The sequence below is a fragment of the Impatiens glandulifera genome, chromosome 1 (assembly GCF_907164915.1).
Source record: "Impatiens glandulifera chromosome 1, dImpGla2.1, whole genome shotgun sequence".
Classification (NCBI taxonomy): domain Eukaryota; kingdom Viridiplantae; phylum Streptophyta; class Magnoliopsida; order Ericales; family Balsaminaceae; genus Impatiens; species Impatiens glandulifera.
The window spans coordinates 2,569,356-2,682,533 of record NC_061862.1 but is presented as its reverse complement, the minus strand read 5'-3'; the positions used below and the strand labels follow the sequence as shown (position 1 = coordinate 2,682,533).

The following is a 113,178-nucleotide window of genomic DNA, read 5'->3' as shown; positions in this document are numbered from 1 at the left end:
TTTTAAGTTTATCTCGTGACCTCACACTTATTTTATCATTTTTAACCATTTTTAACCATGTTCTCCATTATTTTATCCATGTGAGCTTTATCTCGTGACCTCACACTTTCAAATGCTCGCCAAACTAATCACTAATTCTGACCTCACACTTTCAGATACCTCGTATCATTTGTTTAAATGTTGCGCCAACATAAATTTTAGTCAAGAATGCATTCTTGAAAGTCTAAATTTGTATAATTTGGGATATGAACTCTGATCTTAAGCATTAAATGTGAATACTTTAACCGCTAGACCACTTAAAATTGTTAAAATAATTTTATTATTTTGTGTATGTATATATATTTTGTATTTAATATTTATTATCAATTAGTTAAATTTTATATTAACCAATGAATTATTTATACTACTAAAAATAATGGATTCCAACTTTGGTCAATAATAAATTTGAACACTTTAACCTTCTGATCACTTGAGATTGTTGAAATAATTTTATTATTTTGTACATGTATATATATTTTTTATTTAATATGTATTATTAATTAGTTAATTTTTATAAAAATAATATATATATATATTATTATTAACAAGAGAATTATTTATATTAATAAAAATAATATTATATATATATATATAATGAGAGAAAAAATGTATAATAAAAGATAAAATTTATTTATATAAAATTAATGATGAAAAATAATAATATACATAAGATAATTATATTATATATTTTATATGATTAATTAGAATATATATATATATATATATATATATATATATAATTAATGAGAGAAAAAATAATTAGGAAAGATAAAATATAAGATAAAATATATTTATAGTTAAGAATACAATCACTATCCGACCTTCATCTCGTGACCTCATACTTTTAAATACTCGTTAAACCAACCATTAATTCTAACCTCACACTAGACAAACCATCCACCACCCGAACCTCATCTCATAAACCCACACTTTTAAATGCTCGCTAAACCAACCATTAATTCCGACCTCACACTCGACAAATCACCCACCACTCGACCTCCATCTCGTGACCTCACACTTTCAAATGCTTATCAAACTAACCACTAATTCCGACCTCACACTTTTAGATGCCTCGTATCATTTGTTTAAATGTCGCGTCAATATATATTATAGTCAAGAATGCATTCTTGAAAATCTAAATTTGTATGATTTGGGATTCGAACTCTAGTCGAACATTAAATGTGAACACTTTAACCGCTAGACCATTTAAAATTGAGAAATGATTAGGTGAGGGAATTTGGTGAGGGAATGACGTGCCATAATCTTATTCGCTGAAAAAATTAAATAATTTCTCTCTTTTCTCTCTTTCCTCCCACTTTTACATTTTCCAACCAATGAAGGTGATGCCACGTCATTTCCTCACCAAATTCCCTCACTAAATTCTCTCCCTCTATCACTCCTCTTTAAAATTATTGAAATAATTTTATTATTTTGTGTATGTATATATGTTTTGTATTTAATATTTATTATCAATTAGTTAAATTTTATATTAACTAAAGAATTATTTAACTAATAAAAATAATGGATTCAAACTTTGGTCTTAAATATTAAATGTGAACACTTTAACCTCTAGAGCACTTGAGATTGTTGAAATAATTTTATTATTTTGTGTATGTATATATATTTTTTATTTAATATATATTATTAATTAGTTAATTTTTATATTAATCAAAGAATTATTTATACTAATAAAAATAATATTTTATATATATGTGATGAGAGAAAAAATGTATAATAAAAAATAAAATGTATTTATATAAAATTAATGATTAAAATAATAATAATATATAAAGTAATTATATTATATATTTTATATGATTAGTTAGAATATATATATATATATATATATATATATATATATATATATATATATTAATGAGAGAAAAGATAATTAGGAAAGAAAAAATATAAGATAAAATATATTTATAGTTAAGAATACAATCTTTAAATGTTAAATTTAAATGTTTTGGGATATCTTATATATGAAATGTGAACATTTTAATGTTAGACCATTTAAAATTATTGAAATAATTTTATTATTTTGTGTGTATATATATATTAGGGGAGAGGAAATAATTATTATGAAAGAGAATTGATGACGTGGATTATTATGGGGCCTTTTTACTTTAAACATCATTATATATATATATATTAGTTATTTAAAAAGTTGCAATTATATTGTTAAAAATGTCCAACGTTGATCAAATTTGATGTTAAATTTAAAATATAAAGTCTTATTAGCTTAGTTCGTTAAATGGTTGTACTTGTTGTGTTATGTTACAAGTTACAAACATACCTATAGTATTTTTAATCGTTTTCTCGGTCGTGGGTCTTGGGAGTCTCGCTCCTAGGTGAAAATCATCAGTCAGATTTCTCGGTCATAGTCTCAAGAACACCGGTCCTAGGGCTCGGTCCTAACTCAAGAATACCGGTCCTTGGTCTCGGTCCTATGTCAATTTTATGGATTTATAGATTTTCCTCACACAACATCTTTTGGTCACAAACCGATATAAGCGGTCTTCACGTAATTTATAGAAGTACATAGTTCCGATCTGGTACTTCTTCACATAGTCCTGGGTGATATACCCATTTGATTCATCGCAATTATTATGATAAAGCTTATACCCTTTGGGGTGATGAACCATATAAGGTAGACTATTACGAATGTTCGAAATGTTATAAATAAAAATTTATATAGTCAGAATTTTATTTATAAATAAAAAGTCCCTAGCAGAGTCACCAAAAAAGTGTAACCCTCAAGAAATCCCTGGCCGTAGCTTAGCACGTGTCGGAGGACACGAGGCAATACGGGGGTATCCGGAGTGGCTCGAGGTTCAATGGTTTCAAGCTTGATTTGCGTGTCAGACATCTTTTTGAAATAAAAAATTATTTTTTTAAAGATTTTGACAGTACCTGACCGTTTTAAAAATCAATTATATATAAATAATTAATTTTATTCAAATTTTAATAATTTGGCAATTTGTTGTAACCAAATGACAATTTGTTTTGAAATTCAATTTAAATTAATCAAATATAATTAATTTAAGAAAATATTATTTATTTGAAAACAGAGTCGCCAAATAATTTTAGAAAATTCAGTAAAATATACGTGTATATACGTACTTTATAACAGAATTTCCATAAGGGGTTCGTTATTTGGTTACGCTCGAAAAAAGATTTTCGTGCTATGTTCTCTACGCCTTTTGAAAACGGTTTTAGTTTTTAAAAGTTTAGCTATAAAAAGATTTATTTATAAGATTTATCTCCTTTAATTAGTAGTTTGAGTCCTAAACAATGATTTATATTACGTAAATAATTGTACAAAATTTTTTAGAAGTACGTACCTATGATTACGGTTATGAAAGATTGAGTACAAGACCTGAAAAGTATTAAAATTTAAAAATAAATTCCGAACAGAGCCTTATTCAAAATATTTGTTTGGGAAATATCCCAAAAATATTTTGAAATTATTTTCTAACCTCTCGAGATTATTTGAAAATGGATTGGGTTCCAAAATTACAAAAATAATTTTATTGAAAAGTGGACCCAAACAGGCCTTAGAACCGGAGTCCTAAGGGACGGGTCAGTGTTTATCGGTTTGGGACTAGAGAGACTCGGTCTAGACCGAGGAAGATTTCGATCGGGGTTAGGGACACTTAGTCAAAAGACTAGAGTGTTTGGTCTTGGGGTTTAGGAGACTCGGTCCTGAGTTTGGGATGCTCGACCTTGGGGTTCGGAAGTCTCAGTCCAAAACTCTAACTGTTCGGTCCTAGGTCTAGGAGTCTCGGTCCCAGACCTCAATTTCTCGGTCGTGGGTTCTGGTAATATCAGTCTTAGGTGAAAATCATCGGTCGAATTTCTCTGTCTTAATTTCAAGAACAACGGTCTTAGGGCTCGGTCCTAACTCGAGAACACTAGTCTTTGGTCTCGATTCTAGGTCAATTTTCTCTATTCTTGGTCTCAGTCAGGACCGAGAATTCTCGGTCTTATCTCTCGGTCCTCGGTTCTACAAGACTCGGTCCAAGAACACCAAATGTGATACAGATCATAAAAACATGATATATAAGTTGCTATCAACTCTATTTGATGTAGGGGTCATAACCCCTAATCCTAAACTCGATCAATCGAGTCTTAAGACGATTGATTTTTCAAAATGATTTCTAGGGAAAAAAATTGGGAACTTTTGATGGCCTAATTCTTGTTCTAACAGCTTCGAAATAATGTATACAATCGAACACGACCAAAAACAAGAATATCTAACAAGCTCGGTAACATAATTCAAAACAAAATTTCAAACTTTATTTTTTTTTTAATTTCAGTTCGATCAAAGATGATCAGGATGTATGTAATATCATTTGAAAAATCATTCTAACATGTTTACAAACATGTTAGACAACTATTTGAATCAAAATTCAAACTCAATAGCACAAGAACACGAATTTCATATTTTCCAAATTTTCAAATCAGTTTAGGTTTTTTTTGATTGGGGTTGAATTGATGAAATCATTTTCAACAGAAAATTTGGACATCATCTAGTGATTGATTTCAACTATAAAAAGAACGAAATTGAACCCTAAATAAGATCAACCCGATCGAACTCGGAAATTTCTAACTTTGAATCATAACTTGAAATACAATGATCTCTATGAAGCTTTCCAGAGCTCTGGATCGAAGCTTGGAACGCCGAAATGATTTCTTCAAAAACTAGTCATCGGAGCTCCAATAGAAATCTTTAAGCAAACCATGATTATTGGATTTTGTTCGATGGATCGGAAGAAGAAGACCTATGGAGTATTTATACTTAAGTTAGGTCGGTTTCGAAGTAGAATTCATAATAAGAAGGATGCAGCTAAAGGTATAATTTACCTCTTACTTGGTCCACCTGAACCAAAGACAAAAGAGAAATATGCACAGATCATACACAGCTAATGGATCATTCTATATGATATTCCTTTTATGCATATTGATACGTAAATGATTTCAAATCGTAATATCATAATAGCATTCATGTAGATCGACAAATTCAGACAAAAAGACACATCCATGGAAAGAAAAGAGAAGTGAGAAAACCTGGACAGCTAGAGAAAAAAGAGCGCAATACAATGTAGATTCCTATAGAAGCATTTAACTCTTCTTGGAAGCAATCCAGTCAGTCTCTTCTCTTTGAGTCAACTAAGATTCCTATTATCATCAACAATAGAGGGATTCACATATAATAACAGCAGTAGAAAGCATAGCAAAAACAATTCTCTTGAAATGAATGTGCGCCTATTCACACATTATCTAATAAAAATAAGTTGGGTTAGTCATTCAGATTTCAGACACACGGTAATTTCTGATAGTAAGGTTGAAGCTTGATTTTTCAACTTCAAAATGTAGGTTTTAGAGGCTGAAGAACATTAGTATACACATTTCTCTTGATTTGCATATAGTACCTTCTTGAAATACCAGAACACCATATACATTTTTTTCATGGCTAAGTTAAAATATAGGGAAGACTGTAGCCATCGTTTCATGAATGTGACTGTTCATCATCTGTTTGCTTTAGGACAGAGTGAATCAACAAATACGAGTTCATGATTTGCCTAATTTCATTGTGTCCAATTTACTAATTTGAGATATAAAGTAAAAGAATCATATCATATAAATACGTCCTTCTTAAAGCGTATAAACAACTTGTTATGCATATATTTAATGTTTTTAACAAGTTGTATTGTTCAACGCATATCTAAGAGAGCTGAAGAAAAAGTAAGCTTGACCTGCAAATTTCAGATAGATAGGCCTTGTTCGGATTGGGGTTATTGTAATAACTTAGAGGGGGAAAATGAGTAATGATTGGTGATGATTTTGAGGAGATGAGAATATTTTTGGTAAAATTACTTAAATGGTATTGATATATAATAATAAAATAATAAATAGTAATTTAAAATAAAGGGTATTTAAGTATTTTGGGTAATGAATTGAGTGATGTGATTGATGAGTGGGGGAGTGAAAAGAAGTTTGAGTGGGTTGGGTTATTTAAATAACCCCAACCGAACAAGGCCATAGAGATAAAGAAGAAAACCAAGAATTTGGGTAGAGAAAGAAACGGTCGCGGTTAGGCAGTTGGGAAATTTGATTGAATAACCCTCATAAGAGGGTTATTTCCACTTTTAACATGTCATTAATAATTTTATCATTTTTAACCTTTTGCCTCAGTTTTACCCTTTATTAAAAAAAAAAATTGGTTTTCCCCTTTCTTCTTCCCTTCTTTCGTTCTCCTTCCCTCTCACTCTTTTCAACTCTCTCTCTTTTCAACTCTCCCCCTCCTCCGTCTTCGACCGATCCAGCCTCCCTCTCCCCGACGACGAAAAGCTCCCGAAACATCAACGACGATCCAAACCCATGTAACCCTTCCTCTCCCCCGACCTCCGACGAGCCCCTGACGAAAAGCAGAACGACTATCCATTGAAGGTAAGTTTAAGGTTTTATCTTATATTCCATGCATGCTGAAATGGAAGAATGGTTTAGGTTTAGGTTTAGATTTATTGGCTGTTGCAGGTTGTCGAAGGCGAATGTGCATCTGTCGCCTGCGACAGATGCATTTTTCGCCAGATGCATTTTTCGCCTGCGACCTTTTGTTTACTTGGTTGTTTGTACAAACAATGTTAGTTTGCTTTCTGACATTGTGATTTACTTATCAGATAACTCAGCACAAGTGGGAATGACCCTTTATGTAGTATGTTGATATTGAAGGTCTTGGGTTGGATGACTACTATGAGTTAAAATACTTGTGCTGAGTTAATGGGTGGTCTGTTTTTCAGGTTTTCGGTACAAGAAGGACTCTGTAATGGAGGTGACTGAAAAAGAGTTCAATAACTGCAATTCAACAAGACCCATTTCGTTTTCTAACAATGGTCATACAAAAATTGAGTTTGAACGTTCTGGGTTGTTTTATTTCATTAGTGGCGCTTCTGGTCATTGCCAACTTGGACAAAAGATGGTAGTGAAAGTTATGTCACCGGACGAAGATGGAAATAACCGGTCTTCTTCTTCTATGTTGTCCGGTGCTTATGGAGGAATGATGGCTATGATTCATCTTGCTCTGTTTTGTTACTTTAATTAAATTTTTAGTGGTTTGATTAAGGTTAATTTATGTTTTTAATTATTTCGTATTTATGGTATAAACAAATTGTTTCTAGCTACTTTGTTCTTGTTTTTTTAACCCATTTATCAACTTTTTAAGAAACCCTTCTTTGGAAACCTACAACATATATCAAATCACTACTAATGGTATGAACAATGCTTATAAACAGTGATAATCTTTTCATTAATCCAGGAGCAATAGAAACATTTGCTCATTAAATTATTAAATTTCAAGTATTTTGATTATGATTAATGAATGAACCATTAGATTATAAGAAATCATCTCTATTAATTAATAATTAATGATATGAACAAATTGTTTCTAACTAGCCTAATTAGAATAGAGATCTATCGATCGATCGATCTAACCAATGATTTATCCATGCATGGAGAATCCATATTAAAGAAAGAATTAATTAATTATAAGATAAAAAGAGTTCTTAAAAAAAAAAAAAACTAGAGCCGGGCAAGCACAAGCGTTTTAATTAATACACATGCATATTGATTGATCCATTGTTATCTCTCTTTTATGAGCCATCGGCCATGATGATCATCATCATCCATAAAGACACCATCATCATCATCTATCGTTATAATCATGGTGATCTTGATCTCAAAAACAGCAAAACCTAGTTTTCTTCTCCTGCAAATGAATAAATGAATTAAGGGTGTGAATCCCATGAATTTTATAAAGGTATGATCTTTAGACATATACCGCTGAAGGGTACTGATAATTTGATGTGGATTGAGGAGGGGCGGTGGCGCCGGAAGTACCGCTGGTTTTCTTTTCATCTCTAGCTTTGGCAAATATAACGGTGAAACCATCTGCAGAAGATGGATTGTTTAGCCTAGTTTTTTCAGTCACCCATTGTGATTTACTTGTGCTGAGTTATCTGATAAGTAAGTCACAATGTCAGAAAGCAAACTAACATTGTTTGTACAAACAACCAAGTAAACAAAAGGTCGCAGGCGAAAAATGCATCTGGCGAAAAATGCATCTGTCGCCTGCGAATGCGCATCTGTCGCAGGCGACAGATGCGCATTCGTCTGCGACAGATGCGCATTCGTCTGCGACAGATGCGCATTCGCAGGCGACAGATGCACATTCGCCTTCGACAACCTGCAACAGCCAATAAATCTAAACCTAAACCTAAACAATAAACACTAAACCATTCTTCCATTTCAGCATGCATGGAATATAAGATAAACCCTAAACTTACCTTCAATGGATAGTCGTTCTGCTTTTCGTCAAGGGCTCGTCGGAGGTCGGGGGAGAGGAAGGGTTACATGGATTTGGATCGCCGTTGATGTTTCGGGAGCTTTTCGTCGTCGGGGAGAGGGAGGCTGGATCGGTCGAAGACGGAGGAGGGGGAGAGTTGAAAAGAGAGAGAGTTGAAAAGAGTGAGAGGGAAGGAGAACGAAAGAAGGGAAGAAGAAATGGGAAAATCAAATTTTTTTTTTTTTTTTAATAAAGGGTAAAACTGACCTTTTGCCTTGGCAAAAGGTCAAAAATGATAAAATTATTAATGACATGTTAAAAGTGGAAATAACCCTCTTATTAGGGTTATTCCATCAAATTTCCCAGGCAGTTTCACATAGAAGAAAAAATAATGGGATGATGTGGGTTAATATTTACTGAGAGAGAAAAATAGAATTGGGCTTAGAGTAGTTTTATATTGAAGAAAATTGGATTTGAGAGTGGTTAATAATTTAAAAAAGTTTACAAGTTAAATTTTTATTCTTAAATTTAATTTAATATTTAATTTATTTTTAGTTTTTATTATTTTTTACTTTTAATTTAATTAAATTTAAATAAAAATTAATTAAAAGATAGATGTTAATAAAAATTTTAATGTTATAAAATTTTAATAATTATATTATAAAAAAATAGTAATTATATTTTAGTGTTAATAAAATTTTATGTCAAATTTAATTTTTTAAAATTAAAACATTGAAATAAAATATTCATTAGTTAAAATATAAAATATTAAAAATATTAAAATTTAGTTTAGTTAAAATAAGGTTCTTTTATAAAAGAAATTAATAAAGGTTGACAAAAGTTTTTATCTTTTAATTTTTACCAACGCTTAATATGGGTTGCTATATAAGGGTGGTTGAAAGTATATTTTGTTGTAGCGATTATTTTTATTTTTGAAATTTTTTATTCATCCCCGATAAAATAAGTAAACCCAATCTTAATATAAAATATTGGTATATAAGTTTAGTCTATTTTCCTTAATTCCTTATCTGTAGTATTTTATTTAATTTTTAAAAAAATGTTTGTATTTTAACTAATACAAAAACTGGTCGATTGATACATGTTCGTTCTTCGAATTGATTATTTATTTTCAAACCTGCACCATGAGCTTTACAAGGATTTTGACAAATAATTTTTTGGTTCAAAATTTCTAAAAGTTATAAATTCAACGTAAAAGATTGAGTGCTTTTAAAAATATAAACTTTTAAATTTGGATATATATATTTATATTTTAATACTTTTTAGGACAATATATAGATATATTTATGATGATATAAAATATCTTATCGAAAATATAAAATACATTAAATGTTGTTTAATTGAAAATATTACTATTAGCAATAATTTAAATATATATAATTATATTAAAGATTTGTTAGGACAATATAATTACTATCCTTACAATCAAATATCTTTACTACTTTTTTAAATTTATTTAAATTTTTCAGTACATGTTTATAATAATGATGTATATTATGTTTAGAGATATACTCATATATATATGATCTCTAACAAATATTTATCTATTATCTTATGACCTTTCAAATATATTTAATGACATTTTACCTATTTCTAAATTAGATGTAAAATATACGGATCATGAACGGAACATCTCTGCTACATTAATTAATCTAAACATAGATAAGATGACCACTACCAATGTGAAAATTAAAAGGTGCCCAAAGTAATCATATTTCTTTTGAATCTCACATTATCTCTAGATCAAGGTCGAAACCAGAGAATCATTCATGTTACAATTTACAAATTTAACAGGCTAAAGACATGCATGTGTCAGCATGAAATCTCGATATATATTTTAAAAGTAAAAACATTGTGAAACCTATAATGTTGTCCAAACGTTAAGATTTAGCCCAAACATTTATGGAAATTTAGTCTTATCTCACCTCACGACAAATTTAGATTTGAAAAATTATTATCCAAGAAGATTTTTTAAGTAGAAATATTCCAATTATTTTATTTGAAAAAGTTTTGTCATGTTGTTAGTAAGTTGCGTTAATTAAATTTAACTCTAAGATTGTTATATGCCTTGAAAGTTGTATTAATTTTAACCCTATAAAAAGTGTTGCAATCATTTTAAAGTTTTGTTCATGAAATTGTAGTTCAAATATCCAATAATTGACTTTATGATGAAAATTTATTGTTCGATTTTTATTTCGACACTTTAGTTTTCTTTTTTCTTTTTTAAAATGGATTATCATACACAATTTATTTTTGTTTATCCAAAAATAGATAAATTATGACTTAGTTATTTAGAGATTTAAATATAAAACTTAATCACCAATTCAAAAGTTCAATTCAACTATTTAGGCTTACTATAACAAAATAAAACGATAAGCAAACATCAAGAACTAACACATGAGTCTCAAAATTTCAAAATTTTATTTAGGCTTCTTACCACATAACAAAACAATAACCAATTACCAAGAACTTACATGTATTTCACAGTTGAATATTATACCTGCTTACATCTTGAACATGCACAACTACTACTTAAACACTGGATGAAATCACAACCAATACAACCCGAAAGACAATCATTATTATTAGAGCATTGTGGCGATCCATTTATGACGGGCAAACTTTGCTTATGAATACAAAAACAATATCCATTAATGCATAATGAATCATGACCACGACAAGGGTTATGACAATCATCATCTTTATGGCACTCTGGTTCAGTGATTATTCTCTTAACTAATCCATTTGATGCATATGATTGTGTAATCAAACCTGCATATATAAAAGAAAAAAAAAATTATATTTGATATTATCAACATATAAATAAATAAAAAAGTTTATATGGGATGAGATATATATACCTAACAAAATCATATTAACCAATAAAATCATCTTTAGAATAGTCTTCTCCATGATGAACTTTTGATAATGGACCACTAAAATCATAAGAATATAAAAATTGTTTGTTCTATATTTTGTTCTAGATGTGTTACAATATTTATAGTATATCTATGTTTAGTGTTATTATCTTATGGTATGATTAATTTATGTAATTAAAACAATTATTTTTTTTCATCTATTTTAGTAATCTAATCAAATATATTATGATGATATACAACAAAATCTATTGTTTTATTACTTTGTAAAATCTTTCACACCTTATATATTATCATTCATTCTATTAATTTAAGAATAATATATATACATTTAATCTAGATATATATATATTTATATTAATTTTAAGGCCAATATATAGATATATTTATAATGATATAAATATCTTATAGAAAAATATAGAAATACATTAAATGCGGTTAAATGGAAATATTTATTATTAGCAAGAATTTAAATATATATAATTATATTAAAGATTTGTTAGGACAATATACGTACAGATCATACTATATCCTTACAACCAAATCTTTACTACTTTTTTAAATTTATTTAATTTTTCAGTACATGTTTATAATAATGATATATATTATATGTAGAGATATACTCATCATCTCTAACATGTATTATTATTTTTTGACCTTTCAAATATAATGACATTATTAACATAATTCTAAATTATATGTAGAAATTCTAGGCTGTTTATCATTCTAAACATAGATTTGATGACCACTTTTCAAATGTGAAGATCAAAAGTTGCCCAAGATAATTCGATTCTTTTGAATCACACATCATCAACTTGATCCGTCTTGTCGAATGCGAGAAAATAAATAATGTTACAATTTACAAACTTATCCTGCAAAAGATATGTATCAACGTGAAATCTCAACATTGATTTTAAAAGTAAAATCACTTAAAATAGAACAACGTTAAGAGTTAGCCCAAACATTTATAGACATTTAGTCATATATTACCCCCACAAAAAATAATAGATTTGAAAGGAAATTATCCTAAAACATTTTTTAAGTAGAGTTACCTAAATACTCCAATTATTTTAATTGAAAAAGAGTGGTAATATTCTTAATAAGTTGCATCAATTTAATTCAAACTTTAGACACTTATTTTTTGTTTCTCAATTTATTTATAATAAAATACTCTAGAACCTATAAAATATTTTTCTATAATCATATACGACCTTATTGCATGAAAATTGAAAATAAAATTATTTTAGAAAAAATGTTGTTTCAATTGGATCCCAAAATAATTACTTCATGTACCTTTATTTTTATTGTTAATAAATATATCCAATGTTACAAATAAATAAAGAGGTTAAATAATAGATTAATTGAATATGGTGTTTATTTTGTAGGTACTGAAGGAACAAGAAAATAAAATGAGTGGCGACTATATTGCTCTCATCAAATACGATTGGGCCGGAGTCTTATGGTCCTAGATAGCCACTACGAGGATGGTCATAGCTTTCATAATTTTCTCGTTGGAAGACATGAGTGTCGGGAAGGACACAGTCAAATTGGTGCACGATGCGAAGATTGATGATGACTTATTGCTTATATATATAAAGGTGTTCATACAACAAAAAAGGGAGACAGAGTCGGGACACCGGACACCCATAATTCATTCCAAACAAGGTTTCACCTATTTCACTTTTGAGCTTGGTCGGAGTTTTTTTCTTCGTTTCATTTTGTGAGGTTTGAGCGATTAAATATTATCTAGAATTGCTTCATAGGGTTGTTAGAAGTTGTGAAATTTATCATCCTAAAATGAAAGAAAAATAATAGCAACTGTAGTGGAATGCAAAAAAAAATATCGTAAAAGTAAGAAATAACAAAAATAACGACACAAGAATCTTTCCCAGGTTCGAACCAACAAAGTCTTATGTCCTTCTTTCGGAGAATTGGTTCAATAAAGTTATAATATGGATTACAAACTCTAACTCTCTCTGTTAATTCCAGGTTTTAGTCTTACACATTCTTCTCGTTTACAAAGTATATATATATATATAGGCTTTTAGAATTCATAGTTAGGGTAAAGATCATGTGATACCTTGACATCTCTGTCATGATATTATCTCGTGGCGATTTAGTTGACATGTACATAATAATACAATTTGATGAACATTTTCACCATTATGTGATTTCATGTCTTTTTGAATCAACAAATAATCGTACATATCTTCCTTCTCCTTTTTGTACCTAACATTGAGGCACACCAAATTGGGCCTCAAAACTCTAGGCCCAATTCCACAAATTCTCCATCTTACCTCTATGTCTATTGTCAAACGAATGACTCTTATCACCAAGAACAATCTAGAACCGATCCTCCTACTTCTCCGATTACATTCCAACCTTTGTGACGTGAATCAAGTCGCAACATTTCCAAAACTTGATTCTCGTCACCACCTTCGTAGACATGTCTATGGGATTTTCATCTATGTGAACCTTCTCCACAACTATCCTTCCACTCTCTATGACATCTTGAATGAAGTGAAGTCGAATATCGATGTGCTTTGTGCGCTCGTGAAATATCGAGTTCTTGGACAAGTGTATGGCGCTTTGACTATCGCAAAAAAACTCCATTTTATCGTGTTTTGCCCTAAATTCACCCACATGAATCTTCAACCAAAGTTCCTCTTTGACTCCCTCTGTCACATCGATATACTTGGTCTCCGTTGTTGAAAAGGAAACTACGAATTGTAATTGTTCCTTCCAACTTACCGAGCAACCAAATAGGGTAAACACATATCCCGTTAAGGACTTTCTCTTGTCCAAGTCACCTGCAAAATCAGCATCAACATATCCTCTCAACTTAATATCACCTACATCCTCCCATTTAAAACAAAGACTGACATCTAAGGATCCCCCAACGTAACGTAGAATCTACTTTGTCGCCTCCCAAAGTTCTTTCCCTACGTTTTCATGAAACAACTAACAAGATTGATCGTGTGAGCAAAATCAAGTCGCGTACATACTATAGCAAATATTAGGCTTCCTACGATACTCACATACGGGGTGTTTTCCATTCTCATATTTTCCTTCTCGGTACTCGGTGATATCTTTCAGGAGAGCTTGAAATGAGTAGCTAATGTCGTTTGAACCGTTTAAGCGTTAGACATCCCAAACTTGGCAACCACTTTTCGGAGGTATTCGCTTTGAGACACGAATAAAGAGTCTTTCTCTCGACCCCTCTTAGTCACTAACCCAAAATTTTCTTTGTCGGTCTCATATCCTTCGTCTCGAACTCACTCCCTAGAAAACTCTTGACCTTTCGAATCTCTTCCTTATTTCCCGATGCGATCAACATATCATCCATGTATAACAGTAAGAAGAACCCACAACCATCAACTAACTTGACATAGACACAACTATCGAAATTTCTCCTCACGAAATCATTACGAACCATGAACTCATTAAGGAGACACACATTTCCTTCGTCATTGGGTTTGACGAACCCCTAGGGTTGCGTCATGAAAATATTCTCCTCCAAGTTCCCATGAAGAAATGTCGTCTTCACATCATTTGCTCGAGCTCCAAGTCAAACTAATTCACTAGAGCGAGTAACACATGAATGAACATGTTCTTCACTATCAGGGAGTAAATATCGTTAAAATTGACCCCTTTGCGTTTTATGAAGACCTTGACTTATTGTACCCTTTACACCTTCTTTGAACTTGAACATCCACTTTGAACCAACCACCCTCTGATTATTGAGTTTGTCCACCAATTTCCAAGTCACGTTTTTGTCAAGTGATGTCATCTCCTCCGCTAAAGAACGCTTCCATGCAGTTCTCTCCTTGCTCTCCATCGCTTCTTTAAACAATCTCAACTCTAAATCTTGTACCTCATTTTCCACAAGGAATGCAAAGACCGCCAAATTGGAGCAGCTAAATCTCTCTAGAGCCCGGGTTGTCCTACGGTGTCTATCTCGTGCTAACTAATAGGAGATAAGGTTCTCTTTTGGATCTATACCTTCCTCCTCTACCTAACCGTCTATTTCATCCTCTTCACTAGCCTCCCTTGTATTTATCGATTCTTTAGTAATCCCTCCTAGGAACTCCACCTCAAATTCGGTCATCTCTTTAGTGACTTCGCCAACTTCGATTGACTGTGTTGCTCCATAATAGGACTTGGTTTCCCTAAAGACCACATCACGGTTAATGATGCACTTGGTCGTCTCACCGTTATTGTAAAATAGTTTCCAACCCTTTAATGTTAGTTTCTGTTTTGTCTTCGTCCGCCTAGTTCTAGGGTAGGTTTTAATTTCAAGCCTTAAGGGAATTAAAGGCAATGGAGAGACGTGCACATGGGTGCAATTTGGAGGGATAAGGATGGAAGATGGCGAATATAATGTTTCTGGAAGGTCGCTGGCGTCCATCGCGTTTTTCCGGCGTTCGTCCAGTCTCAGCGAAGAAGACGACTTAAACGACATCGTTTCATTTAAATGAAACGTGTCGTTTAAGGTCCGTTGGCGTTCCGTTTAAGTTAGGTGTTCCGTTAGCATCCTGGCTAACAGATGTCTCTTGATCCTGTGCGCTTTTCCTTTGTTACAGCTAGTTGCATGGACTGTCCTGGCACATTGGAAGAAGCCCAGACGCTAATCTGATAGCCACGGATCCTGCTGCAAAGTTTAAACATAATTTCTACCACACAAGATCATTAGTTTATATTTTTAATAAAATGGTTATTTGAAATCGGATTTTCACTCATTTCTTGCGTTTTTTTCACCAAAATAATACACAAAAATATTTTTGATAACATAATAATAATTATGTTTATTTATTTTATTTTTGGATATTTTGAGGTATTTATCTAATTATTTTAGGTTATAAAGTATACATAACTTATGTCTAAAATCATAATTAAATTATTTCAACTCTTTTTGAGTTTAATTTGAGTTAAACAAATATAATATTTTAATCTCAAATTATTTTTGGTCTTATTAATTTTTGTAATTAAGATTTAATTATTACAACAATTAATACTAATTTAATTTTAATTTTTTCTTTTGATTATTTTGAATTAAAAAATTCAAAATATTATTTTAAATTATAAATTGTTTCATCCTTATAAAAACAAAAATCATAATATTAATTAATAATGATAAGGATGATAAGTTATCATCTGCCCTAACTCTGTTAATTAAATTAACAATCAAATACTATAATATTTTTTATTTATTTTTTTACACAAATATTTTTTTATTAAATATTAATATTCTTTAAAAAAAAATTACTATTAACTCAACTTTTGTTGACCCGCTTTAATCAAGTTAGAAAACTTCCTTGTATTTCTCTTCTGGGTATGAACGTTGTTTGTTTCATGTGATGTTATGTCTGAACCATTTTGACTCATTCTGACATGATCACACAACACACACAATCGTCCATAAAATAGTTGTCATGCGTTAGTTCTATTACATGCATATAATGGTTTCATTTTTAATAATATATAAATAAGATGCATGCATGTCAGATAACTGTGTATACGTGTGTTCACAAATAATGATGGTTCTGCTAACTTACATTTTCCTTTCCGAAATCTATGTGCTCATCCGATGTTATCAAGGTCTTGTATGATTTGATTATTTAAATAAAAAACTTTATTATTTTTAAATATTATTATTTGTCAAAATAATTAATTACTTAAAAATAACAAAATGTTATTATTATTTAGTTAAAAATTGAAAATAATTGTTATTTATTATTTTGCTTTAGTATTTTAATGATACAATAATAAAGTTATAAAAAAAATGTTAATTTTGTTACAATCATTTTATAATTAAAAATAATTTTATTTGTATTTGGTATAAAAATATTATTAAATTAAATAGTTTTATAAATAAAAAATAAATTTTTTTTTCATAAACAATTAATTTATTATAATTTATTTTTTAATAATTAAAATAAAATTTAAAAAAAAAAGGAAAAAAATTATTAAAATAACTTTATAAATTAAATTTGACTACAACAAAAACCAAGATAATTATCAAAAAGCCTCTTCCAAGATAAGGTTGAACTTAATATTATATTTTATTTTTCTCACAAGTATCCATATTAGAAATATATATGTATTAATCTTTGTATATCATTAAAAGAAAGTTCAAATAAAATTAAATTTGGAAAATAGATTAAAATTGTATGAATTTGTATAAAATTTAAAAAAATATATTATATTAAATTAATTAAACAAAATGTAAAAAATAAAAATTAGAAAAATAAAAATTAGAGGAAAGCAAATGTGAGACATTTATATGACACAATTTGTTTGTGCATATTATGTTATATGTAAGTAAGTTCGGTCGTGTAATGTTTTATCGTTTTATTTTGTGTTTATATATATATATATATATATATATATATATATATATATATATATATATATATATAATAAAAAAATAATAATTACTTTCATATGTCTTTTTTTTAATTTATGTATAAAATGCAAATAATTTGTTTAACATACCAATTAATAAAATAAATTTTATTAAAAAAAGATAATATAAATTTTATATTATAATTTTTTTAATATGACAATAATTTAATTCATCATGTTTAGAAACTACAATTCAAGTGCTAAATTTAAATTTTTAGAGACATATTATGTTAGAGCTAATTTTTTATATTAATTTAAATTTTATAATTTAAATTATTAACTAATAAAATATTATTAATTTATTTCTCATAATATTTTAAAACATTAAAAGTAATCAACATTTAGATTATTTATATAAAGTTTTATATTAATATTTTAAATTAATAGTATCCAACATTTAACTTGAACGGCTTAATTAATTTTATTATAAAATATTTGTTTTATCATTTATCATAATATTATAAATATTAATTTTTTTTAAATAATTAAACATAATAAAAAATAAAAAAAAAAGTATATCATTATCATTTTCATTAATTATACTACTTAATTTATTAACTAAATTACTAAAAATATATATATGACTTTTTTTTAATAATCTATAAATTATTTGAAAAACCTATAACACATAAACAAGGCCTTAATAAAACATAAAAAGTAAATGAAGTGAAATATTTCTAGTTGTGCCCTAAAAACTAAATGACACTTGTTTCATGATAAGCTCACAAAATAAATGGTGCAAGGTCTAGGTTTTTTTTCGCCTGTATTTTTTTTAAAATCAGTTTATTAAAAAATATATATATTAAAAAACTACATTTTTACTAAATATTAATATATTTCAATTTTTTTTATTAAAAAACTCAACTTTTTATAGTTTGAATGAACAATCCGAACAAACAAGGCATAACCGCCCCAAAACCCTTGAATCTGAAGTCTTGACCCTTCGCATAAAGAAAAAGACAATAGGGTAAGGGCTAGAAGAGAGAGAAGAGAATATAAGAGAGGGAGAGAGAAGAGGAGTAAGAAACATTAATGTTTGTTTGAAGAAGAATCATGAAGATACAGTGTTGTTCATGCGAAGCGGCGGAGGCAAAGGTTTTGTGTTGTGAAGAAGAAGCAGCTTTGTGTTTAAGTTGCGACCAGAAGATACACTCCTTAAACAACCTCGCCGGAAAACATGGCCGTGTTTCTCTCTCTTCCTCTATCTCTCCGACACCCAAGTGTGATATTTGTCAAGTATATATATACATTTCTTCTCCCATGCACTTATTTTAGTTATTGTTGAATGTTAATTAATTGAATAACAATATGTACAGGAGACCATTTGCTACTTCTTTTGCCTCGAACATCGGGCTTTACTATGTCGGAAGTGTGATTCTATGACGCATGAAGCAAACCTTCATGTTTCTCGTCATCAGAGGTTCTTGCTTACAGGTGTCAAAGTGGGTCTTGAAGAAACCGAATATCAAAATTCAGATGAAGACGATATGGGACAGCCATCATTTGATGGATTAATGTTCTCTCAGTGGGGGTCGGAGCCATACTTCGGATCTGCCTATGTTAATCAGCAAGATGTATGTATGTTTTGTTCATTATTATTATATATACATAATTGTGGGTGGCTGATTATATATATTAAATATATACAGGCAATTACTATGTTTGAACTTTGAACAGTGAATCGAACCAGATGGTACTTGGTAGGCGAATGACTGAACTAGTTCTGTGACGGAGTTAATAATAAAGGAGTTATATATATATATATATATATATATATATATATATATATATATATATATATATATATATTATTGTTTTGTTGGTTTTGTCTGTCTTTTGTTGTTTTTGTTGTTGGTGTGTTTATGAAGGATAAATTAGTTTGTGAGTTTTAGTTAAACAAACAATAAGCTTGCTTATTGTAAAATATGTTTTGAACTCTAGTTTTAATTAATGAAAAGTTTTATTTTGTTTAAAAAAAAAATTGACCAGGTTAAAACTGTTACTAAGTTTTTTCTTGGTTTAGTATAAATAGTGTTTGTTTTATAATTATTTATATTATATATATAATTATTACTACCCATGTCATTATGTCAACTTAAATATAATTAAATTAGAATCATTTTAGTGTTTTAAGTAATATTTTGACACTTAAAATTATATAATTAAGATTATAAAGTTACTTTGAACTTCAATTTGTATAAATATTGTTTTTTATCATTATTTATATTATATATATAGTATAATTTTTGTTTCATTGTATAAAAAAATATTACATTTTTAATCATGATTTATAAATTTCATATATTTGGTATTCACAAAAAGATCATTTGACTAGAATATGTGATCTAAACAAAATTTGATCTCACAATCCAAAAATTTTATAACCTTTAACACATCTTAAACTAAAAAGTTTTTAACTACAATTTTTATATTAAATAAAAATCAAATTACTTACTTTTAATAATAATTATAACTGTCAAGGTAAATATAACATTACAATTTGTTTAATTTGATTATTTTTCACAAAAGAATTCTTTGATTATATGAAGAAAATTGCATACAAAAGAATTTAACGAGAACAATTATCTTTAACAAGAATTTTAATATACGTGTTTTATACCAGTTTTACATAAATAAATAAAAAGAGACAGAATCCGGTTAAGTATCATATAAGGTGTTGAAAATTTATGTAAATGAAAAATGTTTCAAACTCATCATGTTAGGCAAAGTGTGAGCTTCTTCATGAACTAGGAAAAGCTAATTTCATCTATAAAGTTATGGTTTGAGTAAATTTTACAATCCTGATTTAAATAATTAAGTTCTTAAAGTAGCTAAACTCAGGATTTTAAATTTTATATATTCACAAGATTTTATCAATTTATAAATTATTTCCATGGTATTCAAATAAATGAACCCATATAATTGATTTTTTAATGACTTCCTTTCAAAATCAAATTTTATCATTTAAGTCCACTCTAAAGTGTATTATGTAAAAGTGTATATATCATTCAAGTGTAATTTTTTTTATCTGTTTGAGATTTTTAGTATTTTACTATGTTGGATAAGTACAATATCATCTAAAACAAAGAAGGATATTAGTAACCATATGAAACATTTTACGTTTCCTAAGGAACATTAACATCTTGATCAAGTACTTGACGACTAGCCATAGGATAATAATTTCCACAAGCTGCGAGAACTTCCATATGAACACAATCGTCTATTTTAACACCTTCTTCCTTCATTCGATACAACAACTTAAGAGCTTCCTGACATAAACCATTTCTCGCATAACCAACAATCATAGCCTTCCAAGCCACCAAATTCCTCTCCGGCATACTATCAAACACTTGGACTGCATCCGAAACATACCCGCATTTCGTATACATGAAAATCAAAGCACTAGCCACAAATACATTTGACATCGCTGCAGTCTTCTTAACCGAGCAATGAATCAATCTCCCTTGCTCAACGTTTTCAAGCCTAGCACAAGCTTTCAATGCAGAAGAATAAGTAAAATGATTCGGTTCCATCCCTTCCCCCAACATTTCCTTGAGAAATTCAAGAGCCTCAGATTCATGACCCAAATGAGCGCAGCAACCGGATATCATTGTTGTCCACGACACAACATCTTTAAGAGGCATTTGTTGAAGAACATTAGAAGCTATGGAAGATTTATCGCATTTACAATACATCCACACAAGAGAACTTCCAATATAAATATCAAACTGACCAAATTTCTTCAGTAATTGAGCATGCACTTCTTTACCAAGCATTAGAGCTCTAACTGACCCACATGCCTTGAGTATGCTCACCATTGTCAAATTATTAACAAATAGATTTCGTCGTCTCATTATCCGAAACAAATTTACAGCTTCCTCACCATACCCGTTTCTAGCATACCCTGCTATAATAGCAGTCCATGTGACCGTGTTCCTATTAATCATTCCATCAAAAACTTTCCTACAATTAACAATATCCCCACATTTTGCATACATATCGACAAGCGAAGTTCCTATAAAGACATCATTTTTCACTGTCTTCTTAACTATAGCACCATGTAATTGTTTCCCCAATCCAATGGCCTCTTCATCCCCACAAGCATTGAGAACACTACAAACTGTAAATTCATTCGCAACATACCCTTCAGAAACCATCCTAGTGAAGACAGAAAACGCCTTATTCCCTAGACCCTGTTGTGAATAAGCAGTAATCATCGTTGTCCAACTAATTACATCATAAGCAGGCATTCTATCGAACACACAAGATGCACTCGAAAGATCGCAGCATTGTGCGTAGAAATAAACAATTGCACTATCTACAACTAAATTATTAACTTTAGATTTTATGATACTGGCGTGAATTTGTTTTCCTAGCTCATAATCCAATCTACTTGAACACAAGTTCATTGCACATACAAATGTCTTACAATTGGGTTGGATTCCACTTGCTACGAAATCCCTGAAGACTGATAGAGCTTCGATGTCTAATCCAAAACTTAAGTACGCATTAAGGATAGCTGTCCAGGAGACTACATTCTTTAGAGACATTTCGTCGAATACCTTCCGGGCTTCGATCAATTTGCCAAGTCTTGCATAGGAACTGATCAAGTTATTCCCCACGTAAGTGCTTAAATAATTCTGAGGATGCTTATATACAAATGTATGCAATCGTCTAACATCTTTCTCCGTAAAGCAAGACCGAAGCTTTGATGCAAGGTCCACTTCTTCACGGCTGCTACCGCTCGGATTTACTGAAGATGGTACGCTTAATTTTGAGACATCACGATTATGGGTTTTCAAGGGAAGAAGCTCGATGGAAAGAAGTGGAGCGCTTTCGGGAGGATACGGTTTGCTGCTGCTGTCAATCTTCTTCTTCAAGGATTCAAATTTTGTACTCGAGAGTCGGATGTCAAACGGAGCAGGGGGAGTATAAATAAGAGCGATGGCCGCAGATGAAGAGGGTGTAAATAGCATTGCAGAGGCCAAACGGCAGCCGGAGAAATTGGAGCTGCCTCCCGCCGGGGGAATCCGGAGATATCTGATGAAGAAAGTAAATGGAGTGGATAAAGGTAAACTTGTGTTTAATAAAGTCTATTAAGCCATTAACTTTTATTTTATAATAACTTGTGTTTAAAATTGAAAAAAAAAAATAATAAAGCCATAAAATTAAAACTAAATCCAAAATATATTTATTTATTTATTTTGGAAAAAGTAGACAAAAACATGAATGACATGAAAAGAAAAAAAAGATTAAAAGATAAAAATTAAGAAAAAATAGTACTCGAACTCGTAATTCTCAATAAAAGTGATTAATTCATCGACAGACTCTACTCATTTCCTTGAATTAATTTCAGAAAGTGTTATAATAATAGTATTATGAATGATACGCATCGGACGACTATTATCATTGAAAGTTCGACGATTTTTCCAACCAAATAATCTATCAAAAAATAATTGGGAAAACCCAAATATATAGGCATGTCTTATATGACGCATCAATTCAAACTTACGAGCAACTACCCGAAGAAAAATCTCCTTCTATATCTAATTCGACTAGCGAAACCACTAGACTGATGATCAAACATCTCATTAACTATGGTATTTTTACATATAGCAACGAAAGAAAATTTAGGATACGTCGAAACTAAACTTTTGACACTATACCAAATGTCGTCCTAAAATCTAATTGAAAAATCATCTCCATATAAAATGAATCTAGACTGCTCACGAAATTTATCCATATAGAATAAATTTCACTCCAAATGTTACACCCCATATATTAGTTGTTACTGTGCGTCAGAAGAACGCCTCCAGTAGAGTAGTGACACTCAGCTGAAATACAAGGCATGCGGACAACACGGTGCGTCAGCTGTTTTAATGAGTATTAGTTGACTACTCTTCAGCTGAGTGGAACAACATTTAGACCTTATCAATATGCTGTCATATTATCTCCCTTAGAATAATGAATTATCACATTTGTAAACTAAAATTTTAAAATACTTCCCTTTATTTCTTTTTGAAAACTGTGTACGCCAATTTTTGTTCAAATAACATGAAGACACGTGGACTGTCATGTTATATAAATATGTGATCAACATTTCTAAATGACTCACATTCTCTCTTGCGATTTAAGCTCTAAATCATAACTTTCTTCGTCTTCACTCTAAAACCCTAAGCATCTATAATGGCATCTTTCTCTCAGAACATTCTGCAAGTAGAATTCGAGTTTGTCTACACTCTAGTAATTCTAAGATGGTGGAGATGTTTCAATCCTTAGAGGCAAACGGCCTGAAGAAGTTCCTAGGGGGACCCAACAGCGTACACGAAGAAGAGGTACGCCAGTTTTTCTCGACAGCAAAGGTCGTCGGGGACACCATCCAGTGCATGGTGAAAGGCACTGCACTGTCTCAGAAGAGGCGTTCGTCGAACACTTTGAGCTTCCGACGAAAGGGTTCATCGCCTTCGACCAGATACCGGCAGCCGCGATTAAGGAGATGCATACGACTTTCTTAGAATTCTCTCAACCCATTCCTCTTCATGGAAAGAAGTTGCTGAAACCAGAATATTGTCTTGCAAAATCCCTATTTTTGATATACTGGATTATCAACTTTTATTTTTATTTATAAGGTTATTATAAAAAAACGATTTTTAATCCCTTTAAAACGTTTTTTTACCAAAAATTTCACAAAAAGTATTTTTAGAATCATAATAAAAATTAAGATCATATTTATTTTTTGGGTATTTTTGGAATTTTGGGGGTATTTTATTTATTTGTTTTAAGTCATAAATTAAACATAATTCATGATTAAATCACAATAAAATATTTATAACCTCTTCTTTGTCCTACTTTGGTAAAATAAATATAATATTTTATCCTCAAATTATTTTTGAAATTTTGAACAATTTTCCTAATTAGGGTTTAACTATCACAATAATTAACCCTTATTTAGGTTTTAATTCATTTTTTAAAGTTATTTTGAATATAAAAATTCAAAATATTATTTTAATATTATTTGAAAATTAGGGTAAATCAAATTTTATAAAATGATTCAATTATGCTATTTTGGAGAAATCAAATCGGAAAGAGAATGATCCAACCGGGCATGAGGATAAAGAGTGAGCTTGAAGTCATTCTTGAATTAAAAAATAAAATGACCAAGTATTATATCATTTTTTTTAATTAGATAGTAAATTTCATTGGATAACACTTAACATTTAGGTGACATGTAAAGTGGAGATTGCTCTATTTTTAAACATTTATACATGTTTGAATGAAAATCTTTTTCCAAGTGTTAAATAGGCCTTGGGCTATTAAAGTATGTAGCAATCTCCACTTGACATATCAATAAATCTTAATTGTTATACAATGAGATTTAAGATCTAATTGAAAAATAATACTTAGTCATTTTATTTTTTAATTCAAAAATGACCAAGTCTTCAAGCTCACACAATTGGTTCTTCTCTTTTACTCACACAATTGGATCTTCTCTTTTACTTTTGATTTTGGTCTCACGGTTCTCTTCTCATTTGCCTACAAAATTTTATTAAAAATAAAATAATAAAAGTGAAAACAAAATAATTAAAAGAAAAACAAATGATTTGCTTTTTCAATTTGATTACATTTATTATTTCCTTTAAGTTTGATGTTTTGATAGGTGTTTAGGATTTGTGTTTTACTTGTAAATATGTAATATAAAAAAATAAAAAAACACAAAGTACAAAAAGAAAACATAAACTTTCTACTTTTAAGATTTATTGTTTTTCATAGAAATAATAAATGTAATCAAATAGAAAAAGCAAATCACAATTCAAATAAAAGGATAAATTCAAATAAAAGGATAAAAGATCTTACAAAATGGGCTATTCTTTTGCTTGTGGGAGGAAAATCTACTCGCTTATGGAATTAAAACAGAAATATTTTGCTTAGCTTAGGGTTTCGGTTGTAGAAGAGGTTGGGCAGCTAGGGGGCTTTAGAATAAAAAAAATCTGACTCTTGTAAGTACAATTACAAAAAGGTGTGTATTTATAAGGAATTCATTAGAGAAACCTAAAGGCCCAAAGCCCATTTAACACTCTTACACGTTAGAAAAAGATTTACACATTATTTGGATCCTTGAATTTGACCATAACAGTTATCCAAAATCCCACGGTAAAAATAAAATGATTAAAAGAAAATTATTCCTTTATTAAAAGGAAATAATCATATTTATTTCTTTTTAAAAGAAAATAATCATATTTTAATGTGAGACTAAATTCAAAAATAGATTTATTTTCATATTAATATTTTTTTTTAATTTATCATATGTTTAAAGTGATTTAATTAATTTAAACCATTTTACATAAAAACTTATTTAATCAAAACTCAATTAAATAATTCATTCAAACAAAAATGTCCAAAATCGTTAACAAAAAAAAAAATACGTCTTTTTTTTTAAAAAAAAATAATTATTTTATTATTTAAGGTGATATTAAATGATAAAATACCTTAAATATATTAAGTATGACAAAACTCTTAGTGTTTCATAACTTAGGTCAATTATCACTTTAACTTTATTGAAATCCGAAATTAACTTTTTTTAAAATTCAATTATTTAAAAAATAGTCGTTTATAAACTATAAAAATTGAGAGTTGAAAAATGAGTATCTACATATGAGTAAAAACGTAAAGTAATCTTTTATTCAATATTCCCTCTTGGTGCTTACACCTCTCGTCCAAAAACTCGCCAAGATTCCAACTAACTAATCCAAGGTTTTACTCGAGGTACATTTTATCTTTAGTCAGTTTAAGATTGGAAGATTTCCGCTGCAGTATTGGACAAGGGCGCTTAGACCTTCATCATTGGGGGCCGAAAATCCCCCTCCAGCTCATCCCCAAACATCGTATCAATCGTTTAGCGGCCTTCAAACGGTCTGGATTTCCAACGCGTTGTTCAACTGGTCTAAGCTTATCAATCAGCTTTCTGCACCGATCAATCCAATCCCACAAGAGGACTAAAATTTAGATGGTGCTCAGAAGAATGCTCAAAGGCTGAGAGTGATGATGGGATGGGGGGTTCATCATTAGTAGTGGGGAAGTCGACCATTCTATAACATTCTAAGTTGCAATCCTCTTGACTCCGCATCCAATTAACGAAAGAGGATATTGACCACTTAAGTCAACCTTTCTCAAATGATGTTATTTCTAAAGCGGTAGGATCAAGCCACAATCCTATTGTTGTAAGCATCGGTCTCCGGGTAAGAGAAATTTTGGCTCCATGAGCTGGGGTGTTTTGGGGGGTGTGCCACGACGAAACAAGGGAATGAAAGGCTATTTTTCGTTGGATGCTCTTTATCCTCCCTTTTCTTTCTTACTTTGTGACAATAACTTCCTTTGACTTATGTTACAAGTATAGTTAGAACTCCCTCAATCAAATTAGAAATTTCATAAGAGAAGGGATTATACTTTTGAACTTGAGGGGTACTTTGATTAATTTCATCATAGTAAATAATATTCTTTTCGAGAGAACTTCTACTCTCTCTAAGCCTTCCATACAGGGGCACCAACCCCGTCTATCCAAATAGACGACCATGAACAATTTTTTCAAGCGCTAGAGAGAAAATGCACCCTTAAAGTTGAGCTCGCTTCCTAAACTTTTTACACCAATCAATCCAATCCCACAACAGAAAAGCCTCCCCTTACCAAAAGGTTCAGGTCAAATTGTCCTCACTTTGATTCACAACAATGTGAATCTTCTGCGCGCGAGAGGACAAGCTTGAATTAATGAAAATTAATTTCTTTAAAAAAAAATCGTTCTATTAATATTTCAATGTTTAAGCTTTGTGATTAAATAACTTATTAACTTCTAATAACGGTATGATTAATATGTGTCGAAATCATTTTGAGTAGTTAAATTGTTATTTTTTATTGGGGTCAATGGTGAGTTTCTTACCTTTTTTTTAAACCTCTCAATTTAAGACTATTTATGGTTAAAGTTATACAATACGAGATTTTGACTTAACGGTTTTAAATTTCGTTAACTTTTTATCTACGTAACACTTGTAAATAAATAAATAATAATAATGTCACTAATTTAATTACCAAATTTCATCGATTGACGATTTTGACTACCAATTCTCTGAAATTCGGTTAAGAAGAGTCAAAAGTCTCAATTTTCTGTAGTTAAATTACTTGTATAAATCTATTATTTATTTATAAATATCATTTAGATAATAAGTTAACAACGTTTGAAACCGTTAAGACCCTATTAGAATCAGAGGCAAGGTTTACTTATCCTTCCGGAAGGTGTCTCAAGAAGAGAATAGGCTGATGCCGCAAATCCGGTGTTATAGAATCCGCTGCTCTTGGTCTTGTTGGAATATCTTTGGAGGAAGTTCAATGACTGCGAATTCAACATCACTCCCGGATCTTTATGAAACCGCCGACAGCCTTCTCGTTCAGGGGGCAGCGAGCCCTCATTTTTCGAGTACATGTGGGATCAGAATTATGGTCCGTGGGCGGGTTCTGTGCCAGGTTCTAGGGGGCTACTCTTCTTTTTTGTCGACCGAGCCACTCTCCCTCATTCTACTCGTCCAGCCCTCTTCACGAACTTGTACAATCGATGCCACAAAGATAACCAACTCTATTATAAAATAAATAAGGAAAGGGAGCAAAATCGAGCAATGGATCTTAGAATAATTTGACTTTGAACGGTACGACTCTTTCTATTTCTGCGTTGGCATTTGAATTGTCTCCCCTCCTCTTTCAATCGACACACTCGACGCAGATAGTTGCGGTGGCCCCCGCTTCCACAGCCACAACATGAATTTGGATACAAAATCTCGTTTTTGTATAATTTTAACCGTAAGGAGGTAGCTTCAAATTGTAAGGTTTGAAAAATCTCAATCACACCAAATAATTTTTTTAATGTAAATTAATTTTTTTTTAATTTCTGAATTCAAAATTAAGTTGGTCTTACCATAATTAAAAAACAGATATAATATTGGTGGTGAGAAAAGTTGAAAAATAATAATATTGAGTAAAAAGTGACAATTGGTTTGGTTATTAAAGTGAGTAATATAAAGAATAAATTGGGTTGATTTGAGTATGTATGTATGTATGTGGGTTATAATCCGATTCGCCCAAAGTGTTAACTTTGGTTGTGTTCTTTCTCTGATTGCTGCTGTTGATTGGGAGTAAGGTCAAATTCGGAGGTTTCTTTCTCTCTTTTACATTTATCAGCTGTCTCTGTATCTATAGATTATATTGATGTTATACAAAACTTCAATGCCGCAATATCCAGTTTCTGCCCTAGCGTCTTTACTCCGATTCTTCTTCCAGTTTGCGCACGAGTGTATTTATCGTTAATTTGTTTCGATTAGATAGATTTATGAATTGGGTAAATTGGTATTCAACAAAATACTCAATCTTTCCGTAATTTGTTTGATTTGTGCTATCTGTCAGATGAATTTTTGTATGGAATTTTACAGGTAAACCTGAGGACTTGGATTCCTGTCTGTCTCTTTCTCTCTGAGAGGAGAGTTTGGTCTGGAGCAGTTTAATCCTTCATTTACGAAAACAGGAAGAAGAAGAAGAAAAAGGGCAAAGTATGGGAGTCACAATGTCATAGAAGTGATTAACTCTACAACAGTTTGCAATCCCACTAGCTAATATCATCTCCTAGGTTAGTGATTACAGGTGTTATTCAACTGTATAATCTTTTTCGTGCATTCTTCTTAGAGTTTTACAATGTTTAACTGTAGTAATGGTGGACTACTACTCTACTACCAGTTCAGGCCCTCTTGATGATTCTGTATTATACGATCAGGATAAACATGTTTCATCTGCAGTATGGGATGGGCAGGTGCAGTTTCAATCATAGATATGTTATATACTCTTGATTATCATCTGAAAACTAATGATGGTATGATAACAGGAGCGAGGTGCACTTAGATGTCATGAACACACTTCAAAGCTTAACCAATGGAAGCTCACTGAGAAACAGGTTGAGTTGGTAAAGAAGGCAGGGTTTGGCTATTTGAGGCTAATTCCAGCTATTAGTTTAGATAATCCTCTAATATCGGCATTAGTTGAGAGATGGAGGAGAGAAACAAACACTTTTCATTTCACGGTTGGGGAAATGACTGTGACTCTTGAAGATGTTGCTTTCTTGATTGGACTAGCCATTGATGGTGAACCGGTAATAGGAGTTACTTACACAGCTTGCGAAGCAGTATGTGTTAAATATCTAGGAAAAGCACCGGACTCTGGTTATACAAGTGGTGGTATGGTGAAACTTAGTTGGCTTAAAGAGACATTCTCTCATTGTCCAGAGGATGCAAATTTCGAAGATGTTGAACGATATACACGTGCATACCTTCTTTACCTTGTTGGTAGTACGATATTTTCCACTACTACTGGTAATAAAGTACCCGTTATGTACCTGCCATTGTTTGAGAATTTCGATGAAGCTGGAAAATATGCTTGGGGTGCAGCTGCTTTGTCTTTCTTGTATAGAGCACTTGGAAACGCCTCTCTTAATTCTCAGAGCACCGTTAGTGGCTGCTTAACATTGCTTCAGGTTTTTTCTTTTTTTTAATGTAATCCTGATAACTTGAATTGAACTGTTTTTTATGGGTTTTTACCATGGTTGCGATCTTCACGATTAAATGGATCAATGAAATGAGTTTTATCCATCTTTAAAGAAAAAATGTAGATGAATTCTCTCTTATGTCTTGTTATCATTTTCTTTTTGTAGTGTTGGAGTTACTATCACTTAAATGTTGGAAGGCCGAAGCTTAACCATGACCCGTTGCACCATTGTTTTCCATTCGTACTTAGATGGAAAGGCAAACAAAGTAGTCCAATAGCAAACCGTGATGTAGCCTTCTATCGTAAAGCGTTTGACTGTCTAAGCGCTTCCGATGTAAGTACCATTTCGATTCATTGATCTTTGCATTTATCATTTAGAAAAGGATTAATATTGCTAATAATCTCGTTTTAACGTACAGGTTGAATGGTGTCCTTACAGAAACCTTAATCTCACCATTGTTCCAGAAGAAATTAAGAATATTATGATCATTGGGAGATCAAGGACAATGTTAATATGTTTTGACAAGGCCGAAAGGCATCTCCCTGACCGTTGCTTAAGGCAATTTGATATGCCTCAACCGATACCCAGAGAAGTTACACGATGGGAGAGGAAAACCAGAGGAGTCGACGGGGGAGTAAACTTGTCGGGTAAAATGGAATTGGAACTTAACGAATGGTCGGATCGAAGGCTTCATTTAGTGGAAGGCGTTGATGATGCAGATGAAAGTGAATACATGTCATGGTACATGAGAATCACGAGAAGGGTTGTTGGGCGGCCTGTTCCTATTTCATCGGAATTCCATAAAATGGTAAAAAAATTCGAATAATAAACTTTTACATTTTCTAAAAATTGGTTATAGATTAATTCAATCTGGTGTGGCAGGATTCTGCATTGAGGGAGATTGCTCATTTAGCAGATACAATTAACACTCATGGGATGGATGAAGAGCAAATTCAGTCTATTACAAGAATCAGGTACATAGCTCAAGAGCGTTTGACTGACCAGGTTGGAGCTGCGGCGTCCATATGTTTGGTCAAGTCGGAGAACGAACTTGGGAACAAGAGAATAAGGGGGAAGGAGAGGGTAAGAAGGAAAGGAATTGGAAAACGTAAACGAAAAAATGATAACGATGATCAACAATACAATGCCTTGGCAGAAGAGGACCATTCCCAGTTGTATCTGACAGGAATGGAGGTTGATCATACAGAATCGCTATGTTATGCAGAAAATAGCGAGTATCATTCGGTTGTGGACGAATCCCTTTGTTATGCACCATCCTGTGAAGTTGTTGGATCGCATTTTTGCGATGCAACAGACAATAATGAGTGCGATCCTGTGAAGGTTATTGATTCGACATCTCATGAATCTGACAAGGATGTTGGCCAACAACAGAATGATTATAACAGAGTTCTGACTTGAAAGATGGTTAGATTTTTTTTTGTCATTTGGTATCGCCAAAATTACTTGATTTTTATGAATACAGCAAGTATGAGACTGATTCGGCTCGACTTTAGCGAACTTGGATGTAACATACAAGCAGATGATTCTGATTTGTTCGAGGATTCATACCTGGGTATGTTGAGTTTGTATTGTAACAATACATTCTATTATTCATGGCATTTGCTCTTCTCAATTGATTTAAATAGTTGTTTAGATATGAGCACTAAAACAAACTCTCCATGGTATCTTAATAAATGTTCAGAGATCTTTTATCTGTTTTTGTTGTTAAATCTTTAAATTTGAGTTTGAAAAAGCATATGTATGATGTTGTCTTTGTCTCCCACCTTAAGCTCAACATATGTTTAAAAGTTAAAACCAATGAGAAAATTCAAGCTGTTTGGTCAAATTAACATGATAAGATGAGAAAAAACATGCTCTATGGTTAAATTAACATGCCAAGATTGATTATGTTCTATAACCTTAATGTCAAACAGTACTAGAAAAAGGATGATATATACATGACAGTGTATAAAAATTACAGTCACTACTAGTAAATGTTCTTAAATAGGGATTTAAAAGGACTTATTGGAGGTAAAAAGGAGATATTTGGATAAGTTAATTAAAAGAAATTAATATTTTAAAATGTTAATATTTTTTTAATAACGGAGGTTAATACGACTCATAACCATAATATTTATTTTAACTTAAGATTTAAGTTAAAACGTTTTAAGTGGAAAAAACCCATGACATATTTTAAAATGTTAATAAATAAAATAAAGTTATTTTAGTATATTTAGTTTATTAATGTTGGTATTAATTTTATTTTGTTAGCGAGTGTTCTCTAAATTTTTTTTTAGGACAAAAGTCAACCCTTTAAAAAAAACATTGAAATAATTCATATGAATCAAAATTTAATATTAATGAGTTTGTTTATTTTAGGATTGGATAATTTTTTAAAAACATATTTTGAGATTGTAAAATATTTATATAATAAATTATTTAGATAATTAGTATCATAAACCAAATTTTGGGTCAAACTGATAAAGATTTGTATTCATGAGAAGAGGCCTAAGACATTACAAATCTGATTATTCTTTTCTCAATTTATTTAAACACTTTTCAATAAATTTGTAACTATAGTTGTTGAATATTAGAAAAATCATCAATTTATTTTAAGAAATGGTTTAAAAGTCTGGTTAATCATGTAGTTTCTAAAAGATATACATATTTTCATTTTGTACAAAATGTGATTCTTTCTTTAAATAATGTGGTGATTTATTTCAGAGAATCAGATACATTATTATATTTGATATCCAACTTATTTCATTCACACACAAAACAATAATTTTGTTAATGAATTAAATAATATACATACTCATAAAATCAACAACATTATAAGCACACGTTTAATTATGATAAGTTTTAAATATCTAATTAACTTCAAATCAAAACTATAATATACTCTCATATATTCTTATAATTATCCCAATTTCTTTAGGAAATTAAGGATTCTTCAGATATTATGATTATGAATGTCACCCATTAATTGATTTATATATAGCTAGTTGTGTTTTATACACACAAGTTCACAAAGAGGTTCATAGTCACTAAAGAGAAAATGAGTCAAAATGAAATGAAGCCGAGAGCCACATGGGCAATTGTTCTTGTTGTCGCGATCATGGTCTTGTTTGGTTGCGGCCAAACCAAGGTGGTCTCGGGTATTCTGTTGGAGAAGGTTCACGTTTATCTGACAAATGAATTGGCATCTGGTAATGACTTAACGGTTCATTGCAAATCAAAGGACAACGATTTAGGAGTGCACCAAATTGTGTACAATGGAACTTACGAGTGGACATTTCGCAACAACATTTGGGACACGACACTCTTTTGGTGCGACTTGCAGTGGGGACAGCCGATGGTTACGGGGTCCTGCCATGCGTATGAGGCTGATCGAGATCAGAGGAGGTGCAGGAAGAGGTGTATGTGGAAGATCAAGGAGATGGGGTTGTATTCTTTCAACATGAACACCAATATATGGGAAAATCTTTGCAATTGGAACCGAGCATAATTCATAAATAGCCATTTCTCTTTTTTTTACTTCTACTTTCCTTATAGAAAAATATAAATGGGAAGAAAGAAGTCGATTTCCAAGCACTAGGATTTTATTTTTTTTCTTTCTTTTTCTTAAAGGTGTATAGGCCTCATTCCAAGACAGGTTAGTTTTTGGATTGGTGTAAATTTTAATAAAGGCTTTTCTCTAATGTGTTCTGTCTTTCAGCTTTCTGATATTGTATTGTTCAGAAACATCATGATTTCAAATATATATTTGGCAGATTTAAGTAATTTGATTGGTTGATATCTACATTTTATCTACAAAGCATCTAAAGTCAAGTTTCAAATGATCTATGGAGATGCAAACCTAATATCTTTTTTATGCATTCTTGGAGACTCGTAGCAGCAGTAGAACACAATAACTCATGTTCTCGTGATCATGAGTTTTCACACACGAACTACATAAAAAAATTATAAAAAACTTTGTAGCATTCAGATAAATTCATCAACCTAGGGTTCCACCTGAAGAAGCAGGTTTCGCATAATCTTCTACATCTGTGTGGACCATTAATAGACTTACTAGGATTGACAGTTTAAAAGGAAGAACAAGTGGAGAAGAAAAACATTATATTGCTCATCGAATTCTCACAGTTTTGGGACAACATTAGTCGAAGCAAGAATAGATACACGCCAATTTCATACATCAGATATTTTGAAGGAAAGAATAACGCATTTCTTTTCAAAGAATTGCGAAAGATTTCCGCAATAAAAATAACAATACCAGTTCAGATATAATGCTTACAACACCTCTTTTTCTAGCTTTAATACAGCCATGAAAGCTTCTTGAGGGACATCGACTTTACCAATTGACTTCATTCGCTTCTTTCCTTCAGCCTGAAGAGAATTTTTTATTAGAAAAACATCAAATCGAAACATTTTGAAAGTGCTAAAATAAGAAGTTAAAGAAAGCTTCTTTACTTGTTTCCTCAACAGTTTCTTTTTCCTTGTTATGTCTCCACCTACAGAATAAGTAAAAACGAGATTGAGACTTCGACATAATAGGATAAATGTCATCAACTTTCATTTTGTTTTGCGATGTTTTCTGGTATTTCAGATTAACAAACATTCCTCAATCTTACCATAGCATTTGGCTAGAACGTCTTTCCTTATTGCAGACAAGGCTTCACTAGCTATGACTTTACTTCCTATGCATGCCTGTCAATGATTAAGAACATAATAATAACTGAACAAATCAGAATATGCAGGAAACGAAGATATAACCGACCGAGTGTTTTAGAATTGAAGGAAATAACCAATCTATAGCATGTAAATTTACCTGGATAGGCACTTTGAACATTTGCCTGGGAATAAGCTCTTTTAGCTTCTGAGTCAAAGCCCTCCCTACACCATATGCCTGAATGGCGGCGGTTCATATCAGTTTCAAAACTTTGTCAATTAGAACATTTATCCGATTTGGAGGCTGAAAGAGAAGCAGCTTCTTGTTTGAAAACAACTTGTCATGTACAAAGTTATTTGTCATTCAAAATAAAGATGATGATGCTTTCTCAGTGAAGAACATCTTTGCATTCAAAATAAAGTTAATAGCAGCGAACTAGGAAATTTTTTATTTTTACAAACTCAATGATAACAATAAAAACATATAAATTTACCAGCTTCCAAACATGCTAAACTATACAAAATCAGAAAATTAAGTTTAAAATAATCTCAATATGAGAAGCAAAACAATTATATGAGAAGTGAAAAACTATAACTCTTAATGAGGGAGAGAACTTCAGATCATGGCACTTTGTTCTTCCATTCAATTCTAGCCATTACATTTAAATATCCAGCTACAAGCAAATCATATAAACAAGAATGGACGGTAATGTGAAGTTGCTACTATTGGACTGCATAACTACCCAAATACAACCAGATTGCGTACAACAGTCAAAATAACAGAACGATTTTTTTTTCTAAAATTCTTAACCATTAAGAAATTAATAAGGATATTGATGCAATAGTTTCCATATATTTCTTATATTGTATCTAATTGAAGAAAAAAAACTGAATACAGAACAGATAATTTTATAGATTACCTTATCTTTGTGGACAATTGTTGACAAAGGTTCCACAGGATCTCCATTGATCTGAATATCAAGTTTTATTAAGTTGCTTTCCCTGTACCTGTGTGTATATACAAGGGGTTTAAAACGAATTAATCTCTGAATGTGAATTCTTAGACTAGTAATATCCCTAAATGGATGTTCTCGTCATTAAATGGAATATCTAGTTGGAAAGAAACAATTGTGTCTTCAATGAGGGTTTGTCCGCCCCCATCGAATTTGGGAAAACACGCGGGTATATTTTTTCACGTGTTATTTTCTAGTTTTTGTTTGTTGTTGTATTTATACTATTGGAGCGAGCTTTGCAGATAGTAGTTTTTTTAATGAAGTTCTTCTATATAATTAAATAGTCCCTAATGGATGAAAGTATAAAGGTGGAGCTACAGCTTCAACATATAAATCCAAACAATAACAGGCATTAGGCTACTAATAAAGCAATCTTCTCAGATGAACATCAATTGAGCCTTTAATACAAATAATTTGTTTAGACCTACCCCAGAAACGAGTACTCCATACTGGCGTAACCTTTACTCCGTGACTTCAATTGATCAAAAAAATCTCCTACCATCTGCATATGAAAATCTTGTTTGAACTACCACAGAAGCAAAAATATATATAAAAAAGGAAGAAATATTATATTCTCTCAACAACGAAATGAAGTTTGCATAAGATTACCTCTGCAAGAGGTAACTCGTAAAGAATTGATGCTCTAATCTCAGTTATAAATTTCATCTCTTTGAATTCGCCACGTCGTTCTTGAGCAAGCTCCATAAGTGGACCAATATATTCCTTTGGAGTTAGCAACTCAATCTGTTCACAAACAGCCCAAGGAAATACAACTATTACACTTTTGGAGCTTTCATTAAAGATATTTGACAAAAAAAAAATCACACACTTTCACATAAGGCTCCTCAATAGACTTCCTTTCCGCCTGTTCTGGAAGTGCAGATGGATTTGAGCACTCAACCTAGACCCGCAAAAATGAATCATCAAACCAATAAGAGCAAGAAAGGGACTTGATTTAAGACATAGGAAGAAATAAATCCCAGTAAAGGACATACAAAGAGTTAAGGTTTAAGCAGAAATTACAGTGTCACCGTTTGAACAGTTCACCCGGTATACAACACTAGGAGCTGTAGTAATGAGTGTCAAATTATATTCTCTCTCAAGTCTTTCCTGTAAAACTCAAAACAAACAAACCCACATGAAAAAATAAGGTGTTTTATTGCAGTGAATATATCATCCAGAAAATAAAGAGGAGCATGCAAACCTGAACAATTTCCATATGCAGAAGTCCCAAGAAGCCACATCTAAACCCAAAACCCATGGCACTTGAAGTTTCAGGCTCAAACTGCAAAATGAATAGCCAAAAGTAAATATGTTAGTCATTAATGTCATAACACAATCAAACTGAACTGAGCTTTTAAACACCTTAATTAACTAATCTGAAAAAAAAAAATCATACTTACCTTCAATGCAGCATCATTAAGTTGCAGCTTCTCCAGTGCATCTCGTAACTCAGGAAATCTAAAACAATCAAGAGTAATAATGCAAACGAAACATCAGATCCCAAAATATACAACATAGATGGCAAGAAAACCATATACGTGTTACAATAAAGATCCATACTGGTCTGCATCGATAGGAAATAAACCACAGAAGACCATTGGAGTGGCTTCTTTATATCCGGGTAACGACTTTTCAGCAGGTTTGCTATATAGTGTGACAGTATCCCCTACCCTCGCATCTGCAACAGATCTTATGGAAGCGGAAAGGTACCCAACCTGTAAGGAATACATTATTCTAAAAAACAAGGCATCTGTTTGGAAAATACGAAGTGAATAACAGAGAATTTTTTATCAGATAAAAAACTATTTCTTATAAATAAAAACTTAATTTAGTTGGACAAAGTTTCTTTGTCCTTTTCTTCATGCATATAAGTAGACAAATTTAGTATGAACTTCCAACTGTAGGAATTCTAAGAAACCACAGGATAACAATGACAGTAGAAAAATTATCAAAAATTATAATACGCTCTATGAGAAGTTAATTGTGAAATTCATCATAATAGAAAAAAGTGGAACTTAAATAATGCAATATATAAAGTTGAAAAAGGGAAGAAGCCGTGGGCCAACAATGTGCAAATGAATAGTAGCTACATAGCATATACATACAACCAAAAGCATAAAAAGAAAGATAATAATTACATGAACTAGGAAAAAAACTAAAGATATGGCTTGTACTTTTAAATTGCATTTCGCGATATTTTATGGTAATTAAATTTAAAATAAATAAAGATAGGGCGATGAGTTAAAGGGAAAGTTACAAAACAAGTGCTATCATTTATCAGCCACCATTCAACAATCAACATTGAATCAATAGAATATTACCTAAGGATCCTTTAAAATATTACAGTAAAATCCTCTTTAGGGTAAGACTCTACCTCGCCAGCATATAATTCTTTGAGTTGCATCTGATTAGGAGACAACACTCCAATTTCATCAACATAATATTCCTGCATTCACAGATTATATTGATCAATTTCAGTGAAGGAACGATATCATCCCAAAGGAAGGGTGAGGGAGAAAAACAAAAACAATCTAAAAATGTAAGCATTAAAGAGCACACGAAGAACTAGAACACTGGATCAAGAAAGCTTGAAACCAAGGCAATGGAATTTATAAGGTGACTTCCTTTTTACCATATTGATTGCATATTCGGCAAGACAAAAATTGGTGCCTGGGTTTGACGTTAAATATTTTAAGCATGTCAAAGTTCTAGACTCTTCTCTTGAAGGAAAGACATTTAATGAATGATGATAGCAGTTCACCTTTCGACTAGCCATAAAGACGATCTTGTCGCCCTTCTTTATCCGCCCATCAATGACTCGGAAATACACAATGACACCTCTATATGGGTCATAGTAGCTGGAGAATTAAGATAAATTAGAGCAAAATTGTGATAATGCACATATAAGAAAAGACAATAAAATACATCAATGGTACAACACAAAACCTCACCACATATAACCTGACCCTAACTACTCCAATTGATGTCTTTCCTATCATTGATCCATTTATTGACTTTACTTGCTCCTAAGACCATTAAAAACAGTAGCTTCATTCTACATCGTCACCTTTAAGATAATTCGTCCAGACCTTTAACCAATAAGTCAATTCTCCCATTTCCATCAGATATGGAATGCTCACTCAATCACCCTCACGGAAGAACCTATAGCATGGAACTACATGAATACAGGATATGTAGAAACACTTATATGTTAGGGATTATTTTATGGGTACGTAATTATGTATGTGGCACTAGCACATCTCACATTTATGATGTTCTTTTTGAGGGAGCAGATTCATTCTACATCGTCACCTTTAAGATAATTCGTTTACGGATTATTAGACATTTGAAAGGCTTTTGATTAATGGAAATCATAGAGCAAAGAAAAAGTGAAAACAAGCAGTTTATTTCAAATAATAACAAATGATCTCCATATCTAAACTATGATTTCCGGTCAAAATTATCTCTCATTTTCATAGCAACAATTATCATGCAAAGAGTAGAAATAATTATTTGCAATAAGGAAACTACTATGTAAAGAAGTAGCCAGAAATATGGAATTCATTCTTATATGCTTCAGCTGAAGTACATAAGTGAGTACCTATCAAATATTAGAGCCCTCAAAGGTTTATCTGCAGTTTCCTTAGGCGGAGGGATCTTTTCAACGATTGCATTCAAAATTTCAGCAATACCTATGCCCTCCTACAGGAGAACATACGCCTATAGTTGAACATCATAATTCCACTTCATTGAGAGAAAAAGAAATAGGGTAACGAAACTCAAAGACTTCATCATAATGTTCCAACACTTATGATGAGCATAAGCAACTAACCTTAGCTGAGCAGTGAATTGCATTACTACAATCTAAGCCAACAATCTGCAGAAAGAGGAAGGTAACAATTGAAATGCCTGGTAATTTATGAAGGCTTTGGAAAAAAAATAGAGTTCTACTCTCTAGCTACAAAAGAATGAAAATATTTGTGATGGGACCTAATAATTGGCACCTTGCATTGAAAGGAAAGACAAGTAACAATGCTTCCACTTACAACAATAATCTTTTAAGTGTACAATAGTTAGTGACATTTTGGATGGAAAACTCAAAACAGCTTTATACACAACAGAGATTAAAAATTAAGAGTATCGTATTTACACCAGAACTGTTTTCAACCAATCAATAACACTAGAAAAAATCATGTAAATACAGTCATTCATCCATAGGTATGTGCCAACTGTAGGTTCAGTAAGTAGGGGTAAAAGAGAATTAAAGCATCAATATATTCATAATGCTTGGCCCCTTTAGTTAAGAGTTATGGGTGGACCGTTCTCACTAACCTCTTCAATTTCCTGTGCCACGCGAGTTGGGTCAGCACCTGGTAAATCTATTTTATTTAGGACCTGCAGCAGAAATGTTAAATCAGTTTCCAGCCAGAATCAACTTGGCCATATGCTCAGCCAAAGTATTGTTTCAGAACTCGGAAGTACCCTTTAAAGCCAGTGGTTAACAAACAGTGATATAATACTCCAAAGTCAAATAAACACTTTTACTGGAAAAAGGCATGTTCAACTACTTCCAAAATATCCTAAAGATTACTATTAAACAATTTCATGTCACCTTTAGAACATCTCATTGGCAATTTTAAATGCTTAGATAATTATCAAAATTGAGTCATTCTGGACTTTGCCCCCAACGAACTCAAGAGACCCTTTTCCCTATTGACTACAGTTCATAATATATACTTGACACCATGACAACATTAGCTCAATTCAGTGCCATAATGCAAATTTCTACACAGCTATATCTACCAGCACTATCTGTTTCCTTCAAATATTACTACGATTCTAGCATAAAGATTGGTCCACAGTTGAACTATGCTTTATCCTATTCTTCTGCTGATGCTGTCTCATTACTATGAGTGTGGTATTCAATGGTTCCAGATATGAAGTGAAACAGCATGAGAAACAATTATATGCTAGCCGTAAAGTTACTAATCATTATCAAACAACCTCTTCTGAATTTTACACTTTGGAGATATGATACGAGAGATCATTAGGGTTAGGTTTCCTAACCCTAGAATAAGCTTACGGGTAGACTTAACCAAGGCCAACAGTTAAATTTCAATTCAGCATAATGAATAATTGTTAATAAGGCAGTTAGCCAAAGGGTTGGGCAGTTACATGTTGGCGGGAAAATGGTTGTTACCAAAAGTGCAATGTTATTTGGCTGGGAAATTAGTTATGACAGATGGCGGGCGGGACTTACATTTCCAGAATTCTCTCAAGATTAACTTTTCTCTCTATCTTCTTCTTTAATCGTTCATTCCTTACCTCACTCACCTAATATTCTCTATTGCAAGTTTGCAAATGTGAATCTCCTCTCAACCTCCATTTTATTCTACTCTTTACCATAAATCAAGGTATCTTTCACTTTCTAACTAGGTTACAAGTTAAAATCTCATTCGAACTATATCAAGATACTAGTTATTTCTTTCCAGAAATTTGTGCCTATTCCACATGTCCAAGGAATGTGTAACCTCAACCTCCAAATTGCTTTAAAAGTCAATGAAATCTTCATAAAATATTTAGTACACAAGCTTTATATCAAGAAACCATGCTGTTTTGTTGTTTTCCAAGTTTGGCATATCTTCCTATGAACATTCAGATCCAAACTCTATTTTTGTAAGTAATTTCATCCAAATTCTATTTGTCATCCATGAAGTACATTAGTTGGTAGCTTATTTTTTTAGAAAAATGTCAACTTTTAGAAAAAAGAACATGCACTCATAGTTCAGTGGTAGAGCACATGAACTCATGTCCTCAAGGCCATGAATTTGAGTCTTCAACCGTTATTAAGTCTCCTGGTTATCGATTTAATGATGAAACAGTACAAACATCTAACTGCAGAACAGAGAGAAAGAAGAAAAATTGAGCTTTAAAGTGAGGTAAGCACTTACAGGAATTATCTCTAGGTTACTTTCCAATGCCAAATAAACATTAGCAAGAGTCTGGGCTTCTACTCCCTAAATCATATAATTATCCCAATCAGACGAATTTGTAATCGATGACTACTTCAAAGCATCAACTTCAACCATGCCAACAACCAATTATCTAAGAACCCTCCAGTACATAATCCAATAGATTTTACCTGAGAGGCATCTACCACGAGAAGAGCACCCTCACAAGCAGCAAGAGAACGAGAGACCTAGATCAAATGAAAACTCCCCAAGGTGATTGGAATATATATATATATATAACTTGCAGTAACACTTGTATGCATGTCATTTAATTATGCTCAGTAATGTTTCTGCTTTATATAGTAGTTCTAAGTAAATGAAATAACAAATAAACTAAGTAACTGCTACAAAACAAATTAGCAGTTTTAACACATTAACTGTCGTTATTCTAGAAGCTATAAACAGCAATGCTTCTAGAATACTTTTAGTTATTCTTCATTTTTCTACATTTTATTTTTACATCCATTCACATTGTAACTCGTTCAAATCAATTCCAAAATACAATTTCAGTTTTTATACTTCTTCTCAAATTTTACATCGTCCTAAGTCCTACCTAAGCATGAGAAGAGATTTTAAAATCCAGAATATAAAATTGATCTGTACCAGATTGTTTCAGCACAGAAAGAGAGATGCAAAAGCAAATCACAGACAAAATGGCCTCTGGAGACCAGTAAGTCAGTAAATAATAAATGGCCTATCAACAGCTAAAATATACAAACCTCGTATGAGAAATCCACGTGTCCTGGAGTATCAATAAGATTTAGACAATACGCTTCATTGTTGTACATAAAGCGCATTCGAGCTGCCTGCAATAGAAGACTAAGTAAGGTAAACACATACTAAGAATAGATATTGTGCAATATGCCAATACAAAAAGGAGACCACCAACTTGAAGCATATTGGTCTTTCTAAAATAAGTATTTTTTCATCCTCAATATCACATTATCAATAATATTTCAACGAGTGAAGAACTAGTAAGGACCAGTTTAGCACAAAAGATTGCTCAACCACCTGCAAAGTGCTTACATTTGCTACCAACCTAGTACCAAAACCTCATCTTGAAGAACTTTAGTCCCACAAGAACTTTTAAACTAAACAAGCATATATAACCTGTAGTTTAATGGTGATACCCCTTTCTCTCTCCAGATCCATATTGTCAAGAAACTGTTCCTTCATATCTCGTTGTTGTACTGTGCCAGTCGTTTGCAGCAACTTATCAGCGAGCGTTGATTTTCCATGATCAATGTGTGCAATGATGCAAAAATTTCTTATATTTGATATAGGAACCTGCATAAAGACCAAAACATTACCACTTTATGCAAGTCCAAAACTGTTGAAAATTGATACAATTCACATAAATGAAGAAAACATGTAAATCAAACTCAAAATATGCTTGAGAATCTAGAAATTCTTGAGAATATCCGAAGTGGGACATTTCCATGCCAGGAAAGAGGTGCAGATAGTTAGAATCATTCTCTCTTGAGCAAAACCAAAGCAAGTTATCAGGTAGGCATACCCATCATCCAAGTCAAGACCTTTGTTAAATCAATTGATAATGGATTTCATTTGGAAACAGATTATACGCTCAATTTAATTATGCAATTCCCAATGAATCTTTTTTTGTCCTTCGCGTATCTAACATAGCTCGAGGAAACCTTACTCTGATACTCACTATAGTATCTAAAAGATTTACCTTAAGAAGACGGTCTCGGCCAACAGTGGAAACGAGTTCGACGTCGGAACCTTCTTTGGATTGCATGTCAGCTGTAGTCTGGCAAGAAATTCGAGAAGTCTGTCGACGTTTGGAGGTAACATTCTTCTGTTTGAATATAGATGGTAGACAATATTTACATGAAGGAGGAGGGGTTCTAAGGAGAGAAAGCGAAGAAGAAGAAGAAGAAGAAGTGGTGTAATATCTTGGAGAAGGGGAATTTCTTTGATCCGGCAGCTTTTCGGATAAGAGTGGCTTGAGGTGGTGATGGTGGAAGGCCGTCGCCATTTCTCTCTGAACTTACGGTCTCTGATGAATTTGAGCCTTCTGCTTCTTCAACCACAGTATTCTTAACACACATCCTTACTTCACTTATGATGATGATAAGGAAAAATATATATGTTTCATTTTGACCATATTTTCTTTCAATATACAAATTTAACCTAATATTTTTATATTATCATATGTTTACCTCTCAACTTTTGGTTCAAAATTTTCAATTCACTTTTATTTATAGAGCTCGCAAAAGTCTTTGTTAAATTTCAAACAGGATTATAACCGGATTCCTCGTGGGGATAAAACAGTCGTATTTAAAAAAAATTGTTTTGCCCATCCGGAATTCAATTAAAATCCTATGTTACGGATTCTCTTGTTCCCCTCACAATAAGGGCAAAAAAAAGTTATATTTTAAAAAAATTACTATTTTGCCTCTCCCTGTGAGGAAATAGAGGATCTGAGACGCTTCAAGTCAACTACCTGATAATTGCGCCTCTTGCTCTTTATCCCAACATCTTCACTTTATAGGCGATACTTTATTGCTTAACTTAGTCTGCCGCTTTATTTTTCGTTGGTGCTACGGGTTTCCGAGTTTCCTTCGAATTTATGTCAGTTCTTTCTTATAATAAATTATATATCTAAAATCGATTTCTTAACTTCGGATCAGGATAACTGGGCATGGGGATTGATTTCGTCGAACCTTTTTTCAATTGTCTTGATATGTCTCAGCCCGAATGAAATTTCGGTAAACATAATTTAGATCGGAAGAAAAATGGTGAATCGTCTCGCGTTCCTGTAAAGGGGAAGGCTCTGTGCGCCTTCCTTTCGTTGCATTATGATCGACTTTTTGTTTTGTCTTATAAAGTAAGGACCTTTTGAACATAAGAAAGTAGAAAATGGCTAGTCTCCGAAAATGCCTTAGGAGTTGAGGGAAAATCTTTATATTCCCAACACAGCCGTAAGCAATTTACTTATGATACTTAGTTGACATTCAAAAAAAAGTATCTAATGAATATCTTGGCCAAGTTGAAGACTGGCTTTCAGAGGTCGAAAGAAAGGCAATCATAAAGGAAAGTATGCAGAGAGCAAGCTATTAAAATTTAAAAGGAATGCTCCCCTTTTCTACGGTCGCGCTAGATTGAGTTGAAACAACCTTTACGATAGGAACAAAAGACCCCTTTGAAAAGACTACGCTTTATTCGCTCAAAGAATGGAGGAAGATATTTGGGAGAAGCGAGGATTTTTCGAGAACCATTGGAAAGAGTTGTCTTCCTCTATCGTACCTTTCACGGACGTGATTTCCAAGAAAGACGCCATCCCTGATACCGTTGATCTTAATTGCTTAAATTTAGATCGAGTTGATTAAGGACCTATTGACATTGTCTAACTTGTATCATAATTAAAAATAATTTTTTTTATTTTAAGTTAATTCAAATAAAAATTTATATATAAATAATCAAAATAATTAAATGATCATCTAAATATTAAATAATAATAAAAAGATATTTTTCAATGAAGAAAATTTAACAATATTAAAAGACTTTAAATCAAACTCGTTTTAACTATGTACCGATAAATGAGGAAATAAAAGCCTAACAAACCATTTAAGCGGTGTTAAAAAAAATTTTATTAAATATTTTGAACGACAATCATTGTCTTATGGTATGTTAATTAACATCATTATGTCATGTGATAATTCAGTATCTACGTAATTAAGTGAAGATGATAACTTTCAAACAAAATATAGGTTTTAATAACTATTTATTGAACAAAATGAATCAACTTAAGATTTGACAACTTTTATCTTCCTTAGTATTAGGAAGAAGATGGACATAGGACTCAAGAAAATACAATTGACGGATATAAATACCAAATGACCTCCCAAATTTAGAAGGATTATTCGGACTATAAAATTTGAGACAACAAATTTGATTAGATTAAATAAACTATAAAATACTAATCCTATACCACACAAACTCAAATTTAAGATAAACTAGAGTACTATATAACTAGATTGTAACAATCCATTAATTTACATCCATAATTCCATACATATAACCTTTTTTTTTCTTTTTTCTTTTTTCTATTTGTATGTTATTAATACTATTTAATTAATAGATTTCATTAAACAACTTGGGTAGCTCCTGAAGCTCTCCGGTGAATTTTCTCGTCGGAAAACTCATGCACCATTCCATGTTTTGTAGAGTCATAAACCTCCCCATCTCCCCAAAGCGCATAAGCCTCCTCCCCATGAACCGCATCGTCTCCGATCTTCAACTGCTCGTCCGACATCCTCAAAGGTATCACAACCTTAATAGCCACGCAAATTATAGAAGTGGAAACAATATTCCATCCAATTATAAACAATCCACCCACAATCTGCTTCAAGAGTTGACTTCCTCCTGAACCGCCGTAGATACCTCCTCTGGAGTTAGTTACGGGCAAGAAAAGGGCACAGAGCTCGGGCTCGGCAAAGAGTCCGGTAAGGATACCGCCTAAGAATCCGGCGACGGCGTGGGTGTGGAAAACGCCGAGTGTATCGTCAACTTTTTGAAGGAGTGACCAACGCTTGTGGACCACCATCATCGTGAACCATGGCACACTCCCTGAGAGAATTCCCATTACTATTGCTGCCCATCCTTGAACTAGACCTGCTCCAGGAGTGATGCAGACGAGACCAGTGATCATGCCCTGTACGGCGCCGATGACGGAGGGTTTGTCGAAGAAGATGACGTCGAGCCAAGTCCAGACTAGGAGGCTGGTGGCGGCGCATATGTTGGTGTTGAGGACAGCCATGGAGGAATCAATATTGGCACTGTATGGATCGCCCCCGTTGAAACCGGCCCATCCCATCCACAATAGACCTGCTCCGGCTAGCATTAACAAAACGTTGTTCGGCGGGAATCTCTCCCTGTCCGCCGGCAATCTTGGCCCCACCTAAAGAAGATTAGCAAAAATTAACAGATTTTTAATTCTCCACCTTCTTGTATTAATCGCCCTTAGGACAGTCAATTTTGAACCAACATAAAATTACAATCCGAAACAAACGTTAGTGTCAAGTATTTTTAAGTTCAGGTCAACCTGATATGACCTAAATTCAGGTCAACTCAAAATGAACACGAAAAAATCAAGTTAATTAGTGTCTTGTCTTGCATTTTTTTTTTAGTTCGGGTCAAAATCAGGTCGACCCGTTTAACTTGAAGTCAAAATCGGGTCAACCTGAAATGACCCAAATTAGGTCAACCCAAACCGAACACGAAAAAACCAGGTTATTTAGTGTCTTGCATTTTTTTAGTTCGGGTCAAAATCAAGTCGACCCGTTTAACTTGATGTCAAAATCGGGTCAACCTGAAATGACCCAAATCAGGTCAACTCAAACCGAACACGAAAAAACTAGGTTATTTAGTGTCTTGCATTTTTTTAGTTCGGGTCAAAATCAAGTCGACCCGTTTAACCTGATTAATAAACAGATCAAAAATCGGGCCGACCTAAAAGGACCTAAATTAAACCCGTCAACCCCTTTACAATTTTCTTTTTTTAAGTTTTGTGTTTTTCTTTCTTGTTTATTCCCTTATTTCTTTTGTGGGAGGATTTGTGATTTAGCTTATTTTTGTTAGGTTGATGTCATTTTAATATGTAATAAAAAAATATGAATTAATTACGTTAGCTTAAAATTATATTGAATTCTAGTTGAATAATTTAATTTTATTCAAGTTTTTCGAGTCGAGTCAAGCTTGTAGGTAAATAATTGACTCGAACTCAAATTTATAAACTCGTTTGAGCTCAAGTTCAAGTCAAGTTAATAAATACTTAATCGAGTCGAGCTCGAGCTCAAGATGGTTTGAGCTCGGCTCGACTGATTTGCAGCCCTAGTTGAGTCAGTAAATTACAAATAAATAGATTAAGTTTAGAGATTTTGACATAAATTACTAAACAAGTTAGGTTTAGGCTAGTATCGTTCAACCGGTTAACCTAACCTATATTTATTTTTCTTACATACGTACCCAGTAAGCTGCGACGAAGCCGGCAATACCCGAGGAAAGATGAATAACATAACCGCCAGAATAATCAATAACACCCCAATGAAACAAAAACCCACCACCCCAAAGACTAAACGCACCAACAGTATAAGAAAACGTTAACCACAAAGGAACAAACATCATCCAAGCCTTAATATTCATCCTCCCCAACAAAGATCCCGCCAACAAAATCAAAGTTATAGCAGCAAAAGCACATTGAAACCAAACCATAGTAGCCATAGGATAAAACGGAGTTATCATCTGCGTTTCCACAGTCCCATTACTAAAGTGATGTGTTGAAGCTGGTAATTTAGCTTGAGCTATTAGAAATCTCTGACCAAGTGCAGGACCAGCTTTTCCCCAAAAAGGTAAAAGCTTGTCGCCAAAAGACATGTTGTAAGCCCATGTGACCCAACATATGATTACGGCTGCGAAGGCGTAGAGAGCCATGAAGGCGGAATTGACTGCCCATTTCTTTTTTACGATGCTTCCGTATAGAATAACTAGACCGGGGACACTTTGGAGACCGACTAGGGTGGCTGAGATCATTTGCCATGCGTTGTCGCCTTTGTTTAGCCAGTCGGGAGATGCTGCCGATGTGTTTCCTTGGTATGCTAATGGTATCGAATTTGTCGCCATTTTTATTAAGTCTTAGTTCTAGCTATTGTTCTTCTTCGGTATTTATTGGCTAATCATGAGTTTAATTAAGCTACATTTTAAATTATTGTTTAATTTATTTAAAGAAATTGAAAAAAAAATGGAGTTTCATATTCCTTCCACACACACAGCCGGCGGACTGCGTAAGCAAGGAAAGTTACAATTTGTTAATTATTCAATAATTTAATAGTCCTAGGTGTTTGGAGCCTTGTTTTCATAGAAGAGATGTATTTTATTTAAATTAAGTATTTGATTTCGAAAGTCATCCATCATAATTTGTAGAAATTGAATTGGGTTAGGAATGAATATAGGAATCTGAGTTGCGGTGGGTTGAAAAAAATTTAAAGTTCGCTTAAAAATATAACAAAATATTTTTGGATAAAACGAGTTAATAAAAGTAAGTTTTGCCAAAAAAAAAATTGGATTAGGTTCAGTCCATCCGAGCCCTTTACTGGGTGACTAAAAAAATCTGTAATATAATGAAAAATATTGAGAAAATTTGATTAGGTAGATTTTATATTTATTTTTCAAAAAATTTGTAACGTGTATATTCTACAAATTTGGTCATATTTGTTTTTAGAATGAGTGTTTTTTCGAGATATATGTAATATACAGAAATAATTGAAGAAAAAAATAGTTAATCATTATTTTGTTTTACGAACGTGGAAAAGTAAGAAAACAAACGTTTGTTCGTTTATGTGACCGTCTTAAATAGTTACAATTGTGATAGGTTAATCCAAAATTCGAGCATAATCGGATTAAAAATGACTCAAAGTTAAGACTAAAATTGCAATTGGACCTAATTTAATATTACCAAACAATTTAATACCATTAGTAGTTTTTCACGACAAACTAAAACTTCAATCTACTATATTATCATAAGTCAAAAATGAATGAATCATGCATCAATTGAATAAAATGAATTTTATAATTTAAAAAAAATAAGAAATATCAAACTTATATTCGTGGTTTGTGTGTTGGAGTGTAACCATGCATGTGAGGGAGTCCGTTTATTTAGGTTTCCAAATTAATTTTAGAACATGTTGGGTTTTATTTATTTAATATTTTGGTATATTCTAACTTGTCTTTTTCCTATTTTATTTCCTATTTGTCATTTTCTTTTAAATTATTTATATACTAATATTGAGTTCTATAGGAATACACGAAACTCCATTTATTTAAGATCATATAATAGAAAGAATTAAAGTAGCAAGGTCCAGTTGCCTTAAATTAGACTTTTGTATTCGGAGTCTCCGACCATTCTTGTTTGAATATTAAGCATATGATTTTCTTTTAGATATTAAACTTTTGGTTGAAGAAATAGATTTGTTTTTTACTAAAGGAATCTTCTTTGAAAGAAATCGGGATGGATCTGCGTTAGAGCTCTTTCTACTCCCCCAAAAGGGGCAAAAATCACGTTTTTTTCACTTGTTTTATCTATAATTTTTTTATTTGTATAAGTTCACCCTAATTTATTTTCAAATCAACCTTATAACGTTTGTAAATTGTCGATTTTAACTATTTTCAACATTAATATCTTGTCATCTGATTTATATGCATAGTTTATAAAGGCTATATTACATTTTAAAACAATTCATATATAAAGAACCAATTCTTATGAAAACTTGTGCTACAAATAATGTTAGATGCATTTACATATAATTTAAGCTTACTATATATTAATGTTAAAAGTGAAGCATACTTCTCTTATGTCAATAATTATCTTTCTAAGCTTAATTTGTTTTCTAAATCTAAATAAATAAACAAAAACTTAAATACGCAAATCTTGTGTCGGATAATTAGTATTAATCACGTCGAAATCGCTTAGAGTCCATTCCGCAATTTCATCTTTCTTGCTTACGAAAATCTCAGTCCCCACATCAAGTGAAGTCCACACCCTTTTAGCTGGTTTTGTACCCGGATCCTATAGAACAAATAAAAATTAGTAAAAATCAAATGCGCAACTAAAAAGATCAACAAATCTCGCATAATTAAACCTGATAAAAATAAAGTCGACTAGAAAGTTGACCGACATCAAGCTCCCATGTCCTAGGATCGCCAATCCAACCGTCTCCCTTTTTAGATGGATAACCATAATCTGCCCAAACAGGATGAGGCAACAATTGAACTAACTCTTGAGCCTGAGGATTGCTATAAGGATCACAAATGCTATATGGTTTTTCGAGATACTTGGCATTCCCCGGGGCACAATAGTAATGATACGCTTTATAAGGGAAATGTCTCGTGTCGTTTCTGTAAATTTTCGTGTTATTTGAGGTAATGTGGTAAGGCGGGCAATTTTGTAAGGCTCTTGGTCTACACCAAGCTTGTGTGTTAGGGTTGATTATCATCTCGCTATATCTAGTTATGTCGGTTAGCACATCACCATTGCATGGGGAACCGTCGTTCTTCCAGCAACTTCCCATGTCGATTAAATAGAATTGGCTCTTCGATCCACCTCCATGTATGATGTTCAATGTTAACCTCACTTTGAAGTTTGGTGACTCGGGTAACTGAAAACAATATAACCAAACATGAGTATTGTTTCAACCTCAAACAAGTTTTGGTTTTTTTGAAAAGAAACGGTTAATTAATAATCATTCAAATAATTAACTTAGGATGTATAATAAATAAATGACAAATAGCTAGTCATTTGGCCTCATTGGAACATGCTTTGATGCTTCCAAGATTAAAGGGAATTGACTGATCTTAAAAGACAAGCTAAAAATAACACTATTTGTCTACATTTAAGGTAAATAAGGCTCGAATTCAAAAGTGTATGAAGTTTGAATTATTATATTTTTAACAATTTAAAACCTTCTGCCAAACCAACAAATACCTGTTTTCTTACTTTAAGATAGTATTTATCATATTTGTAAAATAAAAATAACAAATATTATATAGCCATGTTTGGAAATATTTGAAATTAGAGTGGATGTGAAGCTCATGTACAAACTTCATGTTATTAAATTTGTTAATATATATAAAATTTAAAAAAAATCAAAAAAATATTTATTCTAAATCAATATTTCAATAAGATATTAAAAACAAATTAACTTTAAGTAAATTAAAAAAAAAATGCCCAAACCCAAAACTGGAGCTGATTATCCAAAGAGATATTCTCTTTTTTATTTTTTTAACTATTGAATATTACATAAAATTTGAAATATGTATATTTTGAAAAAAAAAATACTAAATTTAAAACACAAATATATTTAAATTGTACATAAAATAATGTTAAAAATAACTATCAATCTATATCTATTTAAATTTTTAATTTTATCTAATATTATACATTTTTTTAATTAATTACACATTTTTTAGTTACTCAAATTATCTTAATTTAACATTTAAATATCAAAAAATACTTTATTTTAAAAATAAAATCATTTACAAAAATATAAAAAATTAATTATAAAAATGAAAAATAACATGTTAGAATAAGAAAAAGAATGTTTTATCTACTTAAGATAAATTATTAAAATTATGAGAGTATAAAACAATTCAAACTTTATGATTATATTGTAAAATCGATCCAAATTCAAACCATTTGAACAAATTAATCTAAAAGATGAAAGAATATACTTACAATCTTAAGCATTCCTCGAGTGTCATAATGATAACCACCTGAGAAACCTTTGGTTGCATCAGCTCTAAGATACAACATTAACCATGGATACTTGTTCGATGTCTTCAATTTATGTCTGAAAACCCAACTCCCATTACCAATTTCCTTCTCCCAAACCACTTCAAAATAAGACAACTTCATCTTCTTCACATCAATCCCAATATTACTATCATCATCATAACTACCTCTAAAACCACCTCTCATCGTCCCATTTCTCAATAAAACAGTCGGGTCGTGATATAACTCCGGCTGGTTCATACACCCTGTCCCAAAACAAGGAAACCGACCAGGTTTAAAAGGTGGAACCTTTTTCCCATTCTTAGGACACAAACCGGATTTGGTATCATAGTTTCCATTTTTCAACATGATCATCCAAAATTGCCATGGAAATGGAGAGTCTTGAACTTGACATAATGAACCCAGATACAATTCTTTCTCAACTGCATAAAGATCTGGATTGAACATAGCAGATGGGTTCATGATGTAATCAGGAAATGGGTTTCCTGTTCCGAGTTTATTAACTGTTTCGTTTACTTTGTGATTCAATGAATAGTGATAAGGATTATCAGAATTTGGTTTGAGATCGAAACAGTCGGCGGCTCTTGGACTGGCCATGGAAGGGGATTCTTGACCAACTTCATTGCAGAAATTCCAACCCTCGAAAGCAACTCTCAGACCATCTCTTTTCATTCCTGGGTCTCCCAACAACGATGAAGATGAAGATGTTTTGCATTCGGTAAAGAGCCATAAAGCTAACGCATTTACCATGAATGTGAGTTCAATGACTCGTCGTCTCTGTTTCTCCATGCTTCTTCTTCTTTTTGCATTCAGAGGAAGGGATGGAGAGAAATGAAGGGTGGGAGATTCTAATTATTTGTGTTCTCTCTTCTTCTTCAATACACTTATTACTAGAGAGTAGAGACCAATATGAGTAGACCAATATTATTTAAAATTTTAAAAAATCAAACAAGCATCTATTTTTCTTAATTTACAAAATTTTGATAATATTAAGACAATTTATTCAAATTTATTGTGAAAACAGTGTTTTTCAAGAAATTAAAGTTCATGGTTTTAATTTTCATTTTAAATGCTTAAGTTGGAGTGGAAATGACCAGAAATATCTGTATATCTTATACCCGTGATACTCGATAATCGGGTTCGAGTATTTTATATCGGGCATAGGAAATGGAGAAGGAACCCAATTGGGTTCGGGTCGAGAGTGAAAGAGCGTGTGAAACTCATACCCGATACTCAACTAATTAATATTAAAAATAAAATACATTTTTATAAAGGAAATATTAGATTGTAACAAAATAGTCATAAATTCATCATTTATTTTATTTTTATTTACACTCTACTCTAACTTTATTTTTTTAATATTCTTAAAAAATTATTTATTTCCTCGTTACTCTTTCCTTTTCAACTTTTTTTTTAATAACAAAATATCTTTTTTTAGAACGCTGGGTTCTGCTGCTCCTATGGAGTGCGACTAATCCTCCTCGCGGGTTAAGCACATAGCCCGCAAATACACTTAAGCATTTAACCAGGCGCAGAACTTGCTGCCTGACAGGCTCGAACCCAGAGCCTCATGAAGGCCGGGAATATCCACTTCTTATTGCCGTTAGACTAGAAGAGGGGATAACAAAATATCATTTTACTCTTACTTCATCTTCGATCTCTATTCTATATTTTTTCTCAAACATTCATTCTAACTTATTTTTCAACCAATAACAATAAATATGTAAGTAATGTTCACAGTTATTTATTTAACATTTTGTTGTTACTAATTTTAAAGTTATTTGTTATTTAATAAAATTATGTTTTAAAGTTAATTTTAAAGTTATTTAATTAGATAATGAGTATCCGAGATCGGGTACTCGACATTCGTCAAATATGAATAAAAATAAAGATACCTTAAGGTAGTAAATTGAAAATCGAGTTAATGGATTAACCCTACCCTGAAGTCACTAACCAATATTCAAAAAATATATATTGCAGTTGAAATCCAATAATTCACAAGTAGATTCTTAAATAAAGAAGAGTACAATTGAATTTGAAGGGTGATTAATTGTTTGCTTTTAATGGTACAAACTTGAGTCTTGACCACAATTGCCCTAATACTGCCCCACGTGCCGGCCGGCCATTGCCGTCTCATAAATTAGATCATCATGTTCAATACTTCATTATTATTTTTCATAACTTAAATAATTTAATTATTATTGTCTTATAAGATTAATAATTTAATACCAATAATTAAACATTTCTCAAACACATAACCACAATTTAAAATTCACAAAATTAACATAGGAAAACAAATGAGGTGCTTTCCCACAAGGATTTTTTATTTACCTTGCCAACAATAGTTTAACATACAGTACAATGATTTAGTCGTCGTGAAACTAATGCCAAGGAGGAGATCTGAAGAACCTCTCTTCCAAAGACAGCGAAAACTAAGACTCTCCGAAGAAACGCGACCAAGAATTGTTAAAACAAACAAACACTATACAACTGCGGTTGTCAATTGTCAGGCAGTTAATCGAAGCTAGAAGATCGACTCCACCTTCCATGCAAATACTCTTCTACCGATATATTATTGTTATTATGTTCACTACTGCTGGCGTATGGAGAATCATCGTCATCCTCTAAACCCATCAGTGCCAAATTTATATGCGTTTGGATGTTTGCTGGAATCTCTTTTGAATCGCACTCCCCTGTTTCCGAACCTCTAAACTGTTCTCTTGCCCATATAATAGTGTTTGTCTCGCCTTCGAGTAGCTCTAATACCTGTCATTTAGTGCTCAATTAAACTAAAAAACGGAGGTAAGAACAAATATAAGATTAATTTCATTTGTTGAATCCTCGCTTACAATACTAATTTTTGGCCGTAATTCAGGTGCCCTTCTCGTGCAAAGATAAGCAGCTAAAACCATTCTCTCTGCTTCTTCCTCGTTATAATCATCAGCTATCTTTCTGTCGAGTAATTCAGAAACTTTCCCATCCTTCACAATTGGCTTTGCCTGTATATCACCAAAACATGATCTCATTTAATTTGTTCCCAATTTTGCACTCCCCAACATAATAATGAATAACGCGATCTCAAAATGGCACTTACCCAAATAACCAAGCTCTCTTGGCCTTTTGGATTCCCATTGTCAATTGGCTTCCTACCCGATAACAACTCTAAGAGAATAACTCCATATGCATATACATCGATTTTATCGTTCACCTTGCCATGCATGAAATATTCAGGAGCTAAATAACTGCAACAAAAAAAATTATTATATCAGTTAAAGAAATAGGAGAGGCTAGAAATTATTTTGACCACTCACCCAAATGTTCCTGCAACATCAACCGTCGTCATATCATGCAATGACTCTGATGCATGCATCGCAAGCCCAAAATCCGCTAGCTGCAAAACCAGAAAATATAAATTTGTTAACAGGAGGTGAAAATAAAACTGTTGAGGATGAAAGTAATTTAGGCGGTGTTCAACCTGTGCTTCGAAACTATCTGAGAGAAGGATATTGGAAGACTTCACGTCCCTATGAATAATAGGATCGGCACATTCATCACATTCATCGTGCAGATATTTTAGTGCTTGAGCAACATTCAAAGCCACTTTATATCTGTCCTTCCAACCAAAGTTACTTTCCTCAACATTTTTACCTGATTTAGTAGTAAATCCAATTGAGAACCACAGTTATGTAAGCTAAAATTAACTGCTCTGTCAAAAAAAAAGTAGAGCTATACCATGAAGATTCTCCTCCAGGCTTCCTCTTGATAAGAAATCATAAACCAGTAGCAGATTGTTGGCATCCACAGAGAATCCAAGAAGTGATATTACGTTCTTATGATGCAAAGAACTGATAATCTCAATTTCTGATACAAATTGCTTGAATGCATCTTCTGATGACTTCAAAACTTTTACTGCAATTTCTCGGCCATCTGGAAGATGACCTTTGTAAACCTCGCTGCTACCGCCTTTTCCAATTATGCTCACTGTAAATCACATCTTATTTGTTAGTAGAATTTCTTTTTTATACGGAGTAAAATATATTTAAGAAAGAAAACAAACCAGGCATGAAGTTCGATGTTGCTGAACAAAGTTCTTCATAGCTAAATAGTTTAATTATTGATGAGTATTTGTCTGTGAAAATCTCCAAATCCTTTGATAACTGGCAATGTGAAGGAGAAATAGCATTAGTCTCACTATGATCCGTACACTGGTGTTCAACCTTGTCGGAGTTGTTCTGCTTCTGATCAGGATAAACGGCTACCATTGACTGTTTGCTTGCAAGTCTCAATACCCTTTGTATTATAGTCTTCTTTGACGATGATTCATCTGATTTGTTCTTGTTTTGCAAAATCATCTTCCGAATAAATGACCAACCGTGAGTTGACTCAGAGATCTGTTTGTTCTTGACCACTACCATAGACAACGGGTTTTCCTTGCTCACCTTTGTGCACGGTTCATCTATTGATTTCAGATAAGACTCGTTAGAGGAGAGATTTTACGTTTAGTAACCAACCAAATATTAGTGTCAATGCCAAAAGTTTCTCTCTTACCGGTTGAATTGGTGTTCGGCAAGCCATCATTATCTGATTCCTTTCTTTTCTTACTTAAGGACCAACCCAATTTGCGAGAAGATTGTTTATTCGAATCATCATCTGATGCACCAGTAAGATAAAAGAAATCAGTAAACAAGTAGATTATTCATAAATTGATTTATCGAAAGAGATGAAGAAGAACCAGAACCAGAACCTTTTAAAGATGGGACAATGGAATCATCTGCTACATGTTCAAACATAATTTTTCCATTATCCACAGCAAGAACAGAAAATGTTTTTGGAAGATGTTTAGCACAATACTTTGCAACTGACAATTGAGACCTAATTCTATGATGAACCCTAGATACACCCAGAATCAAACTTGCTCCACCATAAGATTTAGCTTCCTGAACTAAAACTTTCCGGGCTGATGCTCCCCTGCAAACCTTAAGCTTCAGATCCACCTATAAAATCAACAAATTCATTTCAGAAAAACAAAACAAAAGTAAAACATAAAACATAAAACGATAAAAGACATAGTAAAAGGTGAATCAAGAACTAGAACCTGTTTTAGATTACAGAAACCTTCATAGGCAGCCATCATAGAATCAAAAGTCTTCACTAGAGACACGAATGTAGATTGTCCTTCTAAAATAACCAATTGAAAGAGATAATTCATACAATTCATAAAATTTCTACAAATTAAATACATAAAGAACAATTAATACAATGTCGTACCAGTTCCAGGGCTCAGTATATGAAGAGCAACAACCCGATCGCCGGACCTAGCAACCTTAACCAAAGCCCACGTCAATAACTCTTTACTTTGAGCATCCAACCTAACTCCAACCAAAACCACCCTGTTATCGCCGCCGCCGCCGCCGGAGGCACTGGATACTGAATCTCCGTCAAAGACAGTGCAGTCTTTCACCGGTTTTTGTGCCGTAGAGTCGCCGGAAAACTTCATTTTGGGTTCTTACGCCGGCAGTCCAACGGTCCCAAAAAAGCCACTTTTTTCTCCCGCCTGTCTCTTTGCTTTTTTCTTCTCTAAAGCATCGGGAAATGAAACATCCACGCTATCATAAATAATTGATTTCAGAGGTAATCATACGCTGCTTCTCGATTACTTCCTTATCATGTAGCCTATGTTACAATTTACATTAAAGTTGATCTTGGCCGTCAGTTAGTTACACGTGAACTAGTTAATTAGGATTTGATTTTTTTGTTTAAACAATTTAATGACAAAGCTGGTTAGTTTGGTTAAATTATTAATATTTTTTTAATTTTAAAGGATAAATAATATTGTTGATATTTTAATTAATTATATATTAATTTTTATTATTAAAAAAATAAGAAGAAGAAGAAGAATAAGTGATTAATTGTTTATTTATAATTTTAATACAACAGTGATTTAATAGACTTGTATTGATCAAATAATCTTTACCAAACAAGGACTAGTCATAGGGTGTGGGTGTGTCATGTAGATATGGGTGAGAGGAAAGATACCATGTGCAACAAGTAACACACAACTAACTTCTAATATAAATTGTGGTGTTCTTAAAATATATATATTATAATTTTAGGATGTTAATTTTAACTTATTTTTTTATATATATCTAAAAATCAGGAGGAAGGGGGTAATTCATCTTCTACTCATTTTTATTTATATGAGTTGGTGTTTTATTTTGTTCGATCCGACATTTTATTTAGTTAAATTAATTTTTTCGTCCCGAATTTTTGTAATCGGAATAATACTCAGTTATTTATTGTTCGTACCCGTCAATTGTTTTAGTGATGTTTGTACATTAATTTTCTATTAGCAAAGAAAACTGTAAATTATATTTTATTTAGAGGTCCTTTTATAAATACTTTTAATTTATAATGGTTTCTCAATATTTTGACCATATATGTAAATGATGAGTTATCACTTGATAAAATTTTTATAGCGTTATTTACCAATCAATGGACAATGATAAATTTTAGTATCGTTCATAATATTTAGTATATATTCTTTTGACACCGCATGATTGATTTGTTCAATTTGTCTATTTCTTAACTCATCAGAAATTCAAAAGAGTTCGTATTTTGAGTCATCCTATAAAAGTTTAAGACGTTTGATAATTTTTGTAAATTTGTCATATTATTTAAAATCTAGATTCTCGTATTATTTTTTTAATTTTTTAAATATTATTTTGTATTATTTATAAATTAGTATTTTATATGTAATTCCTAATTTAAATTAATTCTTTATAAAAAAAAAATTAACTTAGTACTTCTTAGTATAAATTGAATTTAGAACCTTTAATATTTTTAAAGATGTTTTAAAGTTAAATTATCTTAATATATAATTTTCTAGTGTAAATTGAATTTAATATTTGAATTAAGATTTTTTAAGTTAAATTATCATAATATATATATATATATATATATATATATATATATATATATATATATATATATATATATATTAACTATAACGTAACATTATTTTAAGTAGTTCTTTCTAGTTGAGTTTATATTACTCCATTTTAACATATGAATAAGCATAAGATCACTCTTCTAGTAAAATTATTTTTAAAAAAATATTTATTTTTAATGTTTAAATATATTTATCAAAACCATTAAGTTTATAAAAAAAACTAATTAAATGTGTTTGAGTGAAAATAAATCTAATAATTTATTAAACAAAATTTCTTCTCACCAAGTAAATGTACAAGTAATAAAAGGATGAATGATTGTAAAATTGAAAACATTTTATATACATTAAATAAAAAATGTATGTTAGAAAGAAACATGAAAACATATATAATGTAAAATGTGAGTAGAACAAAACAATAATAAATAAATAGATAAAAAGAAAAGAATGTTACCGACCGACCATTCGCAATTAGTAAGGTCGTGGTCCGGCCTGTCGTGTCTGCTGCGGCACCACGCAACGTGGGACTTACCTTGTATGATTGGAGATTTCACGACACTATCACTAGGTCCCGCCTCATTTATCATTTTTAATTATTTTTAAAAAAAATATATATATTTAGAATGTGGTGGCAAATTCATAAATTAATTAGAAGTAGATAGAAAGATAATTAATTAATTAATTAATTAATTTGAGGCTCCCATCGTCATCATCATCAAATATCTACACATGATTTAATTAAATCTGAGATTAATGTTGGGACCCATCAGTCACATCCTTCCCTTAGATATTATAATAATTATTATTTTTAAGATTTCGATTCAATTATTAAGGTCATAAATATAATTATTTCTATTTTATTTTGTTCAAATCAAAACATTTGGGCCTAAATCTCGGTGCATTTGTTTGCCACCACCACGTGGGAATGCAATCAATCTATACAATTAATATTTATTTAATTAATTAGTTAATTAAAAATCTCATCTTATATATTTTTTTGTTTTATTACATCTGTCAGTCAGATGAAATTACAATCCTCTCTTCCAGATCTACATGAATTTAGGACAAGTCAACTAACAACAAAAACACATTTGTTAAAAAAAAACAAAACTAAAAATACAATTCAAAATTATTATTAATAAGGAAATTTGATGAAATTAAATAAAGTTCTTATTTGGGGAAATGAACGGCACTCTATAAAACTATAAAACGGGTAGAAATGACATTTTTCCTGTGTTACGAAGAAAATATCCCGTCGCGTCACGTGACGACGAAACCCTAATTCGTCACGATGGCGGTCGCTTCACGCTTGTCACGCTCGTCACGCGACGACACACTCGACGAATTGGGTTCCGTCGCGTGACGTGACGGGATATTTTTGTTCAAAAACTGAGAAGTGATTATTTGCGCAATTTTTATTAGACGCTGGTCATTTCCCTAATTAAGACCAATATTAGAGTTATTTCATCAAATTTCCATAGAAAAAAATGGATTCAAACTCAGATTCAATTATATATCTAGATATTTATTTTTTCATATTTTATAAAAAAAATAGTTACTGGTTTTTTATTTGTCTAGGTTTATTTAGCGCATGCTTTTGTTACTTTAAGTTATTGTTGTCAATTTTGTTCTTCTCTACTTACAATTTAGTGCCCACACATATTTTAATTGAAAACCCTTGGTGCATATCTTGAATAAAATAGCCAAATAGGCCAAATATTAGGTAGAACAAGCTTATGTATATGATAATGACAGTAGTTTTGGTTAAAAAAAAGTTGATTAATACAAAATAACACAAATGAAAAATGTAATTAGTTTGACTTTACAGTTATTATTTTGATTAAAAATTATCTTTACAGTTAAAAGTTCATGGATTCAGATCTTAATCCAAATTTATAAATAGGTTAAATGTAAAGGCATGTGCATTGTTTTGATGTACTAATTTTCAGATGGGGATGCATGTGCAATATAGAAAGAGGGTATTGGAGCAATTATAGTTAGGCGTGTTAATGGTTGAGTTTCGGGTTATTCGAATTTTTCGGAGTTTTTCAAATTTTTATTTTTATAAGCCAATTTAAATAAAATCGAACCGATTCGAATTTGATTTTTGGTTCGAATTTGAATATTTGAAACTGAATTCAATTTTTTAATTTTATTGTCAAATCAATTTTCAATTCGAATTATTTGAATTCAAATTAAAATAAGAATTCGAAATTAAGAGTTTATCAACTAACCTAATTTAATATAATAAATATAAGATTATTTAATTATATTTAATAAATTATATAATATATAATTAAAAATAATAATAAATGAATTCGGTTTGACCCCAAACCTGAAAACCCTATTTAAATTGATTTAAAATTCGATTAAAATCTAAAAATGAAATTTGAATTCTGTAATTTTTGGGATCGTGAATTCGAGAATAAACTTATGTTTCAAGCGATAAAAGAAATGGACAAGATAACAACAATGTCAAATTCTAGTATAAGAAATGGGTAAGATAACAACAATGTCAAATTATAGTATAGTAGTCTTTCTTTTCCACTCCTGCTGGATCATGTGGCCTTTGTCTGTCTTTTCCCACCACCCACTAAAATGTTAGGTTTGTTCTAATCTCTCTATTCACATCTTTAATTGTAACAAACCTTAAAAGTCTCATCAATTATATATGGCTCAATAATGAAGCTTTTAATTAAAGAAAATGGTGGAATTAGGCTTCTTTTCCATAATAAACAAACTTGAAATGTTATAACTTTTGTAAGTTACAGGAACCTACCTGATAACCATTGAGCAACATTAAATGTAAAAAAGAAGAAAAAGAATCATCGACAAACAAAGGTCACCTAAAATCTAACATATCAGTTGTTTACAGTTTTATCTATGTTAATAATACAAGCAGGTAGGTGATCTCATGAATAATCTCATGTATATCTTTCTTGCCTTTGTATCTTGAATCGGATTTCAACGGTTGGCAAGCCAAAAAAGAAAGGAAGGAGGATGTCGTTGAAAACTCAGCTTGGAGATGATGTCTCGTCTTTGGGCTGCTGCTGCTGATACAATGGTTCCAAGCATTCCTTGGCCCTATGAACTTTTGACTGCAGATAAAAGCTTCCGTTCTTGGTGTTCCTCTCGAATAGATTATCATATTTCTGGAAAAGAACAATGTTTTAGAAAACAATCTTCTTGAAAATGTGAACAAACAACACTCACCTTAACTACTTCTTCCCATGGAGTTTGATCTGTCACGCCAAGAATCTGCCTCGCCTCTTGCTCTGTCATTGATTTGCTAACACGACGGGCCGCGTTTTGCAATGTTTCTTGAGCAACTCCGCTCTTAGACGCATCTGAAATTTTGTTCACATTCAAAAATATTGGATAACGTTGCAACAACTAATTGGTTCGTTTGGAACTAACTTCTCAGATGCATGCAAACGACAAAAAAGAAAACCAAGTCCTATATTGAATGTCCAAACTATCCTTCCTCAAAATGGAAAAATAATCAAAAAGATGATACTAGTTCTTCAACGAAAAATAGATTCCAAATAGAATTAGTGGCAGCTAATGCTATCGAGAAAAAAGACCGATTTTTTTTCTTTCTTTCAAACTCAACAGTAACAACAAAAGCATGTAAATGTACCAACACAACGAAATGAAACAATATTGTAGAATGTGCTCTTATAGCCAATGTAGGCATATGATTTGGATTTTGAAGAACAGGTGAATTTGAGTTGCTACGAGATCTATATTGAGAAGGCACATGAAATTTGCATGTTGGAGGGATGGAATTCAAGGTGAACTTAATAAATAGATCTAATTGATTAAGTGCTTATTTGAATTAAGTTAATTTGATAACTGTTATTTACAATCGCTTAATTATTTAGATTCAGCTCAAACTAATGCTTAAAAATGAAACTGTAAATTATAAAATATGAGTTCATTTGGTAAGTTGTGAATAAATTGACTTAGTAATATAGTAAAAGCACCCAAAACATAACTTTAACTATTAAAATTAATCAACTTGCGACATTATAAGGATAAAGGTAAAATAGTCTTCAAGTATTTTTCTGACATTAGTATTAGCTTTTATCAAATCAACTTTCATACAAAGTACTTATAATTAAGAGATTTTTATTTTATTTATTGAGCATTTATTTTTCACATATTCATCTCATTCAACACTTAAAATTCATTATTTAACATTCAACACTTAATTTTCAGTTTGATCAAACGCACCCAAAATATTTGATTCACATGAATGGGACATGATCATTTGCTTATTTGGTGGTTCCTTGTTCAGTTTTCTCATGTACAAAGGAGATTGTGAAAATGTTTCATAACTCTTGCAGAAAAACCTATGGGACCTGCTGGGATGCATAAGTTATTGCATTGTCTTTGTAATGAAATAAATTATAACCTAAGCCTATGCATTCAACTCAACATCTAAGTTCATGTTAAGCTTCTGATACAAGGCATACGTTATATAGATATTTGATAGATGGGAAGAGGAGAATGCCAACTGGCTAGAGAGAAATGAGAAATTACATCAAATTGTTAAAACATCCTCTTACATGACCTAGATGCCTTATATATAGTATAACTAAATAAACTAAACAATATGATTTCAAATCCCAGTAATAAAGCCCAGGTATCCTATTTTGAACCCTAACACATATCAGCTTCCTAATAACAGTGAAGTTGGATAGAGCCACCAAGAATGTCTAAGTAGTAAATATCCATGAGAAGAAGTTTTACTATTCTACTTCAAAAACAGACAAATAACTGAATAAGAACGACAATATTCTTCATACAACAATTCAAGCAATTGATTCGGTAAACGCAACATGACTTACTTGCAAGTGCTTGCCGATAAGCTTGAACAAGAGACCTAGCCAAAATCCCAGTACCCATTACAATTAAATTTGCAAGAATCTTGGTAGCCTGTTATTAGACCAATTCAAAAATCAAACACAGCCACAAACAATACCTCTCTACATATTTCTTCTCACATTATTCAAATTTCAATCCATAAAACGATACACATACATCAACAACAACAACAACCAAGCAATTTACTCCATAGAACAACAACAACAATGAAAGACGAATAATCAGCTTATGAAAAACAAAGCTTTTCCCATCACTAGATTTACACAGGCCCTTCCTACTCTACAAACATAACTAAGAACAATTTCAAAAATTGAAGAACCCATTTCAACTAAATCCCTTCCTATTTTCCTTCTATCCGCAATCAAACTCCTCTAGAGATAAACATCAGAATGATCAAATTTATACAATGAATGAGATAATAATGAATGTTCAAACCTCTGAATCAATCGATTAAGAAGAAAGCAGATGAAAAGAATAAATTAGATGTAAAAACGGATGAAGAATCAATCTTAACGTTTCCTTCATATCTTTGATCTTACCATTGTTTAATCCTTCCTTTTGTCAGCAAAGCCGGTACCTTTGATCGTTGCCTTTCCAGAAGCCTCCTTGGGTTTCTTCTTCTTCTTCTTCTTCTCCGTATGCTCCTTTGCCCTGCCCTGTATAAAAAGTGTTTTTGACCTTTCACTCCGGGCTCCGACCCACATTATTATGCCAATGGGCCGGTGCGGTTCGGGTCGACATATTTCCACTTTTGGTTAAATTATTTGAAATAGTTACAATTTTCAATGATTTTTTTTTTTATAATATAATAAAAATAAATTTAAAATTAGTTTTTTTTGTGTGTTGAAAAAATCCTATTAATTAAAAGTCATGAATAACCCAATTAAAAGGGCAATCTCCTAATATAGAAAATGAAAGAGTATTTTAAGCTTAGGGTTTAGTAACTTTATAATTTACATGAAAGTTAAAATATTATTTATATTATTTAAAAAATATATAATTATATGAATTAATATAATTTTTTTAAATAAATTAAATATAAAGATATAAAAAAATAATTTCAATAAAAAAATTGCAAACAAAATTTAAATGTGTTTGATAAAATTAGAAATATAACTCTTATTAGTTACTTATTTTATATTAATATAAATAAAATTTAGTATATTTTATAACAAAATAAAAAATTATAAAAATTTAATTTTAAATAAATAATTTTATATTTAATTATAAAATAAGTAAGTTTACATTTATTTATAATTTATCTTTTTTTATCTATGTACTTTTCTTTATTAGAGTAGTTTAACACTAAAAATCTATATATCTAATTTATAAAATTAAAATAATTATTTTGATTTATTTTTGAATAAATAAAATTAAAATAATTAACTCTAAGTCAATACCTAATTAAAATAATTAATTAGACTAATTATTTTGATAATTAAAGAAAATAGCCCCAAAAAATAAATTATTTTGGATAAATGTTGAACTGATTTTATCTTAAAATAATTTTAGTGAATCGAGATATTAAAATAAATAATTTAGGATGAGATGTGGTACCCATTTCATCATAAAAAAATTATTTATTTAACCAAAAATATAAAAAAAATTAAAATAAATAAATTGACAAATTGTCATATTTATTTTAATATTTTGTGTATTTAAAAAGATCGAAATTAAAGCTAAAAGGATAAAAAAAATCAATTTCAAACAAACTATTAAAGTTTTAAAATAAAAATAAATTAGTAATCGAGTGTAGCCAAAATCATGAAAGAAAGCTACAGTCGAAACTGTGTCCATTGGATGAGAGCCAGATTTTCATCCAATGCCCTAAACGTGCCCGCGTAGCTCGCTGCAGCCAAAGAAGCGCGCTTACACGAAGTAGGCAATCGACTAACGCGGACGTTAGCTCTGTCATCCAAAATGTGCCAGAACGGCCAAAACGCTGACATAACGCTAATAGTCTGCTCCGCTTTCGCGTTCTCGCCCAAAACAATGTCGTTTTGTCCCCCGATCATCGTCTCCATCGTGACGCCGAATGGATAACCATCCGCAACCATCTTTGATTTTTCAAAGATGAAATTTCATCGTTTTTGGACGTATTGACTTCATTCAAAAGATGAAATGATCACCCTACCACGATGATCATTTCCCCTACATATATGATAATAATCATGACATATATTAGCAAGTTGGATGAAGAACAACCAAAATGCCATTAATGGCTTTTGGCAGATTCGATCCACTTGAGACTCTTAACTGACTTCGGGAGGCTATAAATAGCCTCCCTCAACAATTTCGAAGCCAAGAGATAAGATCTAAGCCTCAAATCGGAAGAAATCGAAAATTCGTCATTGAAGCTCAATGCTTCTAACTTTTTCGAAATTTTTGCATAAGACTCTAAAGCTTGGATGCAGGCATCGCAAAAACTTCCATAAAGTCTAAGGAATGTTCTATTTTAATTCATACTTCCAATTTGAATTTGAAATTTGTATATTTCAGTTTTCATAAGCTTGTATGTTGTCTGGTTGTTGAATTTTAGGATTGGAAATTGATCCTAAGATCATTTTCAAGTTTTCTGTTTAGGTTAGAATTAATCAATCAACCTTAAACAGAAAAACCCAAATTTGAATTTTGAAAATCCAAAAATCGGGTTTGTTGTTCTTGGGCTAATCCTCAAGAATAGCTGCCTAGAAAGTATCCCAACATGTTTTTAATGATGTTGGACAACTATTTTGATCATATTTAATTCATCCCGATCATATTTGATCAAAATTAAAAATTTCAAAATAATTAAAAAATTGAGTTCTTGAATTGGTTCAAACGAACGTCCAATGTTCTTGTTTTGGTACCAACCAAAGTATATAGTGCATAAGAAAGCTACTGGATAACTCCTTACACTTCAAAACAACTTTAAAACTAAAAACCCGATTTTTAACTATAGACTGTTTTGAACGAACTGATCATCACCCAGGTCGATTGATACATTGGGGTGATCTTCTAAATATTTCTAAGAGCTTTGTGAAGCTACACAAGCCCTTGGATTACAGAATCCAATTGCCTCCATCAAAATTGTAAAACCTGCAATTTTGATATTCTTGAGGACCGATAGGTCTGATCAATGATTTTACATCCGAATGAGAAGTCAAACCTATGACCAAAGAGTCTCGCACCCGACCGAGAACCCCTAAACCTAGGACTGATGACTTCCACCTAGGACCGAGAGGTTTGACCGAGAATTCTAGCCTAGGACCGAAGCTTTTCATCCAAGATCGATAGGTTCGACTTAAGATCCTGAGCCTTGACCGAGTGGCTCCTAAACTAGGACCGATGACCCTTAGCCCTCGACCAATAAAATGAACTTAGGACCTAGGACACCGGACCTAAGGCCTGTTTGGTTATCATTTTCAAATTTCAAAATTATTTTGTAATTTTGGAACCTCAAACCAATTTCTACAAATCCCGAAAAATTAAAAAATGATTTCAAAATATTTTTAGGATATTTCCACACAAAATATTTTGACGAGTGTTTGTTTATAATTTTTTTAAACCTAATGCCTTTTAAAATTGATGTTTTTCATGTATTTTCCTCCTTAGTCGTCATCAACAACATGTACCAGCATTTAAATAATTATTGTTACATTTTTTTAAATAACTAAAACATATGCATGCCTAGGACCAGAACAATAATCAATAAAGACATTCATTTTGTTCGTGAGAAGGTCTCACGCGGTCAGATTCAAGTTCTTCATGTCCTATCTCGTTTTTGACTTGCGAATATCTTGAAGAAGGGGTTTTCGATAATTTTTTTTGAAGAATTTCGATCCAATCTCAACAAACACCGCCCACCTTCTTCGATTGCGGGGTGTAATAAATGTAATCAACTAATAGTTATCTTGAGTTTTCTATATATGGTTGGCCTAATTAATATTTGGAGATCTCTAGATTAGTGGCTAGATTAATGAATATCAATGTTATAATCTTTTATATATATATATATATATAATTTACACTTTAAAATGAATAGAACAACGAATTGCATTCCTTTATTTATGTCACCGTCGGGATGATTAATATTAAGAAATGAAGCATCATAAAGTCAACTTGTAGCTGTAGCTATAAAAAGTAAAAAAAAAAAAGGAGCAGATTCCACGTTAGCCCCAATACTATGGATGGAGCTCAAGTAACTCATTATGTACACTTTTTAAACGATTCCGTGAGATAACAAATCGAATAAATCTTTCAGGAATAAATATAGCAATGCATATGACACATACTCTAACCTTACTTGATGCTCTAATTATAACCTCTGCTTTATATATTGGTCACATCAAGATACAGTTTATTTGATTCTGTTTAAGCACTTGCAAAAAAAAATATATTTTTATTCAAAATTCTAACCAGCCCACCACCTAATAGTTATGTTTTTTCACTCCAATTTAAAGTATTTTAAATAAAAATTAAAATCATGACATTTAATATATGTGTTTTCTAGTCATAAATTAATTTTCATTTAAAATATAAAGGTAAACAACTCATGTTTGTCAAACAAACGAAACTGTATATAGAAACGTGACCTATATAAATAAAAAAACTTTTTTTTTTTGTCTTGGTTAACACTTAACAAGCGGTCGGCTCAAAGGTGCTCATTTCTTCACGTTTGCGTGACAAGCAAACTTCTATATATCTGCTTTTATTATATAAGATTACTTCTTTCCCCATCTAGGATTTCATTCACTATCTAGTTTCTCTGTGATATTTTTCTTCTCTTTTCTTCTTTTCATAATTCTCTCTCTAGTCTCTATCCAAAAACAAAGAAACCCTAGCATGCAGCCGGAGATGGTGGTCGACGTTGAATCACAAACTGATCATACTCATCATCATCATCAAACAACTTCTATCTTCAAGAAATTATCTAATCATGACCATGTTACATTGAAGGTATTTATTTCATTACTCATAATCAATTTTTTTTTATGTGTTTTAGTTTGTTCCAAGTTATTGATCAAAATTCAATATTAAATGTCGTGTAGTTTGAAGATGTTGTTTACAAGATTAGACCTAAAGATGGTGGAGTACTATCCATATTTAAGAACAAAGTACAAGAAGAGAAAACAATCTTGAAAGGAGTAAGTGGAATTGTCCGGCCAGGTGAGATGTTGGCCATACTTGGACCTTCCGGCAGCGGCAAGACCACTCTCCTCGGCGCCATTGGTGGCCGCCTCCGAAGTCTTGGACATCTCACCGGAAAAATATTGTTCAATGACAGTCCTTTCTCTAATACTATGAAGAGAAAAACTGGTTTTGTTACTCAAGACGACGTTCTTTATCCTCACCTTACTGTCACAGAAACCCTAGTTTTCACTGCCCTTCTTAGGCTACCGAACAGCCTCACCAAAGATGAAAAGACCAAGAGTGCGGAGGCTATCATAGCTCAACTTGACCTAACCAAGTGCAAGGATAACATAATTGGGAATTCTCTTCTTAGGGGAGTTTCCGGGGGAGAAAGGAAGAGGGTTAGTATAGGGCAAGAGATGCTCATTAACCCTAGTATTTTGTTTTTGGACGAGCCTACTTCCGGCCTTGACTCAACCACAGCCCAACGAATAGTATCGACGCTTTGGGACTTGGCGAATGGCGGTGGGAGGACGATCGTGATGACGATCCACCAACCTTCGAGTCGACTTTTCTACTTGTTTCACAAGGTGATGTTGTTATCTCAAGGAAATCTCATGTACTTTGGAAAAGGAAACGAGGCAATGGAATACTTTTCTAGGATTGGTTACGCCCCGTCAATCGCAATGAATCCTGCTGACTTTTTACTAGATCTCGCAAACGGTATGTAACTTGAATATTCTCGAAAAAGAAATGATTAATCTTAATTCATCCAATTTTGTTTCAATTAGGTATATTACCGGATGAAGAAGGCGGGGAGGAATATCATTGTACTAATGTAAAGAATACATTAATATCCTATTTCAAGAACAACAACGAAGTAAAAAGCTTGACGAAAGAGCTTCAAGTGACCACCAACGATTTCCACGAGAATTCAAGAGAAAAAAGGAAGGATCATGGAACTCGAAAGTGGTCTACTACATGGTGGCAACAATTCACGGTTTTGTTTAAAAGAGGGTTGAAGGAAAGGAGGCACGAGTCCTTTTCGGGACTCGTGATTGCTCAAGTCCTTTTTGGAGCTATCCTTTCGGGACTCTTATGGTGGAAAACCGATGCCGATAATATACAAGATCAGGTTTATACTAAATCAATCAATCATGTCAAAATAGACAAAAACCTAATCAAACAATGCCATAATGTTTTACTTTTGTTGGTGTAGGTTGGTCTCATTTTCTTCATAGTCAATTTTTGGGGATTCTCTCCGTTATTTCAAGCCATCTTCACGTTCCCTCCAGAACGTGCGATACTCGAAAAAGAAAGATTGTCGGGAATGTACAAACTCTCGTCCTACTTTATGGCAAGAACTATGGGCGACTTGCCGATGGACCTCGTACTTCCCACACTTTTCGTCACTATAACCTATTGGATGGCCGGGCTCAAACCTGCAGCCCCAAACTTCTTCGGAACACTTTTCACAACACTACTTTCCGTGGTTGTCTCGAGTGGATTCGGACTTGCAATTGGGGCCATGGTGATGGACCAAAAGTTGGCAATTACTTTGGCCTCAATGACATTTCTTACGTTACTATTGGCTGCCGGTTATTATGTCCAACATGTTCCTAACTTTGTTTCATGGATAAAGTATGCCTCGTTTACTCAATATGTTTTCAAGCTTTTGTTGGATAGTCAATTCAAGCAAGACGACACTTACCCTTGCGACAATGGGACGTGTTTGGTTCGAGATTTTCCTTCGGTGAAGGCGGTGGGACTTGGAGATCAAGCGATGTCGATATTGGCTTTGATGTTAATGTTGGTGTTTCTTAGAGTTGTTGCATATATTGCTCTCATGAGGATAGGTGTGACAAACAAATTATGAATTGCTATTATGTTGCTAGCTATCATTTGAAAGGGGAGGATAATTAGTCAAACTTATTTTATATGCATTTTTGTTTATTTTCATGTTGTTTTAATTTAATGTACCTTGTAACGTGTAATTTAATTTTGAAAAGTAAGTTCAATTTGTTTTAATATAATGTTTTTTTTTATGTGTGTTCAATTCACGTATCTAATTTCATCTAATTTCCTTCTTTATTTTTTTAATATAAAAACAAACTATATTTAACAGATTTAATTCAATAATTATAAGTTAAGAAATACGGATACACAGATATGGATATGGGTATTATACGCCAAAACAGGCATGAACAGAAAAATAAGTATATATAGTTGATTTTCTTGTACGTTTTCTGTGGAATTGCAAAATCAATAAAAAAAAAATATAGGGTCAAATTGAAAATAATTATAAAAAAGTGAAACTAAATTAATCATTTTCTACATCTTTGATTTTACTCACTATTTCGTCTTTTTCACAAATTGAGACACACTTATTATGAATGATGAATATTGCTTATATCTCTAAATTTATATAAATATTAAATATTTATATAATTTTTAATAATTTAAACATATTTTATATGATAGCCGTACCTAAGGGCGCGTAAATGAGATGAGTCGAGCCGAATATCATATTACTCGAACTCGACTTGATTTGCATTATATATACTTGAACTCGATCGAGTATCTCATTTGCTTGGAATGTGGAAGATCGATTTGCTCCTTTGATTGAAAGAGATAAAAGTGAGAATAAATTTGAGGAACAATGCTCACTAGTAGAATTAGGGTTATTAGCGACGAAATTTGGTGACGGCGAATTACACCGTGGCTGATAATTATTATTAGCGACGTCGACCAAAGAATTGTGGTTTGATAAAAAGTATTAGCGACAACGAAGTTACACCGAAGAATTAGGGTTGAAAGATTGCATCCTGTGATGCGCAAACGGCTTGAAACAAACTCTAATATGACGTTGTTTGAAGTGCCTAAGGCTACTTTTAGAGCATAGGTGACCGAGATTAGATCTAGAGTACGTCCAACATCAAAAGATGCAAGCGCTGCACAAAGAGAACATGACCATACGAGACGAGATGGCGCAACAGAAACGTGTGATGGAGGATATGCGCGCAAAACATGGACGTGAGATGCAAGAGATGTGCGCGCAAAACATGGACGTGAGATGCAAGAGATGTGCGCACAATAAGATGCTCTACAGGCACAGATGCGTGCACAACAAGAGACTCTACATGCGCTTATGTTTAAGATGCCCCCTCCTCCCCCGATCAGTAGTACATTGATTGACATTTATGTATTAATACGATTTGAGATTTTTATAATTTAGAATTGATTTTTATTTATGAATGATCTTTTTTGTTAATAGTAGTAGAACAAAATATGAAACAGGTTTAATAAGAATAAAAAATGTGCCAAAAACCCGAGAGCAAAGATTATCAGCGACGACGTTGATAATTAACAATATCAACGACAATATTAAGGAAATGCCGACGTTGATAGCTAATAATAAGAGAATCAGAAATGTGTCAAAAACCCGAGAGCGATGACAAAAAAGGGAATGTCATCGATATTTATTAAAATATAAACGACGACGTATGCATAATATCGTTGCTATTAGTCAATACATAAGCGACAACGTAAGCATAATGCCGTTGCTATTATTTAAAATTATAAGTGACAGAATTCCCCATTATCAATGTCGAGAAAAGTTATTGTCTTTTAACGATGAATGACGACGATTTTGTTCGTTGACGCTAATATTTATTAGTGACGGCATTATGACTTTTAGCGACGAGTTATGCCGTCGCTAATGATACATTTTTTTATGGTCCCCACTAGACGCAGAACTAATCGTCTGACAAACTCAAATCCAGGACTTTTTAAAGAAGTTGGAGATACCCACCTTTTGTTACTGCTAAGTTAGAAGAGAAAATTACATTTTCCACCCGTGACTCATGTAGAAAAGAGGAAGAATTTACTAAAAATATATGAAAAAAATGTTTAGGGTTTCTATTTTATATATTATATTATATATAATATATATTAAAAATATAAATATTTCTAATATTTATAAAATGATGTACTCGCGAGCTCTTTGAAACTAGAAATATAAAGCTCGAATTCGATTACAAAATCGAGCTACACGAACTCGACTCGAGCTCGGTCAAACCGAGTTCGAATGGAGCTACTCTCGAACTTCTTACGAACAACTTAATTCGTTTATACCCTTCCATACCACATATATTATAGTAATACTATTTCTAATTTGTATTGTTTTTTAACACAAGAAACATATATAATCTCAATATGTATAGTATTTACAATTAAAATGTTAAAAATAAATTAGTTAACAAAATAAGATAGTGCAATTTGAGAATTGAGGGTCTTATTTACCTTAAAACTTAAGATTGGTGACTTGTTCTATAATTTGTTCTGTGACTCAAAACTGAGTAGTATTTTGAAGTCTCATGAACATGATCGTCCTTAATTTTTTCAGCCGCTATAAAATTAAAAATCTCTTTCCTCTGCTTTTGCACTAGAAACTTCTACCATACAGAAGAAGAAAAAGATACTGTTTTTGCTGTTGTTGTTCTTCCACTTTCTCAAACCCATCTAGGGTTTCTTACAGATTGTAATTGTTCATCAGAAGAGCTACTAATTGAATTAAGGAAAACCCACTTTCTTGTTAGATACTAAAAGACTATCAAATTCGCTGCAATGTCCCGCTCTAATGGCGTCAGGCTCATCCGATGCTTCACTCCTCGCTCTCTACTCGATGATTTCCCATTTTCCGTATGTAACATAACATCTTCACCCTCTCTGTTTTCTCTTTTAGGATTCTAATTGTATGCTATGAAATTGTTTTGGTTGTTACAGGTATGTGACTCGTTTGTTCGAGTAGGTTGCAGGACATTTAGTTCGTCCGGAGGAATTCCTGGATTTTATTCTGGAAATGGTTTAAATTAGTATATATATTATTCCACTTTGACAACTTATATATTTTATTTTGTTATTCTTGTTTCATTTGTTCATTGTTGATTCCATTTTACGGGAACAGTAAACGAGAGAAGTTGGCTGAGATATGGAATGTTGAAATCTTGCTGGGTAGCTGGCATGACAAGAGCCATACATGGAACTGGTAATTAGTGTGAAAGTGTAGTAAAATTTGATTCATTTTAATATAGTATGAACAATGGCTGCAACCTTTCATTGTTTATTCATTGTTTGTAGTTGCTCTTTCCTTTCTGTAGTCAACTGAATATACTGAATTTCTTTTATGACCAGCATATATGGCTGCTAAAGATTATTACGATGTTCTCGGTGTAAGCAGGAACGCTACTTCCTCAGAGATCAAGAAAGCTTATTATGGGGTTTGTGGCATGAAATTACCTATTTCTTGATGATAATTTGTTTTTATAAAGACTACATCTCACTGTGAAGTTCTTTTGATATTTGTTATCCACTGTATTTGAAATACTCTTGCAGCTTGCAAAGCAGTTGCATCCAGATACAAACAAAAATGACCCCGAGGCTGAAAAAAAGTTTCAAGATGTCCAAAAGGCATACGAGGTAATAATGTTCAGATTTTGACATCTTTGCAGACCACTGTACTTACTACTTATTATTCTCTCTTTTCTGTTTTAGGTTCTCAAGGATGAAGATAAGCGTTCACAATACGACCAGGTCTGAAGATTGATTTACATATTATATCATATAATTCCAATAAGTGTTTATGTCAATTTTTATTGAATCAATTGGATTGGTAGATTATGTTCCATAATGTTTGTGGACCGTACATCTGTTTTCTTGGATGTCTTATAAAAAAAGCTGAGAAGTGCATAGTGGATAGGTTTATTTGAGATTTCCGTCCTTTATTAAATGTCAGGTGCAATGAGCAATATGTGTGTTTACAATTTTCATGCTTGTGATGCAAAGAGTGGAGGAGCTGCAGTTCATGTTTGCTTCTACTCCACCTTTTGTTATGTGCGGATAATTCCATCAAGAGAAGAATAGCTTACAAAATCTAAACGAAGAGTAAAATTTGTTTTCCCGTTGTAAAACAAGAACTGTATATTGCTGTTTGATATGCTATACACTATTTCTGCTTGTTTGTACAGTTGCTTTAATATTCTTCTTTTGGTGGTGTTTTTGCCTCTTTTCATGTTTGATTGTACTTATTCCCATATGGTATGTTTTTAGGTTGGTCATGATACTTTTGAACAATCCATGAATGGTGGCGGACCTGGTGGTGGTCCTGGTGGCTTTGAGTGGGGCCCTGGTTTTAATCCATTCGGTGACATGTTTAGAGATGGTGTAAGTATATTTTAAAATGCAATATTTAGCCCAACCCTATGGAGTTTAATTAATAATAATTTGTTACTAAAGAATGGTTTTCGAGGTTTTTGGACAATTTTTCAAGTACCTTGATACCATGTTGGAAGAGTATGTTTATGATTTGACACAACCTTGTTCTACCAATTGTATGCAGTTGCACTCATTTTCTTAGAAACCATTTCCAAATGGACTCAATGTAGACATTATATGTTTACTGTGTCAAATCCTTTTTGTACATTATTCACACTGAATTGGCATGGAACTTCAGTTGGAATGTTGTGCATTTCTGGATGCATATAGACCTTATCCCTAGGTAATAAGAGAAGTAAATGGCTTTTCTAAATCCTAAGTTAAACACGGGCACCTATTGCAAGTTCTTAAGATGAAAAAACTGAAAATAGTTCTGAACTAGCAAAGAAATAAATACATATTTCTTATAAGCCCCAAGAGAGGGGAGCTTATTGCAAGTTTATATGACAAAAGAATTAGCAAAAAATAATACCTATATTTTGGACTGTAAATTATGTAATATGGACCAATATGAAAATATAGTTATTTATCACCAGCATCAACTAAAAAGAAAATGCTGAGGTGTTCATTATCTAAGGAAGTGAAAAGCATAGACATTTCCTACATTTGTGACTATGTTGAGAGAATTTGCTTGTAAGCACATATATCCTTGATCACACATGACTGATGTTTGATTGATGGGAAATATAATGTCTAAGTTTTTTGTCATGATCTTCTTCTGTTAGATTTCTACAATTCTACACAATATTTCTCCCACTTTCAACGTCTAACTTGTCTATATTCATGTTGCTTGCAATGGAGATCAGATGTTCAATATATTCAATTCCCGGAACATTGGTGGAAAAGATGTCAAGGTTTGTGCTCCTTTCCTTTTCAATATGTGTTCTGGGTCACATATGTACTTACTAATTTCCTTCATCATTCCATGTTCAGGTTGCAGTTGAACTTTCTTTCATGGAAGCAGTTCAAGGATGCACTAAAACTTTAACATTTCAAACAGAGTTGTCCTGTGAAGCTTGTGGTAATGTTTGCCATCCTTCAAATGCTTAATGTTGAACTTTTCCTTGGTCTTGGTTAATGATGCCCTCTCTGTTCTACTTTTTTAACTTTTTGCAGGTGGAGCTGGGGTTCCTCCTGGAACCAAACCTGAAATTTGCAAGAGCTGCAGAGGCTCAGGAATTGTCTGTTTTCTTATTTTATGCTCTGATTTCAATTGTTCTTGATAACTCACAGAAGCATGCTTATTTATACTCTTCCATATCCAGACGACCAAGGTAGCTGGGGCATTTAGGGTGCAAATGACTTGTTCCTCCTGTCATGGAACCGGGAAAGTTGTTAAGGTAATAAACAAGTTCTTTGCGTTAAAAATATTTTGTTCACTAATATCATATTGTATCCGAGGTTCTGTAAGAATGGCTGGTGGCAATGCTTTAATGTGTTGACATAGTTCAGATGGATGCTTTCTTTCAGAACCAATATCATTTATTGTGTCTATATGTGTTCGCTCAGATTTCACAATATTCTCAGATGTTTCTCATGTCTATATGCCTTCGCTCAGATTTCATTATATTCTCAGATGTTTCTCGTGTCTATATAACTTTGCAGCAAATCATAACTTGTGATTTGAGTGGACTTCCATGTTCATCTTTTACTTATTGAAATTCTACCAATAATTTTTTTACTGTCTAGTGTATTTTCATATTGAATAAAATTGTGTCCTTCAGACTGTATACTCAACCCAAATTGGAAGGCATTTTTTATATAACTTTTGCAGTAAGAAGGATTCTTTTCTTATTTGAAGTAACTGCTTTCTCCCCAATATCTATTTTTTACGAGATTACTCTTTTAGGTTGAAATTTCAAAGATTTTCCTTTCTCTGGTCATGGTCGTTTTGGTAATTTCTCATGCTATGTATTTTTTTCAAATGGCATAATAACTCCTTTTCTTTCTTTCTTTTATACTAGAACTTTTGTAAGTCTTGCAATGGAGAGAAAATAGTGAGAGGAGCAAAAACGGTCAAACTGGATGTGATACCAGGTATTTTGGGAAAGACGTGTCTATTATTTTGGATCAGTTTTGGGTTACTTTATCTAGAAAATGGCAATAACAAATCTAAATATTATAGGGATGTTCAAATTAGATTTATTTTCTATCAGGATATGTGGTAAATTAGATGGTAGAACTGAAGGAATAGAAGGCTAGAAGACATATCTCGAGACCTAAACCAGAAAAAGTCTGCAAGAGAAATCTCCAGTTATGTATACATGCTTTCAAAATAATTTGGAGCTTGTTTGATCTAGGTTTATTTTTTTGGCAAAAAAGTATTGTTAGATGTAAAAAGGAAATTTTTTGAAAAATATAATTGCATTTAATATTTTTAACTGTTATCAAGAATAAAATAAAGGCATTTTGTTTGATGAGGGAAGAATTGATTGATGATGGGATATTTGTTTTACAAAACCCTTGGATTTGGTGCAATGAAAGCAATTTGAAATAAAGGTCTTTTTGAGTTGGTAATAACTTCACTTGGAAACATCATTTGGAAGATTTCCTATTCAGATGTGGATCGAGATTAGTTTGATACAAAAAAAAAAATTCATGGCAATGGAATGCTGTGCTAGCCTCCTCCAAGGAATATCCCCTGGTTGCAAAAAAATATTATTTTTTGGGAGGTTTCTCTACCATAGTTAGATTCAGATAAAACAACAAAATTGTTTCCAAATAGGGCTGATATTTGTGGTACAATAATTCTGAACTTCGATATTTGAGCCTTATGCAGGAGTAGATGATGGTGAGACTATCAAGATCTACAGAAGTGGTGGAGCAGATCCTGAGGGAAATCAACCTGGCGATCTTTATGTTACTTTGAAGGTAATAAGTTTGGAATCTACAAGAGTATTAGAGCTTGTTTGGAGGATTCAGATTCTCCCTATAAATATATCTGATTCCTTCCCAATCATTTTTATCAAATAATAATTTTGATCTCTAATTTGGCTTATTATGAACGTAGTAGTCAAAAGCACAATTATTTTAAAATTTTGTCTATCACAAAATCACTTACAAGTATAATCCAAATCCAAATCCAAATCGAGCAACCATTTAGTTTTCTCCCATGACGCTGGCAATTAATTAGATTGGAAATATTTCAGGTTCAACAAGACCCTGTCTTCCGAAGAGAAGGGCAGGACATTCATGTTGATGCTACATTAAGTATTCCTCAGGTATAATTCTTCCACCAAATTTTTTTCAGCAAATTCGTTTTTACCAGGAATAGGAGGCGAGCTAGCTAGAACACACAAATTTCAAATAGGCATATATTATTATTTTAATCTCTAATATAGTAATATGACTAAAACTATTGAGCAACTTATAAATCAAGTTGATAATTGTTTGCAATATTCTGATTTTGATAAATCCTTGCAAGATTTTGCATACTGATGATGCCCATGCATGATTCATTTATTTCTTACTGCAGGCAGTTTTAGGTGGAACTATCCAGGTTCCAACTCTTACAGGAGATGTTGTTCTCAAGGTTCTGTATTTTCTTTATTTGTACATATAGTTTTTATTAGTAGTAGTACACTAGAGGGAGGACAAAGTCATTCACATGAGTCTTATGACTTGCAGGTCCGATCTGGCACTCAACCTGGTCAAAAGGTGGTCCTGAAAAGAAAAGGTACCATTTATAGTAAAATCTATTTTCTCTTAGTTGCCCTAAGATGTTCTTGAAAAAACACAAAGTAACTATACATTTTAACCTTCTTGCTCGAGTCGTGTACCATAGAAGTAGATTTTGTAAGGAAAATACACTAACTGTTAATTATCTCGTTTACCCATGACTGACATACCATAGAAGTATGGTTTAATAAAACCAAGAAGGGTGATGATAAACTAGAAGTATTATTATAGACGAGAAACTGAATCAAGTGTCCAACAATAAGGCATAAATTAATATAACTCTATTTATACTAATCACTTTCTAATTTGATTAACGGCCCAACCATTAATGTGGAAACCCTAGTGAGTAAAAATAGATTTGTAAAATACATGCACTAACTATTAATTATCTAGTGGACAATATTCAGGTATGATATCCATTTAAATCAGAATGCTCTTTGTTGGTATTCATGTTTGACAATGCCTATTTGGAAATTTGCTTTCTTTTTTGTGTTGAGTGCTGGTTAAAGACTGAATATTTTGTTGTACTATTCTTGTAATAGATTATACCTATGCGAACTTGTACATTAAATTTGGTTTTCTTTAATTTAGGATCTGTAAATCTTTCAAAATAAGAAAATAAAATCATGGATATAACTAAATCTAGATTGATATTTTCCTTGTGTGTATAAGAACGGATTCAATTAGTAATTATGTGATATGTTTTGTGTAAACTGTGTTGTTTCTAGAAGTGAAACAAGAAAATGAAGAAACCGGGGTTTTCAAATAGCCCACAGTATGTTCACGATTTTAGAAACCTTGTTTATGTTTTTTACAGGGATAAAAACAAGAAATTCTTACACTTATGGTGATCAATATGTGCACTTCACTATCAGCATCCCAAAGTGAGTATTTTTGTATCTTTCCTTTAGAAGATCCCTCCCTCCCAATGTTATTCTTACTATTGAGTTTCTTCTTCTTATTGCAGGAATCTGACTCCAAGACAATACCAATTAATTGAGGAATTTGCTAAAGAAGAGCAAAGGGGGGATGAAAATAGATCTGCAGCATCTTCTGGTTCAAACTAACTAATACCTCTGCAGTTATTGTAAGCCAAACACAAAAAAAATGATTGTCCAGAATTTTGCTCCTTAGTTCATCACTCATATTCTCTCTGGTTAATCTTGCATTTTTATTTTTTATAAAATGGATTTTGATTAATGAAGGGTAGATAAGTTTTATTTTTGGTATTGTTTGGATTAACAACAGTAATAATAATGTGCATATGTACTTAATGAGAACTATTGTGCATTGATGGAAAACTATGAATAATACAACTAATTGTTTTTCTTCTTTAGCATAATGCCCTTGAGTTGCAAACATAAATAAAAATTACATTTATAAAGCTGAAATAAATAATACTCACATTTTGTGATCGTTATCATTATTGTTTTCAACGCCTTCAATATCCTCTTCGTCGTCAATATTAATGGTTGAGATAGTTTGATCGTCTTCCTTCTCTTATTCATCGTTATTTTTGTTATTTATAACAAATAATAACAAATTTGACAAGAAGACCTTCAATAACTTTTTTTCTCATCAGCTTCAATATTTTTATCTTCACTTTCTTACTCTCATTTACCTGTTAATTAATAATATCATTCATTACTTAATAAATCTCTTATATTATTAATCACTCAACCATTTCAACATTTTTAACATCTTTTATCATAATTTTTTGCAAACCAACCATCTCTTCATATCACTAACTTCTTTATATTTAATTTTTTGTTAAACCAACAAATTCATTCATATATTTAACCACAAATATTTTTTTTTATTAAACATCTTAGTATTAATTTCGTGACAAATATCAATCATCTCATATTATTACCGCGACCTTTTTACCTTAATTTTAGCAAACTAACCACCAATCTAATTGACCTTTCATTTCTTGATCACACTTTCACACTTCGGTCAACCAATCATCTCAGTCATATTTAATCACAAATATTTTTTCTCAATGGACAATTCTCATTACTTATATTGTGACTTCACACACTTTCACAGGTCTTTTATCTCTCGTCAAACCAACTACCAAAATTCAAATTGACCTCTCAATCTTGTGACTTCACACTTTCAGACGTCTTTTATCCCTCGACAAATCAACCATCAATCTCAATCGATCACTAATATTGTGATCTCACACTTTGGTCAATCAACATCTCATTCACATATATTTTTAATCACCAATCACAATCGATCTCTAATCTCGTGATCTTACGATATTTTGTTATCAGTCTATTATCTTTAGCAAAGCAATTACCAATCTCAATCTTATAGACCACTAATCTCATCGACCTCTCATCGCGTGAACTCATACTTTCACATGTTTTTAATCCTAGACATACTAACTACCCATCACAATTGACTTTTAACTTCGTGACCTTACGATGCTTTGTTATCGGTCTCGTATCCTTCGACAAACTAACCACCAATTCCAATTGACCTCTCATATCATGACTTTATTATTACTTTCACACGTCTCTTATCTCTCGCCAAACTGACCATCAATCCCAATTAATATCTTAATCTCGTGACATCACACTTTCACACGTCTTTTATCTCTCAGCAAATCAACCATCAATTTCAATCACACTTTCATACGCCTCTCTTATTTTTTGACAAACTAACTACCAATTCAAATCACACTTTCACACGCCTTTCTTATTTTTCGAACCAATCCAAAACACACTTTTACACACATCTTATCTGTCGACAAATCAACCGCCAATCTCAGTTGATCTCTAATCTTGTCACATCATTATCCTTTATTACCGGTCTATCATCCTTGACAAACCATATTTCAATCACACTTTCACACGTATTTTTCTCCCCGACAACATAGCCATCAATCTAATCACTTTTTCACACACCTCTTATCACTCGACAACCAACCACCAATCTTAATTGATCTCTGATCTCGTCACATCATTATCCTTTATTATCTTTAACAAAAACACATCTCAATCACACTTTTACAAATCTTTTACCATCAATTTCAATCACTTTTACACACCTCTTATTCGTTGGTAAACCAACCACCAATTTCAATCATATTTTAACACGTATCTTATCTCTCAACAAACCAACTAACAATTTCAATCACTTTTACACGCCTCTTATTCGTAGGTAAACCAACCACCAATTTCAATCATATTTTTACACGTATCTTATTTCTCGACAAACCAACCAACAATTTCAATCACTTTTACACGCCTCTTATTCATTGGTAAACCAACTACCAATTCCAATCATATTTTTACACGCCTCTTATTCATTGGTAAAACAACTACCAATCCAATCACTTATGTTGATAAACCAACCACCAATTCCATCATATTTTTCACATGCATCTTATCCTCGACAAACCAACCAACAATTCAATCAAATTTTCAATTGCCTCTTATTCGTTGATAAACCAACCACCAATTCCTATCATATTTTCACATGTATCTTATCTCTCGACAAACCAACTAGCAATTCAATCGCCTCTTGTAACATAAGATAAAAATAAGGCTGCTCATGCATATAGTCAAAGAATAACAAAGAAATTTCTTAATATTGGGCTACATACAACAAACAGGTTCTTAAGCTACACACATGCTAGCCAATTCCAAAATCAACAGCCCCCAGATTTTAACTCAGACAACTAATATCCAACTGTTTTCGTTTAATTTTGTAAAATAGCAAGTAATCCAAGCACATTCATTGATTGCCTTTCTAACTTTTATCACCAACTGCTTTGTCAATTTCATCAATGTGCTGACGAAGTACATTCCACTGCATCACAAATAAGATGATTATTACATTTCATATCTAAAGTATATACGGTTCCAGTGTATGTGTGTGTGATGGGTTCATGAAGGGGACATAAATTAACATCTTAAACAGAAATAAAGTAGTGTGGTTACCTGGTCCATGCTTAGTGAAATTCCTGAAAACAATATGAAGCAAAGCATTAGAGCAATGAATTATAGGTAGGGGTAACAAGGATATGCAATTCCAAATGAAAACAATTCAAGTTATAGTTGGATTAAAGACCCATTGAACTGTTTGCAAATAAGATCCTGCAAAGATGGGGGGCTGTTGGTTGGGTCCAAATCAAGGTGTACCAAATGGTTTCAAACCCTAAACCCTATTCCCAAACCAGAATCGAATCATTGTCTGAATATAAAGACGAGAAAGAATCAAAAGAAGAAAAGGAATGAACCTTTCTTGCCAGGCAATTTCTTTCCATCTTTAAGATAGAACTCTCTGATATCTACCATGACATTTCCTTGCCAGTTCCTCACAGATACCCTACGAGTATTGGAAATCTGTAACCCAGATACATTTCCTTGTCAGTTTCATATTTATCCAATATTTAATTTCAGAGCGAGAAAGAGAGATAGATACTTCACAGGCGACGATGGTATCCTCGTCGGATTCATCGACAGAATCTTTCCTTGGAGCCTTCCTGGCTGGAGCGCCGCCCTCGGAACCGTAATCTTTCTCCTTTCTTTTTCCCCATTTCGACATTCTTGTTCCTATACACACACAAACAACTATATATATTATACTTGACAGAAAAAAAGGGTTCAAAACCCTAGATACAACGAACCCGACCGTGCGCACATACAGAGAAACACAGAGAGAGATGAATCAAGGCGAGGAAACAGTAATTCCTCCGACGAATCGACGACGATGATGATGATGATGGATTGTAGAGAGAGAGAGAGAGAGCGCAGAGTTGTTTCAAGTTGCAACTGCGAAAATGAAGCGTTGTTGTCTCTTCCGATATTTTCCGGCTAACTTAACATATTTATTGACAAACTAATTAAGGTTAGTTAGGGCGGGCCGGCGTGTTTGTTTTGGGATTTTGAAATTTAAATTTTTTTTTATTAGTATTCAAATTATTGTTTTTTAATTAAACTTTTGGAAATTGTAACACCTTTTATACTATATTTATAAATTATATTTTTTTATGTTAAAATTTATTAATCAATTAAAATTCATTATATAACACATAGAATTAGAAATTTCTTTTAACAAAATTTATTTTATTAAAATTAAATAAAACTTATAAAATATAAATACTAAAACAAATATATATATATTGGTGATATTAATAATTTTTATTATGGTTTTTTTTATAAGAACATAAATATCTATCACATATTAAGTATCTGATTAAATTGACAAAACTGACAAAATTCAAATAGGAAACATTAGTCGTTCAAATATATTTAAACTACCCTAATCACAATTAAATTTTACAATAATATTTTCTTTTTATTTATACAAGAAAAGTGATTTAATTTCATTTAGTAATATATATATATATATACCATTTTTGTATATATAAATGTTAGTAGTTTATAAACAATGTCAAAACATAACAAAAAAAAAAAAAAGTTAATTTTTTTTTTTTTTTTTTTTTTTTGTTAAAGACGGCATATCTTTAAAAAAAAAACAATAAAAAGGCAAAAGAGTTGCCTGAGAGTAAAGAAAATTGGATTAAAAATAAATTGAATGAAGGACAATAATGAAATAATTGGTAACAATGACTTTCTTGTAAGCAATGTTCTAATTTTAACAAATTAACCATCATAAAGTTAATATTATTTTATAAAAATAAACAATTTTTTTCTAAATAAAAGTAGAGAAATATTAGAGTTGGGTTTGGGTCAAATAAATTTTAATTTATTTAAAAATTATTTATTATTTTAATTATTTAATTAAAGGATTAATTTAAATGAAATAATATTTTCAAACCTTTAAATAAATAAATAAATTTAGTAACATATAAATTTGAAAATTTGACCAAATGACTCTAAAAAAGCTCTTAAATAAGCTGATATCAACGCATAATTTTAATCGCTTTAGTGTCACTTTATATTTTTTTAACGAAAATACCCCTTTAGTGTCACTTTATAATTTTTTAATGAAAATACCCCTTTCGCGTAACGCGATGGGAATATGTTATATATAAATACTCAATTTTTTTCATTTTGTTGTTTTTCTTTCTCTTTCTTCTCTCTCTACTCCGCGTTCTCTCTCTTGCGACGACACGACGGTGGAACCCTAAATGAACACATATACGACGATGAAAACCCGTTCTAATATCATGTGATTGGATCGATTTATGTTCTTATTTCCATTGTATTCATTTTCAAACCCTAAATTATGAGGTTGTTCTTATTGTTCATCTTATTTTTCATCTTGGTTGTTCATTTTGTCGATGATGATATTTGCAGATGATATTTCGAATCGGTTCCGTTTCAGGGAAGATTCATGTGATTTTTGCCTTTCACGAGAATCATATGAAATTTCCGCTGCAAATATCATCATCGACAAGATGAACAACTAAGATGAACAATAAGATGAACTCTAAGAACAACCTCATAGTTTAGGGTTTGAATATGAACACAATGGAAATAAGAGCATAAATCGATCCAATCACATAATATTAAAACGGGTTTTCGTCGTCGATCTGTATGATGTGTTCGTTTGGGATTCTACCGCCGTGCCGTCGCGAGAGAACGCAGAGAGGAGAGAGATGAGAGAGAAAAATAACAAAATGAAAAAATGTAAGTATTTATCTATAGAACATATTTCTTTCGCATGAAAATATGTTCTATATATAAATACTTAATTTTTTTCCATTTCATTATTTTTCTTTTTTCTCTCTACTCCGCGTTCTCTCTCTCGCGACAGCACGACGGTGGAACCCTAAACGAACACATCATACAGATCGACGACGAAAACTCGTTCTAATATCATATAATTGGATCGATTTATGTTCTTATTTTCATTGTGTTAATTTTCAAACTCTAAACTATGAGGTTGTTCTTATTATTCATCTTATTGTTTATGTTGGTTGTTCATTTTGTCGATGATGATATTTGCAGATGATATTTTGAATCGGTTTCGTTTCAGGGAAGATTCCTGTGATTTTCGCCCTTCGCGAGAATCACATGAATTTTCCGCTGCAAATATTATCATCGACAAGATGAACAACTAAGATTAACAATAAGAACAACCTCATAGTTTAGGTTTGAAGATGAACACAATGAAAATAAGAACATAAATCGATCCAATCACATAATATTAGAATGAATTTTCGTCGTTGATCTGTATGATGTGTTCATTTACGGTTCCACTGTTTTGCCGTCGCGAGAGAACGCGGAGAGAAGAGAGAAAGGAAAATAATGAAATAAATTTTTTTAAAGTATTTATATATAGAATCTATTCCCATCGCATGAAAAGTAGGTCAACCAGGTTACGCGATAAAAGTATTTTCGTAAAAAAAATAAATATAAAGTTATTTTCGTAAAAAAAATAAATATAAAGTGGTGATCCGCCGCAATTAAAAGTATGCCGTAATTAACCGCTCATTATTTGGTCAAATTTCCATAAATTCAGTTATAATATTTAATAAGAAAATAAAATATAAAAGAGGAGATGAGAGATTTGAGGAGGAGCAATTATCTATCAGTTAGTAATGGCGTTATCAGATTTTCAGTTCTTGGTCTCTTCACGACCTCCAAAGCAGTTATTTCGACTGAATCCCAGCCGCCGACGATTCTTCTCTTCTGTTTCCTACTCGTGTGCTGCTGCTGCTGCGATTTCACCTACTGATGATGATGAAGAACCACAAGAACGGAATGTTGTACACTCAATTCAATTAAGCAAGAGGAACCTCTATCTCGCCGCTGCTGCAATTTTCTCCTCCGTTTCCGTCTCTGAATTCTCCAAGGCAATGGCTCAAGATTTTGACCTTCAAAGATACACTGATTCCACACAAGGCTTCACTATCCTAAAACCTTCTTCATGGATTCAGGTTTTCCCCATTATCTCTCTCTCTCTCTTTCTCTCTTTTCTCGTACAATGCGATCAGCTATTGGATTGAATTGGATTCTTAGGTCGAAAAGGCAGGAGCGACTGCTCTCTTCGAGGAGCCAAATCAAGGCTCAAACAACATTGGAATTGTGGTCAATCCGGTTCGTATAACAAGACTTGAAGATTTTGGATCTCCAGAATTTGTAGCAGATAAGCTCATTCAAGCTGAAAAAAGAAAGGTTTAACAAATTCCTCCTCCTTTTACTACTACTCATCTGTCATCTCCAAGACCTAGATCTAGATGTAAGAGTTTCTATAATTCAATTGCGTGTGCAGGAAAGTACGAAAGATGCTCAAGTAATTGCTTATTCTGAGAGATCAGGAATGGAAGATATAAAAGTATACGAGTTTGAATACAAACTTGACAGCACAAGAGGTGGAATGAAGAGAATATTTTCAGCAGCATTTGTTTCATCCAAGAAGCTTCATCTCCTAAACATTTCTCATTCTGACAAACCAGAATCACCATTAGATGCATATACAAGATCACTCTTGGAACAAGTTCTTCATTCCTTCAATCCCACATGAGGTATGTATGCTATATATATATATATATAAATCGAGTCTTTATTTTACTTTTACATACATCTAGGATTGATTCAATTCGCTACATCGAGCTCGAAAGCAGTCGTTGAATGGCTTTGAAATGGTTGGAATTGTGATTTCAATTCTCCCCATTCTCTCAACCATAGACTATAACTTGAATTTGCTTGCACCACATCTATGGACACCTCTTTCCTCACCACCATTCCCATTGCATAATTTTCAAATTCATTTAGATTCTCCCACAACCTGTAAAGCTTACTCTTGTCGCTCTCGTTCCTAATACAGTACACCCATTTAATCGCTTCCTCCACTTTCGCCCAGAAACAACTGTCTTGTGTTAAGCTAGCAAATGTACTCCTCTCATACTTCCTTATCTCTCCATCGTTTAAATCATTCCACCACTTGTCCAAGATCAAGTACCTTCTTTCCCTTCCATACTGAAGATAGTTCCCGTTTACACGATGCTCCCCACTTCGATAATACTCAGCTATGTCTAACGGTTCCACCAGAAGTTTGTAGAACAGAGACGCCATTACGTATTTTCCTCTCTTGTGAATGTCATAAGGAAGTTTATTATTCTCCACCATCTTAATCACATTGTCCCAGAATGCCCCTAGCCTTAGTCGACACATGTTGATTTTCATTTCTTTTTTCGAGTCCCCTCTTCGCTTGAAGGTGTCGTAATACCCGAGCTTCTCGCCCTTCTTGTCGCATATTTCTTTATACCATTGTATCTGGGCTCTCAATGGCGTGATTTCTGCCAATTTATTACTTAACTTTGCCATGTTCATGTTTGGAGCCCGGCCTAGTGTCCTTGCTGTCCTCAAGCAATCTTTCGCTTCTTCAAAGCACAATTCCTGCACCAACCCGTTTTTATTTAATTTCACCATACAGTTACAACATTAGAAAGAAAAAAAAACAGAGGTTTTAATTTGAAACCAATTACCTGATTTGAGATTTCTGAGGATTGAAGAGCCAATATGATGCCGGTTTCATAGCTGGACTTCCCCTCTTCTATGAAACGATCTTCCCTTCTCAAGAACTGAAATGAAAGTTTCCCTATATAGTCCCCATAATTGAGATGGTCCTGGTCGTGGTCGAGGTTGTGATCTACTGTCTTGACCATCAAATGTATCATCTTGACGACAGAGGTGGCATTTTCTAAGAAGATGGCACCTTGTCTAGAACAAAACATGTAGCCTCCAAAAGGCCATAATGAAAAATGGATCTGGCTGCTAATTAAGGTCGTAAGGACATTAATGTCTTGTTTGGCTACCACATGACAGAAGTTGCCTCCCCATCTTTGTTCTAGGATGGCGCGGGAGAGTGTCTCGTTTCCTAGAAAAGGCGAGCCGAATGTAACACAAAGGACAGACATATTGGATTTTGTGGTTTGGAGGGAAGAGAGGAACCAAAGGGCCGAGAGAGAGGCCAATACTCCTCCAATGGAGTGCCCTGTGAACACTATTGACTTGCTTTTCTTCAGAATTTCACCTATCTGCAAATCAACATTATTATTATGTTACTTTCTTAATCAAACAAGACCTTTCATCCAAGACATATTTGAAAATTTTGAACTGATTACTTAATATTGAAAATAAAAGCTATAACTTTTAACTTTTAAAATTAAATTATGATATATATAAGTTAAACTGCGTCTGTTTTGAGATTCCGGGGTTAAGAGAATAAAAATAGATAATACTCTAGACATGAAAAGAAAAAGGAGAACCGGTGACCAAAAGGGTCCTTTTGACCAGGTTCGGTGTTCCTTGAAAAAAATTAGGAATAAAATTAAAGAATGTCGGGTTTTTGTCTTATTTAAAAAAGTAGAGAAGTAAAATAGTGAATTAAATTAAAAAAAAAATTAAGAGTTACGGGTGGTTTGGTAATCTTAATTTCGAATATGGAATCCTAACAAATAAAATAATGAGGTTTTCAATAAACCCTCAAGTGTTAGGAATAGCAATTCCACCTAATATATATTATATAAATATTTAGGATTTTTATTAGATTTACTTAGAAATTACCATCTAGATTCAATTCAATTCAATTATAAAAAGCCAAAATTGCAATGATTACAAATTGTTATTAATATTATTACTTTGACACATGTAAGACACTAAAATCTCTTTATTTGTGCTAAAGTCACTAAAATAAAGACTTAATTTCAATGAGGCGGAATCTATTCTTACCCCAATGGGATAAATAAAATATCTTTATTCTCTAAAGTTATCTTTAAATCATATATATTGTCAATTATGCAATTATTGACACCAAAGTTTGTGCTTAGTGTACCAAGTGAACCTTTATTTAGGATTACATACCTACTACTCTTATAGTAATGTGTAATTTATTGTATAATAGGTTAGTTTGTTCACAAATGCATATTCAATAATTAGATGTCAAAATTTTCTAAATCTCAAAATATCGGTCAGGTTTGTCCAGTTAAAAGATGGATCATATATAGTTTCACATATGAAGAAAGAAAATGCTCAAAATCTTGAGCTATCAACTGTAAATCCTTCTTAATAAACAAAGACATATTAATAGAAAATTGTAGTATTTTAGGAGGTAAAGAAATGGAAAGTAACACTTTCTAGACTTTAGTTTTTCATTACTATGGTTCTCAAGTCTTACCTTGACCCATTTAGATTTATTAATATATATATATATATATATATATATATATATATATATATATATATATATATATATATATATATATATATTTAAGTATGAAGTTAGCCTGACATCCCTAGACGTGACCACTCATAAACATTCTCCGTTTCATGAAATCGTGAATCGAACATCGTGAATCGAACTCGTGACCTTTTTGTCTTTAGAATTGAAATTAATAATTTTATTCTTTATTAATATTATTTTATCCATTATTTCTTTCTAGACACTTGCCAGTACCGACCACCTTAATCTATAGTATTCACATGAATTTTCAAAAATTAGTCAAAACAGTTGACTTTTCAATATTGTTAACGGAGTAGAGAAATTACCTAACAATAACGGAAGATTTCCATAAATAAACCGGCATTTTCATATTCACATAACCCTAATAATAATCATAGCATATATTCACAATTGATCATATAAAATCTAACTGAATTAGTAAGGTTTTTCGAAAAATGAAAACGTAGTTATAATAAAATTAACCTGATTCTGAAAATTAGGGCAACGAATTAGGTTCAAGAACAGATGAAGATATCCAGCGTGAACCATCGCCGGCTTATCCCGGCGATGAAGGGCGCAGAATAGGTCGTCAGTGAAGGTGTTATCGAGTGGGACTAAATTCAAACAAGTCTGATCAAGCTGGACGCCGGAGAAAGCTACGTAAACCACTTCTCCGGCTGCCGCCGGCGAAACAACGAAGCTTCCGGCAGCGGCGGCGGTGTTGATATGGTTGCAGAATTTCCATGATTCCGATAACAACGGCGTCGATGCAAGGAACATCGCTTGCATTTCGCTACTCTCGAAACTGCCAAAAATGATAAAAAGAAATCAGATAAATAGAGAATTGAAATATTGTATGAATTTGAATTTGAATTTCTTACGAAGAAGAATTATCAGCCTCCATTGATTTTCTCACTCCACAGAGATAAATATCTAGAGAGAGAAGTAAGCTTTTTGTGATTGAAAGAAGAGTGTCTTTATAGGCTCAAAATTGATTCTTTTGGCAGTTATCACATCCCCGTTATTTTTTAATTGACCTTGTTTGTTAATTCAGATCAAAATTAATATCAAATCAATTTTTTTTTTGTGAGGGATCACAAGGAGCACGACTTTGGGGAGCGACTCGTACAGCGAAAATGACCTCGTTGTTATACTAAAGTGACCTCGCTCTTATACAAAAGAGACCTCATCCCTTTTGTATAACAACGAAGTCTCTTTTGTATAACAGTGATATCACTTTCGTATAACAACGATGTCACTTTTCGCATTACGAGTCGCTTTACAAAGTCGTGCTCATAATATTTTTTTTAGGGTTAATTAAATTACTCTAAAATACATATAATGAAAACTATTTCTAGAAACTTATTTTTGATAGAATTCTTAAAAACAAAACAAAATTATATTTCAACCCTTCTTTGTGTAGGCCCTATGTTGTAGATGAGGGTTTGATTTGAAAAAAAAAATAGTTAGAATTTTAGGCTCGGTTCATTTCAGGTTATTTAAATAATCTATAGGGAAAAATAATAATTATGGGTGACTATTTTGAGAAAATGAGTGGTAAAAAAAATTTAAAAGGTATTCATATATATAAATAAAATAAATAATAATAAAATAAAGGGTATTTTAGTATTTTGTTTAATTGATTGATTGATTTGATGGATGTGAGAGAAAAGTGTGATAATTAATTTTGTTGGGTTATTTGAAAAACTTATCTCTTATCTTGGGTAGGTCCTATGCTGTCGATTACAAAAGAGAGTTTGATTTGAAAAAATATTTATAATTAAAAAATAGTTTATTTTAGTGTGTAATTTGTTGAATTATTATAATGTTATTTTTTATTATTTAAAATTAAATTTTATAAAAAATAAAAAAATTAAATCATTTCTTAACTTTGCTTTTGAAATAAATCTTAAGTTTTTTGAAGGTGGTTTTTGCTAAGGATATTCTCTTTTTGGATCAATGAAATTGCAACTTTAAAATTTATTATGAAATTACATTGGAATTAGAAAAAATTGAAATAATGTCCAGACAGTTCATTTGTCACGTATATAAACTTTATTCCTTCATCTATCATAATAATTTTACATCAGTCTTCGTCTCTTATAATATTAATATTTTATTACGATTAAGAAGTGTCAAACACGGCTTCACCTTCGAGCGCCACTTAGAGGGTTAGTAGGAGACAAGTGAAATGCACTTCACAGTATGTATCAAGAAGACATGTAGTTAATAAAATTCAAAATATATATATATTAAAATTTAATAAAAACATATTTTGCCTTCGTAATCAAATGCATAGACAAACTAGATAATTCTTTGTAGCGCATATTTTGAAGTACTCTTGGATCTAAAGTACTAATGTTCATGTTCACCATTGTAACCCCGGAAAAACCCTTTTCATTAGGTTTTTGTGAAATCTCAAAGTTCGAGAAATTCAACCTCGATTTGCGTATAAGGAATTTTCTTTAAAAATAAAATATGTTTTAAAAGATTTTATTTATTCCTAAAACTTATGAAAATAATTAACTACGGGGCTCAATTTTAAATAATCCGGGAATTTATGATAATCAAATTATAATTTGATTTAAAAAAAAAATAGTTTAAATTAGTTAAACATAATTAATTTAAAAGATTATTTACTTTAAAACAGATTCGCCAATTAATTTTTAAAAATTAATAAAAATTGACATACGTATAGAAACGTATTAAATAGAGTTTTCTTTTAATTCGTAGTTTGTTGATACTCGGGAAAGAGTTTTCGCGCTTTATCCTCCGTACCCGTTTTAAAAATGGTCTCTACTTATTAAGTTGGCTTTTGAAAATCGGTTGTATAACGTTTAATTTTTAACCGATTATTCTTCTGGTCCTAAGCATGCATAAGGTTTGTGCGTTATTTGAAATATTGAAACAACAATATTTAAATGCTGATACATGTTGTTGATGATCACTTATGAAGGAAATACCTGAAGAATCTCAATCATTTTTAAAGGCATTAGAGTTTAAAAATAAATACCAAACGAGTCTTTGCCGAAATATTTTTGTGGAAATATCCCAAAATATTTTAAAAACATTTTCTATTTTTTTGAGATTTTTAGAAAATGATTTGGTGTCCCAAAATTACAAAAATATCTTGCTAATCTTACCGATCTAGGTGTACAACCCTATCGGTCTTGGGCTAGCCCGGGGCTATGTCCCTTGGTTGAGGTGCATGAACCTCTCGATCCTGTGCTAACTCTGGGCTAGGTCCCTCGATTTGGGGTTCGGGAGCTTTTAGTCTCGGGTTAAGGATCCTCGATCCTAAGGTTTAGGAGTCTTGGTCCAAAGTTGGACCTCTTAGTCTTGGATGAAAATAATTGGTCCTAGGTCTCGGTCTTAGCTCAAGAACATCAGTCAGACCTCTTGGTCTTGTTAAAATTCTCGGTCCTAGGTTTCGGTCTAGACCGAGGATCCTCGGTCGGATCTCTCCGTCCCAGGCTAACAAGCCTCGGTCCTCAAGAACACAAGTGTGCAGGTTTTTAAATATAATTTTTAGCTCTAATTTTTTGATCCAAGAGCTTGGGTAGCTTTACAACGCTGAAAAGAATGAAACAAACGCTACTTTGCTTCACTAGGTATTTACAGTGCTGATAGAAGTGAAGCAAACCTTACCTAGTGATTTTAATCAGAAAAGAAGATGAACACTCTCTTGCAAATCTAGTTAACCTGAATCTACAAAAAAGGCAAAAATCCGACAGACAATTTCTAACAGAAAAAATCGCAGATGTTCAACAGCAAGTCGCTACACACTTCAAGGGATCCAATGTTGCATTAACATCATCCCAAAGACCACAAAGAACCTTCGACGTCACCTCAACAAAGGTAATTTTTGCGAGAAGATTGTAGCGAGGAAAATTCGTGCTAGGGTTTGAAAAATCGATGAGAGAGAGTAAAAGTGGGAGTGAAACAAAAAAATTTCTATTTATTTAAATAAAAGTGAAGCAAATGCAAATGAGTGATTGATTAATGTAAATATCTATTGAAGTTTGCTTCACTAGGTAACACTTGCTTCACTTCTATTAGCGTTGTAAATACCTAGTGAAGTAAGGTAGCGCTTGTTCACTCCTTTCAGCGCTGTAAAACGCAAGATTGTTCCACTTCTATGAGCAATGTAAATATATAGTGAAACAAGCTTCACTAAGTAGCGCTTCTTTCGCTCCTTTTAGGCTGTAAATACCTAGTGAAACAAGCTTTATTAGGTATCGCTTTCTGATGTAAAAACAATTCACTTCCTTCTTTGTGTTGCCCCTCTCAAGCTTGGTTTTATATGAATGAAGTTGATTAATAATAAAATAATAACACTGCATTCTGTTTATAGGATTACAAAAATCGATAGTAGAGGATTTGAACTAATTTGAGAGAGGCTGGTTTTTGTTTAATCAGGATCCTCTATTCCGGATAAATCAAAATATAGCTTTAATATTCTATTGTTAAATCACATTAGAGTTAAAAAATAAATTCAAAATAATGTCTGTCCTTTTACCCAAATATATTTTCCATCTGTCACTTTATTTGACATAATAATTTCACATCAGTTCTTATCTTTTTTAATATTAATATTTTTTTATGAAAAGCGTGATCCAAGAAAAACGCATTTTCCCGTAATATATATTTTATTATTAATTAAATCACTATTTAACATACTAATTATTTCAATTATTAAAAAAAATTTGATTTGTATATAATAATTTTGATAATTTCTTTTATATTTTTATAAAATAAAATATTTTATTTAAATATTATGTTAATTGCATTAAAATAAAAAATATTTAGTATATTATATTATTTATATTTAGTATATAATATTTTTTTTATGTTAATTTATTTATAAGAAAATGTCATATTTATTTATATTTATTTATGTTAATATATCTTGCTAAACAATAAAACAATTAAGTTAGTAAATAATTATTTGAAATAAATACTGGAATTATTGTTCTTGGACTGAAATAGTAAAATACCAGAATTATTGTTTCCCGACTTTTTCTTCTTGTTGTTTTTTTTTCCGTGAATTCTTCTCTAAGTCACCTTTCAATCTCTTACTAGAGTCTGATTTGTCCATTGCTTTAATTTCTTAGACTATCGTAGATGTACCATCACCGAAAGCAAATCCAGCGTGTGTTTCACTCATAATTTATTGTTATAACTTATCATCAACTATCTTACATTGGCTCAACATACATTCTTTAACATCTCTATAAGTGTCATCTTTTTCTGTTGCCTTTGTAATCAAATGCATAAACAAGTCACACAAATCTTTGTAGCGCATATTTTGAAGTACTCTTGGAGTACTAATGTCTATGTTCACAATCAAATCCGTATCTCCAAAATATTCATTTTTTGTTGTTCGAGTCTACCTTCTCAATATCAACTCACTGTGAATCTTCATAATATTTATCATCGTGAATATCTTTAAAATATGAGAACATACAATTCCACAAAAATCAAATTTCCGCCAGCTACACTCAATTTTATCATAATTTTTATCATTTGTAATTATATGACGGTATCTATTTTTGTGAGGAGTAATTTTATATTTTGTGTGTATCAACATCCTCAAAAAATTACAAATCATTATCGTGAGACATGAAAACAATTTCCGTTAAAAACACTTGAATGCCTCAGGAGTGTAAATATTACTTGCATGCTTTAAAATGTCAATTGGTTAGGACAAACATGACACACTAGTAGTTGATTTAAAATCAGCTTTTAACTCCTCATATTTACGATTATCAAGGAGTCTTTGGAAGTGATTAAAAATTCTAAAAACTTGTATTTATAGGAGTCATACATTTTCAAAACACTATTTATGCTCTTACTTTTTTGAGTTGTAGTCATATCTATATAAAACATATATCGTCCATATATTAAAACTCATTTTTTCCTAATGCAAAACATACTCCTAAACTAATTATTGTATTTTAAGCTTCAAGAAAATATTTCTCTTCATCAAAATCATATATATATATATATATATATATATATAAAGAAAAATTATTGGAAAACTCTCTAAACTCATGGAAGACTCCGCTTAAATGTATGACTTCATTTTGATAAATGTTCCAAATACATAGACTATGATTTGTTTGAAGCCATTTTAATTCCAAAGCTTTGTCATTAATGCATCTTGACCGGTAAGAATAGTTGCTGTTTTTTTTGTCAAACATAGTTGTAATAAATGTCTCAAACAACCATTAAAAAGTCAAGACAGTTTCATCATATAATAGATATACACCAAAAAGTATATATTGTTTGTGATGATTAACACATATAAACAATACAATTGGACGACCTTCATTGTTCTTTCTATAGGTTGCCTTAAAACAAACTACATCTCCAAAGAATCCAACTTGCATCTTAACATCAACATAAAAAATATTGATTATTAAATCGTCGACATCAAGTTGAATAGCATAATAAAAATTAGGATCATCAAATTGCATTTTTTACAAATATTCTAACACACCACCAGGGGCGGAGCCACGTTCAGAGATATCCGGGCTACAGCCCGGGTGTTACTTTATCATTTGCTATATAATAATAAAATAAGGTTGATGTTGCACGGTGATTTTTTTTAAGAAGAGATAACAGCCCGGAGGATCTTTTGTAAGGCCTTGTTCGGATTGGGGTTATTGAAATAACTTAGAGGGGGAAAATGAGTAATGATTGGTAATGATTTTGAGGAGATGAGAATATTTTTGGTAAAATTACTTAAAAGGTATTGATATATAATAATAAAATAATAAATAGTAATTTAAAATAAAAAATATTTTAGTATTTTGAGTAATGAATTGAGTGATGTGATTGAGGAGAGGGGGAGTGAAAAGATATTTGAGTGGGTTGGGTTATTTAAATAACCCAAACCGAAGAAGGCCTAAGAATAGCCTATGCAGCAGTAATATTGTTTTCATAAATTGGGTAAATGGACTTTCTATATAAAAATAGTATTAACTTAATTTTATAATAATAAAGCAATCTAAATGGACAATAACTAAGAATTATATAATTATTATATAATAATAAGTAATCCAAATGGCCATAACAAAGAATTATATAACTATTATATAATAATAAAACAGTCCATTGTCCCTTATATAATTGATTTTTAATTATAAATATTCACACTCCAACCATAAAATTAATAAATAGCCCTAATTTAAAATTTTGTAATACATTATCTTAATATTCCTATAATTTCTAAAGCTAAAATTAATAATTTTAATTTGTCGATTCTGTATTGAAATTATTCTCTAACTAAATTTGTATAATTTGTATGGCGGTATTTTTTTATCTATTATCTTATTGATATTTGTAGTGTTATGTGAATCATTTTTATACTTTTTATGTTTAGATAATAAAAAATTTTAGTATCAAATATTTTAGCGTATGCTAAATACAATTCAAAAGCATCTTTTTCTTTATAAAATTCCCTACCGATATGTTGTATAAATTGTATTGAAATACTCTCCAAATTCTGATTGTTTTTATCAAAATTTAATTGACTGCAACAATTTATAGATTCATTGTCAATTCTAGATCATGAAAAAAAATGTTGGTGAACATGAATAAAATGATTGTTAAATAAAAAAAGTGTACAACTAGCTCTCAGGTGAAGTGCGTCTGACCTATCTTAACGCTTTTCTAAGTGAAGCGTGTTTCACAAGTTGCTGATTTACTTTTTCAGGTGAAGCGCGAGCTTCACCTAATATAACGCTCTAAGGTGAAGCGTTAAGAAATGTGAAGCGCTTCACTTGAGCGTTTCACATAAGGGCGCGCTTCACCTGAAAGAGTAAATCAATAATGTGTGAAGCGCGTTTCACCTGACTTAATGCTCTAAGATGAATCGTTAAGACAGGTCAAGCATGTTTCACCTATGATCGCATTTCCACCTAAAAGTGTGCTTCACCCGAGAGCGCGCTTCCACCAACGATTTACATGAAGGTGTGAATCATTTTATATTGTCATGTCAAGTGATTTACATGAATTTGTTGTATATTTCGGTTGGACATTCAACTATTTATTTATTTTTATTTTTTCAAACTTATCCATATTCCAAAACCTATAAAACATGAAAATATATTAACTTCACCTGAGAGCGTATAACAATTCTCAAGTGAAGCCGCTCTTAGGTGGATTGCGTTTCACTACAAACAAAATCAATTTACAGTATTAAAGAATTATTATACCTCTCATCATTGTCATTTTTATTGTTTGTTTCATGAATATTAACAAAACAAAACATTGTTACTTCTTCAAACAAAACAGAACCTTACGTACAGAACCTTACGTTTTGTGTGTTCAAAGTATACCATTTTCGCGAGCTACATAATTTGTTTCTAACAAAGAGTTGTAGCTTTCCAGCAAAGAAAGTGAACTTTCGCTAGCTACGGAGCTTGTTCCAAGTAAAGAATTGTAGCTTTCCAGCAAAGAAAAGTGAATTTTTGTGAGCTACGGAGCTTGTTTCAAGTAAAGAATTGTAGGTTTCTGTCAAAGAAAGTGAACTTTCGCGAGCTTGTTTTTGACTAATCGTGAATTGTATAGAGAGAAATTGTAATAAAATAGTGAAAATGGAATAGATAGAACTGATGTGAAATGATTAGGACAAATGAAGTGACATATCGAGAAACACACGGAATCCTCTGGAATCCTCTGCTACCGAATTCTAAATGTTCCAGTGTTCCTCCACACATATTTTGATATTAAAAAAACGGTATTTACTAATTTGCCCATTTCCTTTGGGAATCAGTAGAGCATGGAACATTAGTAGCAAATCAGGAACTCATCCCATCGGGAAATACAAACAAATGTTTTCGAATTTCAAATTTATTTTTTTAATTCTGTTGAATTTTAATAATAAAATATTAAAGTATCGTTTTGATTGGTCTAGAATATAGGCACATGGGCTGTCCGGAAACAGAAGATTCGGACTGGATTTTGTTGGGTTTATTAGAAGATTAATATACCAAAATATTTATAAAAAAAATTCTCACTTTTATTTTGGAGTTAATTAAAGATAATTTTATTAGATTTTAAATAAAAATTTTAAAAATCAAAAAAATCAAAATAACTTCAAATAAATAATGAGCCATTTGAATAAACAACAACAAAACAAAACAAGATAATGGGTAATGAAAGCGACTATTTGATGTCAAAATCATGTTTTTATATGATAAATTAACTAAGGTTAAATTTTAGATAAAAAAAACTTTTTGTATAAAAATAATGAGGAGTGATAGGAGAAAGAAATTTGAGAGAGGGAATGGGGAATGATATGTCACTGTATCACTGGTTGAAAAAATGATAAATGATAAGCATAGAGAATTGTGTCACGTGATTCCTTTTAAAATCTACTTTTCCAAATTTTATCTCCTAATCATTTCTTAAAAATAATATATATCTTTAATTTTTGATAAAAATAAATATGTATTAATTTTTTTTTTATAAAATCACTTCAAATATTTCAATCCCTACACCTTGATTCTAATTGACTATTCATTCATTAGAAAAGTAGTTACAAAGAAAAATATATAAATATGACAATATATATATATATGACTTATTTCTATAAGTCAAATAGTCAATGGTTTGAAACTTCAAGTAACTATAAGTCAAATAGTCAATAGTCAATGGTTTCAAACTTCAAGTAGAAATGGTAGAGACTGTTTTCGTGAAATATTGTTAAGTTTATGAATATATATATTTTTAATTTGAATGTTAATCTATCTGTTTATAAATTATATAACAAAGAAGCATTAAGATAACTAAGTGAAAAGATAATTAAAATGGATACAGTGTTTTCTAAGAAAATAAATAAAGTATATAATGAGTGATTCTTAAGAAAAATAATTGTATAAATAGAGTTAAATGGTTACAAAAACTATATTTTTTTTTATAAAAAATATTTTTACATTTTTATTTTGTGTATAATATTAAATTCCACCAGGAGAGTAGCAAGAGCCCCCCACCTTGTTGATTTGGTCGTCAAATTGTACCTCCAAACGATACAAATTCACCTTTTTTTTTTAATTAATTAAAAACAGTAATATATAAAAGAAACAAATATATATATATATATATATATATATATATATATATATATATATATATATATATATTTAAAAAGTTGTGTATATTAAAAATGAAAAAAAAATCGTTTAAACACTATTATAAAGCATTACATGAAAATAATAAATAAAAATAAAAAATAAGAAAAAAAAAAACTTAATAAGTTATCAAGCTTGTAAATTCTCGATAATAACGATTAACTCTCCGACAGACTCTATTGACTTATCTGAGTGAATATCAGAAAACATCGTAATAATAGTATTATGAATGATACGCATCAGATAACTACAATCATTCAAAGTTCGACGATTTCTCTCTAACTAGATAGTCCACCAAAAAATAATTGAGATGGTAACCCAAATATGTAGGCCTCCCATATCAGCCGTATCAATCCAAAATTTTCAGCAACTATCTAAAGAGTTGAACATCACACAATGAATCCCAGTAATACTCCACAAAAGTTCCAAATACTAGTCACCCTTCGACAATGCAAAAGTAAGTGAGTTTGTCGATTCAACTCTTATGACACATACGACTAGCCATAAAACAACATTTTTATGCACATATCATCTTAAAATTCCACCATGAATAACGATCAATCCAAAGAACGAGATATTGGATGTAATCTTTGACTCCTAAAGTTTATCCCAATAAAAATTATATAGAATCATCTTAGTGAACAACTTATAGCAATGCCCCACATGGAAACCATCCATATCTTACCAACGCATAATGTCTTGTTTAGACAGTGACACTTATTTGCGTCCTACCAAAAGTAAAACTCTATTATGTTTAATCTCATTGTATATCAAATTCGGCTAGCGAAACCACTAGACCGAGGATCAAACATGTCTTTAACTGTGTCATTTCTACATAGTTCATGCATGATATATCATAGCTAAACTTTTGATACTACACTAAATGTCGTCCCAAAATCTAATCGACGAACCATCCTCCAAAATGAATCTAGACTTCTCATGAAAACTTTTTCAAATGGGATAAATTCCCCTCCAAATGCTACACCCCGCTGGATAATTAGACATTTTGGTGAACCAACCAAACCAATCATTACCATACTTACATCTGGTTATAAATGCACAAAGACTATTCGTCTCCATTGTAAATCTACTACACCATTTGATAGAAGAACTTTATTAAAAGAAATAAGATCTCAAATATTAAGACATTTTTTATCTTTAAAACATTTAACCTTATCCAACTAATTAGATGACAAAACGATAAGTTAAAAGATACCCAAAGAAATTTATACATTATTCACTTCATTTTCACCGTCACACTCTTAGGGAGAATGAATAACGACATCATATATGTGAGTATAGAAGACAACACACTCTTAATGAGGATTAACCGCCCTCTTTTGAGATTATTTTACTTTTCCATCTCGACAATTTACATTCTATTTTAGTAATAAGCGGGTCCTAAGAGACCTTGGATTGCAATTTAGCACTTAATGGCATATCAATATATGTTGACGGAAGATCACCAATTTTAAACCCTAACACATTTGCCAACCTTATACTTCTTCCATTTGAAATAGAATTTGAAAAAAGGTGTTTGACTTATTAAGATTAACTTGAAGACTGGAACATGCACCAAATAAGCATAAAATATCTCGAAGGTGTTTAAAATTCATATAAGTAGCCTAAATCATGTAGAGCGTGTCGTTAAATATGGAGAAATGATATCTTCTCGACCCACAACTCAATCCACGAATGAGTCCCGAGTTTTTTGCGAAAGTCATCATTTTTTAGAGCTTCCATAACAATGACGAATAAAAAAGAAGAGAGTGGATCACACTATCTGATCCCTTTAGAACTCTTGAAAATTCCCTAAAAACTTCCATTAACAATGACATAAAACTTAACCGTCGAGAGGCAAAATCTAATTCAACCAATCCATTTCCCACTCATTCCCATTTTGTCCATTACATCAAATAAAATCTTCCAATTGAAACGATCATAAGCTTTTTCGATGTCTAACTTGACAAAATTACATTTTTCACCTCTTGAATTAGCCGAGTCAATGCACTCATTGGATATTAATACCACATCATAAATTTGACGATATTTGATGAACGCCTTCTAATTACTAGATATGGTCGTCTTTAACATCCTCCGCAACCTGTTGGCCAAACATTTTGCGACAATCTTATCGAATGACAAAACGAGACTGATATGCCTAAAATTCTTCACATCAATAGTTCTTAGAGCTTTACGAATGAGAAAGTTCCAACTCTTATCAAATGATGAGAATCGATAAAAATGATCAATTGCTTCCATAATTTCAGATCTAAGGAAAAGTCACACTTTATTAAAAAAAGCAAAAGTAAACTCATCGCATCCCGCCGCTTTATCACTTCCACATCCCCTAATGGCCTCCTCAACATCCTTCAACGTAAAACAAGCCTCCAACATATCTTTTTGCGTTGTACTAATTGAATCAAAAGTTTTACCATTCAATTTAAGCCTGACCTTAAATGACTCCTTAAACAAACCTTATAGAATTTGACAATATTCATAGAGATTTTAGGTTCACTATCATAAACTTTCCCCTCGATCGAGATTGAATTTATCACATTATTTCTTGCTTACGCGTTAGGGATCCCATGGAAAAACTTGGTATTTCTATCTCCGACTCTTAACCATGTATCTCTACTTCGCTGGCGTGCCCTAGTTTCTTTTTCCTTACACATATCGAGTAACTTGCTAACAATTGGAATCCGAGAACTAACCTTCTTAGCGGAGAGTTCAGGAATATCCTCATTCCAGTCAATGACATTAATTTCATTACACACGTAATTGATTTTAGAACAAAATAAAGTACGATATCTCACGAACCAACTTTTGAGAAGCTTACGCAAATTCATTAAATTCACAAAGAGATTACTCGATAGAGAACCAAGCGATGACTGATTTACCCACCATGATTGCACATGCGGTATAAAGTCCTCTTTGATCAACCATTCTAAATGGTCGACATGTTCTCTCCATCTTTCGACGTTCTATAAAGATCGGTTGGTGATCTGAACAACTTCATGGAATGACCTTTTGAAATATATTAGAAAATTTTCGAAAAATTGATTCACTAATTAGAAATCTGTCGATACGAGAATGAACGTGACCCTCATTGTCATTACTTCTCCGAAAAGTGATTTGACCACCTTCCAAAGCCAAATTGACAAGTTCAAGTTCTTCAATTGTCTCTAAGAACTCGCGCATTATGCAACTATGTATATTGACCCATTTTTTTTCAGACGAAAATCTCACTTCGTTCATGTCTCTCACAAAAAACAATTTGCATGTCCAAAAGACTAACCACGTTCTATATCTCATTAAAAAAACTTAGTTTTAAATTGTGTAAGAACCGGTCCATAAATCGCATAAATTACCCATCGGAAATTATCCTCCCGATTTTTTAGTTTAACGTTAACCGATTATCTCTCCATAAAAAAACAAATATTAAAAAAAAGATTTCAAAAAATACTAAGAAAAAAATTTTAAACTATTGTTTTATTAATAAATTAACACAATTAATTAATCAAACTTATTTATGGAGGAAGGTTGTTTTTTTAATGAAATAATCATCTATCAAACCAAAACTTGATTAGAGAAAATACTTTTCCTTTAGAATAAATAATATTTAGGATTAATGTTGTATAAAAAATCTGAAATATTTATAATACAATTTAAAATAGCAAGTTTAAAACACTTAGAGCCAACAAAATATTTTAAAAAAACTTAAGTATTCCAAATAATCTCAATCAAAACATAACAATATTATAACTAAATAAATTCTTTTAAAAATAGTTCTTAAACAATTAACTATTTTAATTTTTTTATTAAATTAAGTTTTATATAATATCAAATAATAACTACAAATTCCAGGGATGTGAATCACTTTGATTCCATGTGTACTATTTTCATGTTCAAAGCTTATTAATTATTAATCTTGCATTTCTTGGAATTTTTGTTATCCATATATAATGCACATGTAAACTACTTTTTTATTTTTATGAAGGAATAGTTAGTGGTCTCTAGCCATCATGAAATCCATTATTTGATTGCACGAATAACTTTGACAGGACATTACACGGTATTTTTCATTATTTGATTATGACATCAAATCTTTTAGCCATTTACTAGTTTTTCCACCATTTAATTGCAGGACATAATGGACAAAGATATAAGTAAATTCTTTAAGGACACAAATTTGTTCCAAAATAACATGATATGGATTGATTAACCTAAAACCCCTTGTATTCCTTTCTAGCCCTAATCGAAGCGACGACACAGTCTAAAACTCAAAAATTATTCATGAATGTATTTATAATCAATTAGACTCACTTTTATACCAAGTTCATAATTGTGATATCTCGACGTAAAACATCACAATCTCCTAAACTTAGTCACGGGACGGCCTGACAGCGATCTCACTTTGTTCCTACATCGGGTTAGCTCTGATATCATCTGTAACGCCTCGAACCCGTGAGAAAATAGAGCAAATCACTGAGTCGCTACTACCCAAGTTCAAAAAGTATCCATGAATGTATTTATAATTTATTGTGATTTCTCGTGTAGGACATACAATTCTAGTATGTTATCTCTTAAGATTCATTAATTCTAGTACACAAATCAAACATGTGTTTCACTCATCATTTCTCGTTGTAACTTATCATCCACTATCTTACATTGGCTCAACATACATTCTTTAACATCTCTATAAGTGTCATCTCTTCATGTTGCCTTTGTAATCAAATGCATAGACAAACCAAACAATTCTTTGTAGCGCATATTTTGAAGTACTCTAGGATCTAAAGTACTAATGTCCATGGTTACCATTGTAACTCCCGAAAAAACCCCTTGTATTAAATTTCTGTGAAAAGCTTGAAGTTCGAGAAATTCAACCTCGATTTGTGTATCAGAAATTTTTCTTTAAAAATAAATAATGGTTTAAAAGATTTTATTGATTCTTAACAGCTTATGAAAATAATTAAAAATAATTAACTCCGGAATTCAATTTTAAATAATTCGGGAATATATGATAATCAAATTACAATTTGATTTTTAAAAAATTCTTTAGTTTAAATTAATTAAACATAATTAATTTAAAAGATTATTTATTTTGAATTAGACTCGTCAATTGATTTTTGAAAATCAATAAAAATTGACATACGTATACAAACGTATTAAGTAGAGTTTTCTTTTAATTCGTAGTTTGGTGATACTCGAAAAAAAATTTCGCGCTTCATCCTCCGTACCCGTTTTAAAAACGGTCTCTACTTATAAAGTTGGCTTTTGAAAATCGGTTGTATAACGTTTGATTTTTAACCGATTATTATTCTGGTCCTAAGCATGCTTAAGGTTTGTGCGTCATTTGAAATATTAAAACAACAATATTTAAATGCTGGTACATGTTGTTGATGATCACTTAGGGAGAAAATACCTAAAGAATATTAGTCATTTTTAAAGGCATTAATGTTTAAAAATAAACACCAAACAAGACTTTGTCGAAATATTTTTGTGGAAATATCCCAAATATATTTTAAAAGCATTTTCTAATTTTTCGAGATATTTAGAAAATAATTTGGAGTCCCAAAATTATAAAAATATCTTAGCTAATCTTACCGATCTAGGTGTACAACCCAATTGGTCTTGGGCTAGCCTGGGGCTAAGTCCCTCAGTTAAGGTCCATGAACCTTTTGGTCCTAGGCTAACTCTGGGCTAGGTCCCTCGGTCTGGGGTTTGGGAGCTTTCGGTTCCGGGTTAAGGATTCTCGGTCCCAAGACCAGACCTCTTAGTCCTAAGGTTTAGGTGTCTCGGTCCCAAGTTAGACCTCTCGGTCCTATGTTAGACCTCTCACTCTTGAATGAAAATCCTTGGTCCTAGGTCCGGGTCTTAGTTGAAGAGCATTGGTCGGACCTCTTGGTCCTGTTGAAATTTTCGGTCTTGAGTCTCGATCATAGGTTTCGGTCCGAACCGAGGATCCTCGTTTTACCTTGCTTCACTATGTATTTACAGCGCTGATAGAAGTGAAACAAACGTTACCTACTGATTTTAATTAGAAAATAAGATTAACAGTCTCTTGCAAATCTTGTTAACCTGAATCTACAAAAAACAAAAACCCGACAGACAATTTCCAACAGAAAAAATCGCAGATGTCTAACAGCAAGTCGCTACACACTTCATAGGATCCAATGTTGCATTAACATCATCCCAAAGACCACAAAAAACCTTCGACGTCACCCTAACAAAGGTAATTTTTGCGAGAAGATTGTAGCGAGAAAAATTTGTGCTAGGGTTTGAAAAATCGATGAGAGAGAGTAAAAGTGGGAGTGCAACAGAAAAATTTCTATTTATTTAAATAAAAATGAAGCAAACGCAAATGAGTGATTAATTAATGTAAATATTTATTGAAGCTTGTTTCACTAGGTAACATTTGCTTCATTTCAATCAGCGCTGTAAATATCTAGTGAAGTAAGGTAGCGCTTGTTTCACTCCTTTCAGCGTTGTAAAGCGCTAGCGTGTTCCACTTCTATGAGCAATGTAAATATCTAGTGAAACAAGCTTCACTAAGTAGCGCTTGTTTCACTCCTTTTTGGCTGTAAATACCTAATGAAACAAGTTTTATTAGGTATCACTTTCTGATGTAAAAAACATTCACTTCCTTCCTTTGCGTTGCCCCCTCTTAGGCTTGGTTTTATATGAATGAAGTTGATTAAAAATAAAATAATAAGGTTGCATACTAGGCTTGGTTTTATATGAATGAAGTTGATTAAAAATAAAATAATAAGGTTGCATACTGATTGTTTCAAAATAGAGGCACAAGAATTGGTAGTATAGGAATTGAACTAGTTTGAGAGAGGCTAGTTTTTGTTTAGTCAGATCATCTGATCCGGATAAATCAAAATATAGTTTTAGGGTTTGTTCGGATTGAGGTTTTTTTAAAACCTAGAGGGAGAAAATAATAATGATTGGTGACAATTTTGAGAAAATGATGATTATTTTTGATAAAATGACTTAAAAGGTATTGATATATAAAAATAAAATAAAAAATAATAATTTAAAATAGAGGGTATTTTAATATTTTGGTTAATGAAATGAGTGATGTAATTGTTGAGAAGTGATTGATTAGAAAATTGATTTTGTTTGGATTTTTCAAATAACCCAAAGAGAACCAGGCCTTCATATTTTATTCTTAATATTTTATTGTTAAATCAGATTCGAGATAATACCCAAATATATTTTCCCTCTATCACTTTATTTGACATAATATATCATAGTTCTCGTCTTTTCTAATATTAATATTTTATTATGAGAAGCGTTAAAATTTTTTTTAAGAAAAAACACATTTATCATATTAATTATTTCAATTATTAAAAAAATATTTGATTTGGATATACTAATTTTGATAAATCTGTTTTATATTTTTATAAAATAAAATATTTTATTTAAATATTATATTAATTGCATCAAAATAAAAAAATACTTAGTATATTATATTATATTATTTATATTTAGTATATAATATTTTTTTCATATGTTAATTTATTTATAAGAAAATGTCATGCTTATTTATATTTATGTTAATATATCTCAACTAATATTATTTATATTTAGTATATAATATTTTTCTTTTTTAAATATTTTCAAAGAGTAAAATATCGAAAAAAGTGAAGCGCGTTTCACCTAAGAGTTAATATATGTGAATTGCGCTGTCTGGGGAAGTGTGCTTCACTAATCAACCTTACCTGAGAAAGTTTAGATGACAAAAATACAGTAAATAGAATATCAACATCTATATTTAAATTTTCATTCCAATGTTGTAAAGTTGATACTGTTGTTGGAATTATTTCCAATATTTGGGTACATATATAATTTAATAATTGTATATTAGTTGTTATCATAATAAAGATTAAAGCCCAAATAAAGTGATCTATTAAAGTATAAAGGTTATGGGCTTATTTGGACATCTATAATAAATATGGGGACATATTTGTGTAGAAGCAGAAATACCATTCATTATTTCGTTGATGGGCCGAATAATAAATGAGTATATTAGGGCTAGGTCCCCAACCTATATAGATAGCCAGCCTATTTGTTTCTCTCATCGAACAATAAGGATTTAGTTCATCTCTCAAGAACTCTCAAGAAGGCTATCGATATAGGGTTGGAAGACTTAAACCCCACCCACATCAAACATTCCGATCCAGGTCCAGATCCAGAACGAGAAGATCCACATTCAGATTCAGGTCCAGATCCAAGAACAAGAAGAAGAGAATAACGAAGAACGGCTTAATGAACTGTTCTTCGTTATTCTCTTGTTCTTGGATCTGGACCTGAATCTGAATGTGGATCTTCTCGTTCTGGATCTGGACATGGATCGGAATGTTTGATGTGGGTGGGGTTTAAGTCTTCCAACCCTATATCGATAGCCTTCTTGAGAGTTCTTGAGAGATGAACTAAATCCTTATTGTTCGATGAGAGAAACAAATAGGCTGGCTATCTATATAGGTTGGGGACCTAGCCCTAATATACCCATTTATTATTCGGCCCATCAACGAAATAATGAATGGTATTTCTGCTTCTACACAAATATGTCCCCATATTTATTATAGATGTCCAAATAAGCCCATAACCTTTATACTTTAATAGATCACTTTATTTGGGCTTTAATCTTTATTATGATAACAACTAATATACAATTATTAAATTATATATGTACCCAAATTAAGAATAAATCTCCCACTTGGGTCATATAATATTTCCTTCAATTGTATATTATAACCTTAAGAGCTCAAAATATTGTTATCATTACAAATACATCTATATCAATCTCGTCCATCAATTATAACAACATAGGATTAAAGCGGTTTTTGTTACATTAATTCGTAACTAAACCCTCAATAGTCACATATGTCAATACAATCAAATGACATAGATTAAACATGGGTGTGTAGTGTGGATTAACATGTAGTGTGATCTTTAACATGTCTAATACCAACTGGTCCTCCTTTATTCCTTATAGAGATCAATCTGAATAACTTTAAAATCTTGATTTTCTTTAAAAACTAAATCTTTAATTTCTTTAGAAACTAATTCTTTAATGTGCACATAAATTCCAAATTGTATCTATACAATCATCACAATACAAACTCCCACTAAAACTGTATATCATCTAAATATGTAATATCCATATGAACAATATGTTCATGAAAGATCTCGGATAGCAAATATTTAGAGAACGGATCCGTAATTTTAGAGTTTGTCCAAATATGCTCAATAGATAAATAAACATTCTGAATTCTTTATTTTCCAAATAGTTCGACTTAGTCAAACTCATATTACTATTAAAGTAAAAGAACTGCAAATTATTGTCACGTAATAACTTTAGTGGTCTTTCTATATCATTCATAATTTGCAACCTCGTGACAAAATTTTGCAGTCAGATTCTTTAATTGGATACCACAAAACACCTAATAAATTCTGCCATCAACTTGAAATAATTCGAGTGTCTACTTAACACTCTTCCAAAAATTAATTCTTTAAACTAAAATGACGTGGCACGAATTTTCGACTGTTTTAGTATCCAACAAAATTCGAATCAATATACCAAATGATCTCTATCCGATTCGATTTCACTATATGAGTATGCAATATTTTGTTCTTAAAATATCACATTAGTTGTTTGGTTGCTTTCTTAATGATCCAAACCAGGATCCTTCAAGTATTTGTCCAACATCATAAATATTCTTAATTTCTTGATTCATATAATCTAGAACATACATTAAACTCTTGTTTAAGGAGTATTATGTATATATATTTATTTTCAAGGCTAATCTTGAAGTACTTATGAGACTAAATTTATCTCTAGATCTTTCAAAATATCCAATAATTAACATCTAGAAATTCTTTAGTCTAGTTTATTTTCTTTAGACCTATAAGGCCTGACCTTAACTGGACAACCCCAAAAGAATTTACTAGTTGTTTTAGTTGAATCTTTATTCCATATATAAGTTGTAATTATTAACTCTTCCTTCCAAATGAATCAATTACATGAAGATATTCCATAAATGTTTGTTTCCAAAAAAAAAAAGTATCTAAAGTAATTCTTTATTTCTTCATCTTTAATATGAATTGTCAATGCCCACGCCGATGTTTCTTTCACCATCAATTGACTTTTGACAATTAACTCAACCGTACATCAACACATTTACTTTAGTAATACTGAAGTTACCATTAAATGTGTATGAGTACTGAAGTTAAATTACTCTTAGAACAAACAAAACAAACTATAATATGTATTCTTATATGCACCACTTTCTTTAGTAATTTTCTTTTAGGTGCAATATCTGCAATTCTTACAACTTCATTTCTTTATTATGTATTAAGGTATTTGCTAAGTGAACACTATTTATGTTATTTTTGTTTCAATCCTTTATTTTTCTTACACACAATTGATGTGAGTTCATATAGAGACTATGTCTCCTTTTAGACAACTACAATTCACATCAATTAACTTAAGTGTAAATAAGAAAATCCAAATTAGATGCATGAGAATACATTATTGTAACTCTGACTTTAATGCATTACTTTTGAAACAAAATAAAACATATATTATTTATGAAATCTTTATTCTAATAATACCCTTAGCAATTTTAACCATTTTAGATATAATTCTTAAAAATACAACAAATTCTAAATATGTCTTAAAATTATATCATATAAAATGAACTTAAGATGTTGACAAAAAAATAATCCGTATAAGCAGAAGTGTTAACTTGATTAGATAACAAAACAAATGAATAACCATACTCACAAAATTTTAATAATCACATAAATTCAAAATAATGGTACGTCTCATCATAAGATACCAAACGCAACATTAATATTTAGTCTTTGGACATTAAATATTAACTTGCAAACGGTACTCTTTTGTAGTAATCAAATATTAACAATAAGTCCTGTCAAATAATTGGTTATCTTTGGATATTCCAATTATTCACATGGCCCACCGAATAATTGTTACATATTTATTACCACATGTGCATAATGTTATTCTGACCAATTATTTATCTTCCTTTGGGCCGATTAAATAACCGCATGAAATACATACACACTACCTTCTTAATTTATAAAACATATTAACCTTCACAAGAGAGCCTACTTTGGTAGGATGTTGCTTCAATTAATTGATTTAATAAATTAATAACTTATGTACATACTTTAAGTGTGTAACTCGACCAATTATTAAACTTCCTTTTGTCCGATTAATAATCGCATAGTTACAAACACAACCGTCTTAATCTTATAAAACAAATATGTTCTATAAATTAATAATTTGTACATTATTTAAATTTGCAATCCGACCAATTATTAACCTTCCTTTGGGCCGATTAACAACCGCATAATTACAAATTTAAGTGGGCCTAAAATTGTACCAAATTTTGAATGTGTTATTAACACCGAAAATCCGAACGTTGTTTTATGTATCAAAATTGCATAAATTTCATATGTGTTACACAAAACAAATAATTGTGATTTTACTAATCACTCAATTATTTCTTAATATCAATCAACACAATATATACATAAAGACCGAAATATGTATATATATTTGAATGTGTAATATAACATGATTGATTATTCATCCAAATATAATAAATAATTAAATAATCAATTACACAGATTACTCAAAATTCTAAATTTATCATTTATTAGGTTAATTGATTTCCTTAATTCTGAATAAATAACTTAATTCTTGATAAATAAGTTATTGATATTTATTTATTCTTTAATTGTAAATTATTATTATTAATAAAATAATAATCTCTTTATTCTTGTCTTTTCTTAATTTCGGAATATATTTATATAAATTGACTTTTTTTTTAATTTCTAAATATATTCCAAACATTAATTAAGTCATAAATTAAATAGATGATACATCCGTTTTTATACTAATTCATTAAATATATTACAAACTTAATGTAATCAATATTTATAAAAGATTATAAACATGATAAGTAACTATTTTTTTTCTTTACTTAATTCTCAAATCATAACCTATATCATAGATATATATTAAAGTTTTAAAATTCTAGAATTCCATAATATATTTTACTTTATTCTTAATTGTATATAAATGTATTAAACATTAACAATTATTTCAGGAATAAATATTTATTCAATTTTTAACTAATTAAAATAATATTATCATTATTTTAATTCCTTAAATTAATTATAATAAGTATAATAATTAATTATTATTCTAAAACTGAATTCTTTAATTCTTTACATAATTATATAATTATTATTATTTTAATTCCTTAAATTAATTATAATAATTAATTATTATTCCAAAACTGAATTCCTTAGTTTCTTATATATATTATTATTATTATTTTAATTCCTTAAATTAATTATAATAAGTATAATATTATTCCAAAACTGAATTCCTTAATTCCTTACATACTTATATAATTATTATATAATTAGAATGATAATAAATTATTATTCTAAAATTCAAATTTCCTTAATTAATTCGTACTCAAAATATATATATATAACCGAAATATATATAATATATTTATTAATATCTCTTTAATTATCTAATTAATAATAAATAGATATTAATTTGACCAATTCTTTATGATTTTAAAACCGTTTATTCTTTATGATTTCTGAAAAATTGTTTAGATGTCTAGAGTCTTTAATTCTTTACTATAACATATAATTTAATAAAGATTGTTTCTA

The 113,178-nt window shown here is 31.5% G+C and overlaps 14 protein-coding genes across 16 annotated transcripts; 6 read left to right on the top strand and 8 right to left on the bottom strand.

Moving 5' to 3' along the window:
• Window positions 1-18,730: 18,730 nt before the first annotated feature.
• On the top strand, window positions 18,731-19,471 carry LOC124914281 (B-box zinc finger protein 22-like). The gene is made up of 3 exons (XM_047454827.1): window positions 18,731-18,918; window positions 18,999-19,256; window positions 19,332-19,471. Exons 1-3 carry the CDS (start codon window positions 18,736-18,738, stop codon window positions 19,353-19,355), a joined length of 465 nt encoding a protein of 154 aa, XP_047310783.1. The 5' UTR covers window positions 18,731-18,735; the 3' UTR covers window positions 19,356-19,471.
• A 1,268-nt stretch (window positions 19,472-20,739) lies between these two features.
• Window positions 20,740-22,732, bottom strand: LOC124919605 (pentatricopeptide repeat-containing protein At4g18520, chloroplastic-like). The gene has a single exon (XM_047459878.1). The coding sequence runs from the start codon at window positions 22,656-22,658 to the stop codon at window positions 20,808-20,810; it is 1,851 nt and encodes a 616-aa protein (XP_047315834.1). The 5' UTR covers window positions 22,659-22,732; the 3' UTR covers window positions 20,740-20,807.
• Window positions 22,733-29,363: 6,631 nt separating this feature from the next.
• Window positions 29,364-31,967, top strand: LOC124921104 (protein MAIN-LIKE 2-like). Its single transcript, XM_047461720.1, has 5 exons — window positions 29,364-29,524; window positions 29,597-30,241; window positions 30,419-30,586; window positions 30,672-31,061; window positions 31,136-31,967. The coding sequence occupies exons 1-5, from the start codon at window positions 29,426-29,428 to the stop codon at window positions 31,670-31,672; spliced, it is 1,839 nt and encodes a 612-aa protein (XP_047317676.1). The 5' UTR covers window positions 29,364-29,425; the 3' UTR covers window positions 31,673-31,967.
• Window positions 31,968-33,311: 1,344 nt separating this feature from the next.
• LOC124921949 (self-incompatibility protein S1-like) lies at window positions 33,312-33,761 on the top strand. Its single transcript, XM_047462659.1, has one exon. The coding sequence runs from the start codon at window positions 33,312-33,314 to the stop codon at window positions 33,759-33,761; it is 450 nt and encodes a 149-aa protein (XP_047318615.1).
• Window positions 33,762-34,355: 594 nt separating this feature from the next.
• Window positions 34,356-44,002, bottom strand: LOC124919085 (translation factor GUF1 homolog, chloroplastic). Its single transcript, XM_047459225.1, has 22 exons — window positions 43,642-44,002; window positions 43,059-43,235; window positions 42,668-42,754; window positions 42,080-42,136; window positions 41,889-41,954; window positions 40,270-40,332; window positions 39,770-39,814; window positions 39,539-39,639; window positions 38,699-38,795; window positions 38,312-38,383; window positions 37,498-37,652; window positions 37,338-37,395; window positions 37,139-37,219; window positions 36,958-37,044; window positions 36,764-36,835; window positions 36,544-36,678; window positions 36,363-36,436; window positions 35,842-35,929; window positions 35,082-35,159; window positions 34,885-34,960; window positions 34,724-34,764; window positions 34,356-34,639 (listed from the first exon to the last, which is right to left on the bottom strand). Exons 1-22 carry the CDS (start codon window positions 43,945-43,947, stop codon window positions 34,544-34,546), a joined length of 2,112 nt encoding a protein of 703 aa, XP_047315181.1. The 5' UTR covers window positions 43,948-44,002; the 3' UTR covers window positions 34,356-34,543.
• A 2,057-nt stretch (window positions 44,003-46,059) lies between these two features.
• On the bottom strand, window positions 46,060-48,593 carry LOC124921609 (ammonium transporter 3 member 1-like). Its single transcript, XM_047462282.1, has 2 exons — window positions 47,940-48,593; window positions 46,060-46,872 (listed from the first exon to the last, which is right to left on the bottom strand). Exons 1-2 carry the CDS (start codon window positions 48,591-48,593, stop codon window positions 46,060-46,062), a joined length of 1,467 nt encoding a protein of 488 aa, XP_047318238.1.
• A 1,643-nt stretch (window positions 48,594-50,236) lies between these two features.
• LOC124919798 lies at window positions 50,237-53,113 on the bottom strand. Its single transcript, XM_047460135.1, has 3 exons — window positions 52,201-53,113; window positions 50,609-51,124; window positions 50,237-50,535 (listed from the first exon to the last, which is right to left on the bottom strand). Exons 1-3 carry the CDS (start codon window positions 53,044-53,046, stop codon window positions 50,383-50,385), a joined length of 1,515 nt encoding a protein of 504 aa, XP_047316091.1. The 5' UTR covers window positions 53,047-53,113; the 3' UTR covers window positions 50,237-50,382.
• A 1,382-nt stretch (window positions 53,114-54,495) lies between these two features.
• On the bottom strand, window positions 54,496-57,825 carry LOC124919797 (protein kinase STUNTED-like). The gene is made up of 11 exons (XM_047460134.1): window positions 57,526-57,825; window positions 57,353-57,435; window positions 57,002-57,251; window positions 56,806-56,907; window positions 56,315-56,713; window positions 55,990-56,238; window positions 55,733-55,905; window positions 55,569-55,648; window positions 55,352-55,499; window positions 55,107-55,256; window positions 54,496-55,023 (listed from the first exon to the last, which is right to left on the bottom strand). The coding sequence occupies exons 1-11, from the start codon at window positions 57,752-57,754 to the stop codon at window positions 54,772-54,774; spliced, it is 2,115 nt and encodes a 704-aa protein (XP_047316090.1). The 5' UTR covers window positions 57,755-57,825; the 3' UTR covers window positions 54,496-54,771.
• Window positions 57,826-61,913: 4,088 nt separating this feature from the next.
• Window positions 61,914-64,755, bottom strand: LOC124919298 (mitochondrial import inner membrane translocase subunit PAM16 like 2-like). The gene is made up of 4 exons (XM_047459524.1): window positions 64,633-64,755; window positions 64,057-64,144; window positions 62,417-62,550; window positions 61,914-62,355 (listed from the first exon to the last, which is right to left on the bottom strand). Exons 1-4 carry the CDS (start codon window positions 64,633-64,635, stop codon window positions 62,218-62,220), a joined length of 363 nt encoding a protein of 120 aa, XP_047315480.1. The 5' UTR covers window positions 64,636-64,755; the 3' UTR covers window positions 61,914-62,217.
• A 4,174-nt stretch (window positions 64,756-68,929) lies between these two features.
• On the top strand, window positions 68,930-71,147 carry LOC124921942 (ABC transporter G family member 9-like). The gene is made up of 4 exons (XM_047462649.1): window positions 68,930-69,031; window positions 69,124-69,928; window positions 69,997-70,340; window positions 70,425-71,147. Exons 1-4 carry the CDS (start codon window positions 68,930-68,932, stop codon window positions 71,079-71,081), a joined length of 1,908 nt encoding a protein of 635 aa, XP_047318605.1. The 3' UTR covers window positions 71,082-71,147.
• Window positions 71,148-73,617: 2,470 nt separating this feature from the next.
• LOC124920764 (chaperone protein dnaJ GFA2, mitochondrial-like) lies at window positions 73,618-80,487 on the top strand. The gene is made up of 18 exons (XM_047461317.1): window positions 73,618-73,906; window positions 73,991-74,069; window positions 74,172-74,252; window positions 74,399-74,484; window positions 74,600-74,683; window positions 74,759-74,797; window positions 75,314-75,427; window positions 76,285-76,332; window positions 76,412-76,499; window positions 76,595-76,659; window positions 76,744-76,818; window positions 77,443-77,515; window positions 78,258-78,349; window positions 78,628-78,699; window positions 78,954-79,010; window positions 79,106-79,154; window positions 79,974-80,040; window positions 80,124-80,487. The coding sequence occupies exons 1-18, from the start codon at window positions 73,832-73,834 to the stop codon at window positions 80,221-80,223; spliced, it is 1,344 nt and encodes a 447-aa protein (XP_047317273.1). The 5' UTR covers window positions 73,618-73,831; the 3' UTR covers window positions 80,224-80,487.
• A 2,251-nt stretch (window positions 80,488-82,738) lies between these two features.
• On the bottom strand, window positions 82,739-83,968 carry LOC124921772 (RNA polymerase II transcriptional coactivator KIWI-like). Of its 2 annotated transcripts, none has more exons than XM_047462475.1 (5): window positions 83,804-83,968; window positions 83,594-83,724; window positions 83,409-83,514; window positions 83,110-83,132; window positions 82,739-82,978 (listed from the first exon to the last, which is right to left on the bottom strand). In XM_047462475.1, exons 2-5 carry the CDS (start codon window positions 83,714-83,716, stop codon window positions 82,919-82,921), a joined length of 312 nt encoding a protein of 103 aa, XP_047318431.1. In that variant the 5' UTR covers window positions 83,717-83,724; window positions 83,804-83,968; the 3' UTR covers window positions 82,739-82,918. The 2 variants fall into 2 exon arrangements, with proteins under 2 accessions (XP_047318431.1, XP_047318430.1); XM_047462474.1 differs by having other exon boundaries at window positions 83,817-83,968.
• A 2,672-nt stretch (window positions 83,969-86,640) lies between these two features.
• Window positions 86,641-89,173, top strand: LOC124920515 (psbP domain-containing protein 2, chloroplastic). The gene is made up of 3 exons (XM_047461015.1): window positions 86,641-87,020; window positions 87,103-87,258; window positions 87,356-89,173. Exons 1-3 carry the CDS (start codon window positions 86,682-86,684, stop codon window positions 87,605-87,607), a joined length of 747 nt encoding a protein of 248 aa, XP_047316971.1. The 5' UTR covers window positions 86,641-86,681; the 3' UTR covers window positions 87,608-89,173.
• LOC124920514 (lipase-like PAD4) lies at window positions 87,361-91,246 on the bottom strand. Of its 2 annotated transcripts, none has more exons than XM_047461013.1 (4): window positions 91,189-91,246; window positions 90,791-91,112; window positions 88,572-89,123; window positions 87,361-88,482 (listed from the first exon to the last, which is right to left on the bottom strand). In XM_047461013.1, exons 1-4 carry the CDS (start codon window positions 91,209-91,211, stop codon window positions 87,679-87,681), a joined length of 1,701 nt encoding a protein of 566 aa, XP_047316969.1. In that variant the 5' UTR covers window positions 91,212-91,246; the 3' UTR covers window positions 87,361-87,678. The 2 variants fall into 2 exon arrangements, with proteins under 2 accessions (XP_047316969.1, XP_047316970.1); XM_047461014.1 differs by having other exon boundaries at window positions 91,192-91,245.
• Between the last annotated feature and the right edge of the window lie 21,932 nt (window positions 91,247-113,178).

Excerpts from the sequence above, each read along its gene's own strand:
- LOC124914281 (XM_047454827.1), top strand. The coding sequence starts at position 18,736 with ATGAAGATACAGTGTTGTTCATGCGAAGCGGCGGAGGCAAAGGTTTTG. Across the intron at positions 18,919-18,998 it reads CCAAGTGTGATATTTGTCAA|GAGACCATTTGCTACTTCTT; the intron begins GTATATATATAC and ends CAATATGTACAG. Across the intron at positions 19,257-19,331 it reads CCTATGTTAATCAGCAAGAT|GCAATTACTATGTTTGAACT; the intron begins GTATGTATGTTT and ends AAATATATACAG.
- LOC124919605 (XM_047459878.1), bottom strand. The coding sequence starts at position 22,658 with ATGCTATTTACACCCTCTTCATCTGCGGCCATCGCTCTTATTTATACT.
- LOC124921104 (XM_047461720.1), top strand. The coding sequence starts at position 29,426 with ATGGTGGACTACTACTCTACTACCAGTTCAGGCCCTCTTGATGATTCT. Across the intron at positions 30,242-30,418 it reads GCTGCTTAACATTGCTTCAG|TGTTGGAGTTACTATCACTT; the intron begins GTTTTTTCTTTT and ends TTCTTTTTGTAG. Across the intron at positions 30,587-30,671 it reads ACTGTCTAAGCGCTTCCGAT|GTTGAATGGTGTCCTTACAG; the intron begins GTAAGTACCATT and ends TTTAACGTACAG.
- LOC124921949 (XM_047462659.1), top strand. The coding sequence starts at position 33,312 with ATGAGTCAAAATGAAATGAAGCCGAGAGCCACATGGGCAATTGTTCTT.
- LOC124919085 (XM_047459225.1), bottom strand. The coding sequence starts at position 43,947 with ATGGCGACGGCCTTCCACCATCACCACCTCAAGCCACTCTTATCCGAA. Across the intron at positions 37,396-37,497 it reads TTTCCTATCGATGCAGACCA|ATTTCCTGAGTTACGAGATG; the intron begins GTATGGATCTTT and ends TGATTGTTTTAG. Across the intron at positions 35,160-35,841 it reads CAATTGTCCACAAAGATAAG|GCATATGGTGTAGGGAGGGC; the intron begins GTAATCTATAAA and ends GCCGCCATTCAG.
- LOC124921609 (XM_047462282.1), bottom strand. The coding sequence starts at position 48,593 with ATGGCGACAAATTCGATACCATTAGCATACCAAGGAAACACATCGGCA. Across the intron at positions 46,873-47,939 it reads GCTTCGTCGCAGCTTACTGG|GTGGGGCCAAGATTGCCGGC; the intron begins GTACGTATGTAA and ends AATCTTCTTTAG.
- LOC124919798 (XM_047460135.1), bottom strand. The coding sequence starts at position 53,046 with ATGGAGAAACAGAGACGACGAGTCATTGAACTCACATTCATGGTAAAT. Across the intron at positions 51,125-52,200 it reads CTCGAGGAATGCTTAAGATT|TTACCCGAGTCACCAAACTT; the intron begins GTAAGTATATTC and ends TATTGTTTTCAG. Across the intron at positions 50,536-50,608 it reads GTCGACTTTATTTTTATCAG|GATCCGGGTACAAAACCAGC; the intron begins GTTTAATTATGC and ends TTTGTTCTATAG.
- LOC124919797 (XM_047460134.1), bottom strand. The coding sequence starts at position 57,754 with ATGAAGTTTTCCGGCGACTCTACGGCACAAAAACCGGTGAAAGACTGC. Across the intron at positions 56,714-56,805 it reads GCCGAACACCAATTCAACCG|ATGAACCGTGCACAAAGGTG; the intron begins GTAAGAGAGAAA and ends TGAAATCAATAG. Across the intron at positions 55,500-55,568 it reads GATGTTGCAGGAACATTTGG|TTATTTAGCTCCTGAATATT; the intron begins GTGAGTGGTCAA and ends TTTTTGTTGCAG.
- LOC124919298 (XM_047459524.1), bottom strand. Across the intron at positions 62,551-64,056 it reads TTATCGGCAAGCACTTGCAA|ATGCGTCTAAGAGCGGAGTT; the intron begins GTAAGTCATGTT and ends ACAAAATTTCAG. Across the intron at positions 62,356-62,416 it reads CATGGGAAGAAGTAGTTAAG|AAATATGATAATCTATTCGA; the intron begins GTGAGTGTTGTT and ends GTTCTTTTCCAG.
- LOC124921942 (XM_047462649.1), top strand. The coding sequence starts at position 68,930 with ATGGTGGTCGACGTTGAATCACAAACTGATCATACTCATCATCATCAT. Across the intron at positions 69,929-69,996 it reads TTTACTAGATCTCGCAAACG|GTATATTACCGGATGAAGAA; the intron begins GTATGTAACTTG and ends TGTTTCAATTAG. Across the intron at positions 70,341-70,424 it reads CCGATAATATACAAGATCAG|GTTGGTCTCATTTTCTTCAT; the intron begins GTTTATACTAAA and ends TTGTTGGTGTAG.
- LOC124920764 (XM_047461317.1), top strand. The coding sequence starts at position 73,832 with ATGTCCCGCTCTAATGGCGTCAGGCTCATCCGATGCTTCACTCCTCGC. Across the intron at positions 74,684-74,758 it reads ATGTCCAAAAGGCATACGAG|GTTCTCAAGGATGAAGATAA; the intron begins GTAATAATGTTC and ends TTTCTGTTTTAG. Across the intron at positions 76,819-77,442 it reads GAACCGGGAAAGTTGTTAAG|AACTTTTGTAAGTCTTGCAA; the intron begins GTAATAAACAAG and ends CTTTTATACTAG.
- LOC124921772 (XM_047462475.1), bottom strand. The coding sequence starts at position 83,716 with ATGTCGAAATGGGGAAAAAGAAAGGAGAAAGATTACGGTTCCGAGGGC. Across the intron at positions 83,133-83,408 it reads GAAATTGCCTGGCAAGAAAG|GAATTTCACTAAGCATGGAC; the intron begins GTTCATTCCTTT and ends TATTGTTTTCAG. Across the intron at positions 82,979-83,109 it reads TTTCACTAAGCATGGACCAG|TGGAATGTACTTCGTCAGCA; the intron begins GTAACCACACTA and ends TTTGTGATGCAG.
- LOC124920515 (XM_047461015.1), top strand. The coding sequence starts at position 86,682 with ATGGCGTTATCAGATTTTCAGTTCTTGGTCTCTTCACGACCTCCAAAG. Across the intron at positions 87,021-87,102 it reads AACCTTCTTCATGGATTCAG|GTCGAAAAGGCAGGAGCGAC; the intron begins GTTTTCCCCATT and ends TTGGATTCTTAG. Across the intron at positions 87,259-87,355 it reads TTCAAGCTGAAAAAAGAAAG|GAAAGTACGAAAGATGCTCA; the intron begins GTTTAACAAATT and ends TTGCGTGTGCAG.
- LOC124920514 (XM_047461013.1), bottom strand. The coding sequence starts at position 91,211 with ATGGAGGCTGATAATTCTTCTTC. Across the intron at positions 91,113-91,188 it reads GAGGCTGATAATTCTTCTTC|TTTCGAGAGTAGCGAAATGC; the intron begins GTAAGAAATTCA and ends CATTTTTGGCAG. Across the intron at positions 89,124-90,790 it reads GCCCTAATTTTCAGAATCAG|ATAGGTGAAATTCTGAAGAA; the intron begins GTTAATTTTATT and ends GTTGATTTGCAG.